This window comes from Sminthopsis crassicaudata, chromosome 3 (assembly GCF_048593235.1).
Source record: "Sminthopsis crassicaudata isolate SCR6 chromosome 3, ASM4859323v1, whole genome shotgun sequence".
In the NCBI taxonomy this organism is placed as follows: domain Eukaryota; kingdom Metazoa; phylum Chordata; class Mammalia; order Dasyuromorphia; family Dasyuridae; genus Sminthopsis; species Sminthopsis crassicaudata.
This window is the reverse complement of record NC_133619.1, coordinates 449,619,886-449,764,064: the sequence shown is the minus strand read 5'-3', so window position 1 is coordinate 449,764,064 and position 144,179 is coordinate 449,619,886. Positions and strand designations below refer to the sequence as shown.

Genomic DNA, 144,179 nt, shown 5'->3' with positions numbered 1-144,179 from the left:
TCCTTGAATGTAAAATATTTTCCCCAGTTTATTGCTTCTCTTCTAATCTTGTCTGTGTTGGTTTTGTTTGTAAAAAAAAAAAAAAAAAAAAAAACAAACCTTTTAAGCTTAATATAATAAAAATGATCCATTTTGCATTCCATCATGTACTTCAATTCTTCTTTGGCCACAGATCCCTTCCTTCTCCACAGATCTTAGAGGTAGACAATCATTTGTTCTTCTAATTTGCTTATAATATCACTCTTTCTGTCTAAATTATGAACCCATTTCAATCTGATCTTGGTATAGGGTGTTCCATTTTTCCCAGCTATTTTTGTCAAATAGTGAGTTCTTATTCCAGAAGCTGGATTTTGGGAGTTTATCAAACACTAGATTACTATACTCATTGACTATTATATCTTATGAACCTAACCTATTATACTGATTGACTTACCAAATGGTTTTGATGACTGCTGCTTTATAATATAGTTTTAGGTCTGGTATAGCTAGGCCACCTTCATTTGTAATTTTTTCATTTACTCCCTTGAAATCTTGACTTTTTGTTTTTCCAGGTAAACTTTGTGATTATTTTTTCTAGCTCTATACAATAATTTCTTGGGAGTTTGATTGGCATTGAATATCTAGATTAATTTAGGTAGTATTGCCATTTTTATTATATTATGGATTGAGTTCTTGGTATTTTTCCAATTCATTAGATCTGACTTTATTTGTGTGGAAAGTGTTTTGGAATTGTTTTCATGTAGTTTCTGGGTTTGCCTTGGCAAGTAGACTACTAAACATGTTTGTATCTCTTGGTGCTGGACTTTGTTAGTAATATGTAAAAATGCTGATAATTTATGTGGATTAATTTTGTATCCTACAATTCTGCTAAAGTTGTAAATTCTCCAAGTATGCCATCATATCATCTACAAAGAATGATCATTTGGTTTCCTCATTACCTACTCTAATTTACTTAATTTCTTTTTATTCTTTTATTGTTGTAGTTAACATTTCTAATACAATATTGAATAGTAAGGGTAATAGTGAACAACATTTTTTCATCCCTGAATTTATTGCGAATTGTAAAGTTCTGATTGTCTCTCAATTGTAATCCTTCTCTGGGAGGAGGTTTCTTTTCTCTGTGAATCTTTTTCTCTATCCTCTTCACTTGCGAATCCATGGGACGTCTTGTACTTGATCCAATCCAGAACTCACTTTCCAGACTCTAACTTCTTCTTTTATCCTCCCAGAGAATGGGCGTGGAATAACTCAGGGGCTTGTGGGAGAAATACTTCAATCAATGAACTTGCTCCTCTTAAATATGTAAGCTCCTTCCCAGAAGTTCAAAGGGGTAAAACTCCCCTTAAAGGCCAGAACTAGAGACCAGTACTGACTTAGCACTTATTAAGAACCTAATATCTCATTAGCACTTAGTAAGAAGCTAACATCTCCCCCTTTCTTTTGATTTAGAACATAGGGTGGTCATGACCTTGAAACATAAATCCATCAATAGGGGAGGTATTACACATATTTACATAGATTACATAAACACATAGTAACATAGTAACATAATACATGCTAAAAGTATGTAACAAATAATATGATCAAATAATCATAAATTGAGAATTTATAAATGCCCATAAGTCCATTGTCCATTAGTCTCATCTTATATTAGGAAATCCAATGATTCCTGCTGGTTTTAAAGTTCTTTAACAGTAGCCATGCTCTTTCAGTGTCAGATGTTTCTTAGATTTTCTCCTTTGTTTTGAGATCTTTCTCTTTTTCTGTCTCTCTCTGATGGACAAGGCAAATATGACTCATTGGCATCCATCTGATTCCTTCTTCTTCTGAAGACATACAAGCAAAACCTCTCTCCCAGGCAGTTAACCTATCTGCTCCCTTCCATTCACCACTTTCTGGGTCTCTCCACATCACCTGGTGATTATTTAAGGACAGTGCAGCTGCTTGCACTGGACACTGCCCTTCTGGTGGGTTATAAAACCTATCTGCCGGAGCCAGTGCATCTTTGTCAAAAATTAGAAAATTAATGGTATAGAGAACTAAATTTAGAAGTTCTCTAGGGTTACCTGTGGTTCTCCCTTTCTTTTGTTTTTGGAGGAGTGTCTTAATGTCTCTGTTTCTTTTCTCTACTATTGCCTGACCTTGCAGATTAAAAGGTATTCCAGTGGTGTATAAAATCTTATACTGTGCACAAAAGTGTGCAAAATGTTTAGAAGAATATGCAGGTCCATTATCTATTTTTATTTCTTGTAGCACACCCATAATTGCAAATGCTTGGATAAAGAATTCAGTAACCACTCGGGGTGTCTCTTTTGATGTTGGCACTGCAAAAGTGAATCCTGAAAAGGTATCTACTACCACATGGATAAAAGATGACCAGAAGATTTATAGTGGGTCACATCCATTTGCCAGATTTAATTGGGTCTCAAACTATGAGGATTCTTTCCTGGAGGGAGTGTAGGAGCGTGGAAAGGAAGGCAAGCTATACAGCTTTTTACTATGCTCCTAGCTTCCTCTCTTGTTATTCCAAATTGTAAATGTAAAGCTCAATCAGCTTGATGATATTTGGAATGAGATTCTTGTGCTTTCTGAAATAAAGGAGTGCTGGCTAAAATAGTTAAAAGGCTATCTGCTTTTGAATTTCCATCAAAAATAGGACCTGGAAGTCCACTATGTGAGTGGACGTGCAAGATATAAATCTTGCCTGGATGCTTTCTCACTTGCTCTTGAAGTTCCTTAAAGAGCTGATAAATATTAGAGGCTGCAAATTTTATTTGGGCTGTGGCAATTCTTTGTACTACACCTACTGAATAGGCTGAATCAATAATTATATTTACGTCTCCTGGGTAATAAGTAAGAGCTAGCATGATAGCAAACAGTTCATTCTGCTGAGTGGACTGAAAAGGAGTCCTGACTACTATCTTTATGGTTAAATCATGAGAGTATACAGCACAAATACTTTCATTGGAGGCATCTGTAAAGATTATTGGTCCTTTAAGAGGAACCTTTGAAACCTTTTCTTCAAAAATCCATCGCCAAATATGTAGTAGCCGGGTTATTTTTAATGGAGACCCATGTGCAAAATTAGGAGCTGTGACCAATAAAATTTGCCATTCTGGGAGGGTCTCACAGCATACATTAATTTGTGCATTAGTATAGAATATGTATATTCTTTCAGGACTTATCCCAGATAATTGTACTACTCTCTTAATAGCCTTTAATAAAATTCTAGCCACAAGCACTGGATAAGAAGTAAGGCTTTACTCTGGTTGTGCTGGGAGGTTCACCCACTCAATCACACTGTCTCCTTGATGAAGGACTGCTGTGGGTGCCTCTTCTGTAGCAAAAACTGATATTTCCAAGGGTTTTTGAGTGATTCTTTCAACCATATTGGAAAAAGCCAGTTAAACTTCTCTCAAAGCCTCTTGTGTTTCTTTTGTAAACTGGTGTGATGAATTTAAAGCACTATCTTCCCTTAAAATGTCATATAGAGGTTGCAGTTGATTGGTAGTTAAGCCTAACACTGGACGCAACCATTGGATATCTCCTATTAATTTTGGAAATCATTTAAGGTGTTCAACTTCTTTGTTCTTAAGAAAGAAAGCCTTTATACTGTGAGTGTCTTAGGATATACTTCATATCCTAAATCTTGAAAAGGAGCATGTCTTTGAATTTTTTTTTTTTTTGTAGCTATATGCAGTTTGTAGTACTTTAATGTTTCCATGGGGGGGCGGAGCCAAGATGGCGGAGAAGAAACACACGACTCTATGAACGTCCTCACTCCCTCACAACCAATTAGATAAATTAAGCCTCAAAATAAGCCCTGGACTGATAGATACCACAAGGACTGGAAGCACAACTTACCAGTTGAAGAAAATCTGGAGTTTCAACAGAAGGTCAGTCCCCAGGGGAGGAAGAAGAGAGGCCAGCACAGACGGCTGGGTGCTAGCATACTGAGCCGATTGCACTGGGGAGGGCTCTGGGATCAGAGAAGCCACTGAGATAAAGGAATCTGGCACAGGCTGTTAGCTCTTCTCTGCTTATTATATAGCAGTTCAGAAGAGAAAGCTAAAATACCTTAAAAATTCAGATAGATTAGATTTTCCCCGGACCCTGGAGGTGACTCAGCAGATCTCAGCACCAGGGGGAGTGGCCTCAGCTACCTCCTGAGAATAGTTAAGAGATTGACAAGTGGGTGGATATGGCCCAAGGCAACACACACTGCCTAGTTTAGCTGGAGGGAGTGGAACTTAGCTCCAGGAAGTCCCAGAGAAGCGGAACCTTTGAACTAGGGACCGCAGTTTCTGGCAGACACTTCCAGTTTGAGCACAGGGGCTTCTCACGTCACCTGCTGCAGACATCCATGCCCCACCGGGACACATAGGCTGGGCTTTGTGCTGCCTTTACTGTTCAGTCTCAACCTCAGGGAAGCCGCTAAAACACAGCGCCCTCGGGGCACAGCAATGCTAATCACCTCTGAGGCACTTCCAGGGAGGGGGTGGGGAACTCTCTCTCAGAGCTCTATCTTAGCTCCGGTGCAGGGGCCGCTGCATCCATCCAGTCTGGGAGGAAGCTGATAAAGAAGTAAATAAATAATTTCCTACCTCAGGGACAGACCCCAAAAAATTTTTAAAATATGAACAAAAAAACCAGAAAAACCATAGATTCCTTCTACACAGAGAAAGAGCGGGTATCCAACCCCGAGGAAGTTAACAGCAAAGAATCAGCAGATAACAACCTAAAGGGGAATGATTCCTGCCCCCCATCACATAACTCTCTCCTTGAAGAGACTCTTAAAAAATTAAGGGAGTTTGAAGAAAAATGGGGAAAGGAAAGGGAAGCTATGATAGAGAATAACAACGTCCTGAAATTGGAGTTGGAAAAAATAAAGAATTCACAGGAGATGCAGGGAAACAAAATTTGTGAATTAGAAAAGGTTAAAAAATCACAGGAAAGTAGGATTTCTGAATTGGAAAAGATAAAAAAGTCTTAAGAAAATAGAATTTCTGAATTGGAAAAAGAAAATAATTCTCAAAAAAAAAATTAGGGAAATGGAAAAAAATTCAATAGAGCAAAATAATTCATTTAAAAACGAAATTGGGCATTTACAAAAAGAACTAAAAACTGTGAAAGAAGAAAATAACTCCTTAAAAGTCAGGATGGAACAAATAGAAATGAATGATTCACAGAGAACCCAAGAATCAGTCAAACAAAACAAAAAAAATGAGAAGCTGGAGAACAACGTCAAATACTTACTGGGAAAATCTATAGACCTGGAAAATAGATCTAGGAGAGATAATCTGCGGATCATTGGACTTCCAGAAAACTATGACCAAAAAAAGAGCCTAGATTCTATTTTACAGGAAATTATCAAAGAGAACTGTCCAGAGATAATAGAAACAGAGGGGAAAGTAGATGTGGAAGATTAAAACCCCAGAAAGCCAGCGTCTCTCAGAGCCCGACCACCCCCACCCCCCACCTGGACTGACTCCGTGCATTCTCGGAGCCTCAGAGAGCAGACTCAGTACAGTCATTGCTGTTCTGTTAGTGGCTCTCTGCTGCCCTACCCCCAATCTGTAGAGGAAGCCCATTAATACCATCCAGCCCCATCCCCCGCAAAACAGACCAATTGTTTCTCTTTTCAGTTTGTTTTCTTTGATTCCTACTCTGACAAAATGAACAAAAAATTCAAAAGGGCTCTAACCATTGACAGCTTCTGTGTGGAGAGGGAGCAGACTTCAAATGCTGAGGAGACTAGGAACAGACTGTCCCCAGATGTATCCCCTGGGAGGGATATAAGCTGCTCCTCAATACAAAAGAACCTCATAGAGGAAATCAAAAAGGCTCTCACAAGAGATCTGGAAGAGAAATGGGAAAAGGAAAGGGAAGCTTGGCAAGAGAGCCTGGAGAAGTCATCCCATGCATTCAAAGACAGAGTGGATAAAGAAATCAAATCATTGAGAAACAAGATTAGTGAGCTGGAAAAGGTAAACAACTCCAAGGAAAACAGGATTAGTGAGCTGGAAAAGGTAAACAACTCCAAGGAAAACAGGATTAGTGAGCTGGAAAAAGAAATCAGCTCTCTAAAAAATAAAATGGATAAAATGGAAAAAAATTCCATAGAAGATAAAAACTCAATTGGACAATTACAAAGAGATATAAAAAAAGTGAGTGAAGAAAATACATCATTGAAAATTAGACTGGAACAAGTGGAAATGAATGACTCAAGGAGAAACCAAGAGGTAGTCAAGCAAAACCAGAGAAATGAAACAATTGAAAAGACTGTCAAGTACCTTACCAGAAAGACAACAGACCTGGAAAACAGATCCAGGAGAGACACTTTGAGAATAATCGGACTCCCTGAAAAATGGGAGGAAAAAAAGAGCTTGGACACCATTTTCGAGGAAATTATCAAAGAGAACTGCCCAGACGTTTTGGAAACAGAGGGTAAAATAGACATTGAAAAAATTCATTGATCACCTACTGAAAGAGACCCTAAAATCAAAATGCCAAGAAATATAGTGGCCAAGTTCAAGAACCATCAGACGAAGGAAAAGATATTGGAAGCTGCTAGAAAAAAACAATTCAGATATGGAGGATCCACAATAAGGATAACCCAGGATCTAGCCCAGCGTCCACATTAAAAGAACGCAGGGCCTGGAACATGATATTCCGAAAGGCTAAGGAACTTGGTATGCAGCCAAGAATAACTTACCCAGCAAGAATGAGCATCGTTTTCCAGGGAAGAAGATGGGCATTTAATGAAATAAATGAATTCCATCTATTTTTGATGAAAAAACCAGACCTACATAAAAGGTTTGATCTTCAAATACAGAACTCAAGAGATTTCTAAAAAGGTAAAAAGAAATCTTGAGAACTATACTTCTGTCAAAAAATATGTAAAGAACATATGTACAATTTGTCTTAGAAACTAGTGGTGGAAAGAAGATTATATCATAAAAAAGTGTAAAGTGGTGGTACTACATCTCATGAAGAGGCAAAGGTAACCTATTATATCTGAGAGAAAGAAAGGAGGGAGATGAACATAGCGTGTATCAATAGACATATTCGATTTATGGTGAAACTTCTTCCACTTCATTGAAAAGTGAAAGGGAAGGAGTAAGCTAAGGGGAAGGGAATACAGTAATTTCGAGGAAAAGGGGTAAAATAAGGGGAGGATCTTTAAGGTGGGGGAGGGATCCTAAAAAGGGAGGGCTGTGAAAAGCAAGTGGTGTTCACCAGTCTAATACTGGATAGGAGGGTAAAAGGGAAGGAAAGGGGAAAAGCATAAGCAGGGGTTAATAGGATGGCAAGCAATATAAAATTAGTCCTTCTAACCATAAATGTGAATGGGGCAAACTGCCTCATAAAGAGGAAGCAGTTAGCAGACTGGATTAAAAGTCAGAATCCTACTATATGTTGTTTACAGGAAACACACCTGAAACAGGATGAGACATTCAAACTAAAAGTAAAAGGGTGGAGCAGAATCTATTAAGCTTCAGGCAAAATCAAAAAAGCAGGAGTAGCCATCCTCATCTCAGAACAAGCAAAAACAAAAATTAATCTAATTAAAAGAGATAAGGAAGGGCATTATATCCTGCTAAAGGGAAGCATCAATAGTGAAGCAGTATCAATATTAAACATGTATGCACCAAGTGGTGCAGCATCTAAATTCTTAAAAGAGAAATTAAGAGAGCTGCAAGAGGAAATAGATAGCAAAACTATAATAGCGGGAGATCTCAACCTTGCACTCTCAGAATTAGATAAATCAAACCACAAAATAAATAAGAAAGAAGTCAAAGAGGTAAATAGAATACTAGAAAAGTTTGATATGATAGATCTTTGGCGAAAGCTAAATGGAGACAGAAAGGAATATACTTTCTTCTCAGCAGTTCATGGAACCTATACAAAAATTGATCATATACTAGGGCATAAAAACCTCAAAATCAAATGTAGTAAGGAAGAAATAGTAAATGCATCCTTTTCAGACCATAATGCAATCAAAATAACATTTAATAAAAAGCCAGGGGAAAATAGACCAAAAAATAATTGGAAACTAAATAATCTTATACTAAAGAATGATTGGGTAAAACAGCAAATCATAGACATAATTAATAACTTCACAAAAGAAAATGACAATAATGAGACATCATACCAAAATGTATGGGATACAGCCAAAGCAGTAATAAGGGGAAGTTTTATATCTCTACAGGCCTACTTGCATAAAATAGAGAAAGAGAGGGCCAACGAATTGGGCTTACAACTAAAATTGCTAGAAAAGGAACAAATTAAAAACCCCCAGACAAACACAAAACTTGAAATTCAAAAAATAAAAGGTGAGATTAATAAAATTGAAAGTCAAAAAACTATTGAATTAATTAATAAAACTAAGAGTTGGTTCTATGAAAAAACCAACAAAATAGACAAACCTTTAGTAAACCTGATTAAAAAAAGGAAAGAGAAAAAGCAAATTGTTAGTCTTGAAAATGAAAAGGGTGAACTCACCACTAATGAAGAGGAAATTAGAACAATAGTTAGGAGCTACTTTGCTCAACTTTATGCTGATAAATTCGATAACTTAAATGAAATGGAAGAATACCTTCAAAAATATAGCTTGCCCAGATTAACAGAGGAAGAAGTAAGTAGTCTAAATAGTCCCATCTCAGAAAAAGAAATAGACCAAGCTATTAACCAACTTCCTAAGAAAAAGTCCCCAGGACCAGATGGATTTACAGGTGAATTCTACCAAACATTTAAAGAACAACTAACTCCAATGCTATGTAAACTATTTGAAAAAATAGGGATTTAAGGAGTCCTACCAAATTCCTTCTATGACACAGACATGGTACTGATACCTAAACCAGGTAGATCGAAAACTGAGAAAGAAAACTATAGACCAATTTCCTTAGTGAATATTGATGCTAAAATCTTAAATAAGATATTAGCAAATAGACTTCAGAAAATCATCCCCAGGATAATACACTATGACCAAGTGGGATTTATACCAGGAATGCAGGGCTGGTTTAATATTAGGAAAACTATTAGTATAATTGACCATATTAATAATTAAATTAATAAAAACCATATGATCATCTCAATAGATGCAGAAAAGGCATTTGATAAAATCCAACATCCATTCCTACTAAAAACGCTTGAGAGTATAGGAATAAATGGACTATTCCTTAAAATAATAAGGAGCATATATTTAAAACCTTCAGTAACATCATATGTAATGGTGATAAACTAGACCCTTTCCCTATAACATCAGGAGTGAAATAAGGTTGCCCACTATCACCATTACTTTTCAATATAGTACTAGAAACTCTAGCCTCGGCAATAAGAGCCGAGAAAGAGATTCAAGGAATTAGAGTAGGAAATGAGGAAATCAAATTATCACTTTTTGCAGATGACATGATGGTATACTTAGAGAACCCCAAAGACTCTGCTAAAAAGCTATTAGAAATAATTCAGAATTTTAGCAAAGTTGCAGGCTACAAAATAAATCCACATAAATCCTCAGCATTTTTATACATTACCAACACAATCCAATAGCAAGAGATACAAAGAGAAATTCCATTCAAAATAACGGTTGATAGTATAAAATATTTGGGAATATATCTATCAAAGGAGAGTCAGGAATTATATGTGCAAAATTACAAAACACTTGCCACAAAAATAAAGTCAGATTTAAATAATTGGAAAGACATTCAGTGCTCTTGGATAGGCCGAGCAAATATAATTAAGATGACAATACTCCCAAAACTAATCTATTTATTAGTGCTATACCAATCAGACTTCCAAGAAACTATTTAAATAACCTAGAAAAAATAAAAACAGAATTCATATGGAACAACAAAAGGTCAAGAATTTCAAGGGAAGTAATGAAAAAAAAATTAAATGAAGGTGGTCTAGCTGTACCTGATCTAGAACTATATTATAAAGCAACAGTCACCAAAACCATTTGGTATTGGCTAAGAAATAGACTAGTTGATCATTGGCATAGGTTAGGTTCACAGGGCAAGATAGTGAATAAAAATAGCAATCTAGTGTTTGACAAACCCAAAGACCCCAATTTTGGGATAAGAATTCATTATTTGACAAAAACTGCTGGGAAAACTGGAAATTAGTATGGCAGAAACTAGGCATGGACCCATATTTAACACCACATAATAAGATTAGATCAAAATGGGTCCAAGATTTAGGCATAAAGAACGAAATCATAAATAAATTGGAGGAACATGGGATGGTTTACCTCTCAGACTTGTGGAGGAGGAAGGAGTTTGTGTCCAAGGGAGAACTAGAGAGCATTATTGATCACAAAATAGAACATTTTGATTACACCAAATTAAAAAGTTTCTGCACAAACAAAACTAATGCAAACAAGATTAGAAGGGAAGTAACAAATTGGGAAAAAATTTTTACAGTTAAAGGTTCTGATAAAGGCCTCATCTCCAAAATATACAGAGAATTGACTTTAATTTATAAGAAATCAAGCCATTCTCCAATTGATAAATGGTCAAAGGATATGAATAGACAATTTTCAGATGATGAAATTAAAACTATTTCCACTCATATGAAAGAGTGTTCCAAATCACTATTGATCACAGAAATGCAAATTAAGACAGCTCTGAGATATTATTACACACCCGTCAGATTGGCTAAGATGACAGGAACAAATAACGATGAATGTTAGAGGGGCTGTGGGAAAACTGGGACACTGATGCATTGTTGGTGGAGTTGTGAAAGAATCCAACCATTCTGGAGAGCAATCTGGAATTATGCCCAAAAAGTTATCAAAATGTGCATACCCTTTGACCCAGCCATACTACTACTGGGCTTATATCCCAAGGAAATACTAAAGAAGGGAAAGGGACCTGTATGTGCCAAAATGTTTGTGGCAGCCCTTTTCATAGTGGCTAGAAGCTGGAAGATGAATGGATGTCCATCAATTGGAGAATGGTTGGGTAAATTATGGTATATGAATGTTATGGAATATTATTGTTCTGTAAGAAATGACCAACAGGAGAAATACAGAGAGGCTTGGAGAGACTTACATCAACTGATGCTGAGTGAAACGAGCAGAACCAGAAGATCATTATACACTTCAACAATGATACTGTACGAGGATGTATGCTGATGGAAGTGGATATCTTCAGCATAGAGAAGAGCTAATCCAATTCCAATTGATTAATGATGGATAGAATCAGCTACATCCAGAAAAGGAACACTTGGAAATGAGTGTAAACTATTATTTTTACCTTCTGAATCCAATTCTTCCTGTGCAACAAGGAATTCGGTTCTACACACATATATTGCATCTAGAATATACTGTAATATATTTAACATGTATAAGACTGCCTGCCATCTGGGGGAGGGGGTTGGGGGAGGAAGGGAAAAAATCTGAATAGAAGTAAGTGCAAGGGATAATGTTGCAAAAAATTACCCATGCATATGTACTGTCAAAAAAAAAAGTTATAATTATAAAATAAAATTAAAATTAAAAAAAAATCTTTGGCCAGTGACTGGGCCAATTGGCATTTCTAATAACTGTATGATCTGCACCGAGTCTACCAATCCTTCAAATGGTATTCCATTTATATAAAATAGTAACCATAGGTCTGTCAGCTGCTGTCCAATATATTCCTGGATTTTGTTCCTTGGAGTCAGAATCTGGGCGACTATCACCAGGTTGCATATTAGGGGTATATAACAATAAGCCTTATGTTACTACTTCTCCTAGTTGATAAATCACATGTTGTCTACCTGTGTTAGTGACTGGGATATTATCTGCACATTCCCCAGTTTCCCACATCAGTGTATGAATGAACACTGTTTTGTAAGTACTCTCTGGAGGTGAAATAGTCACGCCTACTATGCCTGGAGGCAAGGGATCCATAGTTGAAAAGGAACAGGTTTCACCTCTGCATGGGGCATCTCAGTTGTCCCAGCTGCATACAACTCTATCCTCCCTAATTGTAGTCCCTTTCTCCCATCAGATGGCTTCCTGGCTGATTGGTCATGTCTGGTTATTGGACTGGGAGGCACTCTCTGGTTGTGGCATCGGCTGCCATCATGCCCCATGTTTTTTGTCTGGGGCCCTGGAGCTGGGCCCCTCATCCTGTTTCCCTGAATCAATCTACATTCTGATGCCCAATGGAGTCCTCTGTTGCATTTTGGACATGGGGTTTTGGGTCTTGTTCTCCCAGCTTGTTTTCTCACTCTGTCTCTATGCCACCATTGAGCTTTCAGATAACCTACTTTACCAGTAGAGTATTGTATCAGTGGAGAATTGTTAAGTACCGACTTAGCACTTAGTAAAAACTTAATATCTCATTATCTCATTAGCACTTAGTAATAACCTAACAGGGAATGGTTCTAGTTTCTCTCTATTACATATGAAGCTTGATGATGATTTTAAATAGATGTAAGCAGAAATTTTACTTATTTTTATTTTGATTGGCTCTATGATACTGTCTTTGATTCTCCTATATGTACAATTTTCCCCTCTATTCAAATTTTCTTTGAGTACTTTGGCTTTCTCCTTCTTTCAGATCTTGAATATCTTTGTATATGCCATATCCTCCTTACCCATCCTATTTAAAATGTATGATCCTTGAAAACAAGTGATGTTAGAAATATATATATATATATATATAGTATGTATATATATATATAGTATGTATATATATATATATATATATATATATAATGTAAATATGAACACAAACACACACACACACACACACACACACAATATGTACATGTCCCTAGTTCTTATTAGTAGTTCAATAAATACCCATCATTTAGTAGATGCTTAGTAATGGTTTTCAGCAGGTCTTACTAAATCAGACTGGCTTAGATTAATCAGGCAAAGATTATGTACTTTTTATCGTTGTCTAGACTTGAGACAATAATATCTAGAAGGTGGATCCCTAAGTTAAGGAGTTTTGGGGAGGAAGGGAAGTAGAAAGTGGCAACAGAAACTCATGGTTGGTCATTTATATCAGGGGTTTGAAATCACAGACCTATTGAAGTATTGGGATATGGAATAACAAATCAGAATTGATGACTTTGTCTATTTAAGAAGATAAACTGGGGACAGAGAAATAATAGCTTGTTGTAAAAAAAATTGGTTTCCTATTTCCTTTGGGAAAAAAAAAACTAATACTGTTCAAGAATCTTGGAACTATAGAAATAATTGTTAAAATATATTCATTCATGTCATCATTCTTGAATCATAATATCTAAAAGAGTTGGTTTTAATTTCAGTGTAGTTTCAATTTGATCTAGTTCAAGTAACAGAAGAATAATTTTCAAGGGCATCCAACATAAACACCAGGAAAATTTCTCCATTGGGAGTAGATATTTTATTTCTTAGTGAGTATTGTAGAGAAGGTTAGGTGATGAAATGTACAAAAGAGAAAAAAGAATGATCTTGGATGATTCAATATATCCCTCCTATCCAATATATTTTGTTTTTCTTTTGCCAGGGTAGGAATGTTTTAAATTATATAGCAAAAAAAATGACTACCAAAAATTAATAAATAGCATGAAATTAATAAATATAAATGAAAGAAAAGATAAACTTCTCTTAGTCCCCACTCTCCATTTCAAGTTTGGGGAGACTTATAAAAGCCATGTAAATGACCAGAGAAGTTCTGTGTTATTATATGGCATCTTTTCATAGCACAATTCTAACCATGGGACTTAAATAAAGTGGAGGAGATGCTTAGACAACTTAATGTTAAATATTTTCTAAAGAGGAATTAAGTCATTCAGCATTTAAGATGTATAATAAGTATTTTTTCCCCATAGATCTGACAGGCAAGTGAAAACAAAGCAAAAAAAAATAACAATAGAGAGACTCTTGAGAGCAGGGTCTCATTTTGTCTTTGTTTTTCTATTCCCAGCGCTTAATGCAGAGCATGCTACATAGTAGATACTTTAATAAATCCTTGTTTACTTGTTGAAAAACAAAAATTTTTTTTAGATTACCCAAATGGACCAAGTGGTTAAATATGCAGTCCTGGATATTTGCCACTAAAGATCCAGTTGTAACATTCTAGACTCTTTACTTGAGGGATAATGGAAAGAAAATTCCCTAGAGGAAAAGGTCAAAAACATAATTACAAAACAAGGAATGTTATTTTGTACTTCTAAATCCTCCTTATCCTTTTAAAATTTCCTCAAACTGGGATAGGATTAGTACACTAGTCCAATCATAGCCTAGGTTTTCATTAAGGGACAACTGAGGAAAGGTCTATTCAATGCAAATAATTGATATAAAATGGATATGAATTCCACTTGCCTCCCTATAAAACAACTATGAATTTGGGAACAACAAAGCATTTATAACAACTATCCGGAAATAAAATGTAGAAAGGCAAGCAGATGGAATGCATATATGTGGCAGTCCTCACACTTTAGGTTTGTTTCCATTGTTTCTTTATCTCTGTAGAACAATTCCAGTTCAGAACCAGGAGTTGGGTGCTTCCATCTTCTAATGGCATGCTTCCAAAGACAGTATCACCACAGGGACACATTTTCTGTCTTTGTTTCCTCATCCATAAGAAGGGAGCAATAATACTTATCTTCCTCACAGGGGTATTGTAAGATTTAATTAGCTAATGCTGGTGATTTTCAGGTGCTGAGTGTTATTATGACTAAAACCAAATGATCTTCTGAATCTAAAAGCAAATGGTCATTTCTTCATCTTCGGAAGATTTGTCAGAGGAACTAAACCATTCTCCTGGACTATTTATGAGTGCTAATTTCCTGCAACTTAATTGAATAGCTTTTCTTCTTTTAAGATAGAAAGCAGGCCAAGTCAAGAAAGAAGTAGCATCTCATCCAACAAAGATAAGAATAGTATTCTCAAGAAGAGTTTTCTGTATACCTCTGTCAGATTCTTCAATCTTCTAAGGAGGCCATTCATATAAATTCAGTAAAGACAGTAATGTGTGAATCTGATGCTACCCTGACCCTGATCCACCTTTGAGAGCAACTCTAAAATCTTAAACAGTAAAATTTAAACCAAAAGGTACTTCTGCTGCTGCCAAACAGATAGATAGCCTATGCCTGAACTCAATTTACAAAACGGGGACATCACTGTATGTTAGCCATTTTAATGGATTCAAGTTTATTTTCAGAATATACATCTAACCTTATCACTCAGGCAAGCAAAATCCAGACTAAAAGCTGCTGACAAAGACAATGGCAAAGGGGGTAAAATGTGTGTGTGTGTGTGTGTGTGTGTGTGTGTGTGTGTGTGTGTGTGAGTTAATCCACCATGATAACCTATTAAAAACAAACAAGGACAAACCTTCATATCTATCTTCAAACACTGCCCCCAAGAGAATGTTTCCGCTTCTCCCCAAAAAAGTCTAGATTATATTGGACCTATTCATGCACAATATGTTGTAGAAAATTGTCAGTAGTTCTGATATCAACACCCCAAGGTCTGATCCTATTATATTGAATTTAAAAAATACAAGGATGCATACAAGATCATTCCTACGCAAGAAACATCAAGAAATACATAAAGTACTTTAGGTGCTTGGCCTTAAGTGTTGCTAGAGCAGTAATAGGCTACAAACAATCTATGAATCCAAAGATGGCAGTAAATAGGATTGCTTTCAGTTTATGAGCTAGTAAGCCTGTTTCGTAGAGTACTTCATGGTGAATGACAGTTAAAACATTGGGTCTTTCACTAGTTCTTGTGCTATATGCCAAGTGCCACAAGGCCATAAAGAATGATGGCATTGAGAGAAAAACCTTAGAACAAATGTTTGTCTTGTGTAGCCACCTATTGAGGTAGATGAGCATAGAAATAGTTCAAAGTTGTACAGATCTCCAAAAAGAATATCTCAGACTATTGCAACCCAGATAAATAACAGTACGTTAAAAAAAAAAATTCAAGTGACAACCCAACATTGTCAGAAATCCAGTATTATTTATTACTGGGGGAGAGAGAAATGAAACTATATTTTCTGTTTTCATCTCAACCCAAGCTTCATCTTTTCTCTGTGTTGGTTTAACATACAACTTATGCTAGTTAGCTCAGTTGATTTGAAAAAAAAAAGTGCTTATAGATAAGTTTAATATCCCAGTTGGTAACTTAGTAAAAAGTTTTGCTCCATGCAGAGAAACTGATAAACTCTCTCTACCACTACCCTAACATTGTCTGTCCTTGTTACAAATATGTACACAGAGGAAAAATTCAACTCCCAAGCCAAATACAATTTTTAATCTCGGCCAGTTATAGAAAAATATCCATTCTGTAAAAATGGTGTGTGTGTGTGTGTGTGTGTGTGTGTGTGTGTGTGTGTGTGTGTGTGTGTGTATTATGTGTAATACAGACCATACAATGAGTAATACAGGAAAGACAACTCAAAGCTGGTGTCCTATCACTAGAAATCAGTACTACCATCTTTATACAGTACAAGAAAGACAGTACTAAACAGATTACTTTTAAGGAAAAAAAGGTCAAGGCTTGTTTATCTTTCATTTATAAAGGAAGATTAGCAAGGACAAAAATCAATAAATGTACTTGACTGGATAGGTCTGGAACATAGCTATTAAAAGACAGAACAAGTAGTGATGGTGATAAAAGAAAAATTGAAGTGAACCACTCAGAGTAGTCTAGTTAAATAAGGGCCAAAATTTTTCTTATGAAGATATTTTCCCCACTATTTCTAAAGATTTATGATTTCGTTGGTTATTCACAAAACTAATCACAACTCCTCTATAACTCTGTAGATCATCGTGATAGGCAACCTTGTTCTTATGTGAATTTACCTAACTTAATACTGGAACAAAAGATATTTAGTCTGTCACCAGGCCTTTACTCATTTCATTTAAGGCTTGGGAGCACCTGTAGGTCTTAGGCACTGCTAATATTACCTTAGGAAACCCAGAATTATCTCTGTGCCATGATAATGGATGAGTAAGAAATTAGTAGAAAATGAACCATTACTTTCCTTCCATTCATTTCAAGAGAATTTATTTTCTACAGGAGATCCATCATTCATTTTAATGGAGGTGATAAAATAGCTATGATTAAGAAAGTATTTATTTTCATATTAATTGAATGATTTAAATTAGGGCAACTATAGTTCTGACTTCAGCATATAGAATAAAAATAGCCAGGAAATTATATAAAATTAATTTTTCTCTCAAGTGGATTAATACAGAAATTCTGTTTCCTTCTAAAATTATTCTTTTATTTTGGGTTACAAAATCATAGATTTAGGACTAGAAGGTATGTTTTAGAAACTATATAATCCAATTCATTCATTTTTACAGATAAGGAAACTGAGGCCAAGAGAGATTAAATATTTCCCAAAATATCAAATTACAAAAGATTGTTAAGACAGATTGTTAATATCAACCTAGGTTACCTAAATTGTTCATCTTCCTCAATTTCCTCCATTTTTTTTCTTTTTATTGAAGGGCATAACCTTCAATCTAAATGAGAAAAAAAATCCTCAAGACAACTTGGCTTTTACATATATTTTAGAATTTCTTGAATGGCATCAATCAGCTTCCTACAAAGAAGGATAGGGGAGGGAGAAAAGGAAGAAGAGAGTACAGAAAAGAAAGGCATTTTTTACTTTGGTAGAAAATTTCAGCAGCCTGAAATCTCAGAAAACAAGTTTAACTAAATTACAGAGGGCTTGAAGGCGTGAGAGGTGAAACAGTATATTCGGCTAAATCCGGGATGACAAGAAAAGAATCATGAGGAGAGATGAGATGAGGAGAATCATTTTTCTGATGGCTGGAGTGCTGTGTGTGGTTTCAGAATTCATTTTCAAAAGAGCATTTGGAGCATTACTTTCCCTCAAATGTATATCCTCAAATCTGAACTGACTCCTTTGTGGAGGCTCTTGAACTGGATTTTAATGTGTCTTTCTATCCCCCATATCTGTTCCTCTTTTCCTATGGGCCATCTTTGGCAACCTGTTCTCCTGTGCCAGTTCCCCTCTGGAACTACTTGCTAGAGTTCTGCCCCAGAATTCAGAACTAAATGAAATAATGTTTCCCAAAGGGACACAAAAGATGAGCTATAAATGATTATGAAGTGAATCTCAAGTCAAATCCATACAGTGATCTGGGGAATAGCTTTCCTCAGAAATCGAATGATATATGATGGATGCCAGTTGCCTTGAGGCTAACAAAATGTGAATTTCATGTATTCCCCAAGTGAAAAGTAGGTTTCAGCTGTGGGGAGTTACTTTTCTGCTTTTGATGTCTTCATTTGAGATGTGGTCCTGTAAAAGTCTCCTGTGTTCAATCTCTCTAAGTCTGCTTCGGTTCACAAAGTCACAATATCGAACATTTATTAAATGCTTTTGCTTTTAGTGATGATGTGAGTGACAATATCATTGTACATGTAGAGAAAATGCAGTCTTGAATCTGCTGCTGATCATCTGATGGTTAGAAAATTACTTAAAGTTTACGAAGCACTTCACTCACATTAGGTCACCTGAAGTTCACAATAACCCTATGATGTTGGAAATTGAGGTATTATTGGATAATTTTATAGATAAAGAAAATAAGAATCAGAGAGGTTAAGTCATTTGATCATGGTTACATATTTAAGTAACTGAGACAAAATTTAAAATCAGGTCTTCTTGAATCAAAGTCTAGATATGTATGCTAAACGATTTGACATTGAGGAAGGAACTTGGACTCTCATTTTCTTCACCTATTAAATAAGGGGATTGAATTCATTAAGATTTAGCTTTATGTTTTTATTATTATAAAAATATAGCATTACAGCAAAACCACAGCATGATCTGCAGTCCTTTGTACAGAAAGAACATAAGTCCTTTATTCCTGTAAGTACAGTTGGGTCTCTTTATTGTGATGTCTCTTGATTAAGGTTCAATGGTCCATGTTCAGCTCTATCTAAGAATTCAGACATTACTAATTCAAATCAGTGAAATTCAAAGAGCAGTGGAATTTGATGTCTAGTCTGGGTAAAGTCCTCTGATAGGTACTAGGTCAAATAAAAAGTTTTGGGAAAAGGTCTACATGGAACTTAGATGAATGAATGAACGAATGAATGAATGAATGAAAATGCCCCAATTAAGTGTTTACCATATATAAAACACAATGAAATATAGGACAAATACACAGCTCACATCCATAAAACACAAGAATCAACAATATGTACCAAGTATATTAAGGAGATACAGAATAAACCTCTATGTAATGCCCAGTAGGACAATTATCTCTAACAGAAAGAGACCAAGGAATGCTTTGTGGAAGTGATGGTTTTGGATGGAACTAATAAGAAAGAATTTTAAAATATTTTTTGTTTGCATTCCAAGCATGGAGAACACCATAATAAAAGACATGGAGATGGAAACTTATCTAGTATGGTCTGGGGATAGAGAGTTTCAAACTAGATTGGCTATAGCATAGAATTTGAGGACTAAAATAATAAAAGTAGGATCATGCCCAATTGGGAAGGACCTCAACTGCCACAGTACACAACAGAAAGTCACAAAAGATTTTGAGCAGAGGAGTGACATGACTAGATCTATACATAAAAAAATATTTTGCTAGACATGTGAAAAATGGCTTGTAGAAGAAGAAGAATAGTTGAAAGATTTCTTCAGAGTCTATTACAACAACATAGACAGGGGGTAATAATAACTTACATGAAGGTGGTGTCAGTGGAAATAGAGAGAAGAAAATAGATTTGAAAGATGTTACAGATGTAGAAAAAAAGAATAAGGTAGCTATAAGATGATAAGTAGAAAGTAAGAATTAAAGATAATGCCATCATTTCAAATCTAAGAATTATTTTAAAAGAAGCTTTCAGACAAATAGTGGAATAAAAGAGGGGAATGGGTTTGAGAAGAATGGCAATCAGGTTTATTTTGTATAAAGTGAGTTTAAGATGCAAGTAGAATATCCATGTGAAGAAGTCATATATGCAATTAGAGATATAGGCCTGGAAATTCATATATTGAAGCCATGGAAGTTAATGAACTTGCCAAGGGAGAGAATATAAAGAAAGTAAATCAAGAAAAATGAAGAAATATTTATGAAGCACTTATCTTGTGCCCACATATGGCATGATACCATGCCATGATACCAAATATAACAATTAAAAAGAAAGGCAAAAATGATACCCCTGCCCTCATGGAATTCACATTCTTTTTCTTTTTTCTTTTTCTTTTTTTTTTTAATTCATTAATTACATGTTAATTCTTTTCTTTTTAAATTTGGGTTCTAAGTTCTCTCCCTCCCTCTGACCCAATGAGAAAGCAAGCAATGTCATATCAATTATATGTGTGATATCATGTAAAACTTATTTTAATATTAGCTGTATTTCAAAGGAAAGCAAGAAAAATAAAGTTATTCTTCAATTTTCACTTAGTTCATCAGTTGTCTCTCTGAAGATGGATAACATTTTCCTTTTTATCATGACTTCTTCAGATTATCTTGGATAACTATATTGATCTAGCCAGGTTTTTCACAATTGATCATGCTTACAACATTGCTATTATTGTATGTAATGATCAAGGATTTCTCATTCTAACAGGGAGACAAACATACAAACATATATGTATACAGAAAATATGTTCAGAATAAATTGAAGATAATCTCAGAGGGCAAACACTAGCTTTCAGAAGGGAGGTGGGGATATAACCAAGAAAGACTTCTCAGAGAAGGTGATATTGGAATTGTCTTTAAGGAAGTCAGGGCAGTGAGGAGAAAAAAAGAAGGCAAGAGACCATTCAAATTACATCCAGTGAAAAGGTACAGTCAGGAAAGGAGTAACTTGTAGGACCAGTAGCAAATCAGAAGTATTGCTAACTTGAGATAAGGGGAGTAAAGAAGACTGAAAAGAGTCAAGAATAGAATTTTAAGTAATACTTGGTTATCATAAATTTTTCAGGTGGAAAGGGCAATAGAAAAAGAACATGGCATTTAAAAAGGGGAAGTTATTTGCCCTCAAGTCACACAAATAGTTACCAGAGCTAGAATTTGAACCTGATCCTTGAACCAGGACACTTTCCATATATACCATGTAGTCTCCTTACATTGAAATGTTGAAAGAAGGATGCAAAGCCAATACACACTATTAAATGTTTGTTGAATACAATTTAATACAAAATAATGGAAAGGGGGCAAAGGCAGATCCAGAAAAATATGATGTCTCAGAAAAGGAGGAGAAAAAACAAAAATGTAGAAGCTCAACAATCAGGAGTTACAGAGGATCAGATCTGAGAAAATGAACAATAAAAGAATGGCATTAGATCTTTCAATTAAATAATCAATTGCAACCTTTGAGAGAGCAAATTAGAGAAGTCTAAGGAAAAAGTAAGAAGGAAGTAGGTTTTGTTTTTCTTTACTGTTATCATTAGTTTCCTCCCTCCCTCATGAAGTTTGACAGTAAAAGGTAAGAAGAAAACAGGATAATAGAAGGGGAAAAAATTAGCGGTATACTGGTATATGTTTGACAACTGATTTTCCGAAAAAATCATCATCACATAGTTTTAAGTTTAAGGGATGAATGAGATAAAGAAAAATGAGGAGGGAGAAAAACATTGGCTTTAGAAATGAAAGGTGCTTATTTGACCCAGAACAAGCCACTTAATCCCTATTGGACTCAATTTCCTTATTTGGAAAATGAAGGAGATAGATTAGATTAAGTCTAGACAGATAATGGAATGCCATTAATGACCTTCAAGAAAAAGGATCTATGAAGACTTCCTTTTTTATTTTATTTTTAATCATTCAAAATTCTCCTTCTTTCCTATCAAACCCCATCCTATCTGAGAATAAAAGAAAATGCAAAACCCCTCTTACAATCATGTTTAGTCTAGCAAAACAAATTTCTGCATTAAATATTCCAAAAAATATGTCTCATTCTTCACTTCTCAGGAGGGAAGCATGTTTCCTCATTATATCCTATGGGTGTAAAGGGCTAGAACTGAGCAGATGCACTTAATGCAAGATAACCTAGCATTTGAGGCTAAATACCAATTGGACAATTCTCTATTAACTTATGCTTGGAGGATGACCCTACTCAACTCTGTGCTGGCTGGGTCTCTAGGTGTAGACAAAGAAGGGGAGGGGAGATCAAAGAGTGGAGTAGGAGAAGCAGGATCATTCTTGGGCAGTGGAGAGAGAGGAAGGAGGTGTGTAGATTCCTAGGTATAATCCCCTGAAGGTGATTCCAAAAGACCAGGAATAAAGGCTTTTGCTTATCCTGACTTTGGCTGATTCTAAGATATCCAGGGTACTAATGTGGGCACAACATATGGGGAAATGGCTAGTCATCACATTGATCAGAGTTTCTAATTCTTTCAAAATTGTTTTCTTCATATAATATTGTTGTCATTTGTACAAATTGTTCTGGTTCTATTCACTTCACTTTGGATTAGTTCATAGAAGCCTCAGGTTTCTCTGGAAAAGCCTTCATCATTGCGTGTAATACAACAGTATTCCATCACACACATGCACACATGTACACACATGTGCATGTGCGCGTGCACACACACACACACACTAATGTTCTGTAATTCCTATTTATGGATTTCCATTCTTTGCTACCTCAAAAAGATGTTAAGTAATTTGCATATCCTTTATTTTGCTTAGGATTCTTTCCTTAACTACTCTTCCTCTAATTCCCCCTTCTCCATTATCTTCCTATTTTCCTATTGAATGAAATATATTTCTATACCCAACTCTGTGTGTATGTGTATTCTTCTTTCCTTTGACCAGTTCCAATGAGAATGAGCTTCATTACCTACTCTCCTCACCTTCTCCTCCTATGTGAGATAACTTTATTTTGCCTTTCTTTTCCCTTTGGCCCCCTCACTTCCTCCGTGCCCCAGTGTATTCCTCTCTCTCTTTCCATTTTTCCTTTAAGGTGATCAAGACATAATAGAATCACATTCAGACCTGGCTAATTAGACTTCTTCTATGACTCTAATAATGATAGAATTTAAAGAGAGCATATGTATCATGTTTCAACATTTGAATGAAAGTAGTTTTTCCCTGTCTAATCCCTTATGATTGATTGGTCATCTTTAGCCTATATTTTTTGTTGTTGTTGTTGTTTGTTTGTTTGTTTGTTTGTTTTAACTCCTCTGTTTGAAGTTCAAAATTCTTTTTTTATCAGGATTTTAGAAGATTTCTATTTCATTAGAGATCTATTATTTCCCTGTAGGATTGTACTCAGTTTTACTGGATATGTTATTCATAGCTATAAGCCTATATCTTCTGCCTTCTGGAACATCATTTCCCAAATTCTTTGCCCTGGTATAAAAGTAGCTGTTAAATCAAGGGTGACACTGACTATGGTTTTTTGGTACTTGAATTCTTTCTTTCTGTCTATTTGTGCTATTTTTTTCTTTGACCTAGAAGTTCAGAATTTTGACGGTGATATATCTGTGACCTTTCATCTTAGAGTTTCTTTCAGGAAATTATTCTATTTTGACTTTTTCTTCTGGTTCTAAGAGATCTGGGCAGTTTTCTTTTAAGATTTCTTGAAATATGATGTCTAGGTTCTTTTTTTTTTTATCATGGCATTCATATAGTCTAGTAAATCTTAAATTTTTTTTTTTATCTGTTTTCCAGATGAGTTGTTTTTGCTGATAGTTTATGTTTTCTACTACTTCTCAATCTTCAGATTTTGTTTAATATTTCTCATTGCCTCTTCGAATCCCTTTCACATATGTTGTCCATTTTTATTTGGAGTGAATTTGTTGTTATGTTTTATGCCCCTTGTGTTAAACTGTTACTTTTCTTTGCTTCCACTTCTCTCATTTCTTTTCCATGTTTCCTAAAGTATTCTCATTTCACTTATAAAAACATTTTAATTCTTGTTTTTAACTTTTGTTTCATCTCTTTCAAGAATTCTGGATAAATTTATGCACAAGCTGAGTTTTTCTTTAAGATGTTTCTTAGAAATATTTTGGAGACATTCTCTTCTTGTTTTGTATCTTTTTTTAAATTTTTTTAAATTTTTAAAATTTTTATTCATTTTTCCAAATTATCCCCTCACTCCCTCCACTCCCCCCCCCCGATGACAGGCAATCCCATACATTTTACATGCGCTACAATATAACCTAGATACAATATATGTGCGTAAATGCCATTTTCTTGTTGCACATTAATTATTAGCTTCCGAAGGTATAAGTAACCTGGGTAGATAGACAGTAGTGCTAACAATTTACATTCACTTCCCAGTGTTCCTTCTCTGGGTGTAGTTATTTCTGTCCATCATTGATCAACTGGAAGTGAGTTGGCTTTTCTTTATGTTGAAGATTTCCACTTCCATCAGAATACATCCTCATACAGTATTGTTGTTGAAGTATATAGTGATCTTCTGGTTCTGCTCATTTCACTCAGCAACAGTTGATTTAAGCCTTTCCAAGCCTCTCTGTATTCCTCCTGCTGGTCATTTCTTACAGAGCAATAATATTCCATAACCTTCATATACCACAATTTACCCAACCATTCTCCAATTGATGGACATCCATTCAACTTCCAGTTTCTAGCTACATTCTTGTTTTGTATCTTAAGCATCCCTATCACAATAATAGGGTTTTTTTTTGTTGTTGTTGTTTGGTTTTTTTTTATGTGGTGGGATTCTTTTATTGTTGTTTATTCATTCTTCAAGCCTACTTCCTGACTTCAGACTTGATGTTAGGACCAGACTCTACACATTTCTGGAAGGAAAGTCTAAAATGGTCCTCTTGCTGCTTTCTTATTGTATTAAGTATTATGTCATTATATTATCTTAGGGACAATTCAGCTTGGAGACTTAAAAGCATTCAGTTATCCCAAAATAATTTAATTCAGGGCAAAATTCATATGCTGGACTTTTCATCTGAAATTTAAAAAATCACCTTCATGATCTGGGTTTGGATCTGAGAAAGCTTTCCTTTGCCTGTGATTTCTTCTCTCTTTGATTCCTATTCAGGCTTAAGATTGGATTAGAAGTAGAAACTGAGACTTCGCTCTGCTTCTGAAATATGAGTCACTTAGCTTGTTTCTGAATTTTCTCCTTCTGGGAATACCACTAAGGGCCAGCAGCTACTATTTACATGCAGTATGATCCCTCAGTGCCAATCCCTTCCTCAGTCTACTCTGACATTGTGATCTAGAACTGAGTAAAGTGTTACAAAGCTGCCAGTTGGCACCTGCTCCCATTTGTGATCTTCTGGTATGGGACCCAGATATAATTTTGTCCTGGTGAATAGCCACATGTTCATGCATAAACATGTCTATATATGCACACACACACACATATACATTGTTATGGGCCAGAACTTAAAACAAGGTGCTAAGTTCACACCTTTAGAGAGCATATATAAGGAGGGGATTCACAAGTCAAGGAGATTCACAAGTCGGGCAGAAATATAATCAAGAGGCTCTCAGGGCCAGAGACACAAGCCTACAGAAACCCACAATCCCACTCTCTGGGAGGAGGAATCAAGATTCATTCCAACTTCCACCTTTGTGCTGGATGGAGACATTCGGAGAGAACTCTTGGAACCAAGGAGAGAGATAGGCTTCTAAGAAAGCTAACTGGGCCCCAGGAAAAGATTCAAGATTTTGAAGGACAAAATAAAGGATCTGGACTTTAACTCCTGGCTGCATTTGGGATTATTCAACTGAACTGAAACGAAGGCTATCTCCAGGAGCTCCCCAAGAAACCTACTCCCAGAAAACATTACATTTTAGAGAAGAGAACATTACAATACATATAATTAAATGTTGTTCATCATTCTTTCCCCATTTGAATGTGAACTCCTTGAGAAAAAGGGTCATGTTTGCTTTTCTTAACATCCTTAGCATTTAGCACAGTGTTTGGTATATGGTAAGCCCTTAATAAATCCTTGTTGATTGACTGGCTAGCAACCATCCATTCTAATATACAGAGTGTTTTAGGATCTTGTGCTTGGCTATTTTTTTCTTGTCCCTTATTCATCATTACTTCTTTTCCATGGAATCAGAGAATGCAATTCTGATTCATCTTCTACCTGGCTGACTGTACTCATACTACTTTGTTGGGCCATCATTTGCAGTCTAGATCCTATGTGTACTACAAGGTTCTATATCAGGTTCCCTTTTATTCTGTGTACTGTCTCAGATATCACATGTCCAATTTTTACCACTAAACAGATGACTTTCAAAACATATCCATCCTTCAACTTTCCCCTGGCCCAGTCCTATGTCACTATCACCAGTACTACCAAATGCCTATTTGGACATCTCCACCTCAATGTTTCAGTTACTCCAAATTCAACCTTACCAAAACATATCTTGTTTTCTCCTTTCCTTGTGCCCACCAATTTATCCCACTTTTTACCTTTCTTTTTTTCTATCAAGGACGAAACTATCCTTCTCGTCACCTAAGTTTATAACTCAAAATTATCCTCAACTCTTCCCTTTCTTTCAAACCCTCTATGAAAATAGTTCCTAAAATTCTATTTACAGAATATATCTAATATCTATTCCCTTGTTTTGATTCAAACAGCTAGTAGCCTAGTTCAGACTCTCATTTGATCTCATAAACAATAAAAAACATGCATTTATTAAATACCCACTGTGTGCCAAGTAGTGGATATACAAAAAAAATCATATATATATATATATATATATATATGTGGAAGTCATTAGCAATTGAATGGACCATAAAAGGCCTCTCCAAAAAGTGACAATTGAGTATTACAATATTCTTCTTACTGATTTTTCTGCTTTTAGGCTTTCACTCCTCTGCTTTATTCTCTTCATCACTACCTTACTCTTATTTGTAAAGCATAAGCCTGAGTATGTCATTGCCATGCTCAATAATCTTCAGTGGTTCCCCTTTGTCTTTATTTTTAAAACTATCAACTTCTTTGTTTAGCTATTAAAAGCTCCCCTTAAGCTAGCTCCAAACAATTTTTCCAAACATTTACTATTTTCTTTTATGGGTTCTATGTTTCAAGCAAACTGGCTTATTTAATCCCCCTACACAGCATTCCATTTCCTACTTCCATAGTTTACAAATATTTTTTAGCACAATCTCCCTCTTATTCACCTCTTCTTCTTGGAATCCCTTGTTCCATAGATCATGTCTCCATCTACAAGATATTTCTTGATTCTCACTGAATTTTTGGCATTTTCCTCTCAAAAATATTTGATATTTATTTAGAATGCATATAAATATGAAGAAACATCTATAGGTGTGTATAAATCTTTCATCTATATAACAAATATTTATTTATATAAGTATATGCTGTGTATTTCCAGTAGATCATATATACTCAAGAAGAAGGATTGTTTTCATTTCCCCCCAATCATTCTGGCATTCAGTAGAACTCTTGGATCTAAGTACTAAGTATGGAATCATATACTCTTCAATGTCAAAGTCCTTGTTTTTTTGTTTTTTTTTTTTTCTCAAAGAGGACTTCAGGGAGGTGCTGCCATGACATGCAAGTGAATTAGATTTGAATGAGGAAGGATAGTGCAAAGTCACTTGCCTCACTTTCCCCTCCAGAGCCACGTGGGTCCAGTGGCCAGATGTAGATCAAGATGACTGGAGATGGCCCTGGATGCATTGGGAGACCTTGGCTTTTTTAAGGTAAGGTCTTGAACAGGTCTCAGTTTGACTGAGGCTGTAGCCATTCAGTGACTAAGGCTAGATAGCAATTGAGGCAAAGAATCTCCTTTTTCACCTAGTCCAAAAAAACCTAAATAAATAAATAAAGGAAGGAAGGAATCTGGAAGAGGAAGACATTCAGGGTTTTGGGCCAAAGCAGAAACGATTGCAATTTACATCCAATTCGAGTCAATCAGGACCCAAACAATGACCAAATGGGGTTTGGTCTAGAACTTATAAATGGCCAATTAGAATCAGATTGATTTTGGTTTTAGGCATGATCTTTATGAAAAATATCTAGCCACTAACCACAAGGTATCTTGAGAAAGTTCAGAAGTGCAAAAGAGAACAAAAATGCTTTAAAGAGCATCTATAAGTAAAGGTATAATACCCTATTTGGACAGAAGGAGGGAAAGAAGAAAGGAAGAGAGGGACAGAGGAGTGAGGAAAAGAGGAACAAAGGAAGGAAATAAGGAAGAGATGGAGGGAGAGAGGGAGGGAGTATATATGTGTATGTGTATGTATGTATGTAAATTTTGCTGCTGATAGAACTGTGAATTGTTTCAACCACTTTGGAAGAAAGGGAGGAAGGAAGGGAGGGAGAGAGGGAAAGAAGGGAAGGAGGAAGGGAGGGAAGGGAAGGAAGAAGGGAGGTAGTGAAGGGAGGGAAGAAGGGAGGGAGGGAGGGAGGGAGGGAGGGAAGGAGGAAGGACTCTTCCAACTGACCAATTTCAGACTAACTTTACTTACAGAAGTTCTTATTTGTCCTTTGTTCTCAAAAAGGACCATGACATCAGGGAAGTGATGCCATGACCTGCAGGTGAATTGCATTTAAATGAGGGAGAACTGTGCAAGGTCACCCTCCAGAGTCAAAGTTTTAGAGCTTTATGGATGAGTAGGAATCCTCAATGTTACCATATTGCAGTTACATTGGTATTGTACTCCCCAACAATATGGTTGGCATTATCTTAATCATAATACTCTGTACTTCAATCTAATAAACATGTTTTTGAGAGTTAATATTAGAAGTATTCCACACAACATCAGAGTATATGTAAGAGATTTTCACGTTGTACGACTCATATTTTGCTGAAAAATTGTAAGAAAATCAAATTTTCATGGGCCAAATTGGATTTTAAATTTGCTAGAAGCCATTATTTAAAGGAATTTAGAGTAGTAGTATCAAATTCAGATACAAATAGATCCCTGTTAGTAAAATATTAATATAGAAAACTTCAAATTAATATTTTTCTATGGTTTGCATTAATCTATTTCATTAAGCATTTCCCTAACACATTTATCTGGTTCAGGAGTTTTGCAGCCTTAATTTTGAGGCTCAATTTTGATATCTCTGAGCTAAATAATGTAATGAGATATACATAGTGGTCATTCAACACATAATTATTAATGGAGCAAATATATAATATCAATCCCTTTATTTGTATAAATATGCCCTTTTTACATGAGATATTAAATCACAATAAGACAGTTGCCACAAAGATTAGCCCAGTTGAATATTATACCCAAAAAATAGTCTTTATAATCCAACTAAAAATGTTATTGAATGGTGTACAGACCATTTTATCTAGTTAATATTATACCCTTTCTACTCCAAAAGTCCTTTAGATGGCTCACAAAAGCATGACATAAAGCTTCCATAAGATATTTAAAGATAAAACAAGACTCCATCCAAAGCAATTTTACATATATATATATATATATATATATATATATATATATATATATATATACATATATATATATGCACATATACATATGTATGTATGTATATAAAATTTTCTGCTAGTAGAATTGTGAATTGTTTCAACTACTTTGGAAAGATATATGAATCCACAAACAATATGTACCAGGCATTGAAGAGACAAAGACAATAATCAAACAATCCCTGTGCTTAAGGAGCTGCACTCTACTGGGTGGACAACAGATGTGGACATAAGCATTTATAAAATCAATATAGGGTAACTTGAAGTGGGCATGTTATTGGGAGTATGAGAAAAGATTTCATATAAATGGAATTGTGGAATAAAAGTTACAAATTTTTTCATATCTTTTGCTCCAAAGACTCCACCATAAAGTTTATACACTAAGGAGATTACTAACAGAAAGAAAAGGTCTATTTTTGCAAAATATTCACATCAGAACTATTTGCAACAGAAGAAAACTAAATCCAAAGGATCCAAAAATTTGTGTTGTTATTAATAATATGGAATCATAAGGAATATCATGTATCCTTAAAAACAACTATGAAGAACTATAAATGGAAAGACATAAAAAATGACAAAAAGCAAAGAAAGTTAAATGAAAATAATAATATTAAAGAATAACAAAACAGGCAAAATACAAAGAACAATGTTGGTTATTGCTTTCTAAAAAAATATAGTGCATAGATTCTTTTAATAATGGTAATGAAGGTCTTTGGTTGCCAATGAAATGCAATCACTTTTTTGTATTTGTTTATATGTCCTTATTTTATTTAAAATAAAATTTGTGAATAAATATTTTAATTAATTTTAAAAAATAAAAGCAGCAGAAGGAATAATGGCTTTCAGATACTCTAACCTATCAATTTCATATACCCCAACAATAAACCTGGCTTTAGGTCTTTTAGCTTATAAGGCCAAAAGAAAAAAAAAAAGAGAGATGTGCAACATTATGATATTTTAATTTTCCAAAATAGTAAAGGTACAAATAAATTTACATTTTAAAAAATTGGTTACCTAAACTAAATAAGGAATTAATTTCATGGGTACTTGTTCAAAAGTATGTTGAGTAACATGTTGTACAATATTTTCAAGCCCAGTTTGATATAAGATACAAGAATGATGTTCAGCCAGACATTTTTATACTGACTCTCTAGACCCTGTGTCTAAGGAAATTGTGAAGGTGTCAAATGTTCTGACTTTCCTTACAGATAGTTTCTCATTGCCCATTCCTTTCCCAGAGCCTCCTAATTTTTACCTATTCTCCACCTGTCTACTTCTTCCACTTCCTATTTATGGATCTTCTGTGATACTCATGAGACCAATTTGTTCATAGTTCCAAAAGGCTAACAGTAACAGTAAATGTACAAAGAAAGGGAAGCAACAAAGAGGCAAGTCCCTTTATAGTCTATTCTGTCTTCCTTCCTCCTCCCATCTGGTCACTTCTAGCATTAAGTTTACTCATCTGGAATGATGAGCAGAGGGTCTGGATTCCAAATTTCAGAAGGAAGATAAGAATAAATACAGAAATACAAAAATATGCCTATACATATACTTTAAAAAAAAAACTTCTCTCCAGGGACATTGCAAAGAATCTAAACCAGCCCCCTTTAGATGTATCTTCCCATTTGTTAAAATAGATTTTTTTTAATCAATCAGGCCTGTACACAGATATTTTTGCCTGAAATACATAGTTAATCCAGATAGAGAAATGATTTCATTTGATTGTAATAACTGGAGATTGACTCAATGCTTCATATTGCACATGTGGACACAAGTACCCCCTTAGATAAATATTTTCTGGAATGTCTATTTTCACAATGTCAGCTTTGGGAAGCTATTGAGGACTCACAAACAGAAGGAGTATTGGTAAGGTAATCAGGCATAGACCAGAGCACCAAGCTCTCCATAATATATCAGGAAACATAGCTTGAAGAGATAGCTTGCCTATTCATACACTCACTGAGCATGAACCATTTTTAAACTTTGTCAGTCAAGATACTCCTGAGCTCCATGCATGGCGCATGGCCAAGAGCAGCAGGATTCTGAATCAGCAGCAATATATGGGGGAAAAGTAAACTTTTCTCTAATTTGGCCACTGGTGTCAAAATCTGGACAGTCCTCCAGGATAAGGCTGGTAATTTCAGTGGCATATGTCTGAGCTAATTCTGATCTCTCAAACACCAGTTAAAGTTATGGGGCAATATCTGTAGAAATCTAACCTCTCAAGGACACATGCATAGGGAAACAGATGGCTTGCAACAGACTGCTTAATCCCAAATCAAATACCAGAATCAGCACTTCAGTATGACTGCTTATCCAGACACTTTTGTCAGGTAATATAGCTTGTAGCTTAGCCTCCTACAAAATAGAACCTATAAAGTTCTTTTAAGACAGTGGTTCACAGGATCACAATTGGAAGGGCCCTCACAGGCCCTCTAGTCCAACCTCCTCATTTTCAGAGGAGAAAACAATGGAGGTGAATTTTAAGTCTCTCGCCAAGGTCACATGGGGTAAAAGACAAAAGTTGTATGTGAATTCAGATTCTTTTACCCCAGAGTCTGGCTTTTTCTTCCTCTATTTCTTAAATTTATATAACTTGGGGCAAAACAAGATGTACAAAAGAAGGCAGTATCTAGCCTTTCACCAATTCTATCTTCTATTTAAACCTAAGATAAAAACATATAGTATTTTTACAACTAAAAACTTTTTTGTTATTTTTGTTTATTTTTATTAATATAAAGCAGGGCTTGTTAAACTTTTTTCATGGGACCCCTTTTTGCCTGAGAAATTTTTACATGACCCCATATATATATATATATATATATATATATATATATATATATATGAATAGTTATACAAATTAAACATTTACTGATAATTAATCATAATTTTGCAATACACACATTCAGTTATGACACTCCATATGGGCTCATGAATCACAGTTTAAGAAGAGGGAATGACTATGGGAGGAAAAGAGATAGTTTGATCATGATGCTTGAAACATTGAGTACTTTTTCTTTAACTTATATAAATAGAAAAAATCTTGGGAGCAATAATATTTGAAGAAAACGATCAGATAGAGGTATAGGGATGATAACCAATGAAATTGTTCAAACTATCTATACATCTTCCTCTATAAATATTAGTAGCAATATTTGTTAGCTATTTTTCTGTGTCTTTTTTTTTTTAAGCTTCCAGACTATCTGAACAAATCACTTCCATTTATGAAAGAAGACTATGATATGAGAAGATGATATGTAAGCAATGAAAAGTGATTATGTAGCCACCTGCTGTAAAGTAAGTGGATCTTTTTTTTTTTTTTTCTTTACACAGCTATTTGTAACAAGTCAGTTTCTCTTCCTGTTTAGACCTGCCTATAGATATGTGAACTTTCCAGTAGGATACTAGTTGGGTTGGAAGGAGAAAGATAAGCATTAGGGAGGCCAGAATGCAGACAAATGCTTCAGTTGGAGCAGAAATAAAATAAAAAGAGAGTGGATTGGGGTCTTGGTAGTAGGAACCAAAAGGAAGGAACTAGCTTTTGAAATATTATAAAAGAAAGAAATGGCAGGATATAGTAAGGTCCTAGATGCAAGGCAGAAAGAGAGGTAACAATCAAAGATGGACTCAAGGTTGTGACCCTAGGTGATAGGAGAATAGTCGTGCTGTTAACACTAATGGAAAGTAGAAAGCAGGGGAAAAAATTGATATTTTTTGGTCTATTATTATAGCATTATTAACCGTAGGAATACAGCAAGGGAGGTTTCAATATGTCAAAAAAAGTTTTCAGAACCTTATCAGAATTTTTAAAGTCTTTAAAAAAATTCAAAATAATACTATTCATTCATTCATTCAAGTGCCAAGAAACTTGTAAAGTGTGCCTACATGACATTAATAATTTTTTTTATTACTGTGACATAATGAAGTTTTTTCTTTAACATCATTAGCATTTTATTCCAATAACATCATGAAGATAAGAAAACGTATATACATGTGTATATATAAATGATAAAAGTGTAAAATGCTTATATGTGTGTATATAGTATATAGATATATTTTTCATATGCAAAAATTGAAAACTGATCTAAAAATGGATATTGACTTATCTAGGAGGGCAAAGATAATCTTGGAAAGAATCCATGAAATTTAACTCTAACAAATCAATTTGCTCGTTTAACAAATGAAAATGACAAATAAAAGTCTTTATTTACTTCAAGAGTTTCTGGGGCTTTTCCTTACCATTGAAATGCTGTTCTTATCTCAAGTACTTTTCATATATCAGAGAAGTGGCAAATTTAACAAAGCCTACACTAATGTTTTGTATTTTCATTCCAAGTGAAATGCTCTTCAGAAAGTAAACATGAGTATTCAATAATGCTGAATCTGGAAACAATGGAAGTCTCCTGTTTCAAAATATATTGATAAGTAAATCATTTTAAAAGCAGTGAATAATACAGTTGAACACTGAAAGGCTGAATCAGTCAAAGCACAGAATAGCACCAATATGGTTTAGTGTTCTTTTTTTCCCTGCTTGCCTATTGTGTGTGACAATACAAAACAAAATGTCAGCCTGCTGCAGTTTGTAAGCCAGAACATAGTTGAGTAAATAATTTAAGAATATTTAAATGTGAGTTGTGATGAAGCACAAACCAAAGTCATTACTGCTTAGAGAACTTTGAACAATATTTAATGCAATGATTTTTTCTTAGATTACAGATTATTCTTGTTATTGCGATTATTATTAGTAATTAACATTTATATAGCACCTATTATGTGCTGAGCACTGTGGCAGACATTTACAAAAATTATCTCAATTTATTTTTAAAGTACATTCATTCAGAATTCAGCAAATGTATTAAGAGCCCACTATGTACAATATATCTTAATAAATACTGAGGAAAAATTTAACTATGAGATCTAGACTTTGCCTTTGAGGACATAAATAAACTAATTTGTTGTTATTGTGTCATTTTGCATGTCTAGTTCTGCATGTCCCTATTTCAGATTTTCTTGACAAAGATACTAAAGTGATTTGCCATTTCCTTGTCCACTCATTTTATAGATGAGGAAACTAATTCAAACCAGGCTGAGTAACTTATCCAGATTTACAGCTAATAAGTATCTTTTGAACTCACAAAGATGAATCTTCCTGACTTCAGGCCCAGCACTCTAGCCTCTGTATCACTTATTTAGTCTGCAACCTAATATAACATGTTTATACAATCTGAAAATGCACAGTAACATATATGCTATCCTCTTGGAACATATACAGAGCAACCTGTTACCAAAAGTTATTAGAATTCATGTCACCAAGAAATTACTTGTTCTAAATTCATAAATTTACCAGGTTTTTAAAGGCAAATATAATAACATGATTTCACAGTTTGTTTTAATTAAAAATACATGCTAAATTCACTTTTGGTAGTGCTTTTGTAAGGTACTGAATTAAAATCAATATACTTCTTTGTAAGGCCAAATATCATACGAAAAATGAAAAACACCTGGATGGAACATATACCTGGTCAAAAGAAGTTAGTAATGATTGGATATACTGGAAGTATTTTTGATTTATATGAATAAAAAGATAGATGAGTAATCATAAATTAAATTTCCAAAGTTTTAGATTTCTTGTTTCTTCAGACAACAGCTATTATTACTGTTGCTAAAGCTGGAAAGACAAATAAAAAGAAAAATCTAACAGGCACCTCAATGGAGAAATCATGAAGTAAAATAAAGGAAGAGGACAAACTGGGAAAGGAGAAAATTGGTGAACTTAGTCAAAGCTGAAAATAAATGATGGGGCAACTTTGCCCCTACCAAATCACCTAATCCTACATTGTATTTAACTTTAAAACCAATGAGAAGACACAGCCAAAAATGTACTCATTCAACAAATATTTACTGATTGTCTACCACATTGTGCTGGGTACTTTGGGAGATACAAGTGTGTACAAAGCTCTGACCCTTCTCTCAAGGAGCTTACAATGAATCCGCATTTGACCTTTTCCCTTTGAGTCATAATACATGATTAATAGTTAACCCATGAGTATCTTCCTTAAACTTTAAACCACAGTCTATGACACACAGAGAAAGTGAAAAAGATTTTTTTGTTTATTTGTTTTTTCTCCATGTAAAATAAAATACAAAGAAATGAGGGATATCTTCTAAATGAGCATTACTTCATATGGGTGTGTGTGTGTGTGTGTGTGTGTGTGTGTGTGTGTGTGTGTGTGTGTGTGTGTGTGCATGTAGAATTTGATTCATGCCTATCGTTTAGTGAAATGCTTGTCCATGATTTCCCTTAAGTTTACCACTGGGAATTAACTCTGTTCTAGGGACCTTCCTCAAGTTCTTTCAGCATCCTCATGGACATGTAGGATTTCTCACTCTTTCAATATAACTAGCACTTTATTTCAACATTTCAAGCATATCTCCCCAACACATGTGCACATACACACACACATACACACACACATGCACACACACAGCAACACTTTAACCTGAATTTAAAAGTCCACATAAAAGTCCAAATAAAAATTTGAGAATGTTGTGACATTGTTTAAGAAGATTGGATGTCCCCAAGCACATAGTGATTGATTCATGGTCATTTTTGATAAATATCACATTTCTAATTTTGTTGAACCAAACGGAAAGAGATGTCTAACATATAAGCCACAAAATTGGAGTTCAGGCAGAACCAGATTAAAATGGTGATTATAAAACATTCAAAAATAAATTAAAATATAATACAATATAGATTAATATTAATAAGTTGTTTTCTAAATAAACATGTGGCTGTAAAAACCCTTGTTACAGTTTAATGGCTTTTTTCTTTCACATCACTAGTGTAGAGAACTCCTGGCATGGTAACTCCCTATATCAATTCAATCATCACTTAGTCTACTATTTATAATCTGAGACATTTCTGGATACTGAAGAAGTTAAGTGATTTACCTTGGGTCACAAAGTCTATGGCTATCTATGGTGGGACTTGAAATTAGAACCTCCGGACTCTAAAGGCAACTCTGTGTGTGTGTGTGTGTGTTTATATATGTGTGTGGGGAGGGAGTTGAGGTGTCTCCCTCCCTCTCTTCCTTTCTCCTTTCTCTACCCCCCAATCCCAGCAGCCTTTCAGCACATTTCTATAATATAAGGAGAGAATATGATGAATGCTTTCTTTATTCAATGCATTCACAGGTCACAAATGTTGTGCGGCTGTTCAGATAAAAGCCTTTAATTGTGCTATAGCCCACAAGAAATTCAACCCAATCCTGTCTTTTATTTCTAAAATCCTGTAAACCTGTATATTTAATTCAATCTAAACAAAATACATTTAGTACTGATTATAGTACAGAACATTGAGCTAAGGGCTGTGAACACTGTAGAAAGATGAAGGAGTACCTAGTTCTTAAGTAGCAAGTAGCTTACATTCTCACAAAGAGTGAAGCATTCACAAAAGTAACTATAACACAAATTATAAAGTGATTAAGTGGAGATAAGTCAAAGAAAATAGCTTGAGACATTGGAAAAGGAAAGGTTCACTTTGACCAGGAATGGGAAGAAAAAGCAGAGAGATCAAAGACAGCTTCATAAAAGAGGTAATATCTAAGGGGGAAACTCAAGGGAGAAACATTGGATTATAAGAGTAGGATTTCAATAGAGATGGGAGAGAGTGGTAGCAAAAGCATTGAAGTAGGAAATAACTAGATGAAACCAGAAAAAGAGCTAATAGTACAATTTGTCTAGAGTGCAGAATGTAAATAAAAGTGTGGGGGTAAAGGAGGGAGAGAGTGGTCTAAATTAAAGCTGGAGAAATTAGAGCCTTGAATATCAGATTAAGAATTTGTATTTGATTTGATTTTTAATGGGGAGTTACTGAAGGGGAGTGAATAGGAGAATAAAGTTATTAAACTTGGGCATTAGGAAGACTACTTTGTCAGGGTTGTGAAGACTAGATTATAGAAGAGAGAGATTGGAGTAAGGGAGAGAAATTAAATGACTATTAAACCAGTTCAGATGAGCAGTTATAAGTGAAGTAGCACCAGCGGGAATGAAAAGAAAGGAATAGATGCAAGGGTTATCTCAGAATTTCTAGGGCTTAGTGATTAATTATATAAGAAAAGGAAGGAGTAAAAGTCTGGGATAACTCGAGTTTTCACACTAGCAGAATAGCAGTGACTTTAAAAGAAATGATGATATGGGAAAGAGGGAAAGGATTGAGAGGGAAATTTTGTTCTGTTTTTTAGCATAATGAGTTTATATATCTGTAGGACAACTGGATGGATATGTGTAACAAACAGGGACTGCAACTTTTGGTAAAGGTAAGCTATAATTTTAGGTTGTGGAATCACTCACATAGAGATAACATTGAAACCATGGGAATGGATGAGGTCACAAAAGCACATAGTACTAAGAAAAAATACAGCTTTGGAGGCAAAAATAATGCTGGATAGGATAAAGAAGAGAAATTAACAAGAGACCAAGAAAGTACTGTTGAAAAAATATGAAGAAAACCAGCAGAGAGAGTATTGTCATGCAAGCCATGGGAGAAGAGCTGGATGTCAAAAGGATCCAAAAAGTCATGAGAAGAAACTATGAATCTGACAATTAGAATGCATTGTTCCCTTGGAAAAAGCAGTTTCAGTGTCCTATTAGGACACTGACTTATCACATATAACAATAGAGCAGCAAATAGTTCATAAATGAGTGAGCAGAGAAGAATTAAAGGTAAAGTTAAATTATTTTTTAAAAAATAATTTACTAGATTACTAGTAAATTAAACTAAGCTACTTAATTTAGAATACTTATTAGTTCTATTGACAATTTCGCAGTGAAAGGGAGGACAGAAAGCTTAAGAACTTGGTATTATCAAAGGAAGGTTTTTATCTATTTGATTTTCATGAGAGAGGAAACTTGAGCATGTTTGTTGGCACAGGGGAAGAAAGGAGTAGAGAAGAAGAGATTGATGATCAGAAAGGAGGTATGAACAACATCCTAGGAAACAGAAGGGAATAGGGATCAAGGGCAAAGGTGGAAGGATTAATTTTGTCAGAGAAGAAGGTAAACACATCCTTTGAGAGTAGAGGGAAGGAGAAAAAGGTAGGGGGAAAATAGAGGTTTTAAGGTGAGGAGGAGAGGGAGCTCATGACTAATGATCTCAAACTTCTCAGCAAAGTAGGAACTGAGGTCACCTGTTCAGGGAAGGATGGTTTGGGAGGGTGGAGTTTAAAACTTAAGGAAACTTAGAGAGAAAAAAAAAAAAAAAAAAAAAACCTTCGGAGATGATGCAGTACCAGGGGTTCTTAATTTTTTGAATGCTTGACCCCCTTTGCAATCTGTTGAAGGTTTTAAATATCACTCTGGAAAAAAAAAAGTTCTTAAATGCTTTAAATAAAATATATAGAATAATCAAGGAAACAATTACATTGAAATATATTTATCAAAATATTTTTAATCATGTGTGTCAACCTAAGAATCCCTTTTATATTCCAATTACCTTATTTTTAAGATTCAAAAACTAATTATAAAATAAAGAGATTGGTCCAAGGTATAGCTAATGTAGTTGACAGAACTTGGAATCCTAATTTCCAGTTCACTGCTCTTTCCATTAAGCATCAGTGAACACAATCACATGTAGATTGTAAGATATTGGCTACTCAACAGTAGGCAACCAATATTACAGAACCACTTAGGACTGGAATCACCGAAGACCAATGCAATCTACTAAAACAGATAATTCAGTTAAGCAAATAACATCATTTGGAATTGTTATATTTTGATTCTTTTTAAAAAAGAAAATATGGTTTCTGAATGTCTAGAATCTCCATTATATTCAATTCAAAAAATTTCACATATTTCACTTCTCTTTAAATATTCATTTGGCTCAGAATAATTCACTCAATAGGCAGTGATTATTAGTTGCAGCTCTTGAAAGAATCTGAATTCTCAGAACATTCTCATACTATATCGCTTACTAAATCTTTGACATTCCCCACAGCAGCATTTCTCCTAAAGCTAATGCAACAGATTTCAGAATTAAGATTCAGAATTATTTCAATAGGCTGGAACAATACTCCAATAAGAGAAGCTTCAAAAATTACTTAATGTAAAGTCACAGGTTTGCATGCTTAAATGGTAATTATTTAAATACAGAATGGGAAAACCACAGTTCAAGTGAAAAATATGAGAAGATTTTATTTGAACATAAGTTTGATGTAAGTCAGCTATGTAATATGGCTCCTTAAAGTTCTAATGCAATATATTAAAGGAAATAAAATACCTAGGCCAAAGGAAGTCCTACTGTCTTCTGCAGAGATGACATGAACAACATTGTCTCCAATTTTGGGCACCATGTTTTAAGCAATATGTTGACATTCAATATAATGTAACATTTTCTAACAATTATAACTTTGTAGTAATGGAATGGAATACTTTTTTTCTGGGAGTTAAAGAGAGAACAAAGGAAGAAGATAAGAGGTACATGGAACAGGATAAGAAATTTGTTTTGTTTACAGAATGTTTTTGCATACATTATCTTATTTAATCTTCTCAACTGTGAAAAACATGCTAATAGTTTTTACAGGTGAGAAACTTGAGTTAAAGTTACTTGCCCAGAAAAATATAGTTAATAAGTATCAAAGGCAAAATTTGAAGCCAAGACTTTCTGAATCCATGTCCAGCATTTCATCTTCCACTAAGCTCTCTTCATATGCTTATATGTATGTGTAGACACACACATATAAGCAAAGTTTGCAAAGTGTTTTATATACATGATGTCACATAAATATTATAACAATCCTGTGAGGTACATATTGTTGTTCAGTCACGTTCAATTCCTCATTACCTCATAGACCATAGCATATCAGGCCCATCCAAGCTAAGGGGCTCATCTTCCAATATTATGTTTTTGGTTTGGGTTTTTGTGGGGGGTTTTGGGGGGAGGGTTAAGTTTTTAATACCATCCATAGAGTTTTCTTGGCAAAGAAAACTGGAATGATTTCCCATTTCCTTCTTCAGTTTATGCAGGTAAGGGTTAAGTGTCTTGCCTAGGGTCACACAGCTTATATGTATCTGAGGTCAAATTTGAATTCTGGTCCTGCTGATTCTAAGCCCAGTGATTGAATCACTATACTGCCTAGCTTTATTTTACAGATAAAGAAAGTAAAATTCAGCAATGTTATGTGATTTATCCAGAATTATATAATTAATGGGTATCATAAGTTGTATTTGAACCCAGATCTTTGTGATTCAAAGTGCAGGGCTCTTTGCACTATTATTACTTCACTCTTCTTCACTGAAATTTTTGTACCAGTAGCAAGAAGAATTTTTCTACCAGTAGTAAGACTATTTTAAGACTTTTTTTTTTTTTTTTTTTTTTTGCTGATGGGGATAAGTGACTTGCCCAAGGTCACACAGCTAGGAAGTATTAAATGTTTGAGACTAGATTTGAACTCAGGTCCTCCTGACTTCAGGGCTGGTGCTCTATCCATTGCACTATCTAGCTGCCCCAAGACTATCTTTCAAAAATAGTGTAGAAATTGTTACTTCAGTAAGTAGCCTGTTGAATTTATAAATTAATAAATCAATTTTCTGCTTTAAGATTCTCCACTTTAATAAGATAAAATCAGACGCTTCTATGAAAATCAACAATTTTCAAATTAGTTCTGGCTAGTCACTACTCTAAAAATGGAGTCCAATTTTATTCGTGATCAGAAGTACCCATATCACTATTATTATATGTTCAACTAGATTTGACAAGCTCTTATTGTTCTATGAAAGTGTGAATGAAACATATAAAAACAAACTACTGAGAATGCTTACAACTAACTCTATTCCAGAGCAATCCCATTTAAATGTAAATATAAATATTTGTGGGGAAATGTCACTTTACATACAACCTTACAAAATATACATATATATACATATATATATATATATATATATATATATATATATATATATATATATATATATATATTCTGTATAAAAGGGGATCCACTTGTGTTAGAAGCTTCTTCCTGACCGACTAATTGGTATAAAGAATTATGGAATTTATGAACCTGCTTTATTCTTGCCCACCTACATTCCTGAATAAATAAACTCTAAAAGAAATTAATTATGGCTGAGCTACTGGAGCAGAGATCTTGCTCACATGTAAATGGTGATACTTCTGCTTATAGATGCCAATGGAAGGAACCAAACCAATCCACTGTCAACTTCACAGACAATTAGTGTGCATGTCAACAGAAGAGAAGTCTTCCTAATCCATCTTTTCTGTAGTTCACATCATATCCTAAAATGTTGTATAGTATTATAAACAAAGACAGTGGGTAGAGGTCTATTATAGAGAAGATCTAACTGTAAATAATAGTCTAACGATTAATATGAGAATCTCATGTCATAGAAAGAGGGGAAAGGAACAAGAATTTATAGAATGTTTACTGGGTGTCAGGCATTGTGCTTTTACAAATATTATCTCATTTGATGCTCATAACCACCCTGGGACATAGGTGCTATTATTATTATTATCTCATTTTAATTGAAAAAATTGAGGCAAACAGAGGCTGCATCATCTGCCCAACATCACACAGCTAGTAAATTACTGAGGTGAAATATGAAGTCAGGTCTCCCTGATTCCAGGTTCAACACACTTTCTCCTGGGCCACCAGAGACTTCCTAAAGACTGAGAATAGCACTTGATGTGGTATATTTTACAATGTCTATTTCTCCATATGCAAAAGTAAATTAAATTTCAGGCTTCTCTGCATTACCAGGTAATGATTATATGTATCATTACTTAAAACTTTTACTCTAATATAGGCCAAAACAGGAAAATTGTTTAACTATCATTTCAAATATGAAACATGTATTTCAGTTGGATGCTGGGTTAGATTCTTATGATTTATAATTTGAGGCTATTTAACTATCTCCTCTAATGTTTCAGAATATAACAATTATAACTGTGATTTTCATCAGGTTTTTGTTTTTGTGTTTTGCTTTTTGATGAGGCTTTTGGAGTTAAGTGACTTGCCCAGAGTCACACAGCTAGTGTCTGAGGCCAGATTTGAACTCAGTCCTCCTGACTTCAGGGCTGGTGCTCTATCCACTGTGCCACCACTTTGCTCCATAACTGTGATTTTTCTAAGGAAAAAAAGGGCTTCTTGATAATCATTACATATTGGCAATATTTAAATCACACAATTAGATCAGAAACTTTTGGCAGAGAAGAATTGTCTAGACATTGTCAATCCATCTTGAAATAAAATGAGTTTTCCTCACATTGTAAGAATGTAACTTCATTTTAAATTGTTTTTAAAAATTAAGAAAATAACATTGAGCAATGGGAAATTCCCTGACTCTCAAATCATAAGATCTAGATTCAAATTCTGCTTTTAAGGCTTAAAACCGTGTCTTCCTGGCTAAATTACTTCATCAATGGGTTTCAATTTTCTCAGCTGTAAAATTGCCTCTCAGGTCTCAGGTACCTCTAAATCAAGGATCCTGCAATTTCATTTAAATTCAGATGAGGTCCAATGAGTGCAAAGAAAGGTAGCCTTCTCCCCTTCTCCTTTTCTTCAGGATCTCACAGTCATATTTCTGAAGCAGAGATTCAAGCACCGCAGTTCAGCTTATTCTTCCATACATCTTTCCCTTGTTATTCTATTAGATCATACCAGTACTAGCCCTGATACTTTCCTCTACTTTAGGGTAAACATGTTCAATAAAAATCAGGCAGGGAAATCTTTTCTAATGCACATAGCTGGTTTCATGCATAATTTTTTCAAGCACCTGAAGACCCAACCACACTCATTCTCCTCAATATTGTTCCTGGAATTTAGAAGTGAAAAGAAGCGAAAATCTAGTCACCATATATAGATCATCTGACATTAAAGAAATTACAGTATTATTTTGAGTTGGAAAAAAATTCTATGGGCCAAATTTTGCCCTCAAAAGTTCATGTACCTCCCACCTATGTCATAGTAAGACCCTCTCAATGCCTGCCCCCACACACTAATTAAGAAAAACATTTGCTACAAAGGTGGAAATTAACATTCTGATCAATGATAGGGTGATGGCTCATTTTATTCTATGAAAAGAACCCTCGGTTTATGTGTGTGGAGTAATGTGGAGGAGGGCAATGGGAAAAAAATTAAGAGTATCTGCAAAGCTTTAAAAATAACCTTGCTCACTTGTCAGATTCTGTTTTTCAAAGAAAAAAATAACTCATTTATCTGTAGTGTAGCAAACTTATATGAGTTCCCTGGGTTTCTATAATTCCAGAAGGTGTTTTTCTAGAATTGCTTTTTTCCCTCTGTTATTTTAACCAAAACATCGATCTTTTCCAAGAAAGTGTCTTAAAAAGCCAACTACTGAGCAGAAATAAAACCTACCACATAGGTGCTACATTTCTCAATAGTTCTGTCTCATTCAACAAATACACACTACACTGTCCTGATGTTTGTGGGAGAAGGGACTGGTGGAGGGTGAGGAATAGAGAGGTGGGGGGAGTGGGAGAGAGATTCATTGTAGATTTAGTTAAGTGTAGAGCTATTGGTCCCTTTTCTTCATTCACTGCAAGGTGGGGGAATGATAGGCTGCTTATCCTGGCATATACCTATAGGTTTGCTCTTGTTGTTGTTGAGTCAAGTCTCAGTCTTCATGACCCATTTGGGATTTTATGGTGTCTGAGGTGGATTTGAACTCAGGGAGATTAGTCTTCCTGACTTCAGGCCCAGCACTCTATCCACTATGCATCTATGTGTCCCCAGTTCCTCTTAGAAAGGTTGAAAGTTTTTCAGATTCTTACCAGAAACCATACTACTTCCCACCATTCTTCAGTGCTTCCTTTCATCTAGGAAAAATTGCACTTCCCATCTGCCCCCTGGTTAAACGAGTTCCACTAAATTTCTAACATTTGTGGACCAACAGGAAAACCCACCATCACTTCACTTGCTTTGGAAATGTCACTTACTGTATCATGGCTAATGGCAATACCATTCTTGATTATCACTGTCAACATCTATGTGACTAGGACCAAAAAGGTTTGATGAGATCTAGATTTGGGGGTTCCCGGTTAGGGAAGCAAATAATGAGATTAGGGTTCTTGATGGTCAGGGAATTAAATGATGAGGTTAGTGGCAGATTCAGGGTTCAGGGAACCATATGAAGAGGTTTTGTTCCCCTAAATCCCCCTGGGAATCGGCACAAGGTAGGGATTTGTGGGAACCCCCTTTTGGTGGCACAGAGGTCCTTTGTAAAGGAATTTACGAACCCAAAAAGCTAGACTGATAAAAAGAAGTTTATTATTGGCATTTGAGAAGTTAGCCTTTGTTTTGCATGAATAGAAAAACTGAATTCCTTAGTGTCAAGATCCTGGCAGAGAAGTAAAGTTTCTAGTACAGAAATCCCAACAGAGAAGTATAAAGTCTTAGAAGAGAGGGTTAAGAGAGGGTAAAACTGAAAGAGAATATCATTAATTAATTTTTACAAAAATTTTATGCATAGGTAATTTTTCAGCATTGACAATTGCAAAACCTTTTGTTCCAACTTTTCCCCTCCTTCCCCCCATCCCTTCCCCCAGATGGCAGGTTTACCAATACATGTTAAATATGTTAAAGTATATGTTAAATACAATATATGTATACATGTCCAAACAGTTATTTTGCTGTACAAAAAGAATTGGACTTTGAAACAGTATAAAATTAGCCTGTTAAGGAAATGTAGGTGGACAACTAAGTGTGATTACTAATCCCACCAAGATAAAATACTTTACTTGATTCCCTGGGGCAGGTCTTTCACAGAGTCAAGATTCAAGGAGAATCTCTCTTTCAAGGAGCTTTAAGTGCTTTACCTCATGGCTCATTCCCAAAGTCAGAGAGAAAGAAAAAGAAAGATTTTTGGGTCTCCCTTTGTCAATTTCGGAGTGGATCCTTAAGGAGGTAAATAACAAAGAAAGAAGTTTTGCCTTCTATTGGGATTTTTTTTTTTTTAAGTAATCCTAGTCCCTCTATTCTGTGAATAACTGCTGAATAACACTAAAACTAGACCTAATCCCTCACGTACCACTACTGATGAGGTGCAAATGATGAGGTTAGTGGTGGAGAATTGGGATGGGGAATCCCCTCTGGTTGGCACAGGTCCAATGTGAAAGAATTCACAAACCAGAAGTTTGTTTGTGGCAAAAGAGATTTATTGTTGGCACTGAGAAGCCAGCTTTGCTAGGAAGACAGACTTCTTAGTGGTAAGAGGTTCTGTTAGGGAAATAAAAGTTAACATTGAAAAGAGAATATCTTCACAGTGGGCAAGTGTCCTGGCAGGCAGCTTTGCCAAGAAGAGAGTTTTCTTGGCAAAGCATAATACTGTTTCAGACATCCGCAAAAATTTGGAGTTCAGAGTTGTCTTTTATTATCAGTCTGAGGCTGAGGCTGGGAGTTGTCTAGGCTAATCAATAGATCTCCATCATCAGGCAGTTGAATAAAATCATTTAACTTTGTGAGTTTGAAGGCTTTTTCCCAGAGTCTCAGAATTTCCTGAAGGGGATTCGGGCCACCCCCAAAAGATCTTTGTTTCAAGGGAGGGTGATTTGACCAAGATCTCTGATTGAATGAAACCACTTAACTTGGGAAGGGCTTGTCTGGGATAGGTATGTTTTTCCCAGGGGAGAGTGTGAGACCCCGAATCTCCCTCTTTTTACAAATTAAAGGGGACATGGTTTTAGGGTTCACTTCCAAAGCTACTACCACCCCACATATACACAGAGACATTTTTTGGTTCTACTCAATAGGATATTAAAGTATAGAGAAGATCCACATGATCTCCTAAAGTCATAAGTTCAGTAGCAACAACTGGGGACACGACTATGAATAGGCTCTAAGAGGAGACTATAAACCTGAATATTCAATTTTTGTATGTTTTATTTTATTCTGTTCATTTTTTCAATGTTCCAAGGAAGGAACAACAGTTTTATTTCTAGTTTATAGAAAATGTTAAACCAATGGTGATAGCAATATTGCTTCAGGAAGAAAATCTGCTTCAACCCAATTCAAATCAATTCAATTCAATAAACATTTGTTAAGCTCTTGGAACATGTAAGGATTGCACTTGGTGTTAGGAATACAAAAACAAATGAAAACTGTTCTTGTTCTCAAGTACATTCTACTTGAGAGTAGAAATAAAGAATAGTTGCAATATAATTTGAGTGAGGGATTTTAAGATGAAGAAATAAGGAAGGAATTTTGCAAATGTATAAAGGAGGAAAAAAGGAATGAAATGACTAGCAAAACTTTTTGGGTGAAATATAGACTGTGTGGGGAAAAAAAGTTACATATAGGCTGGAAAGGTGATTAGGTGCTAAAAAAAAAATAAAAATAAAAAAAGCTTTAAGCACCATGCTGAGAATTTTAAATTTTGGTTTGTTTTGTTTTTTATTTTCTAGATGCAATAGGCAATTGCTGAAAGGTTTGTTTGTTTGTTTGTTTGCTTTTTAGCAAGAAAATGACATAATTAGATCTATACATTTAAAAAGACTTTCAGAAGTTGTATGAAGTATAGATGACAGAAAGGAGAGCCTGGAAGAAGAGGGATCAATTAGAAGGGCATTACAGTATTATAAGTGAAATTCTGAAGTATAATAATGGCCATTTGAATGAAGAAAAGGGAATAAATATTAAAGATGTCATAGAATCTTTACAATAAAACTTGTAAACTTTAAATGTGCAAGAGAAAAAAAGTTAGATATGATTCCAAAGCAGCAAAACTGGATGTCAGGGAGGATGATATTACCCATAACAGAAATGGAGAAATTTGAAGAAGGTTTAAGTCCTTGGGGAATGTTTATAATTTCATTTTGCTTATATTGTGCTTTAAAGGCATAGGAAGTAACTTCTACAACAGAAGTTCTTAGCATGGGGACAACAGATACCTTCTTGGATTCCATGAATTTGAATGGGAAGAAAATGACATCTTTATTTTTACATCTTTATTTTCACTATTCTCTAACTGAAATTCAGCATGTTCTTCAATTATTTAAGAACATTATTCTGATATTGAGTCAATAGACTTTAAAAGATTGCCAAGAGGTCTATGATACAAAAAGCTTAAGAGAGAGAGAATAAGAAGGAGAAGGATGAACCTGAAAGAAAACTAAAAAGGAATCAAATAAGATAGACAAAGAATTAGGAAAGAGTAATTTCCTGGCAGCTCTCTTACAGACACTGTGTTTGAGTGAGAGAATGTTCCCTGTATGGGAGGAATAGTTTTGTAGCTACCTTTTTTTTTTTTTTTTCACTATGTCATCTTACTGAATATATTTGCTTAGTAAACACATTCATTGAGAGGATTGTACCTACGGGTTGACTATTATGGTTAAGTTCACCAAATGTGAGCTACTAAGTTAGGATTTTAGGAGTGGAAGGTAGGACTCTTTATATATTCTCAAAGATAGAAATGTCAAACATGATGTTCACAACAGTACAGAGTATATCCAGAACCAGATAAAATATAATTGAGAAAGATTTAACAAAATACATAAAATTACAATAGAACAAAGATATATTAATATAGAGTAGTAACCTCTTTCTGCTTAGTTTGACATAATTATTCTAAAAATATTTTATCTAATTCTCTATAATTCCCCCCTATACTTTAAATTTATTTATTCTTATTTACACGATATATGCATGGGCAATTTTTCAGCATTGACAATTGCAAAATCTTTTGTTCTGACTTTTCCCCTCCTTCCCCCCACCCCTTCCCCCAGATGGCAGGTTGACCAATACATGTTAAATATGTTAAAGTATAAATTAAATATAATATATGTATATATGTCCAAACAGTTATTTTGCTATACACAAAGAATCAGACTTTGAAATACTGTACAATTAGCCTATGAAGGAAATCAAAAATGTAGGCAGACAAAAATAAAGGGATTGGGAATTCTATGTAGTGATTCATAATCATCTCCCAGAGTTCTTTTGCTGGGCGTAACTGGTTCAATTCATTACTGCTCTATTGGAACTGATTTGGTTCATCTCATTGTTGGAGAGGGCCACATCTGTCAGAATTGATTATCATACAGTATTATTGTTGAAATATATAATGATCTCCTGGTCCTGCTCATTTCACTCAGCACCAGTTCATGTAAGTCTCTCCAGGCCTCTCTGAAATCATCCTGCTGGTCATTTCTTACAGAAAAATAATATTCCATAATATTCATATACCACAATTTATTTAGCAATTGATGGGCATCCACTCAGTTTCCAACTTCTGGCCACTACAAAAAGGGCTGCCACAAGCATTCTTGCACATACAGGTCCCTTTCCCTTCTTTAAAATCTCGTAGGGATATAAGCCCATTAGTAACACTGCTGGATCAAAGGGTATGCACAGTTTGACAACTTTTTTGAGCATAGTTCCAAATTGCTCTCCAGAATGGCTGGATTTCACAATTCCACCAACAATGTATCAGTGTCCCAGTTTTCCACATCCCCCTCCAACATTCCACATTATCTTTGTCATTCTAGCCAATCTGACAGGTGTGTAATGGTATCTCAGAGTTATCTTAATTTGCATTTCTCTGATCAATAATGACTTGGAGCATTTTTTTCATATGGCTAGAAATAGTTTCAATTTCTTCATCTGAGAATTGTCTGTTCATATCCTTTGACCAATTAAATTTATTTATTCTGATAACAGTGTCCTAATTAAGAAGATAACACACAAACAAACTAGAGGTATTTACTCAGTATAAGAAAAAGAACTTACATTTCTTTATATTCAGCTTTCTATTCTGACTTTGGATAGGGAAAAATAGGTGACAGGGAATGGACAACTGAAGAGCTTATCTAAATAAATTTTTATAATGAGATATAAGCAGCAACAGAAAGAGATAGAGTCTATCAATGGTTTTTATAAGAACAGATGAGGTTACATATTCAATGAAAAGCCTTCTGTGGAATAAGGAAAGAAGACATAGTCCTAATGCAACAGAGGCTCTATAGCCTCAAGAGTAAAAAAAGTAATGGCAGTCTATCTGCCAAGAAAAACCTATGAACAATATGGACATAATTACTAAACATTTTTTTCACACAAATTCAGTTAAATGTAAGCAGTTGGAAAAAAAATAATTGTTCCTATAAACTAGTGCTTGATAAACCTAAAGATCCAAGATTTCGGGACAAAAACTCATTATTGATGGGAATACTGGAAAGATTAGGCAGAAATTAGATATGGACCAACATCTCACACTCTTTACCAAGATAAAAAGACATTATTTACATATAAATAGTACATTATTTACATATAAAGGGTTACAACATGGGCAAATTAGTAGAATGTAGAATAGTTTATCCATCAGATCTGTGGATAAGGAAATAATTTAAGATCAAACAAGTATAAAAAGCATTACTAAATGTAAAATCAATCATTTTGATTATATAAAATTAAAATTATATAAAATTTTGCATAAATAAAACCAATAGAATCAAAAAACTTATGGTGGAAAATTTTTAATAGCATATATCTCAAATAAAGACCTCATTTTTCAAATATATAGGTAATTGGGTCTAATTTATAAGAATAGTAATTGATAAATGGTCAAAGGATATGAACAGGCAGTTTTCAGACAAAAAAAATCAAAGCTGTTTTTAGTCTATGAAAAATCTCTAAATCATTATTGATTAGAGAAATGCAAATAAAAACAAATTTAGGGTACTACTTCACAGGTATCAGATTAGATAATATGCCTAAAAAAAGCAGAAATTAATAAATGTGGGGAGAGATGTGGGAAAATTGGGGCACCAATGTAGTGTGGATGGAGTTGTAAACTGATCTAACCATCTTGGGGAGCAAATGGAACTGTACCCAAAGAGTTATAAAACTGTGCATAACTTTTGATCCAGCAAATACCACTATTTTAAAAATTGTTTTTATTAATTTTATAATTAAAATTTTTTGACAGTACATATGCATGGGTAATTTTTTTTACAACATTATCCCTTGTATTCACTTTTCCAAATTTTCCTCTCCTTCTCTCTCCTCCCTCCCCTAAATGACAGGCAATCCCATATATAATAAATGTGTTACAGTGCATCCTAGATACAATATATGTGTGTAAAACCAAATTTCTTGTTGCACAGTAAGATTTGGATTCCAAAGGTATAAGTAACCTGGGTAGAAAGACAATAGTGCAAACATTTTACACTCCTTTCCCAGTGTTCCTTCTCTGGGTGTAGCTGTTTCTGTCCATCATTGATCAACTGGAACTGAATTGGATCTTCTCTATGTTGAAGATATCCACTTCAATTAGAATATATTTTCATATAATATCGTTGTTGAAGTGTATAATGATCTCCTGGTTCTGCTCATTTCACTCAGAATCAGATCATGTAGGTCTCTCCAAGCCTCTCTGTATTCATTCTGCTGGTCATTTCTTACAGAGCAATAATATTCCATAACATTCATATACCATAATTTACCTAACCATTCTCCAATTGATGGACATCCATTCATTTTCCAGTTTCCAGCCATTACAAAAAGGGCTGACACAAACATTTTGGCACATACGGGTCCCTTTCCCTTCTTTAGTATTTCTTTGGGATATAAGCCCAGTAGTAGCACTGCTGGATCAAAGGGCATGCACAATTTGATAACTTTTGGGGCATAGTTCCAAATTGCTCTCCAGAATGGCTGGATTCTTTCACAACTCCGCCAACAATGTATCAGTGTCCCAGTTTTCCCACAGCCCCTCCAATATTAATCGTTATTTGTTCCTGTCATCTCAGCCAATCTGACAGGTATGTAGTGGTATCTCAGAGTTGTCTTAATTTGCATTTCTCTAATCAGTAGTGATTTGGAACACTCTTTCATATGAATGGATATAGTTTCAATTTCATCATCTGAAAATTGTCTGTTTATATCATTTGATCATTTATCATTTGGAGAATGGTTTGATTTCTTATAAATTAGAGTCAGTTCTCTATATATTTTGAAAATGAGGTCTTTATCAGAATCTTTAACTGTAAAAATATTTTACCACCTTGTTACTTCCCTTCTAATCTTATTTTCATACCACTATTAGATCTGAATCCCAAAGAGATCCAAAAAAAAGGAGAAAAAGATCTATGCACAATAATATTTATTTATAGCTGTTCTTTTTGTAGTAGCTAAGAATTGGAAGTTGAGGGGATGTCCATCAATTAGGCAATGGCTGAACTAGCCATGGTATAGGATTGCAATGAAATATTTTTGTGCTATAAGAAATTACAACTAGGATGATTTCAGAAAAACCTAGAAAGACATGAATGAGCTGGAACAAAGTGAAGTGAGCATAATCAGGAGAACATTACATTCAAAAACAATAATATTGAATAATGAAAAACTATGAATGGCTTGGCTATTCTCAGCAATACAATGATCCAACTTGGTACAAAACTGATTCATGATGAAAAATGCTGTCTACCTCCTGAGAAAGAACCACTGTCATCCAAATACAGAAAAAAGACATAATATTTTTTCATTTCCTTCCTTCCTTCATTTTCCTCTTTCTTTTGTGTTTGAATCTTCTTGCACAAATGATTGCTATGTAAATGTTTTATATGATTGTACATATATAACCTATATCAGATTACTTACTATTTCAGGGGGAAAAGAAAGGATAGGATTTGGAACTCAAAACTTAAAAAAATCTCAAATATTAAAACTATTTTTACATGTTATTATGGAAGGCAATAAATATTATTTTAAAGATAAACAAGGGTAAGGGAATAAGTATAACACTAACTTTTTTTTTATTTTAAGAGAAGGAACACAAGGCTGAAAGGAAACCAGATTTCAATAAATAATAGAATCATTCAATTTGTTGAACATTTATTAAATACTTACTATATGTAAAACATTGGAGCAGCAATGAATATATAAAAAACAAAAAATGAGCATGATGTATCTGCCCTCAAAAAGTCTATGGTCTAGGGTTTAAAGAACTTTTATTGAGTTCAAATTTTTGTTTTTTTAATTATTGTATCTAATATTATTTCTTTTGGGGGGTTTAATGTAAGCAGACATCTCATTTGTTTTGATGATATGAGTTTCCTTTTCCTTTTTTATCTTTTTCTCCTCATTTACACTTGGGGTTTTCACTGAACAGATAAAGCACTCTAACCAAAATCATCTGAATTAGAGGCGATCTTAGAAGAAAATAAATTCCATTGGGAGGTGAATCTGTATGGGACATAGGAGTACCTCGAACTCAAACAGTTAATCCCCAAGCTAAGGCTACTTTATATTCAAGGTATTCTGTGATCTGATACACTCAAAACTATAGCTTATAACTTCTACCAATGTGTTGAACTTTAGAAGTTAACCAGAGATACAATTAATTCAAAGCAAAGGTTATATGTAATGAAATAGCATAGCAAGAAATATAATAATTTGTGATATTTGCCTTATAAAAATCTGGAACATACTTTGTCACAAAAATACCTGCCACGTTTGAGTAAAGTATATATACATAGAGGAAATGCACTTAGAACATACTTAGGGGAAATGTAGGGTTAGGGGGTATACAACAGTCAGCAACTCTTTGATACTGAAGGGTTGGTTATGTTTTTTGGTGATTTCATGAAATTGCTCCTACTGGACCTACTTAAATCTGGTCTCAATTTAGGTGCAGTCCAGCACAGTCTTGAGCATATGTGTCATTTCTGCTGGGCATTGTCACCTGCTGGTCTCATTTGGCTCCTACTTAACTATGCTTGACTATTTCTGCAGTCACTACTGCACATTGCCAAGTGTGGCTCTCTTTAACACAAAATTGAAGAAAGTTTCTCTTCTTCTAGCTTGTAGCTACTGATGGAATCCTCAACTGGGATATTATCTCTTCATCACTGGAGGAACACATTTATTTTATTTGCCATCTCTCAAATAGCTAAAAGTCTAGTAGCTTTCACCTAAGGCTCTTCTACTGTAATGGAGATTGGCATGTGTCAGGCCAGTACCAGTTACTTCCATCAACTACCATCATTCAAGATTTCAAAGGTCCTTGATTCATCCGCATGAATATTCTCTTCCTCCCCAACAATGTCATCTTGACACCTTCATGGATTAATAGACGCAAAAATATTTTGTCACAAGGTGACCAAGTCTCTGAACAAACATCCCAATTCTTCAAGTTTCTTTCTCAATCAATAACAGAATTTAATCTGTATAGGTTACTTTAACTTCTAAAAGAAAAAGAAGAGCCAAATTCATGTGTAAATATGTTTGAGTATCATAAACACCATATCAGCATTGCTCAAATATACAAAATTATTTAAGACTATTAAAAGTTATAAAATAACTACTCTGAATTAAGATAAATGGAATAATTCCCTTTAAAATCACAAATACTTTCACTATCTTTTTCTGTTTTAGTTCATCAAAATTAAGACTTCAAAACTTTTATTATCTCCATCTTCCAGAAAATTTCATTTTGCTATTATACCAGAACTTCATATTTTCAAAGTCTTTATTGATGTTCTAAGCAATTTTAAATGGTCTTTACTGTTTATATATTTTACCTGAAATGGATGGAATGGCAAATGATTTTCTGTTTATTAACTACAATTTAGGATAACAGATTTAGAGATAATACCTTAGAACTATATAGCAAAAACCCCTTATTATATAGAGGAGGAAACTAAACTCCAAGAGACTGAATATTTTCCCAAAACATATTGGGTGTGTGTATATATATATATATATATATATATATATATATGCTTACATAAAAGACCCACTTTAGAAGCTATATTTATTATCAAATAAATAGTTATAAAGAATTAAATAGGGTAGTATTGCCCAAGAAGTAAGAAAAATCTATTTTGTTTATTTGTGTCTATTGCAAAAGACCTGACCAAGTTACAAGTTATCCTTCACTCTTTTCCTGTCAATATTTCACAAGTTAAAGATAAATTTGTTATTTTTACCTGTGAGTTTTTAAAATTATGTTTGTTTTTGCAAAAGGCTTTCTCACATGTATTATATAATTAGATTAATTTGACTGTTTTTATTTGATTATTTTTAATAAAGTTTTTTTTTATTTTCAAAACATATGAACTGATTTGACAACATTGACCCTTGCATAGCCTTCTGTTTCAGATTTTTTCCTCCTCTCCACCTCCTCCCCTAGATGGTAAGCAATTCAATATATGTTAAACATGTTAAAATATATGTTAAATCCAATATGTATACAATTCTCTTGCTGCACAAGAAAAATCAGATCAAAAAAAGAAAGTGAGTAAGAAAACACAATGCAACTGAACAATAACAAAAAGAGTGAGAATGTTATGTTGTGATCCATATTCACTTCCTATAGTCTTCTCTCTGGGTGGACAGCCTTGTTTCACCCATGATCTTATTGGGAATGGTTCCAGTTTGTCCCCATTACATATGATGCTTGCTGATGATTTTAAATAGTTGCCACTGATCATTTTAAGGGAAAGTCTATGTATTCCTATACTCTCAAGTGTTTTTTTTTTTTTTTTTTAATAAGAATGGGTAATGGATTTTATCAAATGCTTTTTCTGCATCTATTGAGATAATTATGTGATTTTTGCTAGTTTGGTTATTGATATAATTGATTATGCTGAACCAACCCCACATTCCTGGTATAAATCCTACTTGGTCCTAGTGTATTATCCTGAAGATGACTTTTTGTAATCTCATTGTTAATATTTTATTTAATATTTTTACATTAATATTCATTAGAGAAATTGTTCTATAATTTTCTTTCTGTTTTCACACCACCTGGTTTAGCTATCACACTATATCTGTGTCATAAAAGGAATTTGGTAGAACTCCTTTCCCTATTTTTTCAAATAGTTTATATATTATTGGAATTAATTATTCTTTGAATGTTTGGTAGAATTCACAAGTAAATCCATATGGTCCTGGAGATTTTTTCTTAGAAAAATGATTAGTAACTTGTTCTATTTTTATTTTTTTAATGGGACTATTTAAATAATGTATTTCCTCTTCTGCTAACTTGGGCAATCTATATTTTTGTATATATTCCTCTACATTTAGATTATCAAATTTGTTGGCATATAATTGGGCAAAATAACTCCTAATTATTGCTCTAATTTCTTTTTTTATTGGCAGAAAGATTTCTATTTTCATTTTTGAGCCTAATAATTTGATTTTCTTCTTTTCTTTTTCTAGTCAAAATAATGTTTTTATCTATTTTCTTGTTTTTTTCATAAAACCAACCAACTTATTAATTCAATAATTTTCTTGTGGTTTAGAATTTGCCTTTTGTAGCAAATCTTATCAACCCACTTGCTTGCAACAAGGTCAGATAAGCCTAAGCTGCTCCCAGAAGATCCCCAGGTGTGTGGAAGTGTAAATGGTCTGACTCTCCGCCCCAACTCCTAACCCCATATCTCTGTGGTGTCTGACTGTCCCCCTGCTTGTTTGAAACAAACCTGTTCTGAAGTGAATTGTGAACTCCTTGAGGGCAAGTACTGTCTTTTGCCTCTTCTTACATCCTCAGGCTTAGCGCAGTTCTTGACACTTAGTATGCCTTTAGTAAATATTCTCTGAGTGTCTGGAAGAAATTGTTTCAGATAATGGTGCTTTTAAAAGCTAATGGAGGAGAGGCAGCTAGGTGGCACAGTGATTAGAGCACCAGCCCCGAAGTCCGTAGGACCTGAGTTCAAATCTGGCCTCAGACACCTAATATTTCCTATCTGTGGTGACCCTGGGCAAGTCACTTAACCTCAATTGCCTCAGGGAAAAAAGGAGCTTAACCCCAATTGCTTCAGGGGGAAAAAAAGAGCTAATGGAAGAGAGGCAATTCAGCCATCTGTTCGGAAAAAGCAGGCGTTAAGAGACACCCATTCCAGTCTACATAAATGGGAAGCAAGATGAAATAAATATTCATATAGTACTGACTATGTATCAGACATAGTGCTTTTAAAGGCTTGGCAAATATTTTCTTATGTGACCCTCACAACAAGCTGGGAAGGTATTTGCTATTATTATTCTTATATTACATATGAGGAAAACAAAGCAAAAAGAGATTGTTTCAAGACAGATTTGAACTGAAGCCTTTTTGACTTTAGGCCCTATGCTCTAATCACTGCCCCACCTAGCTGCCCCTATGTGAAGCTCTTACAATTCACCAAACACTATACTAATTGGTAATGGATACAAAGACAGTCTCACCTCTCAAAGAACTTGTTTTCTAATGGTGGAAGAAAATATGTAAAAGAAAAGTAGAAAGTTGTAATATTCTTCTCTAAAATGTAATCTCTTATTGAAGTTTCCTTGGGGTCTGGAGGCAGCTTTAGTTTCAGTCCAAAGTCAGTGCTCTTTCCACTATAATATACTGCCTCCAATTTAATTATTTATTATGAGAAAAATAATGCATTGTCCTCATTATAAATTCTTAGAGAAACTGATTTTCAAGTAATAGACACATATTACATCCCTGAACCAAATTCAGAGCCTTTCCAGCTTGGTAGAATCAGCCAAAACTTGATCTTTATTGTAAGGGCCTCTGAGAATCCAAGGTCACTCCCACATCATGAAGATGCCTTTGAGTAGTGTTCCCGAGGAAGAAGTGACATATATCTATGTAAAGTAGATTAAATGGTATTAAACGCTATTTTGAGAAGGGAAGAAAAAAAAAAAGCATATTCCTCTCCTCAGAGACCACAGGACACCTCATTATAAGTATAATAGACAAATTCCTAAGTGTGTGTGGTCTGTTTTCATAGCCTTGACTTATACATTTTTACTTCAGAGATTTTCCACTCATGTTGACATAGATTTGCTGTACATGAAGAAGTGATAAAAATCAATGGAAAGTACATGGGTGATTTTCTACCTTTTCAGAGAGACTGTTTTTGCTTCTCATTGTTGTAAGTTAAGCCCACAAAACTGTTTCCTATTAAGGTGTGTGTGTGTGTGTGTGTGTGTGTGTGTGTGTGTGTTTGTCTGGTTGGAGGGGTGGGGGATTGGGTGAAGGTATGAGTATATATTTAAATGTATTTTATTCTGCCCATATGTAGAAGTTGCTCTCAAATATAGTGAATGGTACCTTTCTAAAAGTTGTGCTTCAATAAATAACTGAATATAAATCTCTCTCTAAGCAATCTGAATAGCTCCACCCAGCCCCCACCATCATCCATTCTAGCAGCTCTTCAGGCAAAAAACAACTACCAGTGAGTAAATCCTAGAAAAACAATCTAGCTTGATCCATGAATATCTTTGTTCTTATATCTTCCTCTTCCCTTAAGAAAAAAAAAATGCATTTTCAAAAAGCCATGGGATTCTCTGGTTTTCCTCTTTTCCTCTTCACAAAGTTTACAATAAATATTCTGCTATAAGACCTAATGAAATTGATTCTAATTTTTTTTTTTTAATACTCAAAACCTAACCCAGCTGTTGTAAAAGCACATGCCTTTTCCTTTTTCACCATAAAATGAAATGACTAGGTGTTGAAAATAAACAGCATATGTTATTGGCTAAAGCATAAGGACTGAGTCAGCAAGACTTGAATTCAAGTGTTTCATATTGTTACTATCTTTATAACACTAGGCAAATCTCTCTCAGCCTCAATTTCCTCATTTGTAAAATAAAGATGATAAGAGCAATTTATCTCACAAGATTATTGTGAACACAAAATATGAAAATATGTACAATGCCTTGCAAACATTAAAATACTACATAAATATTACTATTATTATTTAAGTGTCAATTTCATTATTTTCTCACTATTTGAGTCCTTTGTAATCACAAGGGAGTCTGATGATCTAAACTTTGGACACACCAAAACTCAATCCATATGGTTTGCTTAAATTGTCCATTTAGCCAGATGAATAAAGGTCAGATATATATAATAGAAAATATTTTAACTTTCTCAAATTCACAAGATTCATATTTATAAATAAACATAATTCTCTAATTCCAATACATTGACTCTGTACTTAGATTCAAAGTTGAATTCTTTACCAACTTTTGAACAATCAATCGTACATGATGATGATCATGTAAATATAAAAGGCAATTTAAACCTATTACTATGAATATTGATAAATCAAATTAATTTTTCTAAACACTAGAAATTTCCCCAAGAACATAATATTCCAATGTATCCCAAGGACCTCTCTCTTGATATCATGGCCACATCTCAGACTCAACGTGTTCAGAAGTTCATTTTCTTTTCCTCCCAATTTTCCCACTTATTATTATGTCACCAAACACAAATATCAAACTTCAAATATCAATGATTTTCATCTCTCCTCTGTCCCTTAATTCCATATCCAAACAATTGTTCAATACTACCACTAAGAAAATTTTGATACATGTCCTGCTGTTCTATTTCCACTAAGTCTGATCCTTACAAACTTCTTATCTAAACTATTTTTAGCAGTCATCTTCTCCATTCCCCAATCCATCATTTACACAGCTGCTTTTGTAATATATTTCTATGATCTTCTCATTTCTCTAACTCACAAAGCTCATTTCTTCCCATTGCTCACTAGAGGAAAAAAAAAACTTTTTATTTAATTAATTTTTTAATTAAAAAAAAAAAACAAAAAAAACAATAAACTTCAGATCAGGGCTCTCAACACTATTCACAGTCTTTTTCCAACCTATTTTTTTCAGTTTTATCTTATTCTATTTTTCTTCAAGGACTTTAAAAAACTCTAGCAAAGATTACTAATCATCTTTCATGAATTCTTTCTCTTGTCTCTGAACTTTCTCTATGCCAAATGGGCTTGATGTCTAGACTGGACTTTGCCTTCCTGATTTTTATAGAATAAAATCCCTAATCCCTCCTTTGTTTAAAAAAAATCTCTTGATTGTCTCAATCTTTTAAAAAGACAAAAAAACTTCTTGTTGCCCTTATTCAGCCTACCTTTGTGTGAGATCATATAGACTTTCTCATTTCTAGTATACAGGGAGAAATAAAGTATGTGAATGGGGGAAGAAAGAAGAAAAAAATAAACTGCTGATCACTTCTCTATCTGCCAGAAGAAATAAAAGTTTGTATACTTTTGTCCACTAGGAAGGAGAGAAAGTAAAGTAGAGGCAAGAATGCTAACCTCTCCTAGCCAATAATTAAAACATTGAAAGAATGATAAAAAGATCTAAGGAGGCATGTACGCTTTGAGTCGCTGTCTATTGCTTTTATTAAAAATAGCTCACATATGAGGATCTAAACTTATTACTTAACTTTTAAAGATTAGAAGTATATAGCACCATACCTTCTGCATTCCAAGTTCAGTCAAATTAGAAATCAAAGTCAGTAGAGAGATTCTATCTTTTCACGGAGAACAGTTCATTTTGAATGAAGAGATTGAACTAGATAGAAAACTTGCCTCCTCATTTCAATCAACATGACTATGGCCTGTCTATCATTGCAAAAATCAGAATGTGTCTTTGCCCTTCCCTCCATGAAGTCCTCTTTGACAATCTGACTTCCTCATTTCTCTTCTTAATAAGGAATCATCTTGTAAAATATGGTTTCTGTCCCTCCTCTTCAATGATTATGACCCAAGTCTCATCACATTGCCTCACATGGACATGCTTCTATGCTTGATTCTGCTAACAAGGCGTGACTTCTCTCCCCAGCAAATATTGGGAAGGGGAATTTTAAAATACTAAATTGTGAGTTAACACAACTAATCTAAATCACTGAATCCCAATAGCTACATATAGTTTGCCAATTCCTCCAAAATACAGCCAATCTGTATAGTGAGAGGTATTCCATTTTTCTAGGATAAATAATAAAAGGGATTTGAGGATGATTGTGGATTAAAAACAAAGTGAGTTTGTACTGCAACTTGATAATGGAGAAGGTCATTATTATTCTGGGCTGCATATGCAGAAATGTCATGAAGCAGAGGTAAAGAATTCCCCTCTTCATGATTCAGGAGAGACTTCATCAGGAATATGCATTCAGTTTGGGGATCTCATTATGAGAAAGAGAGAGACAAACCAGAGGATTTTCAGAAGAAATCAACAGGAATAATTAAGGAACCAGAGGTATTTACTCATGAGAAAATATTAAAAGAATAAATAACACAGATGTAGGCTAACTAAGGAGAAACAGGAGAATTGTCTACAAATATCTAATGTAAACACTGAGTCTGAAAAGTAGACAAAAGCCAAGAGGAAAAAGGTATAATTAAGAATCCAGCACAATTTAAGAAAATTCTAGTCAAATATAATGGCATATTTAATGCTTTTATTATGAAATTATTTTCTACTAACAAAAATGTGTACCCTAAGGTATTTAAAAACAGAACAGACAAAGAACTATTTGTACAAATAATTTCTTAATGGAATCAAGATAGTAGCTCTGCTGCTTGGTAGAAAAGTGACCCAAGGTGAGGCCTTTGATTTCCCTAAGCCTCAATTTCCTCATCTGCAAAATGGAGATAATAATACCTTTAGAATCAACTGGACAAGGCTGTTGTGAGACTCAAATGACATGTTTCTAAAATGTTTTGCAAACCTGAAAGCAATATGTCAATATCAATTATTATTCATAATCTTATAACATAACAATTTTTAATGCTAGTTTTTCGTTAAAGGAAAACTATTCATTATTTTAAAGAATTTTGTTTCTGCCAAGCATTATTTATTCACTCAACCAATAGGGCTTAAGCTTAGTATGTATTAGGAAAATTCAAAAAAGAAATTGCCTTGTTCTCAGGAAGTTTATAATATAATTGGGGATATAAGACATGTAGACAAATAACTATTTTTTAAAAGTAGAATATGATCATGCAATCAGAAATACAGTATGTTTTTACAGTTCAGAGGAGGGAGATATCACTTCTATCTGACTAACATAAGAGGTATATGATGGTCACTAAAGTTTTTATGAATAATTCCTTGAAACTTTGGGAAAGGCATAATGTTCAAGCATATAATAATGGCAAAATAACATACTTCATTCATATTAGTAGTTATTATTTTCTATCTCTTAATTACAGATTTGGGTTAAAAATCAAATAAAGAAGCTTTGAGAAATCCTGAGGATTTTCTTGACTTGAGTCTCCCTAACTTTCCATGTGTAGTCAATTACCAAATCCTATTGATTTCACAACAGCAAGTGTTTCTCATTGACCTTATTGGTGTCTATTTTCACCACTGTCAGTCAACAAGCATGTATAAAGTGGCTAGTATATGGCAGGCGTTAAGTTCTGTAAATAAAAAGAAAGGCAAAAAATATCACTCCGGGCCTCAAGAAGCTCACATGCTAATAAAGGAAACAAACATGCAAAGAATGATGAAATATATGCAGTGTGAATGAAAGGCAATCTTAGACACAAGGCAGTTGTTGGGGAGAGGGAATGCTAGGAAAGCCTTTCTGCAAAAAGGTAAGATTTGACCTGAGTTTTGATGGAACCTAGGAAAGTTAAAGGAAGAGGGGTGGAGTAAGAAAAGAGAGATTTCCAGGTATGGAGGAGAATGAGTGAAAAGACATAGAATCAGGAAATGTGTCAGATTTGAAAAATAGTAGGGCCAGTGCCATTGCATTGTAGAAAATGCGAACAGAAATACAGTATAAGAAGATTGGAAAGGTAGTATAGGCAGATCCTCATTATTACCAGCCTAAACTTTTATAATAATTTCTTATGGTTTTCTATTTTCTTCCATTACTACTTTTTCCCTGAAATCTATCATTATCATACATAAATCTGATTTTGTCATTGTTCAAAAACATTTATTGGAAGCCTATTGACTACCAAATAAAATTCAAACTGATTTCTCCATTATGCCTGCACAATTCTCTTCTGCCCAACATCATCTCAAATTATTCCCCACATCCACTAAGCATCAACACAACTGGATTCCTCTCAGCTTCATGAGTTTCCCTTGTGTTTTCCCTACTCTATACTTTTTGCTGTTTTCTATGTCCAGAATGTCATACCTTCCCTCTATAGTATTTAAATTCTTCCCATTCTTTAAAGTCAAATAAAAGTCTTCCCTATGAGTTAGATCTTCTCCCCTTCCCCAGTATTATTAATGGCTTTCCCTCTTGGACCTCCCATGACACTTTATTTGGCAACTGTAATAAACTTATTATACAATATTATATATTGTATTTTCAGTACCTGATTGTTTCTTCTCTTTTAGACTCAAAGCTCCCTAAGGACTATATCTTATATAGCAAAATGCTATAAAAAAGCAAGTAATTAGTAAATGTATATTAAGTGAATGGATACATGGATGGATGAACGTACGGATGGATAAATGAACAAATGAATCTCAGGCTATTACATAGATTGAATTGTAAAATCAATGATCACTATATAGCTCTGGTCCTAACCAAATAGGAACAAATTTAACTAATGAAATACTTAAACAATAAATAATTAGATTTTTATTACTCAGGCTTTGAGTACAATATAAATTCTCTTCCATTTGCATTTTAGAGCAATGGTGATATCAGGTGTCTAGTTAAGTTGATTACAGATCTATAGTCTATGAATCTGAAGGCATATGGTGTGCCTTGGAACTGGATATCAAATGTTCTCATAGTCTAGCACAGTTCACAAAGTGAAGTATAAAATAGGACACAAGTGACTTGGGTACAGTCATTTAGCATCTGTTCCAGTCATGTTAATTTGGGTTGGACACTGTATGGTGGCAGGAACATAACATGATACAGAAACTGTTAAAAAAAAAAACATAACTGCTAGCTTAATGGCTTGGCAAGAAGCAAACGTTTTGCCTTTGCACAGAGGACCCTGGGTTTTACTTTAATTGTAGGATCCTCCTTCACCTTAGAATTGAGGGCTAACAAATTTCTCAAATTGTAATAATAGAATATTACACCTGGAAGGTTTACAGAGAGCTAGTTAAACATCTTCATTTTACAGATAAACTGTGGCCTAAAAAATACAATGCTTTCCCATAAGTATACAGATATTTTTTTTGCCAAAGCTTGAACTGGTATTTTAAGGGAAAGATTATTATTGCCCCATAATGTCTTCAAGAGTCATTCAAGTACAGTCTCTATTCCAATAAGACTGGATTGCTACCTGTTCTCAGAATGCAAGACTCTGTCCTTCCTCTGGTTCTTTGAAGAGGGGATCCTCTATAATGGAAATGTGCTTCTTTTCTCCACATACACTTCTAAAATCCCTAGATCCCTTAAAACATAGCTAAACAGTCACCTCCTATGCAAATCTCTCTTGATTTCTTTAGCTTTTAGTGTTCCTTCCTGAAATAATAGGATTTCAGGGGGAAAGTAAGATTTTCAGGGGCCCCTGAAGGAATAAATATGACTGAGCAAACTCAGAGGATTAAGCCAGCAAGAGGGGGTCAAGTGAAAAAGGGACACCATTAATCAAAGATATACCACAATCCAGCAAAAATAAAATCTTAGGAATTCCACGTTTGTATAGTAGACCGATCTGGTTTCCTTCATTCACAAGAGCTATTCCTCAGTGTCACTAAAAAGTAGAGCATATGAGTACTTTTGCCAATTTTGAGAGTGTTACATAATTAGGCAATTAATCTCATAGGATGTATGGATTTAGAATTGAAATTTATATGTCACAGAATCATCATAGAATGAGAGAATTTGATCTAGAAAAGATCTTTTTGATCATCCCAGTCTTCTTTTACAGATGAGGAAACTGATTCTCAGAGAGAATCCTTTGGTAGTCTACCTTGATTATTTTACAGATATAAAGTTAAAGTGAATTGCTTATGGTCATACAAAGTAGTAAGCAGAAGAAAAGGGATTCAAATCTGAATTCTTTAAATGCACTATCTGTGCTTTTGTCTTTGTTTATTAGATGATGCTAGGAGTCCTTTGCACATTCAGACTTTCTCTTTGGGAAGCTCAGACCTGGCTCTTTACTCTGTAGTATATTGCCTGAGGAATCAATGATATCATTTTGATATGTGACTATTTTCAAGAAGAGTGTTATCAATATCATGACATTATACAGAGAACAAAGAACTGAGAAAAGGAAATTAAGATTCAAATCTAGGCTTTGAAACAAGTCACTTATTCTTATTAAGTTCATCTATAAAACAGAGGGAAAATTACACTACTCACAAATACAAGGTAGTTGTAAGGGAAGTACTTTATTAAAAGAATTATTTTATAAATATGGATTATTCTTATCTATCAACTATATGATTTTAAAATAAGATTTATTAATGCTTTCTGTTTTTTATATCATCATATTTATTACAAGAAACCCTCTTGGTATCCCTCATAGAGAATCATCTCATGTAACATATACCATTTTTACAAAAGAAATATCAACATAACTGACTGATATATTGAAAAAGTCCAAAAATGAGTACAACGTATAACACTTGTTGAGCTCCTGACTCTATGAAAGGGTGGGTTAGGAGGGTCTTCTTATATCTCTTCATTAGAGTCCTGCTGAAGTCTTGTAATTTTGTTGAATTTACTTTTAATGTGTTGATGTGTAGTTGTTTTTTCCATTAACATTTTTGTAGCTACTGTATCATTATTTCTTGTCTCTGCTTACTTCATCCTATATAAGAGTGTATATATATATATATATATATATGTGTGTGTGTGTGTGTGTGTGTGTGTGTACATATATACATACATGTGTATATTTATACATGTATACTCTGTATATATACACATATGTGTGTACATATATGTGTCATGTTTATATATATATTATGTATATATATGTGTGTGTGTGTGTGTGTGTGTTTCCATGCTTCTCTGTATTCATCAAATACCTAATTTCTTATAGCAAAGAAGAATAACATTACAACCATACACAACACTTTACTTAGACATTCTCCAATTGATATACATCTATCTAATTTGTTTCCAATTCTTAATTATACCCAAAATTGATGCTATAAATATTTTGGAGTACATGGGGACTTTCTTCTTATGGATGCCTTCCTTGGAGTATAAGCCCAATAGTGGAGTTTCTGGCTCCCAGAATATGGACATTTTATCCATTTTACAAAGTTCCAAATTATTTTCCAAAATGGTTATACTATTTTACAGATCCACAAAAAAAAACATATGTGTCAACTTTGTTATTAATACATAAGTTTATATCAAATGCTAACCAGAAAGCTTTGTCATGATTACTATACAGAGAAACATCCAAATTTAAATTTAACTGTACTCACTTTGGACACTGGTTAATTTTAATAATTTTGCTTTCTTACTGATTCAAGTTCTCTGAAGGTAACAAACCACAATGGTATAGATTCAACATTCATATTCTAGATTGAATCTATACCTGCTAAATGCCCAAATAGATTTTTTTCTAAAATTCTTATGTTTGGGGATTTCTTCAAAACATTGGTTTCCTAGTTGTCACTTACTTTTCTTAATATCAATTCATATAAATCTTCCCATGCATCCCTGTATTCATGTCATTTCTCATAGCATAATATTCCAAGATATTCATTAACCACATTATATTCAGCTCTTTCCTTTTCTGGCTTCTATCCTGAGAAACATATTTGTAATGTTTTGCAAACCACATATTCAAGTTTGAAGTTTAGAAAATATTGTCACTGAATACTTTAATAGTGAATGTCAATGCATACTACATTATCCTTATTCAGTTTGGCACTGTGCTGGACACATGTCATATTGTATTTCTATACTATGTGAAAATGGAATGGTTTTTGATTTTACTAATTACCCTGATTTGCTCCAGTTCCCTTACTATCCAGAAGAAGCCAGACTGACATGAGAATCAGAACCAAATAGCATTTTGCTTTAGCAGAACAAGAGCTAAAATTGAGCATTCTTTAAGCTTGGTTCCTTGAATATTCACACATTGGAAGTTCCTTGTGTTATAATACAGAACCCAGAATTTCTTCTTCTATGCTAGATAACCAACTCAAACTGATTCATATCAACTACTAATTCTGAAAAAAAAATCCAGTCCAGAGATGACATGATAAGACCACTACTCAATTACATCACCACCCCTATGATTTTTGTCTATAACCCCGGCTGTCTAGGTCCACCCTGAGCTCAATTGTAACTGTGCACAGATATATTCATGTCTCCTCCTTAGGATGAATAAAGCTAGAGATACAACATAATTATTTTGTCTTAAAGCTTAAACCAAACTCTAGGGGGGAAAATGACAACTATCTAGTCTAAACTGTGAATAAACAAATAATGGTGTCATTGCTCCTTTGTAGTTACTGCTTCTTAACTGTAGCTAGAACATGGATCTGGAATCATGAAGACTTCAGTTAAAATCCAGCCAGACTCAGATATTTATCTGTGTGTTCCACCCCATCATTTTACCTCAATTTGCTTCATTTTCCTCATCATAAAGTGGGTACAATAATAACACTTACATCTCAGGGTTATTGTGAGAATAAATGAGAAAATATTTACAAAGAACTTTGCAAATTTTTAAACACTATATAAATGCTAATCTGTTTTATTATTTTTCCTTTCCACTCAATTTTGTGATCCTACCAAGAGAGCCTTTGCTAGAGTTTGTTAGTTCTAGTACTTAAAGGATATCATCTTTCATGTCTTCAAGTCCCTTATTCCCCACTGGCTCTCAAAGAAATGATTTTCACATAATGGACCTTAATAAAAGCAGTGACCTCTAAAGCTGTTAGCTCCTGTGACTAAATACAGGTATTCCTTTTAAGAGAAGGAACTAAACAGAACTCTAACCAGCTTCACAGTACCTTCAACAATGTTTAGAAATAAACATTTTGGTTTGTTTGTTTGTTTTTATTTTTATTTTTCACATAGTGTCTCCTAAGACACTGCAGGAGATGTGTCTCTCTTGATCTTATCCTATATTAACCTGTACAGTAGTGTTCCCTTTCTCTGACTTGGGTTCAGTAAATGAGACTGAATTCCTATATTCCTGTCTTTGATCTACAAACCACCTGGCTTCTTTCCTTGCTTCTATTTCCCTCAGCTCTTGATCTTCATGTTTCTTTCCCCCAGCCTGACACCCTGACTCTCAATGCTCCTTTTGACAATTAAACTTATATCCATGCCCTGTATCAGAGTTTGACAAATTACCTCAGTGCCCATTAGAAAAGTTCTGAGCTCCATCATCTGCTAGCGGCTGGGCACACTTTACATCAGTCACACATAGTGCCACATGAGAATCTTAGGATGGAGAATGAGAAAAGTGGAGAGATAATCTAGTAAAGTTGACTGACAACTCAAGAGGAAAGAAAATACATTTAAAAGGTCTTATATTGGAGAGAAGTTTTGGTTTTCTTGTAGTTTTTCCATGAGGTTTTCTATTCTTTGACCTAAACCTAAACCTGCAAAAATGATGGATTTACAGATTCCTATGCTCCATCTGACCTTATGACCTAATCAAAAGAGCTTTTTCTACTACCTGCACTTGATTCTAACAGTTAAAGAACCCAACTTAAAATAAGATTACATTGACTTGAAGTTTCTTGATGGAAGGTCTTTCAGGATCATCTGACCGTGCTGAGTCTATGTCCAATAAACCTATTTTATTTTGTCAAGATGGTAGACCTAAGTAGCACAGTGACTAGAACTTCAGCTTGGAAGACCTGAGTTAAAATCTGGCCTCAGACATTTACTAGCTATGTGATCTAGACACATCATTTACCTCTATTTACCTTAATTTCTTCATTTGTAAAATGAATTGGAGAAGGAAATGACAAACCACTCTGGTGTCTTTGCCCGAACAACACAGATAGGGTCATGATAGACACACAACTGAACTGAACAACAAAAGAAGGTAGACTTTCTCTTCTCACAGGCATGGGATCATAACTGTAGAGAATGATAGGACAGGAAATTTGATAGTATAAAATATAAGTACATTGTATCATAAATAAAACCAAATAGTCCAAGATCTTTTAGTTTTGTGATTCTATTCATCCTAAAGGCAATCCTGGAAAGCTTGCTGTATCCCAGGGACTTTGTTTAGACTGTAACAAAAATATGTTTTCAATTGAAAAACTGAAAACTTGTTTAAGATATCTAAGCAAAAACAATTTGAGTGCAAGCCATTAGTGAGGTATATAAGTAATACCAGCATTATTAAAATGTAATTTTAATAGGTAATTGTTGATAAATGTATCATTGTCATTACATAAGAAATGAGAAGGCTGTGTTGTTGGTATTTTATGTAGCACTTACAAGACTTTTGAAATGATTATGGGCTATCTTTTGTGTATAATTATGATGCTAACAATAAGGTCGATCTATACTAGGCTATTTCATATAGTGCAATTAGATCCTTATTTTGAAAATACCATACATATGTGAGACAACTGACTGGGAAACCAATTCTGATAGGGAATAAGGTTGTTCTTTGTATGGAGCCTATTTGGGAAGGAAGCTTTCAGCCCCAACCTCTTTCAAAATATGGTATATACAAAATATTAAGGAATACTATTTATACTGGCCCAAATTGCCTCAGGCTTTTATTGACTGGTCAACAAAAGCCCCTCCAGCTTAGGTCTTAAAAGACTCATTGTTTAGATTTTGAAGGTTTAAAACAAGTTTAAATAGCAATATTTTCTACCAAATGTCTAGAGGATCTTCCTCTCCCAAACTGATATTTTTGTGGCAGTGAATCATAAGGTCATCTTCCTTTGTCTTAATTCTTACATACCTCTTAATGATTGAATAAATATGGCTATAGACAAGCACAGTGAGATCTGGAAAATGTCTGTGATTTAGAAATAAAGTTTTGGCTTTTTTTTTTCCTTTTGGCAAGTTTTATTTAAAAAGTGGGATTTTGTCTTCCCATTTTGGGAAATATTTTTTTTGCATTTTTTTCTTTTATTTTTCTTTTCAGAAGTTAGACTTATTTTTTTCAGAATTTTAAAAATTTCTTCTTCATTATATCCTGAATTTTTTAAATGTAATTTTATTTCTTTTATTGGTTTTTATAAGTGCAAAACTCTTATCCTGGCTTAGCTTACTATTACTATTACTTACTATTACTTAAGTACTGCATAATCAACAAAAATGATGTATTCTTTAAAAGTATAAATGCTTTTGAATGTATAATTACTTGTTACATGCTGATCCACAAAAGTGTCATTGGTACTGTTTTCATGATTTGAATTCATGTCTTTTGCTGTACTTTTGTATTGTTGAATATTAATCTATTGAATATATTAACCAACATAATAATTTCATTATTACAAAAATACTGTACATTTATTCATTGAGTTAATATTTACATTTAATGTGAGCATACATGAAGCAATCTCTAGAAAAGATGAGGGCCAAGATATTTGAAGAGTACTCCATTGCTTTCTCAGTTGAAAAAGCATAGATATCTCCTAATATTAGGAACAGATCTGGACTTTAAGATGGTAGAAAATTAAAAGTACTGAAAGAGTATTTAATAAAGCCAGTGATGTTAAGGCAAGTGAGGTTACTTGGAAAGCTTTTTTATCTTGCCTAAGAATGTTGACTATGGATGTATCCCTGAGGAATTGTAAGTAGGAAATTATTCTTGAGAATTTCAAACTTGTCCATCCTCTGAGGATGAGAAATTCCTGAAAGATGTAGGAGCCCTTCTTAACAAAGAAGGTATATCTAGAGTGTAATTGAATTATACCCAATTATAGCCAAGAACGCTGATCCATGTATGGTAAGGCTAAGACATATCTACTGTGGTATATGATTACCATAGGCCCCAAACTGTCATTTTCTCTGGAGAAGAACCATATCTCAGAAGAGCAGTTCTTCTCAGAAGAGTAGATATCTTAAAAAGGCAAATGTGACCTAGCAAGAATTTATTTAAACTTTGCTCAGATGTTTAAAGGATACAGATCAGAAGACCCCTGTGCTCAGTTTGTCCCTCATACTTTGCAGCCCAAAGGAGGGAAAACAAATCTATTTAATTCTTTCTTTGGCAAAACTATGGGTGCAGATTGATACAGATAGATTTTTTTAATCCTGAGGATGTAAGAAAAATTATATTGTTGACTGTTCTAGGGTCAGAGGAACCAGTGAACACCACTGGAGCTCCAAATGTTCAACCTCTGTACTGGATCCTGAAGTATTTGACTTAGGGGACTCCCCAGTACTACAAGAGTAGAAGGATAGTTTGAGGCTGCCACTCAGCAAGAGGACAGGATTGTTCTTGTTGCATGAATGCCATGTGAAATATGGGATATGCTCAAGGATAATCTACAGGGCACAATTCACTGATTTAAGAACATTCAGAAAAATATCTAGAAGAATTCTTCTGTCTATGATGTAGGCCTTCAGAAACCATCTCAAAAAAAATCTGATTAATGACATGTTCATAGAATATAGCAGTTCATATGCATTATCCATAGTGATGACACCTAAGAAAATGGAAATATATAAATCTTTTTTGATTGTCAAACTTTAAATAAAAGGACTAAAGTGCCCCAGTATACTATATTTTGGGTACAATTTGTCCTGAATTATCTGCTAAGCAAAGAAGGGTTTTCAGTCTTGGACTTGTATCATGGATATTACCATGTTCCTATATTGAAAATAGACAAGGTTAAGACTATTCTCATCATTCACAAGACTCACAAGGTACCTGACTGATAGAAAGTTTACCCAGACAAAATAAGTGAGAGACAAATCAACCTGCCTGCTCACAAAATAGCCCCAAAGAATTGAGGGGAGCTATTTGGCCTATTTACTGCAACCAACTATTGCTAGAGCAGAATTAGTTGGACTTTCTAAAGAATAGGTAGAAGAGAATTAATAAACTCTTACTTAGAAAAAGGCTGAAAAAAAGTCCACCAACTATACAAAGACTTTCTGACCTAAATATGGACTCTGAAAGTGATTCACCCAGTGAAAAGAAATTTATATAAAATCTGAAGAACTTATGATGAAAAATTCCCAGAGAAAAAACTGATGGTGTTTGAATACAAATTGAAGCAGACTTTTCTTAAACTTTTTTTGTTCTTGAGGGTTTGGTATTTTTTGTTTTGGTTTTCACTTTTGATATACATTTTTTCCACATTATGGTTATTAGAGGAATGTTTTATATGACTACATGCATAGCCTATAGTGAATTGCTGTCCTCCATGAAGGGGAGTGGAGAGAGAGAGAGAGAGAGAGAGAGAGAGAGAGAGAGAGAGAGAGAGAGAGAGAGAGAGAGAGAGAGAGAGAGAGAGAGAGAGAGAGAGAGAGAGGAGAAGAAAGAGAAATTGGAACTCAAAGTTTTAAAAATGAATTTTTAAAATTATTTTTACATGAAACTGAAGAAAAATAAAATACTAAATAGAAAATTAAGAAGAAACTTTGTATATTATTACATGGCAAAAGAACTGAATCTAGAGGCAGTTTCTTTCATGCATAAAAGTGCTACAGAGGCTCATAAAGTGCCAGACAGTCTACAGAGCAAGATAATATTGGTAGCCAACTAGACAGGCTACCAGTTCAGGTATAGACACATAAATCTATAATGATCCTGATTGTCATCCCACACTATCTACCAGCTCCAATATAACATCTGAGAGATCAATCAATGACAAGAGAACTAAGTCTATTATACCAGCCATTAGGCTAAATTATGATGCCACAAATAAACCTATTATTCTAAGCAACAATGCTAGAATACTCATGTGAAAAATACTCATGCCTTGAATGCTTACTACAAGTATTAGAGTGGTTTACTACAAGTCATGTTTCTTATGTTGCTGTAATATTCATCTGACAATGTTTTATGTATGATCATGCCATAACAATGTTTGATAATTGTTCTGTGTATACACTACTGATTTATTGTTAAGTTTTATTTTACATATGGGCCTATTTATAGCTAACTAGCTCTTCATTCTTACTTGTTTTTATTTGTTATGTTCTTCTGATAAGCATGTACTTCTGAAATGTGCATGTGTTTTATATATACTGCTTGAAGTAGGGCATGTTGTCATTGTAATATCCAATGCTCTGAGTAGAATCATGTCTACTTCTATCCTCACAGGTGATACTCTGTATAGAGTCATATCTACTGAATGTATTTCTAATATATATATATATATATATATATATAATATATTATATATTTATATATAATATATATTTTTTTATTTAAAAAATACTGAAAGTTGTCTGTGACACCAAGAAAATCATCCTTGTTTTGAAGTTTGTGTGTGTGTGTGTGTGTGTTCATACTGTATTTTTACAAATTTTGGATTTTCCTCAACTGATCTTTGCAAAGGACTACAAAAAAATTTGGACCAGTGAAGAATGTAATCTGTTACAAAGTCTATTTGTATAGGACTATCTCCTTATTGGTAAGAATGAAGATTCTTCCCTGTATTAGGGAAAGAGAAGAATTGTGAATTGGCAAAAGAGCTCAAAATTTCACCAGGTTCTTTGGGGGAACTCTTCATTTGAGTGCATCATCTCAGAAGAGACAATGGACAAAGGCAACTTCAGGTTGTTGAAGGGAAGACATGAGAGGAAGGCCCATATTCTCAGCTTGCTATTCTAGAGATTTTGGGGAATTTTCTCTTCACTGAGATCTAAGATCCTATCTCTTAGGTGAGTTGAGATAATTCACTCCCAATGGGAGAACTCGTTCATTCTGAATTGTCTGGTATATATATCAGAATTGGGTTTTGATACAGATTTGGACAAATGGATTTCCTTACTATTTATTAAGTGTGCTCATTGTGGAACTTATATTAAGTAGGGAAAAGGTTAAATCTTGAACTTATAAATTCCTTCCTTTGGGTCTCCTTCCCTTCCTCTGCAAAAAAAAAAAAATAGCAACTTGAACCTGATCATATTCCCTAGATGAAAAATACTTAAGGGACCAGATATATACATATCCCAGTAGAGCAAAATGATCTCTCTCTCTCTCTCTCTCTCTCTCTCTCTCTCTCTCTCTCTCTCTCTCTCTCTCTCTCTCTCTCTCTCTCCTCTCTTTCCAGTTTTCTTTTCTTCTCTCATTTCATTTTCCCTCCTTTTTTCTCTTTATCAAGAGTAGAACTACTAATAATATTTTGAGTTTACTATAAGGATAATATTGTCCATCAAAAGAAACTAACAAAGTAGAAAAGACATCAAGAGAAAATTCTATCCTGGATATAATTATATATATATATATATATATATATATATATATATATATATATATATATATATATAATTTATATTAACAAATAGAAAGTTATTGCTTAAATGAAAAGAGAGAAGTTATTACACTAACCCCAAGAATTTGTAAAAAAGGAGGAAAAGTATAAAAGAGAGGAAAACTTAAAATTGTCTGGAATTTGCCATAGTTTTGGGAAGAACAGGTTTTAAAAGGTTAACAAGTTTTATAGGTAGCATGCATGAAACAAAATTAAGGTAAATCAGTCCAGAAGGGATGGAAAACTTTAAGAATGAAATTCTGAAGACACAAAAAATAAATAACCCAGTGGAAAGGAAAAATAGAATTGCCTGAAGAAATCAATGTGGACATACAAGAAAAGTCATTAAGAAACTTTGATATTAAAAAGATAATATATAAAAAAGAAGCAAGGGAAGTTAATAGTGCTTGAATTAAAAAAATAAATCATATAGGGGTTGAATTAAAAAGTAAGTCATAGCACTATAAGAATAACATCAAGAGTTAAAACTCAGAATGAGCTAAGGCTGTCAAGAAGAGGTAAGAATAAAAAAATATGAAGTTTCTTATTTATCCTAGAGAAAAAAAAGGAATCAAAGAAGAAATAGGGCCTTTGCTTCTGGTGATTGGAACAACTGCAACTGACAAAAGAAAAAAAAAATAAAGCAGTGCTGCTCCAATCCAGTTTTGCTTTTGTTTTCCTAGAAAAGGGAAATGAAAATTTTATTAGAAAGAATGAGCTAAATTTGAATAATGAATAGTTGATAACTAATATAAATAAGAAAATAATAATAAAGCACCTTTATAAATTTAATCTCTCTTCATGAGAGTTGTAAGGTAATGGAGAAAGAAAGAAGTTCAAAAACAGTAGATCGAAGAAAATATTATCCAGACTTTCCCAAAAGGCAAGAGAATAATAGAGTCTTCCAACTACAGGCCAGTGAGCCTGGCTATAATTCCTGTTTTAAAACATTCTAAAACATATTTCCAGTATTTGCTAATCAACATCCAAAAAAGAAGGAGGAGGAGGAAGAAGAGGAAAAGGAGGAGGAGAAAGGAAGAAAGAAGGAAAGGAGGAAAGAAACAAACAAATAAGCAAGCAAAGAAAGAAAGAAAAAAGAAGACACAAAGAAACAAAGAAAAAAGAAACAAAAAGAAAGAAAGAAAGAAAGAAAGAGAGAAAGAGAGAAAGAAAGAGAGAAAGAGAGAAAGAAAGAGAGAAAGAGAGAAAGAAAGAAAGAAAGAAAGAAAGAAAGAGAAAAAGAAAGAAAGAAAGAAAGAAAGAAAGAAAGAAAGAAAGAAAGAAAGAAAGAAAGAAAGAAAGAAAGAAAGAAAGAGAGAAAGAGAGAAAGAAAAGAAAAGAAAGAAGGAAGGAAAGAAGAAAGAAAAGGAAAGAAAGAAGGAAAGAGAAAGAAAGAAAGGACACTACTGCTTCAGCACATATCCTTTTTAAAAAATAATTGTAATTATAATTGTATGTATTTAATTGTAATTAATTGTAATTTTGTAATTGTAAATACAATTGTTAAAGTGATAGAAGGGAAATGCTATAGATATAGAATATATAGATTTTATCAGAATATCTGACAAAGTTTACATTTTTTCTTTCCTTATGGATAAAATAGAACAGTATAGGTTAAATAATTGTATAATTAGGTAAATTCTGATTTGTTTGAATGACCAGGCTCAAATAATAGACAATAATGGTGTGATGGCTATATAGAAGGCAGTTCCTATTGGTATGACCAGTATTCACTGCTTGATCCTATGTCATTTAACATTACTGCTAATGAACTTGGATAAAAGTAACATTAGTCATGCCTACTAAATTTGCAGGAAGGAATAGTTAATAACTTTGGAGTTCATACTTAAAAGATTCAGGATCCAAGAAGATTTTTCAGATTAGATCACCAAGTTAAATCAGATAGATTGAATTTAATGATTGGGGAGATCTAAAATCTTACCTTAAATTCAAATAATCAATTTTATAAGTTGGAGAAACAGGACAACAACAATTTGTGTGACATAGATATATGGGAGAAGGGGTGGGGGCTTTACTATATTGTAAGCTCAACATAAACTGATGTGTAATATATCAGTCTGCTCCAAAAATATACTAATTCTATATTAAGCTGCAATTTAAAATGTCAGCTGTCCAAAATAAAGGAGGTAAAGTAGGGAGGCCACATTGGAAATTATGTTCTTTTTTATTTTATTATTATAGCTTTTTTATTTACAAAACATATGCATGGGTAATTTTTCAACACTGAGCCTTGCAAAACTGTCTGTTCCAAATTTTCCCCTCCTTCCCCCAACTCCTCCCCTAGATGGCAGGTATTCCAATACATGTTAAAATATATATTAAACTATGCTCAAAAAGTTATCAAACTGTGCATACCCTTTGATCCAGCAATGTTATTACTGGGTTTATATGCCAAAGATATTTTAAAGAATGGAAAGGGACCTGTATGTGCAAGAATGTTTGTGGCAGCCCTTTTTGTAGTGGCCATAAACTGGAAACAGAGTGGCTGTCCATCAATTGGAGAATGGCTGAATAAATTGTGGTATGTGGATGTTATGAAATATTACTGTTCTGTAAGAAACTATCAGCAGGATGATTTCAGAGAGGCCTGGAGAGACTTACATGAACTGATGCTGAGTGAAATGAGCAGGACCAGGAGATCGTTGTATACTTCAACAACAATTTTGTATGATGATCAATTCTGATGAATGTGGCTACCAATAGAGCAATAATGAATTGGACCAGCTACACCCAGAGAAAGAACTATGGGAGATGACTATGAACCACTACATAGAATTCCCAATCCCTCTATTTTTGTCCGTTTGCATTTTTTATTTCCTTCACAGGCTAATTGTATACTATTTCAAAGTCCAACTCTTTTTATACAGAAAAATAACTGTTTGGACATGTATACATATATTATATGAATTTATACTTTAACATAGTTAACATGTATTGGTCAGCCTGCCATCTGGGAGAGGGGGTGGGGGGAAGGAGGGGAAAAGTTGGAATAAAAGGTTTTGCAATTGTCAATGATGGAAAATTACCTATGCATATATCTTGTAAATAAAAAGCTATTATATATATATACATATATATATATATACATATATATATATATGTGTGTGTGTGTGTGTGTGTTAAATCCAATATGTATATTACATATCCATACAGTTATCTTGGTGCAGAACAAAAATTGGATCTAGAAAGAAAAAAATAAAACCTCAGAAGAAAAACAAAAATGTAAGCAAACAATAGAAAGAGTCAAAATGTTATGTTGTGTTCCACACTCAGCTCCCACAGCCCTCTCCCTGGGTGTAGATGGCTCTCTTCATTGCTGAACAATTGGAACAGGTCTGAATCAATTAATTGTTTTTTGTTTGTTTGTTTGTTTGTTTGTTTTTTTGAGGATTTTCTTTTTTTTTTTATTCATTTTTCCAAATTATCCCCTCCCTCCCTCCACTCCCTCCCCCTGATGACAGGTAATCCCATACATTTTACATGTGTTACAATATAACCTAGATACAATATATGTGTGTAAATACCTTTTTCTTGTTGCACATTAATTATTAGCTTCCGAAGGTATAAGTAACCTGGGTAGATAGACAGTAGTGCTAACAATTTACATTCGCTTCCCAGTGTTCCTTCTCTGGGTATAGTTATTTCTGTCCATCATTGATCAACTGGAAGTGAGTTGGATCTTCTTTATGTTGAAGATTTCCACTTCCATCAGAATACATCCTCATACAGTATTGTTGTTGAAGTGTACAGTGATCTTCTGGTTCTGCTCATTTCACTCAGCATCAGTTGATGTAAGTCTCTCCAAGCCTCTCTGTATTCCTCCTGCTGGTCATTTCTTACAGAACAATAATATTCCATAACCTTCATATACCACAATTTACCCAACCATTCTCCAATTGATGGGCATCCGTTCAACTTCCAGTTTCTAGCTACAACAAAAAGAGCTGCCACAAACATTTTGGCACATACAGGTCCCTTTCCACTCTTTAGTATTTCTTTGGGATATAATCCCAATAACAGCAATGCTGGGTCAAAGGGTATGCACAGTTTGACAACTTTTTGGGCATAGTTCCAAATTGCTCTCCAGAATGGCTGGATTCTTTCACAGCTCCACCAACAATGTATCAGTGTCCCAGTTTTCCCACATCCCCTCCAACATTCATCATTATTTGTTCCTGTCATTTTAGCCAATCTGACAGGTGTGTAGTGGTATCTCAGAGTTGTCTTAATTTGCATTTCTCTGATCAGTAGTGATTTGGAACACTCTTTCATATGAGTGGAAATAGTTTCAATTTCATCATCTGAGAATTGTCTGTTCATATCCCTTGACCATTTATCAATTGGAGAATGGTTTGGTTTCCTATAAATCAGGGTCAGTTCTTTATATATTTTGGAAATGAGACCTTTGTCAGAACCTTTACTTTTAAAAATATTTTCCCAATTTGTTACTTCCCTTCTAATCTTGTTTGCATTAGTATTGTTTGTACAGAAACTTTTTAGTTTGATGTAATCAAACTCTTCTATTTTGTGATCAATAATGATCTCTAATTCTCCCCTGGTCATAAATTCCTTCCTCCTCCACAGGTCTGAGAGGTAGACTATTCTCTGTTCCTCTAATCTATTTATGATCTCATTCTTTATGCCTAAATCATGGACCCATTTTGATCTTATCTTGGTATATGGTGTTAAGTGTGGATCCATATCTAATGTCTGCCATACTAATTTCCAGTTTTCCCAACAGTTTCTTCCGAATAATGAATTTTTGTCCCTAATGTTGGTATCTTTGGGTTTGTCAAAGATTAGATTGCTATAGATGTACCCTTTTTGTCCTTTGTATCTAATCTGTTCCACTGATCTACCGTTCTATTTCTTAGCCAGTACCAAATAGTTTTGGTGACTGCTGCTATATAATATAGCTTTAGATCAGGTACACTTAGACCACCTTACTCTGACTTTTTTTTCATTAGTTCCCTTGCAATTCTCGACCTTTTATTCTTCCATATGAATTTTGTTGTTATTTTTTCTAGGTCATTAAAATAGTTTCTTGGGAGTCTGATTGGTATAGCACTAAATAAATAGATTAGTTTGGGGAGTATTGTCATCTTTATTATATTCACTCGGCCTATCCAAGAGCACTGAATGGCTTTCCAATTATTTAAATCTGACTTTATTTTTGTGGCATGAATCAATTAATTGTTGAAGAGAGCCATGTCCATCAGAATTGATTATCCTATAGTCTTGTTGCCATGTGCAATGATCTCCTGGTTCTGCCCATTTCACTCAGCATTAGTTCATATAAGTCTCTCCAGGCCTCTCTGGTCATTTCTTACAGAACAATAATATTCCATAACATTCATATACCACAATTTACTCAGCCATTCTCCAATTGATGGGCATCCATTTAGTTTCCAGTTTCTAGCCACTATGAAAAGGGCTGCCACAAATACTTTTTGCAGATACAGGTCCATTTCCCTCCTTTAAGATCTCTTTGAGATATAATCCCAGTAGAAACACTGCTGGATCAAAGGGTATGCACAGTTTGATAACTTTCTGAGCATAATTCCAGATTGCTCTCCAGAATGGTTGAATTCATTCACAGTTTCACCAAAAATGTATCAGTGTCCCAGTTTTCCCACATCCCCTCCTACATTCAGCATTATCTTTTCCTGTCATTTTAGCCAATCTGACAGATGTGTAGTGGTATCTCAGAGTTGTCTTAATTTGCATTTCTCTGATCAACAATGATTTAGAGCACCTTTTCATATGACTAAAAATAGTTTCAATTTTTTTTTATCTGCAATTGTCTGTTCTTATCCTTTTGGATCCATTTGGAGAATGGATTGATTCCTTTAAATTTGAGTCAATTCTTGATATATTTTGGAAATGAGGCCTTTGTCAGAATCTCTGAATGTAAAAATGTTTTCCCAGTTTATTGCGGAGATTATGTTCTTAATTCTTGGTTTTAAGAAATAGAAAAATAATATATTCAAAAAAATTAAGGCTCACTTGAGCTACAATCCTCAGTTTTCTCATATATAAAATGAGCAAAGAGACATTGTCATTTTTATTGAATTGTTGTGGGTTCCAATGAGATAATTTAATGGAGATTATCATTGTCAACAACCCAGAAAAGTAACTGACAATTCCTTAAAAGTATAAACCAGAAATCCTAAAAATCAAGTGAAGAGAAGCAAAATTGAAAGACTACTGATATGACAAGTTAAACTAAGAGTTGCTGTAGGGAAAGAACATAAAACACACAAATAATTAGCTAATTCTAACCCCCATCCTCCACAAAAGAGAGAAGAGAGGGAAATTATCCCAAAAATGACAAGGACAAATTCAAAAGAAAATTTAGGGGAAAAGGGAAAGTATCATAAACTGTCATATCCAACCACATGCAATGTGAAAGGGAATACTATTTACAAAAAATACAAAATTACCAGAGTATGACAGAAAAAGAAAATGAGCAAGACATAAAGAATCTCTAAAGGAAATATATGTGTGTGTGTGTGTATGTGTGTGTGTGTATCCTATGTATTTACTAGTGAATAATATCAAATATTAAAGAATAATTGTTTTTTTAATGCAGTTGGTTTTGATTTTTTTTTTACAAAGGAAGGTTAAAAGCTCAGGGGAGATATATATATATATATATATATATATATATATATATATATATATATACATGATGAAGAGGCCATGCTATTTCAACAAACAGTGATTTTTTTTAAATTAGGAAACAATTTAAAGGGGGGAAGGAAAACAGTGGTCTTAAATTAAGAATTTAAGATTTTTTTAAAAATTAAGAGAAACCTTACTACTAGCATTTTCTACCCTATGTTATCATGAGCAAGTCACTTAATTTTCCTGAGCAAGTCACTTTATTTTTCTGAACTCAGTTTTCTCGTGTGCAAAATGGAAACAATAAAACCTGAATATCTAAGTCCCAGAATTTTTGAGAAGCTTTAATGCAATAATGTATTTAAGATATGTTGTAAACTTTAAAACACTTTATACATATCAATTACTATTACATAAGTTCCATTATAATTCTAGCCAGAAGAATAACACACAGAAGGAGGAAGAAATGGAAAGAGTTAAGGGACCAGTGAATCGTCTCTTTTTCTAGGAACATTGAGTACATAAGGAGGAGAATGTGAGATAATGTTGGAAATGTGGGTTTTGAATCAAAAATGAAGAAATTATAAGTTCACATTTACAAGGTAATGAAAAATAAGAGAAAATAACAAAAAAAATAGCAGTAGGAAGAAGAGCACAGGAAGATCCTTAGAAAATAGATCTGATTTATAGATGTGAGAAACACAAAAGAATTTATGTGAAATTCCACACAGTAGATTAAAATGAAATGGCATGTGATTTCCTATGTTGCCTTAATTATTTTTCCTCTCCCAGCAATTCTAAAATAGCTGACCCATGTGTGTGTTTCAGGAAGTGAAGGTCCAAGAGACCCGATTGATTTGGTTGTTTATTACTGGTAGAGAGATCATCCCCCTCTTTCACACACTGAAATGTTTGGGGAAAGAAAACTTTTTAAATGATTCATTATTTTAGCTGCCTGTCTCCATCTGGGCTATTGTTTCTTCTTCCTAATATTTCTAAGCTTTTCTTGGATCTAATAGTGAAGTGGAGAGTTATTTTCATAAATGTAAAAATTAATATTTCAATTAGGTTGGGTCCCAAAGGGACTTCAGGATTTAAGCGAAGGGCGGAATGGTTTGTTCATTATTCTTTCTCATGTAGACTGCAGCATTTGAAAAATACAAAGAAATTGTATATTGTTGCTTTCGTTAGAGAACGTCCTCTGTCAAAAGGTGCCTCTTCCCCCTCCAACGGTTGTTTTCAGCATTCTGTCACTCGATTATCCTTTGTTTGCTAAAGTAGCTTACTGCCTGTAATAAAGGAAACCAAAGTGTCAGCTTGAGACTGCCGTGAAAACCAACATCCACATAAAACATTTTTCTCACTTTTGTTAAGCTTCTTATCACAAAAAAAGAACTCTCTTTCCTTCTCTCTCTCTGTGCCTCTGTCTCCCTCTGTCCTTTTTAGGCCATCGCTCTAATTTTATTGAGACTCCTCTGCTAGGGGATGGGACTATAGTTCACTCACTATAGGCAAGTGAACCCCAAAGAGCCAGCTTGAGACTATGACAAACCCTTTTCCCTTCTTATGTTCACATTTCATCTCAAAGACTCTTTTCTCTCTCTGTCAGTCGCAAGGTATTTCTTTGTCTCTATTGTGCTTACTGTGCTAAGGTGCCTCATTGACTGGAGTGAAGTGAACTCAGAAATACCAACTTAAGGCGGGCACACATTTTTTAATTTTGTTGAAGTTGACGCCCCAAGGGACTCTTACTGTTCTATCCAGTGGTTCATTCTCTTACATCCCTTCTATGTGGATATATCTCTTAGCATTACTAGATACACAAACTACTTTTTTTCTCTCCTAAAAAAATTGACAGGATTTCCTTCATAATAACCCCCACCTTTTAATCATGGAAATTCTTGTTCTCTACTCCTTTAAATGATGATTAGAGCCAACTTGGCCCCCAGAACTCAACAGAAACTATCTTAGTACCTGGAAAATTTCTTGGCCAGGTTAAAAATGCAAGCACTGATAGCTGGGAAGTGTTTTGTTAATGTTTAAAAACAAACAAAAACTCCCTTCCCAAAATCCATTTTTCACCAGAAATCTTTTGAGTACAAAAGATAAATCTTTTAAAGAATGAAAAGGAATGAAAAATCTTTTTTAGAAGAAACAGGACCAAAAATTCACAAACCTCATTTTAAATAATATAATTACAATTGCTGACATATAATACATACATATATATATATATATATATATATATATATAATATGAGTATATATGTTATATATGGAAGGAAGGAAGAAGGTTGGCAGAGATTTCCAACACAGTGGTCAAGGTCCCATCTCCTAATGCTGGCCAATTCCAGCTTCTCCCCAATGTCTAACTCATTAGGTCATAAAATGACATAAAGCTGAGTTTTTCTCCTTGGTTTTTTTTTGGGGGGGTTATAAATGGTAAATCATTTACTCTCTTTCTAAAGCTTGAGCTCTCAGCCAAAAATATTTCTTTGGCAAATATAGATGTATATCTATTGCATTCTGTTCATATATGTTCCCCTTTGAAATATCTCCCTAAGCAATATTTGGACAAAAACACAACAGAACAACAATGTAATGGCTAACAGAGAGAGAGATAGAGAGAGGGGGGGGGGAGGAAGAGAAGGGAGAGAGGAAGAGAAGGGAGAGAGGAAGAGAAGGAGGGAGGAAGGGAGAAAAAGGAGAGAAAGGAGAGAGAGAGAGAAGGAGAGAAGGGGAGAAAAGAAAGACAGACTCTTAAAAAGAAAGATTCAAGGAATATACTGTCCTGAGATGATGATTAGAAGAGAGAAAAAGGATAAGGAAACTTTCAGGAGTCACTAACTGGATCTAAAAATCTATTTTTAACAACTTGGCTTCATTCTACTATTCTTCTTTGCATGGGAGAACCATATACTATAGACATGCAGAACTGATTCAAGACACTAATCAATACTTGATTTATTGTTCTTATTGTTTAGACTTAGAAAGGATGAATAATGCAAGTTAAACTTAAAAATGTTCTTTGGTTTATTTCTTTTTTTGGAGAGCTGGTTGTTAAGTACCAGCATACTTCTCTCTCTTCTTCAATCCACCTGCATGAGTCATTTATTACAATCCAATGCTAAGGATGTCATTGATGGTGCTGCCTCCTTAGGGTCTTCCTCAATCTGAGTACCTGGTGCTGTTTTCAGAAATGGAAATCAAAGCCCAATTTCAAAGCTAAAACAACACAGCAACTCCCCAGGTGAGAGGAAAATTTTGGGTGATTTCCTTCCTAACTAATAGATATCTCCAATGTCTACTTATCCTTAGCAATACCAAGGGACATTCATCTCTAGTTATAAACTGTTTTCACACATAGAAAAGAAGGGAAAAAATAAAAAGTGTATAATTAAAGCATTTTAAATGTCCAGAAAAAAGTTGAAAAAGTATTTCAGAAAAAAGTGAAAGATATTCAGAAAGAAACACAAATAGGAGAGCTTTTAAAATAACATGTAGAACTTATAATATTTTTAAAGCAAATTACAATTAATAGATGTGCATTTCCACCTATAATTGTCTTTCTATTCTACTTAGCATATGGAAATGTTCTCTTTTTGGTGTTTATTAAATTCAGAATAAAAATATATTAATTTAAAAAAAAAACCTTATCCTCCAGAAGATTAAATGAATGGAAAAAATATAACATAGCCATGTCAACAATGAGAGATAGAGACTGAAAAAAAAGACAGACAACAGAGAAGGGAGAAAAGGAGGGGGAGAAGAGAAGGAAAGAGGGGGGGAGGAGAGAAGAAGAGAAACCAATACAAGAAATGATCCAAAATTCCAAGAAGAAACTAGAGTCAGTATATTTTGCCCACCCATTGTTCCATTAAAAAAATAGTGAAAAGCCTTCAAGTATTAGGAAAGGAGGTCCAGCTAGTCACTTAATATCTCAATGTTTGGTTCTTGCTCTGTAAAATTAAAATAATGACATTAGTCATACCTCCTTCATGGGAAATAAATGAGATGAAGTATGTTAAGCATTTTGAAAACTTTAAATTTCTATATATATGTCAGCTTTTATTATATATCTGCTCAGAGGACCTAGGCTAGCTGCACTTGAGAATTGATTGCTCTGCTAAGAAGAAATATATATAAATGTTATCTCGACTAACAAGGTTTTCCTGTTCCTGGCATCCATATCCACTGCCCAGCTTTCTTCTCTAGATTCTGACTTCACTGTTGCCCAGAAGTCTTGCCTAAGGTCTGTTAGCCCATCTTTCTGTACTATACTTATTAGCATCTTGATAGCAGAGACTATATCATATTAATCTTTCTATCTCATCCAAAATCTAGTTTAGGACCCAGCATGTAGTAAATGGATAATAACTATTATTTGAATTTGGAAAAATTTGCCTCTCTGCTTTTCAAAATCTTGTCTTGCCCTACATTTCACTTTCTTCTAAGCGACTTGCATCCATCTGCCTTACCTTATCCTTCAGTGTCTATTTTCATGGTTTTGTAACTGTTTGCCCGATTTTTTCATGCCACCTTCCTTTGGTATATTTGCTTGGTTTCCAATCTCTTGGCTCCATGCTGAGCAAATTTCTTGGCTTCAACTTCTTTAATCTATGCCCTAATCTTCATCCCCAGCCTTGCCCTTTATTTTTCTGGTACCAATTTCTTACCATTTATACCAGCAGCTCCCATTTCTCCCCTCTACAACCAGCCTGATAAAAGCAGAAGGGAAAATAAGCAAATGGATGATTATAAGAGTACAAAATTGTATATATGGTTTCTGAGGAGGTTGCAAAATAAGAAAGTCAGTCATAGAAGACTCCCTGGAAGAGATTACCTTTATGGGATGGGGGAGAGGAAAGGGTTTGAAGAAAATGATTAACATACACTGACAAAGAGGCCAGTTCAGTAAGGAGGAATAAAATGTGCAAAACTATGAAGCTAAAAATCAAATAAGTCCAATTCATGGGATGATTAATTATTGATAATATTCCTTTTTAGTAGGATAATGTTAAAGTAATGTTTTAAATTTTACACACAGAGAGAGACGCACATACACACACACCGTCCAGAAATACAGTATCTGAAAATACTTTCTATAAATGCATTTTTAAATTCTCAGTGAGCATAAGGCTATTTTCCATTTTTTATGTTCCTAGCACTTCTCTCTCACATTATTTTACCATGTAATGATCCCATTTCCCAGATATTAATAAATTGAGTTCTTTCTCTTAACAGTCTCCTTCCCTAATAAGCAAATAGTATATCCAGGAACTGAGGCTTCAACCACAAGTAGATTTTACTTAGCCTTTCATCCTTCAGAGGTAGATAAAGTGAGTACAATACTCTCTTGGGATCTTGCAAATGAGATTCAGCAATTGAGGCTCTATTAACTCTAGAAAGACATTAAATGTCCTGTGGCACTGTTTTATAAGAACAGAAATTCTCCCAGTAGCCAAATCTCCTCTTTTCACAGGAGTGGTACAATTTGGAGACAGTCAGCTGCCTAGCTGGCTCCTCTTTGCCCAGAAAAGTGGCCAAGGTTTGGGGTCAAATGAGGCTGTTTACATGTAAATTGTTCTTGCTGTTGTATTTTTAAAGAAATATTATGCTCTACATCAACCAAGCCACAGAAAAGGGTGAGGTAAAGTATTTTAGGTAAAAATGAAGTGAAAAGCTAAAAGGTGCTGTGTGGCCACAAAACTGCTTCTTTTCACTGAAACCATAGCAAATATTTTCCTTGAAATGGCCAAACACTGCCCTATGGCAAGTTCAGGAATAGTCTTGAATTTTCCCAGGAGGGAAGGTTTCCATGTTTACAGCAAAAACTGCTACCTATTCTTGGAAATGGCAAAATTATTTCTTAAATAGACTCTTGGCATCGTTCCTGATATGTAATTAAATTAGCACAGTGCCTGGTACATAATAGATGCTTAATAAATGTTTGATAACTGATTGATTGATCAGCAAGTATTCATGGAATGGGACCTAAACCACCAAATCTTTTACAAGCTGATAGACACACATGCCAAGGACTCAGAATTAGGGAGAGTTTTCTTTGTTTTATTTCATACAAAGCAAAATTCTATTTTCAATGATGTAACTGGACTATTCTGTATTTGGAAAAGCCTTGGACAGTCCAAAAGACTTCACCTGAAGTCTATATCCACCACTCAGTAGACGTATCATTCACTTCTTCTGCCTCAGTTTTCCTGCTAATAATAATAATAATAACTAACGATTATATAGCATTTGCTATATGCTAGGCACTGTACCAATGCTTTACAAATAGTATCAACAAATAGCTGATTCATGGAGCAACTCTGAAAAGTAGGTACAGATGAAAAAACTGAACCTTTACTAAGTATCAGGTCAGTTCTTCCCTACTCCAGGCTAAGCAGTCCGTACTCTACGCCACCACCTAGCCCCAGAAGGGAGAACTATAATAGACAATCTGGGTTCCTGACACCCCTAGAATTCCAGATTCTATGAAACATTAATCATAATCATAAGGTTGTGAAGAGCATGGTGTTTCAAATAACGCAAAATCTAAGATATAACAAAGTATAATGTTCAGTTCAAAGGCAGTTCAGTGCTAGTCTTAAAGTGAGGAAGATCTGAGCCCAAATTCTACCTTTGACATATGAAAGCTTCATAACAGAGGGCAAGTCATTCAATTCCCCAGTTCCCACAGGGCAACTATCTAAGTCTATAAATCATATACCAAAAGTTGATCTATAGTCTAAGAGAGTTTCCACATTAGAATTCTCTTAAACTTGATGAAATAACAGAATTAGATCCAAAAATATGAATAGTAAATGCTCTTAAGATACTTTCTATTTTCCAAACATAAGTCTTAAGACACTTCTATTTTCCAAACATAAGACTTTTCTTATCTAAACCTCAGAGCAACCCTGAATGGAAGGAAGGACAAGACATTATTCTGTGGTAGAGGAAATGTTTTCCAAAAGAAAAAGTAGCTACTCATGGTCACACAGTTAGTTATGAGGCAGGGACTAAGAGGAAAATCTTTTGGACTCCCAGTATCACAGGGTCCCAAAGGCCCCTAATATAATCTTCGTATTTTATAGTAGGATAAGAAAACTAGACTTTATAAAGATGATGTAAATTGCCCAAGAGTACCTATGGAACTGGGATGTGAATCCAGGCATCACAAATTCAAAATCATGATTCTTTCACCTCTCTTAATAGAATGCTTAGTAGAAGGCATGGAGTCTTGTGACCAAAAAAAAATATGCTAAGGAAAGCAATTTCCAGGAATCTTTATGGTATAAATATAGAAAGGGTCCTGACCCCAAATACCATTCACATCAATGAAACTTCAGTGCCAATTCAGCTTTCTCAGCAATAAATTGGATAAATTTCAAGTGCTAAATGGCCTCACAAACATTTAAAAGAGGGAAAGGTTCTGTTTTTAGTCCTCTTATCTTACATTTTCTTTCTTGGCTATCTCTTCTGCTCTTGTGACTTCCATTGTTATCCCTCTGAAGATCTTTCTTTTAAATCTTTATAGTGCTCAACTCTCCCATCTCCAGTTGTCTTTCAGACATCATAACTTGTATAACTTATTGGTCTCTCAAATTTAACACATCCATAATTGATATTGTCACCTTACCTTCCAAAACCTCTATGCTTCCTCTTCCTCCCAATTCCTATTTGTATTGATACAGTTTTCCGTTGACCCAGACTCCTCATATCAAATCAGTTGCTATATCCTATTGACCTTACTTCAACACATTTTTCACATTCATCCTTTTTCTTCTATTTTCTACTACTACCTTATCAAAAGTACTCATTTCTTCTTACATGTAATAGTCTCATAACTAGTTTTCTGGCTTCAGTTTATTTACTTGAGTCCATCATCTACTAAGTACTCTTTTCTAATACTCTACTATAATTATGTAATTCCTTGATGTAAAAACATTCAGTAAACTTCCTACTGCCTACAGAATAATACAAACTTTTAGCTTTAGATTTACTCTCAACCTACTAATACACTGTGGGCCTCTGTTTCGTAGGGTCTAGACAACAGGGGATTAGATTGAATTATATCTGAGATGTCTTTTTGCTATAAATATACTTCTCTAGGTGAACTGTCAGCCAAATAAGGTTACTTCACTACCTGTTTTTGCATTGTTCTTTATCATATCTCATATGTCACATCTATCCCTACTTGATTCAATTAGAAGCTTCTTGAAAGTACAATCTTTGTAACTCATTTTTAGTGGAACTGAAAATTGGTAGGATCTTTCTGAAAAGGAATTTTCAGGTATGCAAATGAAGTTATTAAAATACACATAGTCTTTGACCAAAAGATTCCACTGCTAGGCATATGCCTAGCACACGCAATAAAAATATTTCATGGACACCAAAATATTTCTGATAGCACTTTTATTCATCAAAAAGAGACCAAGGAAGATGCCCATTGATTAGCTAATGACTAAGTAAATTGTAATATTGTAAATATAACAGACTGCTACTGTGAATCAAGACAACATAAATATGATGAATTCAGAATTTTCAAACTCTTCTATGAACTCATGCAGTATGAAGTAAGTGGAGCCAGGACAGCAAAATACACAATGCCTACAGCCATGTTAATAAAAAAAAAAATTGCAAAATAATGAAAATTAAATGTTACAAAATTATAAAGCATAAATATAACACTAAAAAAGATATCAAAAGACACATCTCCCCACTCCTGTGCAGATCTAGTAGATATTTCAGTATAGAATTTTGCATGTAAAGTGAGTGTTTTTCAAAGTGTTGATTAGTTTTGCTAATTTTTTTTGTTTTCCTCAAGAATATTTTTTTATTATAAAGAAATGAAATCTCGCAGGTAGGAGGGAGGAGATAAAGTTGGTGTCAAGACAAAATTATCAATTAAATCTATTTTAAAAAAGAAAATACATAGATGAGTATTTGTTAAAAATCAATTATGTGCAAAGCACTGTAAAAGAGTTTTACAAAAATCAGCCCATTTGATCCTTGTAACAATCTTGTGAGATTGGTATTCTTATTATTCTCATTTTACAGATAAACTGAAATATTCAGACATTTTTCTGACTGGCACAGGGTCACACTATCAATAAGTCTCTGAAATCAGATTTGAACACAAGTTGGTTTTTTTTTGTTTGTTTTGTTTTGTTTTTGTTTTTTTTTATGGCTTCAAATCCAGGGCTCTATCTACTGCATAACCTAGCTGCCTTTCCATACCACAGTCTTTGTTTTTGTTTTTTGTCTCTGTTTCCTTGGTACCTTGCAAAAATTAATGTTTGACAAAACAAAATAGTTCATTTAAAACATGAGCTTTTTTTAAAGATACAAAATTAACTCTTAAAAATTGATTTCAGGTGTACTTATTCTAAGCTAATACTCACATTTACTTTCTTTTCTATTTTTTTATTTAATTTTTAATTTATAGAAAAACAAGAACTTCCATTACATAATAAAAAAGATGATTGTACATTAAACTGCAAATCTATTTTGTGTAATTTGCTATTCCTTTAAAATATATAATAAAGTTATCATATATTTTTTTCTTTTTTTCCTTCCCATCTCCCTCCCCCCTCATGATAGAGATGGCACCACACAAGTATGTCTCTCTATATAAAATTATTCTATACATACTTCTATTTATCAGTGTTTTGTCTGGATGCAAATAGAATCTTCCTTTATGTGTACTTTGTAGTTAATTTTGATATTTATAATAGTTAAAATGATTTACTCCTTCAAAGTCTCTCTTAAAAATATGTAATTTCAGAATTTTATTTAAAGTTCAACATTTCCCCCACATTCCAAAGTTTTTACAAATTATATATACATAACAAATTACTAATATATTATGAATATATGTATATTATGAAATAACTGTAACTAAACCCTTTCAGGCATACTTTTTTGATATTTTTTTCAAAGAAATTAAGAAACATGACGTAATTATTTTGTCAGACCTCAGAAGTCCTGATGGTTATTTTGTAAACACCAGCATTCTGGCATTAACCCCAAAGTCACACCAGATGTTGTTCTTACATTCCTGATACCCTAGTCTATACTAAAATGGAAGGGAACAGCAACTATGTATGAAAATGTCCCCGTTTCATTTTTTCTTCACATGAAGATTCATTTCAAGTCAGAGATTTTTGTGCCTTTGTTTTCTTCATTTTATATATAGCAAGACACTAATTATCATGGAAAGCAATGCCAAGGTGTTTTGATATCTTCTATGCTGCTCCCTGGAAATTCCATTTCACCAGACGTTAGTTCCAGTCATAGCATTTCAGGGGACACCAGAAAGAGATATAACCTCTGAAGTAGTTAGTGGTAACTTTCTCAGAGTCTGAAAATATATTCATTTTGAAAATATTGAGTCACTAAGCCTTCAGACTGCATTCCAAAAGTTTACCAGAGACATTTCAATCAAGAGTGTGCGAATGTGACAGCCAAGCCATTTGGGCTAAAAAGCTCTGTGCAGAATTATGTTGGAGAATCTAGTGCCCTCTAAATGACCTCATATATGGCCATGGTATTAAGTCATGGAGAAACAGGGATGTAAAATGAATATTTTCCCCTAAAAAAAGGGAGAAAGGAAAACAAAAACTCCTGGGTTCCCAATAAGAATGTTAAATTACTCCTCCCAATGGAATGGTTCACTTTCATTTCCAAGTAGCAGAAAAGCCTATTGACCCCCATGGTGTTATCCTTTGCACTGCTCATGCAGTACTTTCTTTAATCTCTCGGATCAAAGATTGGTCAATAAAAATCATCTCTGCTTTTGTGGGGAGCAAACAAACTGTTCTCAGTCCTATGATAATTGTAAGTTTTCGTTAAAATCTTCCAGAAGGAAAACCCCAAGTGTTCATATTAACTTGGCAAGTGAAAAACTATATCTCTATTTTGGTTTGTCCCTTCAAAAGGTATTGGGGTGTTGGGGTTATAGGGGCTGATAGCCATGGTGGGTATTTTTTCAGTTAGATACTGTTATTGTGTGAGGAATTTTCCTGGGATTTGGGGTTTTTCTTTCTTTCTTTTTTTTTGTTTTTTTGTTTTTTTCTAAAATCTTTAATGAATTTTGAATCGGTGAAAGATCCCCTACCAATGACCCTGAACGCTGAAGTCCAATTTTTCTCCTGGAAAAAAAATTATATGGTGGTGTCATTTTAAAAAAATAACATCAATATAAATGACAGCCTCAATATGAACTGCCCTTTGCAATCAAGGCATTGTGTCTCAATCCTCAGGAAAAAAAAAAAAAAAGGCACTTCTTGGGTGAAAGAGAAATCCGGTTGTTGGTTTAGTATTTTTTTCTATTAAAGTTTTATCTACTTTGCTAAGACTTTTAAAAAAAGGGAGAGGTACAGCTAGGTTTTAACTAGATGTGTGATCAGCTCATTGAAACTGAACCAACTCGATATTATTTTAATGTTAGACTTGTAGTCAAAGGACCTGGGTATGAATCTAACTTCTGCTATTTATAATATTTATAATATAAGTTATAATAATTTGTAATATAAGTTTCTTGCCCTCAGTTTCTTCATCTGTAAAAATAAAGAAATTGGACTCAGTGATTGATCTCTAAGGCTCCTTCCATCTCTAAATCGGTGATCTATGAACTTATTCATATACTACACTGAGAAGCAAGTTAGTGTAAAAGAAAAGCCATCAATTCCTACAGTCAGAAAACAAATTCAAGTTGAGACTTTGCCTTTTGTTAACTATATAACCTTTGACAAATCAATATACAATTCTAAGTGTATGATGTAATCTGTGAATTAACTCTGATAATATTTGTACTACTTGCCTTACATGTTTGTCATGAAGATCAAATGAGATGTCAATAATACATCTTGAAATTTTTAAATATTATATAAGCCAATATTATTATTATTCCTTATTACTAAACTACAATCCAGTATCAGGAATTTCAAGCAATATTAAATTTTACCTCTGAAACATAAAACCTACATGACCATAGGCTAGGTACTTCAACTTTCTAACCTTTAATTTTTTTCCTTTGTAAAATAAGATGGTTAGAAACTAGATTGTCTCTTGGATAACTTCCAGCTCTAAATCTTATAATCTGAAATTTTATCTTTGAGAATATGCCATTCCAATGCTCCACAGCTTTTTATTGTCACTAAAAGTAAACTTTTTATTTCATTTCAAGTTTATAATTATAGACCTGAAGAAATACTTGTCTTCTGAACTATGTTTACCCCTTTTAAAACAAGAGATTTGAACTTAGTGCTCTATTGAGGGCCCTCTGTGGTCTCCTCCAATAATACAACCTTTGCCTTCAAGAGGAAATAACACTCTATTTCAATAGCAGGGTGTGAAGTACCACTTCTAGGAGATAATTCTTCTAGATACTAGTAAATATTAGGAGTAATAGTTTCACTGAAATTGTAAAATCCTGGAAGAAATCTTAACCAGCAAGGATCATGATTGATCATTAGAGAAGGAAAACAAAGAACAGCAATAATCATCACCACCACTACCTAACATGACTAATTTCCATCTCATTTAGAATATTTTGAGATTATTCTTACTACTGACTGCCTTGTGACTCTTAAAAAATTCTGTTTCTACGTTGTACACAGTAACAGCACCATTGTGTGATGATCCTATGATACACTCAGTTCTTCTCAACAATACAGCGATCAAAGACAATTCCAAAAGATTTGTGATGGAAAATCCCCATCCACATCCAGAGAGAGAACTATGGTTGTTGAATACAGATTGAAGCATACTATTTTCATTTTTTAAAATTTGGATTTTTTTTCCTTTCTTGTGGTTTTTATCTTTTGTTCTGATTCTTCTTTCACAACATAATCAATATGGAAATATGTTTAACATGATTATACATGTGTGTAGCCTTTATAGCATTGCTTACTGTCTTGAGAAAGGGGGGTAAGAAAGAGAGGAGAGGAGAAAAAAATTGGAACTCAAAATCTTATGCAATATATGTTGAAAACTATCTTTACATATAATTGGGGGAAAATACTAAAGTAAAAAAATAAAAACAAATTATTTTTAATTATATCAGAAAGAATAATAGCTATTCATTTCATGCCTTATAATCATGGCATAAGAAAGATTGAAATGAAATATTTCAAAATTTTCAGAAGAAAGAGTTGTATTTCCAGGAATTATTTTTATTATTATAATACTTGATAAAATAATTTCAATAAAGTTCTTTTTAAAACCTTTAAAAATACACATATACACACATTTTAGGTTTCATATAACTGTGTTCTATGCTGTTGTTAATTTACTATCATTTTTCAATGCACTTACCAAACCAGTACCCATGGCAGGGACAGGATTTGGGAATCACATTTTAATATGAAATACTTTCTGTTTTCCATTGAAGTCAAAAACTTACAGAAACAGTCCTATGTTAAAATCTCAGTGACAATATTGTGTTCTTAAAGTCAATGCAAATTAAGAATATGTTCTGCCAAACTCTATCAAGATGAAAAGTCTTCAAATGCAGGGCCAGTTTCATCTATGATGGAAAGAGGAGACTATGTACATTTGCATAATTTTATCAGCAAGTTGAACAGAGTCATGGGATTTTTGACAAAAATAATTCTTGAACACCAGCTTACAAATTATACTTACACCAAAGAAATCACATTAAAGAAGCATCGGGAATAGTAACAAAGAGCACTGAACTAGGAATCAAAGGGTTAAAATTCAAGACTAAGTTCCATATCTGTGACATCTAAGACAGGTTTGTTTTAGCCTTTTTGATACTTGGTTTACTACTTTATAAAATGGGATCAATATGTTTTAACTATTTATCCCATAGGATGATGTGGAGGTTAAATAAGGTAGCATATGTAACATGTTAATAACCATGAAATATAACCTATGATTTATAAACATTGAATTTAAAATATGGCATTAAGGAACACAGGAGAAATGAGCCAGGAAGACCTCAAAATTCCATTATTTGACAGAGAATTCACTCATTTTAATTTTTACTGGTGTCAGATTTCATTACTATAGCACTGTACGATTCCTGTTGATAATATAATTTAGAATTTTTACATTATCTCCCCAATATGCTAGGCATAATATATTAGGTATCAATGAAACATTTGATAAGCATTTCTTAAATACCTACTATACAGCAAATAAAAATCCTAGAGATAAAAAGAAAAGTAAAAAACAGAGCTCTCAAGGAGCTCACAGTCTAATATGTGAGACAATATGCAAAGTACTATGAACAGATTAAACCTATGCATTATGGTTTCCTAACACTATAGCCTGGCATTCATTATATGAGGATCTGTCTCAATTATTATTTCTGCAGAAATTAACCACCACTCAGGAATCCTCTAGACATACCAGAATTTGACTTGTCTCAACCAAAAAGGGATCTCAGCTTCCCTGAAGATGCCAGAACCAGTATCTTATTTTTATTGCTATGTGCTAGAACAAACTTTGAAATCAACACCTAGTTAGTATTCTGAAAAGTGTCTTCATGTTTCCAAGTCCAAGATCATAGGACTCAATTTTTTAGTAGGTGAACTGACCAATCTTTTATAGATAAAAATAAAAGAAATTGAGTCTTTCAAATAAGCTTGAAAGTTTTGCTTTATTGTTTTGAGTTTTTGTTGTTATTGTTAATTTGGAGTTTTATTCACAATATGCATCAGATACTGAAGAAAGAGAAAAACATTATACAAATTACATATCCAACTTGATGTTAGAATCTAAATTATATGCATGAGGGGTTCACCTTACCTTCTGGAATGGTTTGGCCAATTTCTTTCTAGTGACTATGGAACTCTTTGAAGAGATTGTATGTGGTTTCTAAACTTGATGAAATATATACAATATCATCTACAAACAAAAGCATCTTTCAAAAGTCTACATTCATGCAATATTCTTTTTCCTGTATTTTGCACAAGATGTCCTCCATGACACTGCCATCTTGGGTAAGTGTGTCTACCCATATGATACTTTCCTTAAGGTTAGTAGCAAGAAGATTATAGCACAAAATTAACTCTGTGGTCACAACTGGCAAACTCTGCTATGATAACATGTGCATGGGAAGCTTTTTGAATAGAATCTTCAAATTTGTATTTTGCTTTACTGAATCAGATTATCTTAAAGAAGTTCAGTAATAGAGAAACAGACATAGTGATTTCTTGTTACCTACATTGTCAGTTGAATGATTGTGAGGATATGGACTGCTTTTAAAAAGTATCTGTGAAGGAAGGTCTACCTCATCTTTTCTAATGTTTCCATCATGGATAGCATCTCCATGAACATAAAGATGTTCTAAAAAGTGGAGTAGGTATTTTACACAGTTTATTTTCTCAAATTGAAGTTCTCTTTTAGAATTTTTTGATATTTTGAAAATTAATTCCTGAGTACCTTTAAAATTGTGTTTTTCATAAAAGATCTTCATTTAGTATGCATTTTTTATGAGCCAGTGGCCCTTCATGACTTTCCCTTCTAAAGTACCATTTTCACTTCCCTATATTGTAAATGACCTGCTGAAGTAGTAGATGGTTTCATCAATAGATTAGATTTTTATGAAGAATAAGTGCAATTCCTCATTCACTTATTGTTTTTTGTCTCATCAACAACTTATCTTGGGATGATCTGGCTTCCATAAGTCTTGTCAAAAATTTTCTGCAATTTCATTTTGTCACATTTTTGGACATTTTGAGTAGCAATAAACCTAGGTTCATAAACCTAAGTCTTTCTCTTTTTATAATGTTTTGCAAATAATCTTTTACTCTAAACACAGCTAATCTGCCACATCACAAAATAAAAAGAAAGATCAAATATTTGCTAGGTGACACAATTTCTGTGCTTTCTTAATGGTCTTATTCTGGACACTATTTTACATTGGCTACTCATCAAAGAAATGGAAATAGAATCAATGTCTTTACTTTTGTTCATTTCTTATTTTTCACCAACAACCACTGATTTAAATAGGTCGGGATGGAGTTGTTATAATTATATGCAGCACATTTTCTTCAACTATCTTTTCATCTAATTTGGTATTGATTTTAGCCTTTCCTCTAAGTAGCTGATGATCTGAATGCACAGGCAGCTGTTTCTGAAATGACTTTCATGTCAGTAACCAGTCATCACCTATCTGTTAAAGTGCCATCAACTTCATTTTTTAAATGTCGTTGGGTGTTCACAATGGCCAATGCCTTCTGACTCTCTTCTTTAAAAAAATTATTTATGATATTGAGCCATAAATGTTCAGACCCTTTCATTTTTTCCCCAATTGTATTTTCCAGTATGGTTTTGTCTCTCTTCCATACCTACTTTCTCATTGGAGTCAAAGGATTTCAAAGATATTGATTCAGTTTAGATGATTTGCAAGGTCTTCCTAGATTTTTGCATTCCCTTTATCTTTTTAAACAGATTTTGTTGCAGATTATACCATTATCTTCATAGTCATCATCACAAGAAAAAATGTCCCAAAGTCTTTAGAAATGGTGTCATTTTTTGGCCTAATAGAAACAATTTCTCTATCTTCTCTAAATTGTCTCTCTGAGATCCTTTGAATTATCCTTCCATAAGGATAATTTCATAAGGTTTTCATAGTGTTTTCATAATGTTCATTTCATAATGTTTTCATTCATAGCCAGTATGTCAATATGAATGTAGCTTAGTTCCTACAACAGGATATCAACCTGATAGTCACTACAAAAATTAATCATTATGAGTACCAACAGTTAAATTAATTTCTAGACTAAGAAATATGTAATCAGAATATTGCAGAAATTTTCATCATTGTAATACTAGAAAACGGGATATATATCTATCCATAAAGCATTTTTAAACACCCCAATGTAATAGAAATTCTATAAAGAAATTATTTAACTTGGAATGCCTCTCAATAAGTGATAATCACTTGACCAGATTTACTAGAACCATTGACAATCAGTTATCAATAAGTTTAGCAGATTAAATTTTGTATTTGGGGGGGCGGGAACAAAGATATGCAGGAAATGCATGAGCTGCTATTTACAGGTTTAGTTCTACTATTGATCAGCACAGGAACATTGACTTGGGCCAGTTCACTCTCCCTAAGGCAGCCTGGTAGCCTCTCCTACTCCCAGGATTTCTCATATTAATACCAGACATAGAGCAGATACCTGACCAGCTTAGACCACTTTAATTTAGAATTTCTGAGCTTAAGAGATCCTTCATCTCAGCCTCCCTGGGGGCAAGGATTATAGGCATGACTCCCTAAACCCAAAACAAGGTTAAGTTTTACAAAACCTGGCCATTGAGAGAACTGCCATTTTTCTGCCCAGAAAAAAAGACATAATAATAGGATTGTTTTAGTACCTTATCAACAGTGCAAGTTTTATTAACAAAACAAACCTTATCTATCTATTAAGTTTTGATTTCAGCACTAATTAGTACAGCCCAACAGATATGTAAGTCAAGGATACCTAGTTTGATCAAATGCTCCAAGCCCTTTTTGTTATTTCTTCATCTGCAAAATGAGAGGGTTGAAATAGATCATTCTGAAGCTCTAAATCTCTGATCTTCCATCATTACATCTAGTTGTTGACACAATTAGAAAAGAAGTGGAGTTGTGATTGGAGCAGGCAGCTGTGGCCATAGCAAAGCTCTACATGGCTCTTGTTTTCATTCTACTACCAACTGCAATTAGCCAATATCATTCTGCTTCAAGGAAAAGGAACTATTGGTGATGTTTTAGACTGTCTATAACTCTCTAGTTTGATAATGAGGGAATGTATCACACATACACACACAAAGATAAAGACAGTGAGGGAAAGAAAGAGGGAGACAGAAAAGGAGAGACAGAAGCAGAGTTAGAGACAAAGAAAGAAAGATAAAAAGACAGATACCAAGACAGAAACAGACAGAGAAAAGCAGAGATAGAGATGAAGAAAGATACAAAGAAAGAGACTGGGACAGCTAAAGATAGAGAGAATTGGGGGGAAAGGGAAAAAAAGACACAAAAAAGAGAGGGGGTCAGAAACAGAAAAAAGCAGAGACAAAGTGAGACAGAGAAAAGAAAAAATAAACAAAGACAGAGAGAGGCAATAATAGAGAGAAGTAAGAGGGAAGGGGAAAGGGAGGGAGAGGGACAAGTAGAGAGAAAGGGAGAGAGACAGAGAATATGTAAGAGCTCCTCCTTTCATGAGTGTTTTTTTTTATTCTTCCAGGAATTCTTTTTCTGGAAAGGGCAATCAGTGGGGAATAGCTTGTATATGTGTGTCCTCCACATCTGATCTTGTGTTTCTAACTATATTGATGAGTTATGTTGTGATTCCTACAATAAGGAGCTCATCTGTGATAACTGTATGACCCAACTTGCTGCCAGCCTGAGCAACACTTCTGTAGCTTTTTCCTTTCTGAGCATGCTAGGTTAAGGAACATTTTCAAAAAGCATTGTTTTAACCGTTCTACGCATTTATTAGTGCAAGGCCTAAAAGCAGATGATAGGGTGCCAGTTTAGTCTTGTATGGTCTCACTTTCTCAAACAATACCCTGAAAAATCTATTAACTTTCCCTGGTCAAGCAGTTTTAATTGTATAACTATTTTGGATACTGATTCCTAATATGTAAGCCCATTTAATATTAAATTTATTATAATTACCTATCTCTATCATTATCTATATATGTGGAGAGAAACAGAGAGGTACCTTTTCTTTTCACATTGGATTCTTTTTCAATTAAAACCCCACTCACAGATCTTTCTCTTTTAACAAAAATTAAAATGAGAACTCAGTAGCCCTTTAACCAAATGTAACAATAAATATAAGAGTCCATACCCATATACCCACAACTTATTTTCCTCCATTATTTCTAATGACATTTTGATCATTACCTTCTCCAGTGGAATTCAGAAAGCTATCTTGTGAAGGAATCCTAACACACACTATCAGCAAATTTTCTATTAAATAATAAGAGATCACTGTATTTTTAAAAAATTCATTGTAGACTGAACAACTTTGTTAACAACTTCTTGGGAGACAAATGTTGTGGAATGGAGTACCAATTACTCATAGACATCAAGTTCATAGGAACCACTAATTTTGTGACTCTACTGGGGCTAAGGCACCATTCATCTCAAGGATAAGGAAAATGAAGTCAAGAGAAGGAAGTTACTTTGTCCAAGGAAACACAGCTTGTAATAATCAGAGGTTGAATTTTAACCCAAGTACTGTGACCTCCAATCCAGAATTCTTTCCACAGTGTCCTCTTATATTTACAGCCATTTATGAGTAATGCTACAAATATCCTGAGGCATCTTCCTATCGATCTTCTGAATATATTACAACTCTAGAGTTTTACTATCAGGTAAATAATCAAAATCACTTGATATCAAGTGACATGAATTACTCTGACAGCTCCTTGGCTTCCCTCCGATGGAAGAGACCCCTCTTGCAGAATATGCATCCCACATCCTAGAATCTGAAAGTACAATATTGCTGCAACATTTCCAGCCTAGGCGAGAGGTAGTCTGTCTGAACTGATCTGCAGATATTGTCCACTGTGCATTTCCTGTGTTTTATTGATCTTGTTGACAAGAACCCACCGTCTGTGTGTTGCAAACAATGTTTGTATTAGAAATTTCTATCCCATCTAGTGCCACAATTCCAAAGGCCAAGTAATGCTTTCTTTGGGACCCTTTTAAATGGAAATTTTGGTTTCATTAAGAAACATAACTAGGATTCATCATGAAATCCACAGAGAAACCCACCCTACTATTTCACATTATCTTAATTCACTTGTGTCTGACTATGATCCCATTTGGGATTTTTTTTTTGGACAAAAATACTGAAACAGTTTGCCATTTTCTCCTCCAGCTCCTTTTTCAGATGAGGAAAATGAGATAAATAGGACCCTTGCTCAGGGTCACATCACTAGCAAATGTCTGAAACCATATTTTAACACAAATCTTCTTGACCCTGGGCCTGGAGCTCTATCCACTGCCTCTCACATTACTGCCATGCACCACCAAAAAACTCCAGATCATACAATATGCTATCCTATGGCTACTGATTTCATTGGTGAAACGCAAACCTAAAGAATAGCTGAGGATATTTATATTCCTGGTAACTCCACATGTTGATCAACTGTCTTAGTTCTAGGTGAAGCAAAATCGATAAGATTTTTTAGTATGACATATATATGAATCCAGTGGACTATTGGGAATCTAATATTCTTAAGAGTTCTTTATTTGATTTGATGACAGAAATCACTCCCTTTACATAGAAACACCTAGGAAGCTGGATAATAGAAAATTCCTCTATTTTCTCATGCAGGCTCATGAATGACAGACAGCCTTATATTGTTACAAACTAATGTTGGTTATGGGGAAGCTAGATGCCTTAGGGGATAGAACACTGGGCCTGGAGTCAAGAAGATCCAAGTTTAAATTCAGCCTCTGACAATGACTAGCTGTATGACCTTAGGCAAGTAACAATATCTGATTGCCTTAATCCATTAGAAAAGGAAATGGTAAATCACTCCTGTATCTTTGCCAAGGAAACCCCATGGACAATATTGGGGTGCTATAATTTGGAAGAGTCATGGAAACTCAGACACAATTGAATAATTAAACAACAACAAATGTTGGTTAAATCCATTCTTAAAACGACAGTAGAATACAACTAAGAAAAAGTCAAGAGTAATAAAAAATAGTGTATCATATATTACCTGGCAAAAATACAGAATAGGGAACAAGGGAAGATAGTTTTTAAAATTAGATTGTTTATGTTTCTTCTAAAACCTGAATGAAAGTCCCAAATCTTGAGTCATTCCAAGCACCAAAGAGCTGATACAAAAGGAAATCTTCATTTGAGGAAGAAAAAATCCTACTCAGAAGAAAGAGAAAAAAATAGAGATACAGAGACAGAGAATAGAGGGAGTAAGGGACAGAGGGAGGAAAGAAACAGAGAGAGGGAAAGAGGAAAGGAGAAGCAGGGAGAGAGGAGAGACAAGGAGTAAGAGAGAAGAAAGGAGGGGCAGAAAGGGAGGGAGGGAAAGAGGCAAAAAGGGAGTCTGGGGGCAGAAAGAAAGGAAGGAAGGGAGAGAGAGAAGAAGAAGGGAGAGAAAGAGAAAGAGAGAAAAAGGAAAAGAGAAAGAAAGAAAGAAAGAGAAAAACAATCAAGGGAAGAAGGAAAGGAAGAGAAAGGAAAGTAGGAACAAAAAAGAGGAGGGAGAAGAAAAGCTGCTTCTATGTTGTTTCTACAACAAAGAATGATAGGGCCCCAAGCTGAATTGCTGTGGTCCAACAAATCACAAATATGGTGATTCTCACACTGGATGCAATACCTGGCTTTTGTTTCCAAATCTTTCAACTCAAAGAGTTTGGGTGATATGAGCAACAATAACCTGAAATGTTGAAAAGCTAGTGTAGACATCTCCTAGGAGATATATCCATGCCTGGAGCTCTGTGCACAGATGGCTGTCAATGATGCTGATGCTTAGTATTAAAAATCACCTGCAGCACTAGAATTGGAGAAAAATATAATGTTGATCAAGTTAAGAATTAAGTCAGAAGGGAGGGATACTCACTTTCAAATATCCATTTACCAAAAACAATACAAAATAAAACAAACTTATCTAGATAGCATAGACTTCTCCTGAGGCAAATATTTACTTCCATACTTGGAACATCAATTGGTTTCAGAGAGAGCTCCAGAAGTTAAGATAATTATATTTCATTTTTCCCAGAAGCAGGGGGATGGACTAGATGACCTTTCAAAGTCCCAGTCCTATAATTTACAAAAAAGTCAGAACTGTTTCCTATTTTGCCAATAGAACCTTAGTCATAAGAAGTAGGACAGGGGTCAGAAGGCACCAGGAGCCACAGGGCAGCCTTGCACCCTCAGTGAGCCATGCCAAAATAATAGTAGGGAGCAAAACTGCAGTTCTAACACCCTTTGAATTCCAAATTTCTTGTAGAACTTGTGACAACCAAACCACAGCCACTTGTTGCAGCCCTATATCATTATAATCTCTGAATTAATTCCTCATAGGCCTAGTTCTTCCTACCACTACAGAAAGGGTGAGAGATTTGTTTGTTTGTTTGTTTGCTTGCTTGTTTAACAAAAATCATAGAATTAGAAGGGAACTAAAATGCCCTATATTTTATCCACCTTGGTGAGAACTTCTTGAGTGTAGGGACAACTAGGTGGTACAGCAAATAAAGCCAAGACTTTATTCTTTTTTGGAATCAGCAAGATTCATCTTCATGACTTCAAATCTGGTCTCAGACACTTCCTAATTGTATATCTCTGGTCAAGTCACTTAACCCTGTTTTCCTCAGTTTCTTTATCTGTAAAATGAGTTGGAGAACGAAATGAAAATCCACTATCTTTACCAAGAAAACCCCAAATGGAGACAAGAGTCAAACATGACTAAACAACACAACCTAATTGTTGTAGATAAATGAAATAAGAATGAAACCCACAATCAAAGTCCATTAACCAAATTTGAACTCCCTTCAATTCAGTTCAACATACATTTAAGTGCCTAGGTGTGGGGCAACAAAGACAAAAATAAATTCAGTTCCTACCCTCTGAAAACTAAGATTCTGCTGGGAGAGTAACATAGATTATAGATAAAAATATGTAATTTCCAAAAGAAGAGAGTAATAACAATTTAAGGGAGAAACAGAGAGTTACTGAGATAATGAATATGAAAACATTTAACACATTTAAATCCTTCAAATGTGGTGTTATGATCATTTTAGTTTAAGACCCAGAATCCAAACTCTGATTTTACTTAGACAGGGACTGATATTAGTGGTACTTTATGCTCTTTGGGATTTCCCTTGGTAATATCGTATTGTAGTTTGAGTATGCATTTAATGCTGGTGAAGAACTAAGTCTCCCTTTACTTCTTTGCATCTGGTTTTTATCTCTTACTTTTCCTCAGATCTAGCTCTTGCTAGAGGGTTTAGTAATTCCTCCTCTTCTTTCCACTAAACTGGATCCTGAGATTCTTCCATTATGTGATTGCTCTACAGGAATTCCTACAATTCTGTCAATGTCTCTCCACTGCTGTCATCTCTGAGGCTGAAAGATTCTCTTTAGGGAAGTAGGGCAGAGAAAATAAACGCATTCCCTTTCCTACCAGAAACTCAAATCGACTGTCTTTGTGTAGGATTTCTCCTGTCCAGAACGTTGGCCTCTGTCTGGGAATGGTCAAGAAATGTGCGTACTTGGGGCAATTGTGTACCTCTGTGTGTATGTGTATGTGTGTGTGTATGTGTGTGTGTGTGTGTGTGTGTGTGTGTGTGTCTGTGTATGTGTTCAGTTGGCACTTTACCCAATCAAAGGCAGCATAGTTGGTTGATAGAGGGCCAGTCTTGGAGTCAGGTCTAAGATCATGTCCTACTCCTGGTACATATTTGTTATTTGACCGTGGGCAAATTACTTAACCTCTCAGTATTCCCAGGAAACTCTGAGACTATAAGTTTTGATTTGCCTATCTGTAGTAATGGAGGTCGTTTCCAGACCAAGAGTCCTTCATACTGATGAAATTTCATGTCAGACCCCCAATGCCTCCATAAAATATGTAAAGTACATATATGAAACTACATATATGAAATTGATTAGAATTTTTCACCTAATACAAATATATAATCTTAGACTTTTGAGATTAATTGAAAGAATGTGGATGGATTTAGATATATTGTATATATGTATGTTATATATATATATATATGATACATATATATAATATATATACATATATATATATAAAATAACAATAAATGTATGTTATATAGTTTATAATATGCAAAGGTACGTACATGTAGCACATGTAAGATTTGAAAAATATCCATGTGGTTTCATCTGAAGTTTTGAAATGTGAATGACTCAACCAAAAAGAGCTTGCTAACCATGGACCTATTGTGGAAACATGTTTTTATGGGTTTAGCTTCATAAGGGTGAGGTTTTCAAAACATGAACCTTTTTTAAAAACAATTTTCAATGTGCAGAGTTATAGTAGTTTATTTATGTCCCTTAAGGTGATTTATAGACAACTAAGTAAATATTATTGGTCCTATTTTAAGAATGATGAAAGAGAAACAGACAGGTTAGTGATTTTCCTAAAGATACAACCCTTCCCCAAGTGAATCGAGAATTAAATCCAGAAATTTAATCTGAGACTTGAAAACAATGTTACCTGTTCAACTCTAAAATACTCCTCCCGCCACCAGTGATAGGATACAATGCACTAGTTTAATAATTACAGTAATGGTACCACTGTTTAAATTATACAAAAACACAAATACTTATTTTTAATTATGCATGTGTAAGAAATAAATATAAAATATACAACTGCATGTATATTCAACCAGTGTATAGCATTTTTAAAATTCTGATGTCTTTTTTAATGTTACAACATAGAAAATATTTTCCTATAAGAAACAGTAGCAACTCATCAAAAAAACATACAGTTTATTTTTTAAACAAAGCACTCAGATACTAAAAAAACCTGAATGCTTCATAAAGAAAATAGGTTGCTATTCCCTAAAATTGCCTCTAATGTTAGCTGAATATTAATAAAATCCATAAACCATTAGTACATTATAGCTGCTTTGTTCTGAATTACATAGACCTTTTATGTTTATTCCTCAGTGAAAATGCATAAAAAAATGAAATCCACTCTAATTGTGCTCTCTGAAGATAGCTGGTAAAATCATTTCTAGCAGCTATAAATCAATTGTAGTATTAAAATGACCTGCCAGGTGCATCTTCTGGGTATCAGACTAATTAAGGGAATGTATTAATTGCAACTATTCATCAACACCACCAACGTTGTTAGGTAACCCTTACAATGAATCTTTTTACCATATTATCCTGCAATAAAACTGCAGTTTTATAAAAGGGAGGGAAGGAGGGAGGGAGAGAGGGAGGAAGGGAGAGAGAGAGAGAGAGAAGAAAGAGAGAAAAAGAGAGAGAGGGAGAAAGAGAGAGAGAGAATTTTCTTCTCACATTTTCAATAAGATCTTACTCAGTATTCTAAAATCATCAGTATAGGGAGTATTCTTACAAACTTCACTCACTTTTTGCAATACTTTCATAATATTTTATTTTATAAAAGTTAATATAATAAATGGGCAATTGTAACAAATCTATACTTTAGAAACATTGGGATTTTATAGCTTTTTTTAAAAAACCAAATATCTGCTGATGATAGCATTATATGGTTCTACCTTTGTACATATTTTCCCCCCAGCTAGAAATCAATAGAGGTGTAATGGCTATTTGTGAAAAAAGAGCATCAGAAAAAGATAGACTTAGGTCCTTAACTGGTAAACTGAGGCTTCTAAAATTAATCTCAAATGATGGCTATGAAGGCATTAAATTTTGTATTCCTCAAAAGGGGATTGAAGAAAGCTTGTTGTAAAAGGAGAGGTTCTTGTGACTTAATTATTGAGATTGCTTCAGAATGCAAACCTATTTGCTGATTGTAAATCCATAATTAACTCGCTTCTCAAGTATCATATGGAAATCTAAGCACTTTGAGGAACAAAATGATGCAAAAATGTAAATGAAACTTTTCTTCCAAACAGAATAGTTGAGCTGTATTTCCACTCTGACCTCAGAATTTGAAGCAATTTCAAAACATTTAGAGATAAATCATTGAGAATAGGTTTTCACATTCATACCATAACCCCAATAATCTGATCTTGTCCTGGTGAACATCTAGTTCAAAGCACTAAACTTAGAATCAAGATCCCTGTCTTCAAATACTGATTGTCACTCACAATATAAATTTGGAAAGTCATTATACTTCTCTGGGTCTTAGTTTCTTCATCTACAAAATGAGTTGGTTGGACTCAATGACATTTAAGGTTCCTTCCATATCTAAATCAATGATCCCATCATTTAGGAGCTTATGATTCTGGATATGTTTATCACAATAAAGAGACTTCCTTGACTTTATCTTACACAATGTTCTTTCTCTCACCTCTGTATTTTGGCACGTTATTTTTCATTTCTGAGAAATGTTTACCTTTGAAATCCCTAGTTTCATGTGATGTTGTTTAAATATCACCTCTCATGAAAGATCTTTCTTAGCCCTTCCCATTCTTCATTCATATATCTCTGAATTTCTTTCTAGTTTTATTTTCTATTTTGTATTTATTTATTTGCATATAGCTATAGTATTTCTTTGGTAATAGAATGGAAGTTCTTTGAGGGCAGACTATTTACATTTTTGTCTTTGCATCCACAATGCAAGTGCATAGTCATGTTTAATAAAGCTTATTGGATTTAATTGAATTTTCCTCCCAAAACTTTAGGCTCTTATCTTATAGTGTATTTTAAATCTCTTTTCCACTCATCTCTGACAGGCAACCTATCTCTAATACATCTCCATTTCAAATCATTATTCTCTTTCCATAGTCATAATCCATAGTCTAACTATATAAAACCAAACTATAACACTAGCTTTCACTCAAGGACTTTTCCCCCAATACCCTCTCTGCCATCCAGTTCATGCTACACCTAGTAATATGGATTAGAGTCAAATGTCATGTGGATTATTGTAACTTCCTTTCTCTAAAGAAGAATGTTTTTCCATGTTTATCAGAGACTTAGAGGCAGTGTCGCCTAGTGAATAGAAAATTGTCCCAGGAACCAGAAAATCCTGATTCAAGCCCCACTTCTGGATACACATAGTTATGTGGCCTTGAACAAATCATTTTCAATACTAATAATAAAGTATCTTTCAATACTTTAGGCAACTTAGACTGCAAGCTATACAGATGCTATTGCTCAGTTTTTCAGTTGCATCTAACTAATCATGACTTATTTGGAGTTTTCTTGGCAAAGATACTGGAGTGGTTTGCCATTTCCTCCTCAAAGCCACTTTACAAATGAGGAATCTGAGGAAAACAAGCTTAAGGGAATAGTCCATAGGACTTAGCTAGGAAGTATCTGAGACCAGGTTTAAACTCAGGAAGATGAGTCTGACTCCAAGCCTGGAACTCTATGCACTATGGTACCACCTAGCTGCCCTATGCTAAAGATACCAACTTGCTTTTATAGAAAGAGTTTCCTCATTTGGTAGTTCTTTACACCAAAGAAATAACATTGTGGTTTCAATTCCTATTAGATCTTATTATTTGCTAAATTTGAATCTGAAAATCTAGATAAAACATCAAATAGTAGGCTTCAATCTCTTGTGGTCCACAATGTAGAAGGTGTTAGTTTCTACAGCACAAAGGCAACTACTAATCTCTACCCTAGTCAAGAAAACATAATCACTGACTCAGACATAATTATTTCTCCCACCTTTAATGGCTTTTCCCCTTTTCTGGCAGATTCAAATCAGGAACGCATTCCTTCTAAAGTCTAGCTCCACATTCTCCCAGGAAGATTTCCCATATTCCCCCAATGAACCACTGATCACTCTTATCATTCCTGTAAGTCCTAGAATACTTATATATGGATCTATGTTAGCTAAGCAAAGGTTTATGAATTCTTTTCTGAGGTTTCTAATGCATTATGACTGGTTTTTAGCATGTCTTTGAAGGCAAGAACTAGTTTTCTATAATTCTTTGAAACACTCTATCATTATACAGCATTTTTAAAAGTGCTTTGTTTAAATTTTTTAAATTGCTCAGGACACAATATAAATATGTCATGGGGTCTAATATGTAGGATAGCAACACATTCTGGGGATTCCTTCTTCAATTTCACTTCCATCATATTCATTTTGATTAGTATCCATCAAGTACCCAGAATCTTAGAATGTGCAAAAATATTGTCTAGGTTTCACTAGATATATTGCAATATTATCTGATGCAACAGTAATCTTATCAACATGAATATGACCTCTACAGATGCCATCATACCCTCTCATACTGGGTGATTTTAGTCTATATTATCCTCCAAACAGAATCCACCAAATGTGCTACAAAACTTCTCTTGGTTCTTTGTATATTCTGTGACTATTAGTTCCACATAGAAGCCACACGTCTGTTATTCTTTGGTTTGTGTTTGTTTATTTTGTCTTGAGGCTGGGTCTTTCTCTCACTCAAGCTAGAAGTGTTGTGGCCATTCATGGAGCCAATTACAGTAATAATTTGCAAAAGATGTTCTTATCTTCATTTCTGATCTGAGGGAGTTTACCCCTCCTTAGGTAACCTAGTAGACCCTACAACCTAGGACATAGTAGAATGCAAACACCTCATTGACTTAAACCCTAAGTCACAACATAGATGTCATCTTTAACTGCTCATTCTCTCTCACCTCCCTTGTTAAGACCTATTGATTCTCCCTCAGTAACATTTCCCACATATGTTCCTCTCTCTCCTCTGATAGTTACCATCTTGTTGCAAACCCGTATCACCTCCCATCTAGAAAATTACAAGAGTTAGCTCATTAGTCTCCCTGTCAAAAGTCTCTCTTCATTCCTCACTAAAGTGGAAAAGTAAAGAGATCTTTACAAAGTTCAGGTCTGATTATATCATTCCTCTTCATCTTGCTTGCAATAAACTTAATGATGCCCAATCACCTGCAAGATCAAATATAAAAATATTCCCCTTAGCATTCAAAACCTTTCATAATTTGGATCCCTCCATATACAACTTTTCAGTCCTTTTACACATTACTTATCATCATATACTATAAAATCTGCTTACACTGGCTTCTTTGCCATTCTTCAAACAAGACAATTCTTCTCTCAACTCAATGTATTTTTACTAGCTGTTCCATGCTTTGAATGTTCTCCCTAATCACCTCTACCTCCTGATGTCCTGGGCTTCCAGCAAGTCCCACATATAAATATGTCTTCTGCAGGAAATATTTCTTGGTTCCCCTTAATATTAGTGACCTCCTATTATTTTCACTTTATCCTGTAAATAGCTTATTTACATTTGGTTGTTTACATGTTGTTTCCCTCATTAGACTGAGTTTCTTAAGAATTGGGAATATCTTTTATCTTTCATTAAAGCTCCAGCACAGTACCTAACATTAGTAGGTACTTAATTGACTAGCCATACCTCCCAACTCCCAAGTTCAAGATACCTAAGAGGTTCACACTCTCCAGTTGCAGCAATTATAGGTGTATGTACCAACAACCTTGTCTATTCCCCTCACTATTACATAAGCACAGTTTCCTAGCGATACCTTTATATTATAATACTTTTACATTTTCTGACAATACATTTTCATCATTTATAAACCCATTTCATTTCTACAAGGTTACTAGATTGATATATCAAGAGAATGCCACACATAGAGAAGAATTAGATTTTTGCAAATCTTTTGACAAAGTTTCCCATGCTATCTTAAGAACAAATTGATACATCTCAGATAACATTATTATCAGATAAATTTAAAACTGATTAAAAACTATACTTAAAATACATTATTGCTAATATGACAGGAAAAGAAATTATCAATGTTGGAGAAGATATGGGAAAATTGAAACACTAATGCATTGTTGGTGGCATTGTGAACTGATCCAACAATTCTGAAGAACAATTTGGAATTCACCCCAAAGGGCTATAAAACATACCTTTTGATCCACCAATACCATGACTAGATCTGTATTCCAAATATAATTAAAAATGGGAAAGCCCCCCCACAAAAATGTTTATAGCAGCTCTCTTTGTGTTTGCAATGAATTAAAATTTGAGGGGATGCTCATCAATTGGGGAATGACTAAACAATATGTAGTATATGGATATAATGGAATATTATTGTTCTAATCTAGAAAGAAATACTAATGTTGAATGAAGTGAGAAGAGTAGGAAAACATTATATATAGTCACATAAACTTTGTACAAATGATTAACTTTGATAGACTTTTCTCTTCTCAACAATAAAATGATATAGAGACAATTCCAAATGACTCATGATGGAAAATGCTATTTACATCCAGAGAAATAAATATGGAGTCTAAATGCAGATTAAAGCATACTATTTTCCTTTTTTTCTTGTAGTTTTTCCCTTTTGTTCTGTTTCTTCTTTCACAATATGAGTAATGTGGAAATAGTTAATAGTATTGTACATGTAAAAGCTATATCAGATTGATTGCTATCTTGGGGAAAACAATGGGGAGAATGGGAGGGAGAAAATGGAAATCAAAATATTACAAAAGTAAGTGTTAAAAATTAATAAAAACTTTTTAAAAGGGCATTATTGAGCCAATCTTAACTTTGAGAGGGATTTCTTTGTATGAGCCACAAGAGTTCTTTGTCTCCCCTGTGTTGTTTACCAGGGAGTTGGATGAATTGATATACACAATATTGCAAATATCCTAGTGTTTTAGAGATACCCTATATAATGGAGGTCTTGCCAATGAACCAAATCCTTATGAACATGTTCAATAGTATTGCCTAATAAAATACTTATGTGAACCTATGGAGCATGCATTGGCACTGTTAGTAATTCTATTCTACTAATCATTTGGTGAAGAGGAGGCTTTTGGATTTACTGTGTAGCTAGGATTGGGTGCTTTCAAAAGGTAATAATCAGCCAGGGTACCTTTCTTGGCTCTAGTACTTTCTGACCTAGGTGATATTGAACAAGGAGAATATTTGCTGGTAAAGATGGGAGCTTCCTTGTAGGAGAGGGGCCTTGGACCCTTGCTTACAAAGAGCCAGCATGAATCTGAGAGCACATATATTTGCTTCTGTCTCTGAATCTGTTATATTTATTTTTTCCTTTAAGATGAAAAATACTGGCAACATGAGCTTTAAAATGTCAAAAAAGTGAGCTTAAAGCTAGAACCCATGATGGTTGTTGTTAGAAACCAAATAAGAAGGAAAGAAATTCCATATTATCTACATGGCCCAATTTAGAAGTAGTAAAGATAAAGTCATGCATCTTTGGTTATGCTGCATTTGAAAGTAAACTCAGTGAGAGAAATGCTTTGAACAAACAACTTTAGATTTGAGTCATTATTCCTCTAGAGCTGAAGAGGTACAGGCAAAACTATATTCACAAGTAGTGGAATGGGGATCTGAGAGATATTTATACTTCTTTTACTACTGAATTTTCACAGTAATTTGTAAAAGCTAATTGATATTAATTATCTAAAAGGAATTATAGAACTAATCACAAGAGGCTAACAGTGGAAAAATACAACAGTATAGGGATTTGAGTTGTTGCATTAGCAAAGAATCACCTTGACCCTGCAGAGATGATCCCTAAATCATGAGAGAGAGATATAGCTACCCCCACTTTGGGATAATAAAGCCAAAACATGGCTGTGTACAGAAAACTTGCTTATCAAATTTGTAAATGGCATAAAGCTAAGTGGGATAAAGCTAACATATCAGATGCCAGAATTGGAATTTTAAAATATTGATATATTTCAGGCTAGAAAATACAGGCTAGAAAAATTAAATAAATTTTAGTAATGTAATAGGAATAAATGCCTAAAATTAAAGTCAAAAAATCAATACCACAAATACTGTTTTGGATAAGGATGGTATAACTGGAAAATATGAAAAAAAAGTTTTAGCTTACTATATATTAGTAAGAGAACAAACAAGTTGAAATAGGTATATAAAAGGATGACCAGGTTGAATTAGATGAATGGAGTATAAGCCACATAATGATAAGTTGAAGAAATTAAGAATTCTTAGTCTATATAAAGGAAGATATAGAGGGAGATGATAAATTGGCTTCAAGATCTTGAAAGGCTACCATATGGAACAAGACATAGATTTATTTTGCTTATGTTCAGGTCAGAAGTTTGGATGGAAATTATAGAAAAGTAGGTTTGGGTTTCATTTTGAAGTATTTCTAACAATTAGTTTTGTTCTTATGCAGTAGGCTACATTTGAAAGTGGGGGGATTTCCCCAAAATTAGAAGTCTTCAAGTTATTAGAGATTTTATCATCCAAATATGGATTGAGGTAGATGACTTCTCTAGATGCCTTACAAATCTTATATTATGTGTCCTTATACATTTTGAGACAAAATAATGTATTGAAATCAACGAAAAAAATTAAAGCAATGGAATCATGTTCTGTATATTTTTCAGGCATTTTGTGACTGTAAAGATAAAGGATTTTATAGAAAATTAACTATAAAAATCTTCTTTTTATGTTTTTAACAAGGCCATCCCTCAAATTTCCATAAACCAGTCTCATAAATATTTAATAGAGATAATAAAGCAAGTATATTTTTGGTAGTGGCAGACTTATCCTTGGCAAGTTACAAAGATAAAGAAATGCTGCCCTCAAAAAGATTACACTTGAGCAAGTTGTGGCATATGATTGTGAAGGAATACAACTGAGCTAAAAGGAAAAAAATCAGTTCATTGATTGTAGAATATGAATAGACTTCCATGAAATAATGAAGAGCAAAATGAGCAGAACTAAGAGAATGCACTGCAAGTACATTGCCTCTCTATGAGGAAGGACAATGTTTCATGATTAGTACTCTGAAGTGTTGTATTTGTCAGTTTGCAAGTCTTTCAAAGTTGCTTTTTCTCACAGTTTTAGTTATTATATAAACTATTCCACTGATTCTGCTCGCTTCACTTCACTCTGTTTGAGTTTATAAAAGTTTCCCCAGATTTACTGTGAAGTAGTCTATTCCATTATTTCTTATGGCAAAATTATATTCATATACCATAATTTGCACATTCTCCAAATAGTACAGCTTTTTACTATGCTCCTAGCTTCCTCTCTTGTGATTCCAAATTGTAAACGTAAAGCTCGAGCAGCCTGATGATATTTAGATATTTTTGAGTACCATTCTATGTGTCTTGATATAAAATCATTATCAGAAAAAAATTACTACAAATATTTTTCCCAATTAACTCTTTTGCTTCTAATTTTATCTAACTTGATTTTGTTTGTTTAAAAAACAATATTTTTCAGTTTTCTATAATAATTTTTTCCATTTTATCTCCCACAAGCCTTTCTACTCCCTTTAGGATCAAGAATACTTCCTATATCCATAATTGTGAAAGGACTAGCTCATGATGTAGCCATTTATATGTAGTGAGGAGATCAAATGTTTCCCATTCACTCATGGGTAGTAGTGCACAGTTACATATCAATTGAAGTACCACTATTTCGTAACTTTCCTGAAGTTTTCCTTGTCAGCATGCCATTCTAAATGGTTCTGGTCTTTCTTTGTGTTTTTCTTTGGCACAGTCAGGATAAATCTCTGGAAATTATTGATCAATTTTGTCCAACAGAGGAGCAGACATAGCAGGCAACAACATCAGAATCCACATGAACTTGCTATGTTGGGACTTGTAATAAAAATCCCACCAGATGGGTTTCCTTAAGTTCAGTGGTACCTCAAAAGCAAATCTCGGAAAGAAAGATTTCCATGGATGTCAGCTGGAAGGAAAGACAAAAAGCCCTGATATGGTTAAATGTTAATTTAAAGGGAGATGTCTGTAAAAAACTATAAACAAAACTCAAATCTTTCTTAGATGTCTATAGGTACCCATTGTATCATGCCATCATCATCTGTCATTTTACCCATTATAATCATCTATTCTCTGATCTTCTTAGAAGAGGGCCACGCAACATGCACAAAAAAAAAAGCTTGTGGAGGTCCACTTATACTCCAATATATTGAAATATGAAGGATTGATAAACATACCTCAACAAAGTTACCTTCTACACATTTTATATGAGACACTAATACAGTGAAATTGATCCAGTGTTACATATAATTATCCTTGAGAACATTAAATAAAATGTGTAGAAAGATGATGTTTGAGGATGATCACAGAAATGACAGATATCAAATAGCAATAAGGTGGCTCAGAATACACATTTGCAGAGGCTGAGATATTATGTCCAGATCCAGCAGAGTTCATCACTGAGATTTACATTTTTTTTAGGAGAAACTTACTCACATAGAGTAGGGTATAACGGTATCAGTTCTTTAACTGATGACATTGTAGCTCGTCCTCTGCTAGTAGAAAGACAGAGGAACTTAAAGGGCCTAGACATCTGGGACCCTGTATGGCTCATATGTGGCTTCCTGCAATAGAGAACATAATATAGGCAAACCTGGATCTTTTGAATTTAGAGCATGCCTAGAGAACAAATTGGGCTTATATGATCTGAGAACAGCTTTAGATAATAAGTCTACATAGTAGTTATTTATAATTTCTTTAATCTTTTTGCTCCTGTAAGTATAAAGTATTCTAATATTGTTTGTGTGGATATCTAAACATGCATGTGGTTATACATACATGTATATCCACATATATGTATGTTTAACCACACACACAAATATGCCAGCACATCTGTGAACATACTGCAATTGAACATAGTTAACTATATATAAATATGTTTGATATGCTTAACTAAATGTTTACATATATTATTTTATATATACATCTATGTGTGTTCAATTGTTAGATTTTCAGTGTAAGCATTTAAACAGGAATATTACATATTACCTTAGAAATCAGAAATAACATTAAATTGCAGCTTGATTTATTGTTTTACTAATTGTCTAGACTTAAGAAAGTGGTGGAGAAAATGTTACTAATGTAGATTAAACTTTAAAATGTGTTTCACACTTCTCTTCTCCCTTCCCCCCTTACAGGGATAGTCATTAAACATTAACCATATCATCCTTGGGTACTAGTTTAAGCGAAATAAAATGCAGCATAAAGGAAAGAGGGCAAAATTTTCTTATTGGGTGGAGGCCAAAACAGGAATCTAAATGGATAAATCCACAGAGACCATAGCTGTAGATTAATGATATGGGCATTAACATTAACAAAAGAGGTAGATTGGAAATGTTTTTAGCCCATTCCCTGAGAACCAAAAAAACATTCTACTACTATGTCTTTGCACAATCTCTTCCTTGTGCCTATCTTTAACTTTACCTCATTTAGCCCGGAGTTTCCTTCAAAGTTCATTTCAAATGATAGTCTTTATATAAATACACCTATCAGACTTACATGAACTGATACAAAATGAAATGAAAAGAGCAGAAATAGAACAGTGTATACAACAACAGCAATATTGTATGATAAACAACTATGAGACTTAGCTCTTCTCAGCAGGGCAATAGCAATTCTAAAAGAGTCATGGAAAAATCCTCTCCACACCTAGAAAAAGAATTGATGGAATCTGCATGAAGATCAAAGTATACTTACTATTTTTCATTTCTTTATTTTTTTCATATTTTTTTCCTTTTTCAAACTGTAATTGTTTTGTAAAGGATTTCTTCTTTTACAACATGACTAATATGGAAATAGTTTTTACATGATTGTACATATATAATTAGACCAAATTAAGGTGAGGAAAGCAAGTTAGGAGGAAATTTGGAACTCAAAATTTTATTTTAAAAAATAAAAAGCATCTTTACATGTAATTAAAAACATAAAGTACCATTTTAAAAATAATAAATGTCTTTCCTAATTCCCCTATTCTCCTCAGTGTTGTCCCCAATTCTGAAATTATATCATATTGATTTATCACAGTATGTATTTATCCTCCTGAAGAATCTAAGTTTCTTGAAGTTGAGTAGGGATGTCTTCATTTTTTTTAAACTGTATCCCCAATACCAAGCACAGTTTATGGAACACAGAAGTGATTTGAATGAACAACCCAACATGTAATGAGTTTTCAAGCTACAGTCACTGCATAGAATCCTTGGGGGACACAGAACTTCCCCATTCTACTCTTGCACTAATAACTCTTCATTCTTTTTAAAGTCAGAGAGCCCTTGATAACCACCATGGTAAGAAAAGTGTATTTTTAGTTTAAACTTTTTTTTTTTGTTTTTTATTGTTGTTTGTTTATTTTTCGCTAAGGCAATTGGGATTAGGTGACTTGCCCAGTGTCACACAGCTAGGAAGTATTAAGTGTCTGAGGTAGGATTTGAACTCAGATCCTCCTAACTTCAGGGGTGCTCTATCCACTATGGTATCTAGCTGCCTAAAATTTTTAGTTTAGTTCATATTTAAAATATTTAATATTTAAAATGACTATATATTAGGCCTTTTTTTCTTCTTTGTATTTCTTGCTGTTGGATTTTGTTAGTAATGTATAAAAATGCTGATGATTTATGTGGATTTATTTTATATCCCGCAACTTTGCTAAAGTTGTGGATTAATTCTAATAGCTTTTTAGTAGATTCTCTTCATCTGCAAAGAGTGATAATTTGCTTTCCTCCCCGTTACCTACTCTCATTCCTTTAATCTCTTTTTCATCTCTTATTGCCAAAATTAGTATTTCTAATACAAGATTGAATAGTGATGGTGATAGTGAGCAACCTTACTTCACTCCTAATTTTATTGGTTATGGTTACAGTTTATTCCCATTACATGTGATGCTTACTGGTGGTTTTAAATAGATGCTTCTGACTATTTTAAGGAAAAGTCCATTTATTTCTATACTCTCTAGTGTTTTTTATAGGAATGGGTGTGGGAGTTTTTCACAGGACAAAAATAATCAATAACTATAACAATCTAGTGTTTGACAAACCCAAAAGGCCCCAGCTTTTGGGATAAGAACTCACTATTTGACAAAAACTGCTGGAAAAATTGGAAACTAGTATGGCAGAAACTAGGCATTGACCCACACATAATACTGTATACCAAGATAAGATCAAAATGGGTTTGTGATCTAGATATAAAGAATGAGATTATAAATAAATTTGAAGAACATAGGATAGTTTATCTCTCAGACCTGTGGAGGAGAAAGGAATTTGTGACCAAATAAGAACTAGAGATCATTATTGATCACAAAATAGAAAATTTTGATTATATTAAGTTAAAAAAATTGTACAAATAAAACTAATACAGACAAGGTTAGAAGGGAAGCAATAAACTGGGAAAACATTTTTACTTTCAAATGTTCTGATAAGGGCCTCATTTTCAAAATATATAGAGAATTGACTCAAACTTATAAGAAATCAAGCCATTCTCCAATTGATAAATGGTCAAATGATATGAACAGACAATTTTTAGATGAAAAAATTGAAACTATTTCTAATCATATGAAAAAATGCTCAAAATCATTACTGATCAGAGAAATGCAAATTAAGACAACTCTGAGATACCACTACACACCTCTCAGTTTGACTAAGATGACAGGAAAAGATAATGACCAATGTTGGAGGGGATGTGGGAAAACTGGGACACCGATATCTTGTTGGTGGAATTGCGAATGAATCCAACCATTCTGGAAATCAATTTGGAATTATGCTCAAAAAAATTATCAAACTGTGCATAAACTTTGATCCATCAGTGTTACTACTGGGCTTATATCCTAAAGAGATCTTAAAGGAGGGAAAGGGACCCACATGTGCAAAAAATGTTTGTGGCAGTCTTCTTTGTAGTGGCTAGAAACTAGAAATTGAATGGATGTCCATCAATTGGAGAATGGCTGAATGAATTGTGGTATATGAAGGCTATGGAATATTATTGTTCTGTAAGAAATGACCAGCAAGATGATTTCAGAGAGTCCTGGAGAGACTTACATAAATTGATGCTGAGTGAAATGAGCAGAACCAGGAGATCATTATACATGGCAACAAGAAGATTATATGATTATCAAGTCTGATGGATGTGACTCTCTTCAACAAAGACACAATTCAAACCAGTTCCAATTGTTCAGTAATGAAATGAATCAGCTATACCCAAAGAGAGAACTGTGGGAAATGAGTATGGATCACCACATAGCATTTCCACTCTTTCTGTTATTGTTTGCTTGCATTTTTGTTTTCCTTCTCAAGTTTTATTCTTTCTAGATCTGATTTTTCTTGTGCAGCAAGATAACTGTATACTTATGTATACACATGTTGGATTTAACATATACTTTAACATATTTAACATGTATTAGACTACCTGCCATCTAGGGAAGGGGGTGGAGAGAAGGAGGGGAAAAGTTGGAACACAAGGTTTTGCAAGGGTCAATGTTGAAAAATTATCCATGCATATGTTTTGTAAATAAAAAACTATAATAAAATGTTTTTTAAAAAAAGAAATGACCCCTTTCCTTTTCTTTTAATTTCAGGGTTACTGTAAATCTCTCCCCTGCACCTGTCTCTCTTGTCCAATGTTGCCTCACTTCTCCCTACATTTTATGGGCCATTTCATGGTTGCAATGTGAGGAAAAGGTCCATATTATCAGAATTAATCTTTTGCTATAAAGAATCATATGCATAAAAGTATATGTTCAGCAAACTAGCAAAAAATATATAGTTGGTGGTGGTTGCAGGAACCCAAACCTCTATTTCTCATAGGTTCAGTATATCAATATTCACATCTTTTTGGGGGGGCCATTTTCTGGAAATTTATCCCACAAAAGTTGAAGATTGACTATACATGTATACATATAATTGTAGTATAAAGTGAAACAGAAGTAGCAAGCAAAGTTTTAAAAATGTGATTTTTGGTGTTTTTAAATGCCACAAACAGATGAAAATTATCTTAGAAGGATTGTTATTTAATTTAATTTAAAGCAAGAGAACATGGATTATAATCATGATAAAAAACCACTAAACTGTTTTTAATCCCTCAAATTTGGCCAAAATTCATTCAACTATCAGTTATCTTATATTGTTGATATAACATTTCTTAAGCAAAAGTATCGTAACTTAGTTTTGTAAAATGAGAAAACTGTGAGCACCCTATGCATTTTCAAAGTTAAGGAAAGAAATAATCTTACCTGATCATTCTTCTTTATCTTATTTATTCTGCAAGATGCATTGCCCACATATTCCTAGGCTGGATTAAAAAAAATAGCTTTGCACATCTTTACATATCTCAATGAATTTGAAATACCTTGTCAGAGTTTTTTCTCTGCATTAAATAAAATATTGTTCATTCTTTTCCTCTCTTCCCATTGCACTTTCTGATCTTTCCTTTGTCCTCTATTTTCCCCTTATCCCTTTCACCTTCTCTCACTTGCTCCATTCTCTTGATCCATCAGACACAACCCAGCCATCTGATACCTATACCTTAAAGTAATTTTGGACAGAAGCAAAATGCCCTGGAATCCTTAGTAAGCCGCTTCAGATCCAACTACTGAGCTCCAGTTAGGCTCCTATACAGTCAACAGTCTTTCAGGCAACCATCCTGGAAATTGAAAACCTGTTACAGTATCAGTGGAAGAACATGAGCCCTGCAACAAAATCATAGAAATAGAAAAGAAAATGTCCTTTCAGTGTTAAGTTAAGGCTCTACCAAAACAATTGAGAGAAAAGAAAGGCTCTGTGTGATCTCTATTGATGGGGCCCAAACTGACTGGCACTTATAAGCAGACTGGTTATTTTGCCTGTATTTGAGGGACTTTTCCCCTAAAGATTTGTCTATGAATTGTGTTATAGCACTCTGTTTTCTGACAAGTAGTACAAAGTGAAACTAGAAAATAATGCATATTTGACCTAGTTCCTCACAGAGTAACAACAGTCATAGAACTATTCCTTCCCAGCAGTGGCCTTTTCTTTGTTTTAGAGAACGGTGGTAGGTGTTGGCCCCATCCCCATGCCTGCACATCTCAGCTTTGTTTTTCCAGAATCACAGAAAATCTCATCTGACTCCTACTATCCCTTTCTGACACCCCTCCCCCAAAAGAAAGAACTTCCTTATTTCCTCTGATCACCTTTTTTGGCCCTCCTCTCACTTAGTGTCTATCCTTATTATCTTGCTCCTTTTCTGCTTTCCTTTCTATTTTTTTTTTTTCTTTAATAGGTAGGCTCTCTCCTTATGAAATTACAATGCTAGGATCTTTGAGAAGAAAATGTAAATATTAAAATATGTTACAAGTAAGTAGAATTACCAAAATATCTCTATGTTTTGGCCGAGGAAATACAATCCCTTTATAATATATTTTCTTGGACAAATTTGCTTTTTTCCACTATAAACAACAGTCAGAACAAAACAAATAAACAAAAAGTATGGTCTTCAAATAATTAAACAGTGATTCCTGCTTACTTTGGAATCTGAACTTTTCAAAGATGGTAGCTCCAATTCAATCTTGTAGGATAGATAGAAGTTAATCATACAGGAGAGGGTACTAGCAGTTTATCTGTACACATGTTATAATCCTTACAGTTAAAAATAAGCTTCTTGAGGTCAAAAAACAATGTCATTTTAATTAATGTATATGCAACATACCAAGTATATTGTAGACTCAGTTTTCAGGAAAATAGGTAACTGAATGAGAGGCAGTATGCTTTGGTGAATTAGCAAGATCCAAACTTGCAGCCAGGAAGACCTAGATTCAAGTTCAATTTTACCTCATACTGGATGTGTGACTGTGGGTAAGTCAATCACTCTCACAGGACTCCCAGGCAATTCTCAGTCTCTGAGCCACAGAGAAGTTGCTGATTTGTAGCAGTAGTTTCCCCACAAAATTATAGAGATAGATTTTTAAATAACACAAATTTGCTCTTCTCTTTCATATTTTATCCTTTTTGTTTTCTCTTTTTTTCCTTAGCTTTCTTCATTGTGGTTTTATTTTCAAAGCCCTCCCTCCCATTCACATAGTTTTTAGTTTCCTTACGTGGTTATTTCTGATCACTTGTTTTACTCTTTCCACTATCTCTTCTCTATTGCCTTAGCACTTCCGTATTCCTCTCCCTGGCTCATCGACCTGGTCCCAGTGCATCCAACTCCATAAGATTGGGACAAGGATCAGGAAGAGGGAATTTAACAATGGCAGAGCTGTGACAAGTTAATTCAACTCCTGCTGTTAAATTAACCAGCGTTCCAGCCGAGTTAACGCGTCACCCGGTTTCAAAAGGTTAAGCTCCAAGCTTAATCTTATTCATCATTATGAACTCTTCAAATTGGCTGAAATATTTAAAATTCAGCGAAATGAAAGGACCGCAGGAAACATTTAAGAGCCAACTGCCCTGTCTTCAAAAAAAAATGGAGGCATAATCGACAAAGATTAGGAAAGTAAGGCTACAGAATGGGTGAATGGAGACACTTGAGAACCAGTTTAGGGTGATTAATAAAAGGACATTGAAGACAAGGACATCTGTATCTTCTTACTATCTTGAAGAGATTCGGGTGTTTGAATGAAAGTTAATGGAGGACTCTTAGAAGGCTTGTCCTATCTCATCATAAGCAATAGACCAAAACTGAATGCTAATGAAAAGAGCGTGAACAGTGACACCCACTGAGTTCCACTCTCTCCTTTGGGTTCAGGGCACAGATGGGAGATAGGTCACACTGTGCCCCCTCCCCTACTTGTGACTGTCTAGAAGGGATAATCATATGCTCTATATTCAGACTTCTGAGGGGGGGCAGTTGTTCACACCTTGAGGTTTGAAACTAGGCACAGTAAGAACTGTTGGATGGCAACTAATAATTTTTTTTTTAATCCCATCATACTGTGGCAATTTTGCATTCTTTTCCTTCCTCTCCAAAGCAGAATTGGCCATTGACCAGCAGAATTCTTACACAGGGAAGAAAGGATTAATTCTCTCCATTGACTTCCCTATTAGCAGACATAAATTAATGATTATACAAAATGGCCCTTCACACTGAAAGAAAAAAGAAAAACAACTACTTCCTTTCCCCGTAGTTCTTTAAATTTCCCACTTTCCCACTTTGGACCAGCCTCACCTGACTTGCCCATCATGTCAATTAGCATCAGCATTTTCCCAGTCATAAACTCATAAACCTAGAGCAAACCATTTATTCACAAGCTCTTACAAAATTTACCTGCTCTGTGCCAAGCATGATGGCAGGCATTTGGGACAAACAACAACAAAAAAAAAATCTACTCTCAAGCAGCTTACCTTCTCCATTTCACACATCGAATCAGTTGTTCAATACTGTGAATTCTGACTACAGAATATTTTTAGAGTACAACTTTTCTTAGAATCTCTACAGCCTGTATTCTGTTTCAGTCTCTCATTATCTGTCACCTGGATTATCATAATAACAGATTAACTGACCTCTCCCTTCTCCAATATATTTTAAAACAGAATTATCTTCCTAACACATAAATCTCATTACATCAGTTCACTCAATGTTCAAATACATTCAATTGCTCCCAACAGCCTATAAAAGCAGCTGCTTGAGATTTGAAAAGGGAGATATTACTTCCAACTGGGAGTTTTGAAGACTTCATAGAAGAAGTAACACCTAAATTTGATCTTGAAGGAATGCAGGAAAGCGTGCTTTCCAAATATAAGGAACCTATAAGTAGCAGCATTTAGACAGAAGAAGACAGGACAAATTTTTTAAATGGTGATTAGCCCAATTTGTTTGGAAATTATGTTATATAAAGAGTCATAAATTTAGAGAAACCTGAAAATATAAAGTAAAAGTAGGTGAGAATTAGTATTACCTTTGTTTCAGAAAAGATAGATTATGTTGTCTCAAAGGCCTTCCTCTAACAGTAGTCTTAGTGGTTTATTCTTCAATCCAGAGTTCCTCCTTTTAACACAGACATTAGGCGGAAGGGAAGAAATGAGATCTCTCAGCTCCCCTCTAAATACCCAGGTTAATAAGAGACATCATAATATAGGTTTTTGTTTTATTTATTTGTCCTTCATTTATGAAAAACAATGAAATCACAAGTGAAGTCTTGTAAATTGAAGAAAAACAGAGTTGCCTCACACTCTCTTCCACAGTCATTAAAGTCCAGTGGCAGGACAAAAGTTAAGTTGACTGGCAATGACCCAGGATGCAATGATTAATCTTCGGGTCTTAGAACAAATTGTGCTCATCAGCTAACTCTATAGTGAAAGTCTGCACACACTTAGGATAGACATGCCCTAATTCAACAAGTGGTTTGAGGCTTATTACCCTCAACTCAGTTTAGTGAACCTAATGATTTAGTTTTACTAGGGTATGGCTGCTGTAAATGCTACATCTCTACAGAGAAGAGGTTTATTTAACATAGTAAGGAACATGGAAATGACATACTAAAAAACTTAGCTTCTTTACAAGTGCAGTTTGTGTCTGACTCCAGAGCTTCAATCAGTCCACAGACCCTTAAAATTCAAAGAATCAATTAGTGAAATCCCTGCCTTGTATAGAAGAATGAACTCAATAAGCATATGATCCAAGTCATTGTGCTAAGAACTTTACAAATATTACCTCATTTGATCTTCACAACAATCTGGGAAGCAGATGCTATTATTAAACCCATTTTATAGTAGAGAAAACTGAGACAGAGAAAGATTAAGTTATACAGCTAGTAAATGTCTGAGGCTGCACTTGAACTCAGGTTTTCCTGACTCCATACCCAACACTCTCTCCACTGAGGAAAATAATTTTCAGCATGTTCTATGATGATACAAGTCCAGCATTTTCAACTTTGTACTCACCATTGACTGTATGAATAGCTCCAGTAGCTGGCAGCAGTTTCTATCATCCATGCCTAGCCTAATTCTTGCTCTTTCTCAAGATAGTTCTGGATCTCAGTGCTTGGCACATAGTAGGTGCTTAAGAAATGTTGACTGATTGTCTCTACCTCTGGGTACTCCAGACTTCTCACATGATATCCCAAGTCACATTTTACACAATCATGGTCTGTCAATCAGGAAATTTTACTGAAGACTTCATATACATACTTTTTAGCATGTATGAACAGGAAGGGAAAACTGGTCCAATTCCCAGTGGTGTATGCCCATTACATTAAGATAACAATTTTATGTTTATATTTTGTTAAGAAATGTATAGTCATATAGACTAGCATTAAATTAGTTCACATTCTAACTCCAACATAATCACAAATCTGGCCTGTTCCCATGGGGCAGTTTTATAATTTTTAAAAAATTAATATATCTTTTGCTTATATTTTTGACCATCTTGTCTCATTAGATTGTAGGCTTTTTGATGGCAGGAAATATTTTTTTTCTTTTTTAAAATATATATGCTTATGTATGTATGTGTATATATATATATAATGCCATACTTTTTGGATATATGAGAAATAATTATTCAAAGGTGATATAGTTAATTTCAAGTTCTGTGCTTTGACTCAAATCAGACAATGCTGAGACAGAAACAGAAAAGTATCCTTCCGAAGTGTATTTTACAAGATGAGTAATGGTTAAGCTGTAAATGAAAGTGATGTTCCAGCATAAAATCTGTTTAGGAAATTGAAAATAAACTGAGATTAAGCAAGATGAAGGGATACAGAATGGTCTCTTTGATGAAGCAGGATTTTTTTCCCTTAAACAAATGTTTAAGTAAAAATGAGTAAACTACAATAAATAGATAGGGAGGTTGTATCATATAGTGAAGATAGCATTAAATCTGAAGTCAGAAGTCCTGAGTTCTAATCCTGCCTTGGATATTTACTGTGTGGCTGTGAACAACTCACTTAGCTTCCTGACACCTCCATTTTCTCATCTGAAAAATGAAGGGGAGTAATGGACTACATGGCCTTTAAAGTCCCTTCCACCTCTGGAATTAATTCTATGATCTCATGGCACTAGAAAGCACTTGAGGAAAGGAAAGGACACCCAAAATCCTTTTATTTACTAAGTCATATAGGTTTTCCGTGGATATATGCTCTCAGGAGATTATGTTGTTCAGTGGGGGGGGTGGGGGGGGATGAGTGTGAGTGTGCATGCATGTAAATTTATTTCATTACTTACCAATTACATGTAAAAATTTGTTATCTTTTTTTTAACTTTAAGTCCAAATTCTCTCCCTTCTTACATCTGCTTCCCACTCCTTGAGAACGCAAGCAATTTGATATTAAATAATACAAATGGAGTAACGTGAAACATATTTCCATATTAACCATATTGCAAAAGAAAACACAATGTGGGAGCAGCTTGTTGGTACAGTTGATACATCATCAGCCCTGGAGTCAGAACCTAAGTTCAAATTAGCCTCAGACACTTAACACGTACTAGATGTGTGACCCTGGTTAAATAACTTAAAGGAAAGGAAGGAGGAAAAACGGAAAAGAGCAAAGGAGGAAAGGAGGACAGTAGGGAAAGAAGAAAGGGAGGGAAGAAGAGAAAGGAGGAAGGGAGGAAAGAAAAGAAAACACTTGTCACTATATCTTGCAATTTTCTTCTCCAAAACGTATTTTGCATCCAGTCCTTTCTCTTCACTCACACAGCCGCTACCTTAGTTCAAGCCCTCATCACCTTTCACCAGAACAATTGCAATAGCCTTCCAATTGATTTCCCTGCTTTTTGTGACTCTTCACTCCTATCCATAAGGTTTGGCCACTATTCAATAAAGCCCAATGGCTGCCAATTACCTCTAGGAGAAAATATCTACTCCTCTGTTAGTCACTTAAAGCTTTTAACAGCCTAGTTCCTTCAAGTCTCCTTCATATTTCTCACTTCCATATTTCATATGAACCAGTCACATTGCCCTATTTGCTGTTTCTTTCAAATGACACCCCAAATCCCATGTTTGTGTCTTTCTACAGTCTGGCTCTTATGCTAGGAATACTCTCTCTCTCTTTCTCTCTCTCTCTTTCTCTCTCTCTCTCTCTCTCTCTTTCTCTCTCTCTTCTCTCTCTCTCGCTCTCTCTCCTCTCTCTCCTCTCTCTTTCTCTCTCTCTCTTTCTCTCTCTCTTTCTCTCTCTCTCTTTCTCTCTCTCTTCTCTCTCTCTCTCTTCTCTCTCTCTTCTCTCTCTCTCTCTCTCTCTCTCTCTCTTTCTCTCTCTCTCTTTCTCTCTCCTCTTTCTCTCTCCTCTCTTTTCTCTCTCTCTCTCTCTTCTCTCTCTCTCTCTCTCTCTCTCTCTCTCTCTCTCTCTCTCTCTCTCTCTCTCTCTCTCTCTCTCTCTCTCTCTTCTCCCTCTCTCTCTCCCTCTCTTCTTCTTCCCCTCTGCCCCTCTTTCTCCTCCTCTCCTCATTCCCCTCTTTTTCTCCCCCTCCCCTCCTTCTTCTCCTTTCCCCCCCTTCTCAACCCTTTTGCTTAGAATCCCTGGTTTCCTACAAGACACCTCAAATATCAGCTTTTGCAGAAGGCTTTTTTCATTCCCCCCAAGTTATAGTGCATTCTCCCAATATTATCTTGTATATTCCTCTATAAATATCTTGGAAATACCTATTTATGTATTTATGTTGATGCCTTACCTATTTAAAAGTAAGTTCCTCAAGGGTAGGGACTATTTATTTGCCTTGATTGCTTAGCACCTAGCACTTAACTTTTTTTCAGGATAGGTAGTTAATGCAGATTTGTTGACTTTGCTTCATCTGTGTGATTAAAAAAACAACAAACCAAAAAAACAAAAACAGAACAAACAAACCAATAATCACAGTCAGAGATAATCATTTCAGTTTTGATGTCATATGTGTTCTCTAAGCACACACTTATGACAATTCTATCCACTAAATAAGAAACATTAGTTTTCACCCACTGAAAGCCCTAAGATTAATGATCCACATTAAATCTATTTTTCAATTTCCCTCCTAATGGTGGTTAACCATCAGTAGGTGATGGATATTTTCCAATTAACAACATTGAAAGTTGACACAAATGAAAAGTCCAACCTCTCTAGATATTTGGTGAAGAATTTTGACTGGTAGTTTTTATTTATTTAGAATTAGAGCCCTTAAAACTTGGTAGATTTCCCACACTCTACCTTACTAAATAAGCGGGTTTCATATATAGGCAAGGAGGCTGCATTACCTGAAATCACTGTTATATTTTCCTTGTTGATTTTTTCTATGTAAAGCTAAGTAAACTATTTGTTGTTAATTATTGAATGACCTATCAGTATCTCTTTATAAGTATCCTAACGTGGATACTAAGGGTTCCAGTACAGCTCCTCAGTTCCAATTTTGTGTGGAGGATTAAGTATAAAATATTTGACTCCTCCAATCCACCTGCCCATTAACAATCACTGAAAAATATGAGTAAGATGTTTTGATCTATGATAAAAATATTTGTTAATGAGTCATATTTTACAATTGAATGAGCTATTTTCCTGTTTTGTGGTGGTTTTATATTTTGCTTAAGTATAATAAGTGGCAATATATTTTTTCACAATTGCTGACAGTAATTTATATTTGATGTTATATCTACAGAGCTAAGCTTCAGGCTAATTGTAATACTGTTGTCAAAGACTTGGTTGATGGTACTCTAATCTCTGCTCATAATAATTATATTACTGGAGTGTGACATTACAAGTAATAAATATATTATGTATGATACTTCATACATTCACACAAAATATGCTACTTTTGGCATTGGGCTGTATTTAATAGGGCCGTGACAGTTTTATTAATTGTGTAGATCTATTAAAATATTCATAAGCTATTCTAATGAAGTAATTTCTTTCTAATATTTCTAATAGTTGTAATTGGTACAACATTGATGGTTGGGGTAGAAGTGTCAGTAAAGTATTATTACAAGTGGGGACATTACTCAATAGGAACAATAAAATTCAGCTGTATCAAAAATTCAGTAAGAAGTTGGAGTCATGGGACCACAGGTTTAGAGATAAAAGTGTGCCCAGAGGTCATTGATTCCCACCCCTTCGTTTTACAAGTAACAAAACTAAGGCCTAGAAAGGTTAAGTGGCTTGTCCTATGCCACACAGATATTATGGAACAAAAGTGGAGTCCAAAGCCATGTTTGACACATACTCCTTTTTTTCCTCCATTGGTAGTACATCAAATAGTACAAGGATTCATCTTGATTTCAAGATTAAGTTGTCCTTTGTTCTTTAGGAGTATCATGACACCAGGGAGGTGGTGCATTGTGTAAAGTCATCAGCCTCCCTTTCTCCTGGAGCCATCTGGTCCAGTGACCAGATATAGATCAGGATGCCTGGAAATGGTCCAGGAAGAGGTGCCTTGGTCTGCATTTTCATCAGTGGTCTAACTTTTCCATTATATTGGAATGAGTGTTCCTTGAGGCCAGGAACATTTTTCTTTTTATCTTTGAATCTATAGCACTTAGCACAATCCTTGACAACTAAGAAGGCACTAAATAATTATTTATTTAATTTAATTATAGATTAGAAGGAATAAAATTTCATAAAGTTCGCCTAAGAAAACAAAGTTTTAACTCATCCTAACAAGAATAGCCCAAAGCACAGTGATCAAGTGGCTATTGCTTTGATTTTGATGGTGACATTGAACTAATGATGAGAGAGAATTTATTTTATCTAGTGAGAAATATACAACACAACAATAGTAAAAACATCAAGAAGGTACAATTTGTTGGATATAGACTCCTCAATTTACTTGCATTATGGGCCACAGAGTGTGACATGTTTCACACATGATGGAAGTTAGTCTCCACATGCATCTGGCTTCTTGATGATGAATTATTCAGCTATGACAACATATGAAACAAAGAAGAAAAATAGAAAATGGACTTCAGTCCTATATGGACTCTTTCTGTTTCTGCAGTGATAGCAGCAAAGTGTCAGGAAAATTTCAAAGCTAGATGGAAGAAGGAGAGGAGAGTTTCCATAACTCTGTGGCTATATTAAAGGTCATGCCTCTAAAATATCCAGAGTTCTAACTCAATAGCCAATTAGTCCCACTCTACCCTATCCTCTACACAAAGCAAAAGAGGCAAGCTAGTTCAAATGGAATTTTAAAAATGCATTTGAAATCATAGCAGCAATATCATAATGATAATAAACTATAGAAGACTTAGCTACTCTGATAAAGATGATGATCCAAGGTAATTGAAAATGATACATTCTGAGAAATGTTCTCTACCTCCAGAGAGAAAACTTATGAACTCTGAGTACAGACTGAAACATACTTTTTAAATTTTTTCTTTATTTTTTGTATATTTTTCTTTTGCAATACAACAAACATGAAAGTATATTTTGTATAACTTCACATGTATAATCAATATTATATTACTTGACTTCTCAAGGTATAGGGAAGAGGCAGGAAGAAATGGAAGAATTTGGAACTCAATTTAAAAAAAAATTAATGTGGTATATTGGATTACTTGCCATCTAGGGGAGAGAGTATGGGAAAGAAGGGGAAGAATTGGAACACAAGGTTTTGCAAGTGTCATTGTTAAAAATTACCCTTGTATATGTTATGAAAATAAAAACCTTCAAAAAACGTTGAAAAACTTTATGCATAATTGGGAAACATTTGACTAATTATATAAAATATATTGATCTATCATAAAGACAAAGAGTTTAAGGTGGGATGAAAAGCACGTAAAAGCCAGGGAATGATCCAGCAAAGTACAAGATCATAAAATGTGAGGTAGATATGGATAAATCCACTGTAAATGAGATGCTCCCCAGTATTGGAAAATCTCTCTCCACTTAGGAGAGTAATAAATCTCCATAGGAGGTATCTTCCACATGAAATATAACATGTATAAGTATATATATATATATATATATATATATATATATATATATATATATATATATATATATATATATATATATATATATATGTATATGTATATGTATATGTATATGTATATGTATATGTATATGTATATGTATATGTATATGTATATGTATATGTTTGTGCATGTAAATATAAAGTAATGCTAGCTTAGTCCATATTACAATAGGAGATTTACATGTAAGATGACAAATGAGGGGAATAAGACAAGAACTTCATTCTATAAACAACCCAGAAATAAGCTGCTGAATGGGGATGCAGGTATTAGAGTCACATCCAAAATCGCATTTACATAGTGCTTACAGAAAGCAACCCTCCTCTCTGTTCATTCCAGTTTGGCTTGAATCTACCCCAAGAGGTTTATGTTCTCTTTTCTAGGGAATATTTGATTTGTTTCAAGTCATTAATCTCTTTCTCTTTACACTCTACACTGTAAATCAACTTCAAGCTAGCTAAAATGATTACAGTGTCCACAAAGGCAGGTGTTCTTCTAGGAGACAAGTCTTTATTATGTCATCTCCTTATACATCTCTCTCTCTAGAGATGCTGAAGGAGTCTCTCTCTTTTTTCAAACTGACCATTTTGTCCAACCTGTAGTTGTAATGAAATGAGATATGGTGACCACTAATTTATTTTATCTAATGGGGAATATATAACACAGTAATAGCAAAAGCAGGAAGGGATACAATTTATCGCATACACAATGGACGGGCCCAGGTACTTCTGACCAAAGGAACAGAAAAGGTTTTTCATTCTTTGATCCCCTCTCTTTTGTGGGAAAGAAGAAGAGCTAGACCTCAGAGGAGTTGCTGACTTAGAGAGGTGTCATCTTTCCCTGACATAAAAACAAAAGGGCCATGCTCTGAGGAATGCTGAAGTTAGTTCACCCATCATTGTGCTCTTTAGTACAAGCAATATCATCTTTATCCTCAGACACTGAACTTCAGCAATTTGCCATAGTCTCTCTGAAGAAGATGAACATCCAAGCATCCAGCATCTTTCCACAGAGTACCATGGAAAAAGATACTTATATGAGCTCCAAGACTTCGTCCTTACTCTCCCTCACTTTAAGTATCATTCTCCCCAAATTCCTCATGATAGAGTCCATTAATAATTCATTTCTACAATATTGGTTTTTACAAGTATCAGGAAAGCCCCTGCATGGCAGGGACTGTGCATGACTGCATTTTTACATTCATAGCAGGTAACACAATGGCCTCCACATAGTAGATACTTGATAAATGCTTATAACTTTGAATGTCAAAGATCTCTTCCTCCATTTTACTTTTGCTTTCTATATTATAATGTGGTAGAAGAAGAAAAAAAGTTGAAGTAAATAAGGAAAAAGAAATTTTGTATGAGATATGAAGAGGTTTGGCCTAGTGAAGTACTGAAGTAGGTACTTCTGTCCAGAAGTATTATTTGGAGAGAAGAAATTTAGGAAAAACTGGGGAAAATAGAAAGAACAATCACCAGGTCCAAAAGGTAGTCTAGACTCTATTCAGGCTGAAAAAATAAAGTTATTAATGATAATTGAGGAGGACATAAAAGAATTAAGAAATATCAAGCAAGATCACAGAGTAAGCCATGCAAAATATAGAGAAAGAAAAAAAGTATGAATAGTTGTCAAGACAAGGTAAGTGAAGTAAGAAAAGGTAAGTAAGAAAAGGTAAAGCAAATTGAGAGATTAGATTGGTGAGTGGGGAAAACTGGTAAAAAAAATTCAGTTTAAGTAGAGTGAACAAAGTTAAAGTAAAGAGAAAGTATGCCTATGGAGTTATTGAAACTAAGGAAATGAAGTTAACTGGGATTAAAAATTAGTTGTAAAATATTTGACCATGTTCTTGAGTTTGAAGTATAAAAAAGACAAAATCTTGACCATTATGGAGAATAGGAAAAATTAAACAAAGAAATACATAAAAAATAGGATGTTTGTAGTTCTACCCAGCTGAGTAATTTATCTAAATTTCAAAAGAAAGTTGATTATCCTCCTAGAGGAGAAAGTAAAATAACTCAAAGACTGCCTGTACTCCCATTTCTTAGGGATAAGAAAGAGGTTCTGAAGGAAATGAAAGTGAGATTTGCATTAGAAAAAAGATAAAGAAATTTGAAATGAAAGAGGACAGACTTAACACTTGCCAGGCTATTAGTAGAAGAGTGTTACCTAAAGAAAAAAGAGAAAAGAAAAATTTAGCTCTATATTTAGAGCTCTTCCTGAGCATATGGGAGATAGGTACTTGGAGAAGGAAGTAATTTCTTATCTTCTAAAAAATTACATATTAGAGCCACAGAAAGTATAAATTGAGAGTTCATTCAGTATGAGTTAGAAGAATCATAAATAATATTACCTGATAATTCCTTGCTCAAAACACCTATAGCAAATATTTTTTGACTCATTAACAAAAAGTCTATGCCTTCTAAGGGTGCATAGTTAAGTCATCTGACAGAAATCCTCTCTCATTAAGACTTTTTAAAAACTGATATCCCCTTCCCGCTTCTGGCAAAAATACATTTCTGTACAGAAAGGTTGACTATAAAAACCTTGGTCAAGAAAGTAAAGACAATAGGGGTGCAAATTATGATGTTTTTCTTATTTTTTCCTACTAGAGGCAAGAAATGCAAAAATTAATTTGAATTGAATATATATATATGTGTGTGTGTCTATATATATATATATAGACATACATATATATATATCCTAATAAACTATTTGAACTTCTAAACAATATATGAAATGCAGAGTTGTCAGATTCCTAACAAGAGATGAATTACAATTAACAAAATCTGACAAAAAAAAAAAAAGTGTTTTCCTGGAATCTAATAAATCCAATCAAAAGAGGTTTAAATTAAAAAAGAAAAGAAAAGAAAAAAAAAGACTGTTTTCCATATTTCCCCATATCTAGATACCACCAAAAAAAAAAGAAATCTAATAAATAAAAAATATATTAATTGAAATATCTAGGAGTAGATAGAAGACAAAATCTAAGAATTGAGTCAATAGTAAAACTTGTAGCCTAAAATGTTCACACAAAAATGCCCAAATCTAGGTCCCAAGCAGGAGGGAAAAGAGGTGCTAATCAATATATAAATTTGACCTCATAGATTTTACTGAGACTTGGAATTAAATCCATCACTTGCATGGTTATGCCTTACTTTAAAAAAGCAAGATAGGTAAAAACCAGAAAGGATATACTAAGAAGACATACCTATGTGGGAAAGTCCAGAAAACACAAGGGAAAAACAAAGTAGAAAATATTTGAGTGAAGGTGACTGGATGGATTATATATATACATATATACATATACCTACACACACACACACATATATATAATTTTGCCAAATGAGTATAATACAGACCACTGGGACAGAGGGACAAAAAGAGAAAATAGATGAGTTTGGAAAACAGATCACAAACTTGGCAACCCAAAGTAGGATATAATAGGTAGCTTCAATTATCCAGACATCTGTGGCATTCTGTTTATGCCAAAAGCAGAAGAATATCTTGACTTGTTTTTGTGGTTATTTAATTCTTCTATAGATAGATGAACCAATAAGACAAAATTTTATTCTTGATATGGTTTTATTCTATACCTCATAAGGAAGTTTTGAGGGTAGAAATGACAGGAATCTTGTGGGATAGAAAAAGAATGCCTTTTTCTAGGACTGGTAACAAATAAATCAAGAAAAATTTAGGCAGCCTGGCAAGCACCATAAAGTTTGAAAAGGCAGTTTTGGAGAGATTCAAAGGGAAAATAGGTGGGATTCCATGAACTAAAATTCAACTATTGAAATCAATCCCTGGAGTAATAGGAAATACCCAATAATTAACTTTTGAAGACAAAAAGGAAAATAATTCCTGTGAAGAAAGTGGAACTTGTATGAAAATACCAATGTGGATGTACAGGGAACTCATCCACCAAATTAGCTTAAAAAAAGAAATCTATAAAAGATGCGAGCATGACCAAGTAACTAATGATAAATGTAAAAGTGTTTCACAATCTGACAAAATACTGTGTCAGGAACACTGAAGATCAGAATGAGCTTTTAAAGCTGGTGTGAAAATCTAAGGAAAACAACAAAAATCCGGGATTAATCATATTGGGAGAAAAGGAACGATCAAAAAAAAAAAAGAATAAGATCTTTGCTTGGAGTAAAAGGAATGGGGATAAGTAATAACCAAAAAGGGGCAGAGCTGGTCAATTCTTATTTTGCCCCAGTTTTCTTTGCCAATGATATGACTGTTTTTGGTGGAAATGACCAAATAAAAATGAATAATAAATAGAGGATATTCAAGATAAGTAAAAAGATAATAGATAAAACCTAACGACCAATTCAATTCACCCCGCTAGAAGGTTCTATATCCTCCTGTGCTACAAGACTTGACCATGATGAGTGTTGAATCAATTATATTTGGAAAATCATTAAAAGAGTAGGGAAAGGGTACCACTCCCTACTTCCACTTCACCCCATGTTTTTCCTTCTTGTGCCAGACAGAGGTAGCAAAAGAAAGCAAAGCCAATGTCCCAATTTTCAAAATATTGAAGAGAATATAATATAGAGAGGTGAGTTTAACTTTTAATTTTATTTGGCCTCATGGATCAGATTAAAGCAAAGATTAGAATTTGGGAATTAGGAAATTGAAGCTCAGGAAATGGATACAAACAGTAATCTTATTTAGTACAATAGGCAGGCAAACAAAAATGCACACCACATACACACATCCCAAAAAATTTACCCTAAGTAGTTTTATATTCTAAGGCAGGGTTTGGTTAAGACCAAATAATTAGTGCCAACTGTGAGATGTAGGATTTATAATTGTGATAGACAAGTTCTTAGGCTCTATTATCAATACTAGGCTTGAGTGAAACTTGGGCAGGGGAAGTTTCTTTATCAGAACCAAAAACTAAGTTAGTTATATAAGGCAGCAGAAGAGAGAACAGCTCATAAGCCTGCAATAGGTCAAATTTCATTTAATCAAATGCTTGCAAACTCTATCTTCCTGGTACAGACTTAACATGAGTCAGAACAGTATTAAAGTATACATTTTTGTCTTTGCCCATATACTTTATAGGTATTAGGACCACATAGCCTATGTGACTCCATTTTGAATTCCTATCATAATTATTATCAAATCTTATAAAGGTCATAATTATCACAATTTTCATAATAGAAAAATCCTAGAACAAATTTTTAACTATAGAAATGCTTCCAGCTGTAGTAGGGATAAACAAAGCTTTCTGAAGAAGTTTCACATCTCTCATCTAGATGTATAGATACTACTACTCTATGGTTTGGTTCATTCCTTCCAACCTGCACTTTTCCTGGAAGATCTGAATTCCCAATAATAGACCACCACTATATAGTTATATTTGAACTTTCTCTGGTCCCTAGAAGTAAACTTATTGAGAAGGAATACTCTCCTCACCTCATTTGACAGTCTAGTTCTTGAGATTCCAACAATGCATTTCTCATTCATATAAGTCACTTACAATGTTAACATACAAAACACTGAGCATGACATACATAATCAGCCATTCACACATTTTAATGCTTAAACATAACCATTTTTATCAGCAAAAAAAATAAATAATATCATACTTACACATTAAGGTAAATTCATAAATTATAAAACAGCAATCCACAAAATGTCAATATCTATGGTGAAGATTGGTCACTACAGCTCACTACTTGATTGTTGGTCTACATCATAGCAGCTGGGCAAATCCTCTTATCTTTTTCTACTCAACATAACATTTACAAACTCTTTCAATTTACAAAACTTAAAAGGGTTATTAGAAAGTCCTCCCTCTTAAAGTGAATAACCGTTCTCTTTAAGCCAGAAAACCACAGAGGTCATCAAACTGGCTATCTTTGGGCTATCTAAATTAGCAACTAGTTATTAAATTATCTGTGTTAGGAATCATCCACTTGAGAATGGAATACCCAGAAACACAGCTCTGATTGATTCCTTAAGCCAGGCAACCAGAACTCACCCACAGGTGAGGATGCAAAACAGCAGCAAACCAACCACTCCCTACTTTCACCTCCTCCCAAGTTTTTCCTTTTTGTGCCAGAGGTAGTAAAAGAGAGCAATGACCAGTAAAGTTTGACTCATTAATCCAATCATCCCAACATTCAGGAGCTACTTAATGGAAGCCTTCTGTAAACTGACCATTTCTGGCTAAGACAAGCTATTTCATTTCTTTACCTATATATGTCCTTTGTTCTCACTTCTTGTCAGGTTTTTTTCTTGGGTTCTTTCATGTAGGTTCTTTTACTTAACATTACTTAAATAAAGAAAGACCTTATTACTCTCAGTGAGTCATCTTTCACTTAAAATTCACAACTTCTCAAATTTTCCCTAGCAACTTGATTGTCTTTTTTAATCTATACCTGCCTCCAAATGTTTATATGATTTTTTCACTCATTTTAGTTTTATCTTCTTTAGTCATAAAATAATTATGTGCAAATGAGCTGAGATACCATAATCCCTTGCAGCTCTAAACTTTCCAAGACTGTCTGACATCTCCTTTAGCGTCCTTGAAACTGAATTCATTTATACTGTTTCTCTAGTTTTTGATAAATAAATTCTTTCTCTCCCTCTTTAAAATCAGAAAGATCAAAACATAAGCAAAACGTCATACTATATTGTTCTCAAGGTGGAGTATTTATATTAACATCATGGTTCATTTCTATCTAAGACTATACAAACTCCATTTGAAAATTGTTTTTTCATATACATATATTGGAAATTTTTAATTTTTATTTTATTTGATACTTACACTTTTTCAGCATCAAAATGTTCATCTGTAACCACAATATCATAGTGCTTTGACAAATCATATAAATCTTCCTTCACACAAAAAATATTTCTCCTGTTCCTTTCAGTAGTAAACTGCTCCATTTATCTTAAAGGGATAGGGAACCTTACAGATCATTTAAAATATGGTTGTTGAACTAGAAAAGGGAAAAAAAATGATTACAAAGAGAAGCATGGGTTAACTATTATGGGGTCATCAAAAACAGACTGTGCCAGACTAAATTTACTTTTTTTTTTTTTTTTTTTTTTTTTAAAACAGGATTAGTTGAGGGGAATGTGATAGATAGGTAGATAAACACTTTATCAAAGATTTTTATAAAATATCTAATAGTATTTATGTAAATAAGATGGATAATAAAATAATTAAATGACCAGAACTAATTGGATAGTTGATCTCAAAGGGTAATAATTACTATTTCAATGTCATATGGTGAGAGGTCTTCAGTGAAATATGTTTGGCCTTTATTATTAAATCTTTATCAAAGTCTTAGATCAAGAGTTGACACACTATGGGTGAGGCACTTTACCCACTTTTGTATGCCCCTCTTTCTTTCCAGCTAACAATCATTTTTACATTTCAAAATAAACAATTATTGTATTTTAAGATATAAAAAACAGTCTCAGCTCAAGGACTATGTAAAAACAGGCAACTGATTGAATTGAGTCCTTCATTAATTCTTTGTATTTTGTAGCTGTAAGAGCTAGTGTGCTGGCTAGAGCTAGGGCTCAGCTGACCCAAGTTACACTGGGACTGCACACCAGACTCCTACCTCACTTCCAATGATTTCCAAGTCCTCCCTGGTATCCCTGGGCTGAGAAATCCATAAACTTTCAGCACTGCTTAGTCCTTGAATCATAGTTTGTCTGATCTCATCTTAGAGCAAGATATATATGGCACCAGGCATTTTGCTAAGGGCTTTATAAATGTTATATTATTGTTTACATATCAGTAAATGTGTGTATGTGTGTACATATGTGCATATATATATATATACTTTATATGTATATATACATATATGTATCTAAGTATATATGGGTATGTATGTTTGTCTGTAGATAAAGGTATATGTATAGATTAGTGTGAATCCATACATATGTATGTATATATATATATATATATATATATAGGAATATATAATATTCTGTGTTTAACTGTAGTCTGCTTGGGCGAGTGAGGGGTGGAAGAAAAGGGGGGGAAAGAATTAAATAAAATGTGCACAGCAAAAGAACAAAATATAACCTACTACGAAGCAAAGGAAAGATGGAAACTCATGAATATAATTTCTTCTATTATTGAATATGCTTTTTTGAAATGGAAATGTATTGTTACATATTTTGAATTCTCCCAGATGTTCTTTTGGGCACATGGTGATGTTCTATTTTGTTTTGTTGTGCTTTCTTTTTTTTCTCTTTCTTTTTCTTTCTTGTTTTTTTTTCCTCATTTTGTATTCAGTTCAATAAAAATAATTTTTAAAAATTTTTTGGAAAATTTAAATACCTACTTAAATTAGCTTTGGTAAATAAAATGGCCAAGTCATTAATTTAAAAAAAAATATTATTTTATCAACAACCCTATGAAGAAGGTACTATTACTATTTCACTTTATAGCTGAGGAAACTGAGACAAACAGGTTAATTGACCAGTTGGAGGTCTGTAAGTAGTAAGTATCTGAGAATTTGAGATGAGGTCTTCCTAACTCCAAGCCTAGTGTGCAATATACTCTGCCATCTAGAATAAATATTAAGTCACACTTATGTACCAAAAAGGAAAAAAAAATCAATTTTGAAAGGATAAGCTCAGAAACTTATGGTTAGCCTGAAATTTGTTTGAAAAAAAAAATTGGGGACTTGTAGTAAACTACAAGCTCAATATGTCAGCTTAGAAATGCGGAAGCCAAAAAACAAAAACCACAAAAAAAAAACAAAAAAAAAACTAATAAGAATTTGAATTGAATTAAGAGAAGTATAACTACTAGGAATAAGAAAATGATAGCTCTACCATATTTGCCTTCATCTGGATATAACTGCATACTAGTTAGAGGTACCTCAGTTTAAAAAGGCTAATTATAAGTTGGGCAACTAATTATAGGAGGACAACCAACATGGTGGAAACTTTGAGTCTATGCCATCTGTGGGTCACTTGAAGGAATTGGACATATTTATACAGGAGAAGAAAAGGCTGTTATGATAGCAATCTTCAGATATTTGAAGGGCTATGAAGATGCAATGAATCTTATTCTCTTTTGGGGGCACCCAAAAGAACATAGTTAATGCGTAGAAATTGTAAAAAGGAAAAATGATATTACTGTCAGAAAAACTTTCTAATTAGAGGTGTGCCAAAATGGAACTGGTTGCTTCAAGAAGTGGATTTCCTATGCTTAAGATCTTCAAACACAAGCTAGTAATCACTTAACAGCTACATTCTATAATGGATTACTTTTGTCTATAAATTGAACAAAATGACCTTTGAGGGGCCTTCTAAGTCTCAAATTGCACAATTCCTCAATTCTTTCATATTACTCTATGAAACAGACTTGAGAGACTACAGCATGAACCAATTGTAGATTCTTCTTGGAGTCAAGGGATAGAAAATGAGAAAAAATATATGAATGGGTCTCTCAAATTAAAAATAAGCAACTACGAGATGATGAATAATGAGTCACATAGGAGCTAGTCAAAATCAATCAAATGATCATTGAAAACTACAAAACCAACACATGGAATCAGTTCTCAGAATTGTAAACTACCAAAGAGATAAATTTCCTCTTTTTGTCAAACAAGGAAAATAAAATCACCTATCTTGTCAAGTTAGTTTAAGGATCAAATGAGATGATGAAGGACCTTGTGCAATTAAAAAAAAATCAGTTGCTTCTGCTGCTAGAATACTCTGCCTTCCATACTTTAAAAAAAATTCAGAAACCTTTAGACTTACTACTAATCAGAGACAAGGCAATGAACAGAGGTATGAGATAGGATATAGAAGAACTATTCTGTCAAAGAATAGGAAAGAAAATCTAGGGTACACAATTTGGCAAGAACCTGAGAAGAATTGTTATGTTGGGAATAAAGAATAGAAAGGAGCAGTCATGAATGAAAAGTATAAAGATGACATGGGAAAATGGTTGTGAAATGGGGTGGGGTAAAGATTCTAAGAAAATTGACTAGGTTTAGACAGAAGGCAGGAAATTAGCCTGAAAATTACTGGAAAAGTTTTTATTTAAACTGTCATTTGGGGTATGTGATAGCATTCATTAAAGCTTATGAAATTAATTACTTAGTATGTAAGACTTGGTAGTGTTTTTTTTTTCCCCAAAACAAATATCCTTAAATCTTACCAAGGGACATTTTTATATTAAACTATTTCACAAAGGCTTCAAAGAAGGCTAAGGGTGAGGTTGAAATAGAACAAGAAAGGAGGGCCAAGTTGATGCATGAAGAGGCAAAATTGTGTTGGAAAAGAACATTTTTCACATCATTAATCACTGAAAATGTGTCAGCAAGCATAAGACCATATGTAATTGGCAATAATACCACTGAAATAAATGGTTTAAGTAAGAAAGGCATTATTACTGAACCCAAACATTTGTTGGCCTGTCTCAGATGAATAAAAATGCATTGAATTCAAAGTAAATTATATAGTTCCAAAGAATATTTGTACTTTGGTTTTCTTTTTTCTAATCAACTAATCAATAAGCATTTATTAAGCATTTTCTAAGTATTAAGAAAAGCACTGGACAAATATACAAAGAAAAAAGTTGAATAGTCTTTTCCTTCAAGGAACTTACAATCTATATGGTAAAGATTATTCATATATAGCTATATTTAAAATAGACAAAAGATGATGGGGGTAGGAGGACATTAGCAGCTGGAAGAATCAGGATATTTCCTATAGAAGGTGATACATAAACTGAACATTAGAGGAAATTTAGAATTATTTCTAATTGAAATGAATCTCAGACATGGGGGACAGACTCAGATATGAGAAACAAAGCCAGTCTGACTAGAATATGGTATGAGTAGAAGGGAATAAAAAGTCCAGTAAGGTTGAAAAAGTAGGATGAGTCAAGGAAATCCCTTCCAAATTTGAAATTTTGATTCTCAGAAGAAACAATAACTTTGTGAAAAATCAACAATATGTTGCCTTAAAAATAATACATATAAAATATATTTCATCAAAGGAAATGGTTGATATTTTAGTTGTTGTTTATCCTCTTTCCAAGATAATTTGTGGTATTTCTTACATGTTTTGAATCTGATCACCAGACCACGTTTTTCTCCCCTTTTCATCACAGCCACATAGCTACAGCTTTCCCAGATGTACGCCATCATTCCAAACCATGAATCCATCTCTTATAATTTCTCTTCAGTAATTTTCCAAAAGTTATTCTTATTGTTTAATTTTGCCAGCATTTTAAATGGAAAAAAAAACACTTTCAGCTAGATGTGGTGATATTTTTATTCTTGTTTCCTAAGTGATCTATTATATTTCTGCATTCCTAAAATCTTTGAAGTTGAGACTATGTAGAGTTTAATTTACTTCATCTTCAGAATTGATCCTGTTCTTAGAATAGCCATAAAACTTCACAAGAAGCATCACAGCAGGACTTTAGTGGGGAATTTGAACACTTAATAATAAATAACATTTATAATGTATGCTGTAGTTTGCAAAGTGCTTTACATATATTTATTTCATTTGATCCTAACAACCTGAGATAAATATTTTACTCCTCTCTTTCTTCCAAGTGGGTAAACTGAGGCTCAGAGAGATTAAATGATTTGTCCAGTCCACAAAGCTAATTATTTTCCAGACAGCATTCTATGCACTATCAATCAGCAAATATTAATTAAGCATCTATTATCTGTCAGTTTCTATACTTGGTTCTAGAGATACAAAGTCAAAACAAAAACATTCCTTCTAGTCAAGAACCTTGTGCTCTTTTGCGGAAAACAACATAACTTGTTTCTCTCATAGAAGGTAATGTTTGAAATTAGCTATAATGAAAATAGGAATTCTAGGAGACAGAGGTGGAAAGAAAGAATATTCCAGGCATGAGAAATGGTTTATGCAAAGGTAAAGATGGGGAATTGAATGATGTATTTGAGGAGTAGCAAGAAAGTCATTTTGGTTGTCTAGTTGAAGCTGTAAAGAATAATATATGATAAGTTTAAAAACATAGGTGGCAGATTGTGAAGTGCATAAACAATATAACTTCTCCTCTTCAAGTCCATGTTGGATGGATTCAGAGAGGAAATCTGACACAAAAAAGTTCCATCTGCTATATCATTTACTGGCTTCCAATAAATAAGGGCTATGGGGATTAAGCTATACTCTGCTTTTAATAAGTCACAATCTTGAGTAAATGTTGTTTTTGTAAGAGTCTAATTTCCTGACTTCGTGAATTTTCATCACCTATATCCCATCCCCAGAACTCTGTCCTTCCTCCTTTTTGCCTCCTGGTTTCCCTGAAGTCCTAGCCAAAAATCACTCTACAAATCTTCTATGAGAAGCCTTTTCTCATTCTCTCTTCCCTTTAAGGATAATGCTTTTCTTCTGCTGATTACTTCCAATTAATTCTGTATATATCTTGTTTGTACATATTTGTTTGCCTAGTTGTCTCTCCTCAGCCCTCAGCTCTTTGACAGCAGGGAGTGTCTTTGCTTTTCTTTGTATCCCATGTGTTTAACACAGTGCCTGGCCCATGTTTAACAAATGCTTACTGACTTGACTTGGTCTGCCTTGAAGACTTTACAAAGAATGAAACACCTGCTAATAGTTCAAGTTGTGCAATACTAAAGAGGGTCACTTAAAGACAGATATCTTCTCATCATGTGTTTAAACTGGAGTACAAGGATTATACCACCATTTTTTTCTATTTTATTTATACTTGCAAACTAAATAATCTCCTGATCTCTGTACAGTAGATTCTTTTTAAAAGTACTTATTTACCTACACAAAGACACATATGTACACCATCTTATTTGTTCTTCCCCATAGTCTTCTGGTAGATATAGCATGTGATATCAGCCCAGTTTTTAAAATATAGGAACTAAGGCATGGAATTTAAGTGGCTCGTCCAATTTCACAATATTGTTAATGACAGATATTATTGCAGGAAATAGAGGACATAGGAAACCCAATTCTTTTGTATAAACTACAAACATTCTTCCTGAATAAAAGAGGATGTCATAGATTATTTTCCAAAATATTTTCCATCCCTATGAGAGTGGTGTCCACAAGTTGACCTTGTATAAGAATAAAATTTCATCAGTTTATGTATTTTCTAAAGATTTGTTGTAAAGTCGTTTGTAGTCAAGGAAGATGCCAGGTGATGATTGGGTAATTGGAAGGATGATGGTACCCTCAAGAAAAATATGGAAGTTGTGAAGAATATTAGACTTGGGGGGAATGTAATATTTGGGACAAATTATATTTAAGAATATTCAGTTCAAGATATCCTGTAGGCTGTTAGAGATGCATGACTAAAGTTCAGGAGAGAGGCTAGGGCTGGAGATACAGAGTTCAGCAACACAAAGATTATAATCAGTCCCATGGGATCTGATAAAATCACTGTGAGACAATATAGAGACACAATAGAAAATGACCTAAGATAGATCTTTGGGCAACACCTACAGTTATGAGGCATGATATGTAAAATGTACCAGCAAAAAGACTCAGAAGGTTATGATGAGACAGATAAGAGAAGAACCAGAAGAAAACAATCATACTAAAACAGAGAGGAGAGAATATTTTAGAAGAATTGCTGATAAGTAATGTCAAAGTTGTTATTTGTCCTTCATTTTGTAAAAGGATCCTGATGTCAGGAAGGTACTGCCATACAATGCAAATAAATTGGATTTAAGTGAAGGGAGATTGTGCAAGCCTCAATTGCTCCTCCATGTGGTTCCAGTGGCAAGATGTAGATCCATCCCTATTATCAAATGTTAAGGGATGTCCAGAAGGGCAAGAATTAAGAAAAGACTATTGAGTTTTGTTATTAAGAGATCATTGTTAACAACCTACAGGAGTACTCCATTTGCTCTCAATTATCTACATCCACACTACATCACTCATGGTGACAGCTTTCATTAACAATCTATTCATAAGGCTATTGTTATTATTATATCTTATATAAAATTAGAGATAATAGAGTGTGGCATGCTATGCAAAGGAATCAAAAAGTTCTTGGTTCAAGAACACCTTCTGATAAATCCAGTGGAGTCAACTTATTTTTATATATAGTGCTGTATGGATGCCTAGCATTAAGGAAAGTGAAGAATGCCTAAGTAAGATTTTCATATACTGTAACACAGATGTAGTTGTTTTTTTTTTAAAGAAACATTTTAAGTATAAAAATACTAGGTAACCCTAGAAAAATCATTTAACTTCTCAATGCCCTCTCCCTCCTCCCGCAGCAATTTTTTAATACTATGTATTACAGATGAATTCCATTCAGTATCAGTTAAGAAAATTTCCATGCTGGAGTTCCTCACTTATGAAATCAAAAGGATTAAAAGGGATTAGGGAAGGACTCTTAGCAAATAAACAAATATTGAGAGTTGGAAGTCACCTTAGACATTATCCAAACCTATCCCATTAATTTACAGTAGAAAAATGAGGCCCAGAGAAATAAAGTGATTTTTCCAATGTCACATAAGAAGTAAATGTCAAAGCATGACAATAGATCTCTTGATCCAACTGAATTACCAATACAAGTGATGTGTGTGATATTACATTTTGCCATGTTCAAGTAAGTATCTGGGAGGAGCAATGAGTCTATTAAACTCATTATGAAATTGAAACACTCTGCCACAGTTCTTCAACAAGTTCTTCTCCATTGACAGTAATAACTCATGTTGAAGCAGGGCAGAAAAATTCTATTATGAGGATATTCTTTGAAAGAGGGGCACATAAAAAGGGATAAAAGAGGTTTTATTTGTACTGCCCACTTGAAAGTGACTTCCAGTTGTAATTAAATTAAACTCTAAGGCTGAAAACAAATAGGCCTAAGAAGCTGCTA

At 34.1% G+C, this 144,179-nt stretch overlaps 1 long non-coding RNA gene across 1 annotated transcript; it reads left to right on the top strand.

Annotated features, from left to right (window-relative positions):
• The first annotated feature begins 37,803 nt into the window (after positions 1 to 37,803).
• Positions 37,804 to 122,648, top strand: LOC141559666 (uncharacterized). The gene is made up of 2 exons (XR_012487518.1): positions 37,804 to 38,070; positions 120,625 to 122,648. It is a non-coding gene; the product is annotated as an uncharacterized LOC141559666 (long non-coding RNA).
• The last annotated feature ends 21,531 nt before the right edge of the window (positions 122,649 to 144,179 follow it).